Genomic DNA, 144,179 nt, shown 5'->3' with positions numbered 1-144,179 from the left:
CAGGTGCACAAGGTCCTTGAGCAACGCAACGGCCCTCCACATGCTCCCTTCGCCAAACGGTTTAGCACTCGGCTGGGTGGTGGTAGGGGATGTGTGTATCAACGGCACACACGTACCCTCGCCTTTGAACACCTACAGAACCTACATTCTTGAGAATGGGCGTCCTAGTGTTCTGTATCCCTGCATCAACAAAATTGAAATCAAAGACAAACTCAGCCACCCTCGCCAGTTCCAGAATCCGTCAGTCTCAGAAAAGCAGCTGTCCTTGCCAAGTTACAAAACGCAACTCATGGGGGAGTCCATCTTCTGCCACATAAAGGATGATGACAAGACAGCACCTTCTATGGAGGATCTTGCCTTCCTGAGGATTATGGAGACGGAACTGAAACAGGGTGATGATAACAGCTGGCAGGCTCCACTCCCCTTCCGCATCCCACGCCAGCATCTGCCAAACAACCGCGAGCAGGCAAGAACCCGTCTCGCTACAGTCACTAAGTTACTCAGGAAACGTCCTGAGAGGAAGGAGCATTTCACTGAGTTCATGGGCAAGCTCTTTGAGAATGGACATGCTGAAGTGGCACCACCCTTGCCACCAGATGAGGAGTGCTGGTATCTACCATTCTTTGGGGTATATCACCCTCAGAAGCCTGGACAGGTGAGGGTGGTATTCGACTCCAGCGCGCAACACCAAGGGGTATCCCTCAATGATGTCCTCCTCACGGGTCCAAACATGAACAACAGTTTGCTCGGAGTACTGCTGCGGTTTAGGAGGGAGCCAGTGGCAGTGACGACTGACATCCAGCAGATGTTCCATTGCTTTGTCATACGTGAGAACCATCGGAACTTTCTGCGCTTTCTCTGGCATCGCAATAATGACCTAGATGACGATGTCATTGAGTACAGGATGCGCGTACATGTCTTTGGAAATAGCCCATCGCCATCCGTGGCCATGTACGGGCTCTGAAAAGCTGCTGCAGAGGGAGAGAGGGAGTACGGCATGGAGGCGAGGCTGTTTGTTGAGAGGAATTTCTATGTCGACAATGGTCTTCTGTCTGTCCCTTCAGAAGAGGAACCCATCACTCTTCTTCACAACATTCAAGACATGCTAGCCCTCTCCAACCTCCGGCTTCACAAGATCTTGTTGAACAGGGTGGCTGTGATGAGAGCCTTCCCTCCTGAAGATCTGGCTAAGGGGATGAAAGATCTGGATCTCAGTACAGACCCCCCTCCCATGCAGAGAAGTTTAGGGGTGAGCTGGGACATTTCAGAAGACGTATTCACGTTCCAGGTCGCCGATGCAGAGAAGCCTTACACAAGATGTGGGGTCCTGTCAACTGTAAACAGTCTGTTTGACCCGCTAGGTTTTGCTGCCCCGTAAGTATTCAAGGAAGGTCCATACTGAGGGAGCTTACCACAGAGTCATGCGACTGGGATGCCCCTCTCCCTGAGGAAAAGTACAGAGAATGGAAGCTGTGGAGGGACCCTCTGAAGGAGCTTGAACAGCTCAAGATCCCGCGCCAATACACCTCCATCTCTCTCCGCCAAGCATGCAGTAAGGAGCTGTGCGTGTTTTGCGATGCTTCCACCACTGCTATAGCTGCTGTCGCCTACGTGAGGACAACAGATGTAAGCAGCGACGTGGAGGTTGGCTTCGTATTTGGCAAGGCAAAGCTTGCTCCACGTCCAGAAACAACAGTTCCAAGGCTCGAGCTGTGTGCTGCGGTCCTGGCTGTAGAAATTGCAGACGCGATTGTGGATGAGATGGACACCATCTTCGACGCTGTGACATTCTACTCAGACAGCAAGGTGGTCCTAGGCTACATTCACAATGAATCAAGATGATTCTACGTCTACGTGGGCAACAGGGTGCAGCGCATTAGGAGGTCAACAAGCCCTAAGCAATGGAAGTACGTGCCCTCCAGCCAAAACCCTGCCGACCATGGCTCTCGATCAGTCCTAGCAGGCAGCCTGACTAACACCACATGGCTGTGTGGACCACCATTTCTGTTGATGTCATCTGAAGTCGAACCTGCACCTAGTTCCTTTGACTTGGTTGACCCTACCTCTGACCCTGACGTTCGCCCACAGATCACTTGTCATCTCAACAGGGTTACCGCTGATAAACTTGACCCTATATGTTTTGAGAGGTTCTCCAGCTGGCGGTCACTCAATCGAGCAGTTGCTAGGCTCATTCATGTTGCCCACTCCTTCACACAGGGGAGCAACTGCAAGGGTTGGCACATCCATGAAGGGCCCTGTCCCACAGAAGACTTGGAGGAAGCAAGAAACATCATAATACGGGCTGTCCAACAAGATGCCTTCGTGGAGACGTTGGAATGCATCCGGGGAGGAATAGCCATTCCTAAACAAAGCCCACTCCTTAGCCTGTGTCCTTACCTTGACAGTGCTGGCATTCTCAGGATTGGAGGACGCCTGTCCAAGGCAAACCTGGATGGAAAAGAAGTTAGTCCTATAATCTTACCTGGGCAGAGCCACGTCACAACCTTGCTCATCCGGCATTTTCATGAGCAGGTCCAGCACCAAGGACGGCACCTCACTGAGGGTGCTGTGAGAGCGGCAGGCCTGTGGATTATCGGTGGGAAACGGCGCATCAGCAGCATCCTTCATCATTGCGTCACATGCAGAAGATTACGCAGGAAGATGGAGACTCAAAAGATGGCTGACTTACCTGTGGACCGCCTCAGCGCAGATCCTCCCTTCTCATTTGTGGGTGTGGATGTCTTCGGACTATGGATGGTCACGGCACGGCGGACCACAGGAGGACTGACTAGCAGCAAAAGATGGGCTGTGCTTTTTACATGTATGAGCACTAGGGCCACACATATAGAAGTACTGGAGTCAATGGACTCTTCAAGCTTCATCAACGCTCTACGATGGTTCTTCTCAGTCAGGGGGCCAGTGAAACAAATTAGAAGCGATTGTGGCACCAACTTCGTCGGGGCCTGTGAGGAGTTGCAGATGGACTCTGTGACCAGTGACAAGGAGGTGCAAGGATATCTCAGTGCCAATGGGTGTAAGTGGATCTTTAACCCACCACACTCTTCGCACATGGGGGGCAGTTGGGAGCGGCTAATTGGACTGGCCAGGCGTATCCTGGACTCGATGCTGTTGAAGGTCAGCCCAGCAAAGCTCACACAATGAGGTCCTGACAACATTCATGGCAGAGGTCTCAGCTATCCTGAACGCCCGTCCACTGGTTCCTGTGTCCACAGACCCCGACTCCCCATTCATCCTGACACCAGCGACACTTCTCACCCAGAAGGTCAGTGCTCTTCCTCCTCCCAAGGGTGAATTTAACGAGAAGGACCTCTACGGGAAGCAGTGGAAGCAGGTCCAAAGCCTCGCCAACACCTTTTGGCATCGCTGGAGGACTGAATACCTCCCCACTCTGCAAAGACGCAGGAAGTGGGAAAAGGAGAAATGCAATCTGAAAGAAGGTGATGTCATCCTCCTTAAAAACGACCAGTTGCAGAGAAACGACTGGCCCATGGGCGTCATCGTTAAGACCTTCCCCAGTACAGAGGGGAGGGTAAGGAAGGTGGAGATCAAGACTGCAAGGGATGGGTCAAGTAAGACCTATCTGCGACCTGTCTCAGAGGTCATCCTACTCCTCTCCCCAGAGACTGATTAGGGTTTATAGTTTCTTAACTCCCCTTGTCAAAGGTGGCATCTTTTTAGATACCAGGCGGGGAGTGTTCTGGACCGAGTTCATTTCATAAGTAATTAGTGTGTTATTTCCTCCTCCTACCACTAGGTGGTGTCTTTGTTTTTGGGGTTGGGCTTGACATTTGGGCAGTCATATTGAAATTCATGGTAGTCATGTAAAAGTGGGTTCTTCGGGCCTGGGAAATTTCAGATTCTGACATGAAGCCATTATAATGTCATGTAATTCATAATGACTGAAAATTCACTAATAAAAAGGCAAGGGCTCCCCTTTGAAGAACTTTGAATTACAGTTTTGTTTTGCTGTGAATCCCAGTGTTGGCCCATGGGGGATGCCTCCAAGCTTTATCTGAAGATCTCCAGATGACTTAGGAATTTCTCAACTGAGAAGGAAAACACAGTCTTTTGTCTGCAGTTCCAAACTCAGGTTTTTGAGACAGCATTAATGTATTTATTTAATTAAGGCGAATTGAGGCCACGGTGCTACATGGGGCAAAAGCGAGCTATTACCAGTACAAGATGCGGATCAAGATTGGCTCAAACAGTTACCTCTCAGAATAGCATCAGACAGAATAACCAATTTGGGGATAGTAATTACCAAGAAGTATAAAGATCTTTATAAGGCCAATTTCCCTGCCCTGTTGGATAAGCTAGCAAACAATATACAATTTTGGAAAACACTCCCCATTTCTCTATTGGGCAGAGTGAACGCTATCAAAATAATTTTCTTCTCTCAGCTACTTTATCTTTTTCAAAACCTGCCTATATATCTTGCCAAATCTTTTTTTCAGTAAATTGGACTCAGTTGTTCTCCCTTTTGTATGGCATTGCAAGTCTCATAGAATAAAGAAGAATCATCTTTGCAAACATAGAACTAATGGGGGTTGGTACTGCCTAATTTTATTTTATATTACTGGGCCACTGGGTTACGCTCAATGGTACACTGGCTAGATGACAATCCTTCACCCTATGATAAGCTAGAAATGGTACAGGAGGACTGTCTACCCTATTCTATTAAAGCAGTTATACTGTCACCCATCCCAGTCAATAAAACTTGCTTTAAACATAACCCTGTAATTTATGCTTTAATTAGGATATGGAAACAACTAAAGACTCATTTCAAGCTCAAGGCAGTATCATTTCTGCTGCCCATAATGGCAAACCCTTCTTTCACTCCCTCAGCTCTGGATGGAGTCTTTACCATCTGGACACGATTAGGGATCGGTGTCGTGGCTTACCTTTACATAGAAGGGACTTTGCGTCTTTCCAGCAACTCCAAGAAAGATATAATTTGCAGAGAAATCAGCTTTTTCGATAGGTTAGGGACTATGTTAGAACACACCTTTCTAATTTTGAGAAGGCAAACCCAGACAGGATAGAGAATTCATTTAATCTGTTCCCTAACCCACGTTACATAATCTCGCAACTATATGAAACACTACAAATCATGTGTCTTCCAAAGATGGACAAGATAAAGAAGGAATGGGAAAGAGAGTTAGGAGCCCCGATACCTCCCAGTGTGTGGGAGGAGAGTTTAGAGCACATACATGAATGTTCTATAAATGAGCGACACTGTTTAATTCAATTCAAAATACTGCACAGACTACATTATTCCAAAATGAAGCTACACAAAATATTCCCTGAAGTCTCTCCTCTATGTGAGAAATGCAAGTCCATGGAGGCTACCCTATTACATAGATTTGCTCTCTGCCCCAAACTTCAAAACTATTGGCATGAAATATTAGATTTTTTTTTCCACAGATTTTGGGGATTCAACTAGACCCAGATCTTATTTTAATAATTCTGGGAACTTCTGAGGGGCTAAGGAAGCTAAATGTTGCAGAACAGCATCTCCTGGCTTATGGCCTTATAACAGCAAAAAATTGATCCTACCAAACTGGAAAAAGAAAGAGGTGCCCGCCTTCAAACAATGGTTGACTGAGTTGACAAACACCTTACTTCTGGAGAGAATTAGATTTATTATGAAGGTCAAATTGAAGGACTTTGATAAAATCTGGCAGCCACTGGTTTCTCATCTTTAAGCTCAAACTCGTAGCTTAAAGCAGATAACCCGTAAGTTGGAGAGGAAATGGCGTCTCACTAATTTAGAAGATCTTCACTTAGCCTGGAAAAAGAGTCTGTTGCTCTATAAAAAAGCCCTCCGTAAAGCTAGGACATCTTTCTACTCATCACTAATTGAAGAAAATAAGAACAACCCCAGGTTTCTTTTCAGCACTGTAGCCAGGCTGACAAAGAGTCAGAGCTCTATTGAGCTGAGTATTCCATTATCTTTAACTAGTAATGAGTTCATGACTTTCTTTGCTAACAAAATTTTAACTATTAGAGAAAAAATTACTCATAACCATCCCAAAGACGTATCGTTATCTTTGGCTGCTTTCAGTGATGCCGGTATTTGGTTAGACTCTTTCTCTCCAATTGTTCTGTCTGAGTTATTTTCATTAGTTACTTCATCCAAACCATCAACATGTTTATTAGACCCCATTCCTACCAGGCTGCTCAAGGAAGCCCTACCATTATTTAATGCTTCGATCTTAAATATGATCAATCTATCTTTGTTAGTTGGCTATGTACCACAGGCTTTTAAGGTGGCAGTAATTAAACCATTACTTAAAAAGCCATCACTTGACCCAGCTATCTTAGCTAATTATAGGCCAATCTCCAACCTTCCTTTTCTCTCAAAAATTCTTGAAAGGGTAGTTGTAAAACAGCTAACTGATCATCTGCAGAGGAATGGTCTATTTGAAGAGTTTCAGTCAGGTTTTAGAATTCATCATAGTACAGAAACAGCATTAGTGAAGGTTACAAATGATCTTCTTATGGCCTCGGACAGTGGACTCATCTCTGTGCTTGTTCTGTTAGACCTCAGTGCTGCTTTTGATACTGTTGACCATAAAATTTTATTACAGAGATTAGAGCATGCCATAGGTATTAAAGGCACTGCGCTGCGGTGGTTTGAATCATATTTGTCTAATAGATTACAATTTGTTCATGTAAATGGGGAATCTTCTTCACAGACTAAAGTTAATTATGGAGTTCCACAAGGTTCTGTGCTAGGACCAATTTTATTCACTTTATATATGCTTCCCTTAGGCAGTATTATTAGACGGTATTGCTTAAATTTTCATTGTTACGCAGATGATACCCAGCTTTATCTATCCATGAAGCCAGAGGACACACACCAATTAGCTAAACTGCAGGATTGTCTTACAGACATAAAGACATGGATGACCTCTAATTTCCTGCTTTTAAACTCAGATAAAACTGAAGTTATTGTTCTTGGCCCCACAAATCTTAGAAACATGGTGTCTAACCAGATCCTTACTCTGGATGGCATTACCCTGACCTCTAGTAATACTGTGAGAAATCTTGGAGTCATTTTTGATCAGGATATGTCATTCAAAGCACATATTAAACAAATATGTAGGACTGCTTTTTTGCATTTACGCAATATCTCTAAAATCAGAAAGGTCTTGTCTCGGAGTGATGCTGAAAAACTAATTCATGCATTTATTTCCTCTAGGCTGGACTATTGTAATTCATTATTATCAGGTTGTCCTAAAAGTTCCCTAAAAAGCCTTCAGTTAATTCAAAATGCTGCAGCTAGAGTGCTGACGGGGACTAGAAGGAGAGAGCATATCTCACCCATATTGGCCTCTCTTCATTGGCTTCCTGTTAATTCTAGAATAGAATTTAAAATTCTTCTTCTTACTTATAAGGTTTTGAATAATCAGGTCCCATCTTATCTTAGGGACCTCGTAGTACCATATCACCCCAATAGAGCGCTTCGCTCTCAGACTGCAGGCTTACTTGTAGTTCCTAGGGTTTGTAAGAGTAGAATGGGAGGCAGAGCCTTCAGCTTTCAGGCTCCTCTCCTGTGGAACCAGCTCCCAATTCAGATCAGGGAGACAGACACCCTCTCTACTTTTAAGATTAGGCTTAAAACTTTCCTTTTTGCTAAAGCTTATAGTTAGGGCTGGATCAGGTGACCCTGAACCATCCCTTAGTTATGCTGCTATAGACGTAGACTGCTGGGGGGTTCCCATGATGCACTGTTTCTTTCTCTTTTTGCTCTGTATGCACCACTCTGCATTTAATCATTAGTGATCGATCTCTGCTCCCCTCCACAGCATGTCTTTTTCCTGGTTCTCTCCCTCAGCCCCAACCAGTCCCAGCAGAAGACTGCCCCTCCCTGAGCCTGGTTCTGCTGGAGGTTTCTTCCTGTTAAAAGGGAGTTTTTCCTTCCCACTGTAGCCAAGTGCTTGCTCACAGGGGGTCGTTTTGACCGTTGGGGTTTTACATCATTATTGTATGGCCTTGCCTTACAATATAAAGCGCCTTGGGGCAACTGTTTGTTGTGATTTGGCGCTATATAAAAAAAAAATTGATTGATTGATTGATTGAGGGGGAGAAAGATTGAACTGAATGCACACCTTGGGGGGGGGGGGGGGGTTGTTGGGAGGGTATCTTTTTATTTTTTATTTTATTTGTATTTATTCATTTATTTTCTCCCTTCTGCCCTTTTTGTTTTGTCGACCTTGTTGACGCAGGTTTCTGTTATTAGTTATTTTTGTCAGTGATTACAGTTGAGCTCAAAAGTTTACATACCCTGGCAAAATGTTTGTTTTTTTTTTTGGCCATTTTTCAGAGAATATGAATGATAACACAAACACTTTTTTTTTCACTCATGGTTAGTGGTTGGGTGAAGCCATTTATTGTCAAACAACCGTGTTTCCTCTTTTTAAATCAAAATGACAAGAGAACTACCCAAATGAACCTGATCAAAAGTTTACATACCCCTCTTCTTAATACTGTGTATTGCCCCTTAAGCATCAACGACAGCTTGGAGTGTTATGTGGTAGTTGTGGACGAGGCTCTCTGATGGTAAAGCTGCCAATGAATATGTTTCGGACTTTATTTACATCAATTACAAAGACATACAAACAATATGGCACTCTATGGTAAATCTACATGGAGTAGACAGTTCTCAAAAACTGAGTGACTGTGTAAGACGGAGAAGAGTGAGGAAAGCCACCAAGACACCCAGACAACCCACGAGAAGTTATGGGCTTATGTGGCTGTGATGGAAGAAATTGTGCACAGTGCAAGCTTTGCATTTTGTATCGCTACTCTTAGCTTCATAGTGGAGTAGAGCAGAGAAGGATTTTCTTTCACCAAAACAGATCAAATCCAGGCTTACATCTCAGATGTACCTTCTGGCAATTTGTAGCTAAACTTTCAGGTCTTCTTTTAAATAAAATCCTCTATACCACTTCATCATGAAGATGGATAACTGGTGAGACAAAATGGCACTCAACTGCACACCATGAGCATCTTGGGGATTCAAGATGTTGCCCAAGGGCCCTTTGTGAGTTTGTGTCCTGAAGGGTATTTAAACCAAGTAGGGTGGGATCACAAGCCCACCGCTTTAACCACCCGATGATCACCTCCATCTCCAAGTAACACACAACTGAGTGCGAACAATTTTGTTTAGGCCTCTCCACCTCCATCAAGCAGTGCTGTTCAATGTGGGGCCCATGTGTCATATTTGGTCCACACTACCTTTGATTTGGCCTGCCAAGACAATTGACAAATTCTCTGAAAATTAATAAATTACTATTCAGCAAGATTTAAAATGTTGATTTTCGATAAATTACACTATAATGCATTTATTTGTATATATTCATGCAACATTTTTCAGATGAAATGGAGAATCTGCAGTTCCTACATGAACACATGGACAAAGGGAACAATACTGTTTGGAAACCAAGATAAAAACATGTTAACAGTGCATACAGAAAGTATCCACAGTGCTTCACTTTTTACACATTTTTTTAAGTTACAGCTTTATTCCAACAATGGATGAAATTCATTTTTTCCCTCAAAATTCTACACATTCTGTCCACAAATTCTGCCTTTCCAAATTATGTCCAATCAACTGAATTTACCCCAGCTGGACTTCAATTAAGCTGTAGAAACATCTCAAGGATGATCAGTGGAAACAGGATGCACCTGAGCTCAATTCCAAGCTTCATGGCAAAAGCTGTGAATACTTATATACGTGTGATTTCTTATATTTTGCATTTGCAATGAATTTGCAAAAATCTAAAAACAAAACCAAAAAAAAGAATTTTGAGGGAAATCTTATAATCTTAAATGTTCTTATATTTTTTTATTTGTAATGAATTTGCAAAAATAATAATTAAAAAAAAAACAAAACAAAACAAAAAAACCCTTTTTTCATGTTTTCATTATGGGGTGTTGTGAGTAGAATTTTAAGGGGAAAAAATAATTTACTCCATTTTGGAATAAGGCTGTAACATAAAATGTGGAAAAAGTGAAGCCCTGTAAAAACATTCCAGATCTACTATAGTAACCATAATTACAACAGCACAACTAATTATTTTAACAGCTCCACGCACTCCACTGAACAGTTTGTTTGGGTTATACTGAGGCCACAGTAACACAGCGAATCTCTCTATTCTCAGCTTGAAGCAATTAAACAGCTTCCATGATTGCACCCATAAAACACCCCGCTTCTTTTATCAGGTTCTGTTTTGGTTGATATTAAGTGAAGCCATTATGCTCGAACATCGTGTCAAATTACTATATTTGAGTTGATGGTGTGAGTACATTCTGACAAAATGACCACAGCTGAATAAATCCTGTGAATGAATTCATAAAGAGTTTAATTATATCAGAGTGGGATCCTCGTGCTCTCCACTGCTATCAGTCTATCTTTTAATTATCCAGTGCTCCTGTCAGGAAAGCAGAGTGCCGCTGTGGTCTGGTCCCCTTTCTCTTGCTTGTGTTGAGGAACTGTCTTCACCTCTCTCTTTTCCTACACCATCACTCGCTTGCATAAGACACTGAGGTTTGCAGTGTGACGTTTTAGGAAACTTTGAAATTTATTTTTATCACAATGAGAATGAATGGGTGAGAAGTACCAAAAGGAAACATGAAAAATGTCCAGTGCATCTTTGAAATGCAGCTCATAGGCATGTGAATCTGTTAGGATCAGACGTTGAAGGAAAGCCTTATGAAACGTGTCACTGCACTGTGAATTACTTGCAGTGGCTTTGTATTTACTTTGACCTCAGAGCTGAGGTTAATAATAATAATAATAATTATTATTATTACTATTACTATTTTCATTGTTGGACACTGCTTGTAACTTTGTAAAGACTCATCCTGGGTTTCTATCTTTTCAAACAGAGGGTTGCAAGGTGTTATTAGAGCCATAATTTGATAAAAGACAACAACAAAAAAGATAGGAGACGTCTACTTAATTGGAAAATCTTGATGTCTGCAATAAAACCATGATTGACAATGAAAATGTACTTTGTACATAATTTGTTTTATGCCCTTGAAAATGTGTCAATAAAATAGTAATAAATTGATTGCTTTTTATTTATTTACTCTTACTCACGTACTGTTACCCTGATGCACATTGGCTGATTTTCCCATAAAGCTTTCACCTGGTGGCTTTTGATACAGCTGAGTCACCAAAAAGTCTGTGGTGTGTGGTGGATTTGATGGGACGACCACTTAATTCAGTCATGTGACTTTGACACGTCTCCGCATCAAACAACTCCAGAGGATTGAACATCCATTATTAGAAGATACTCAGTAATATTTTGTATGCACTGATGGACTGGACAAATGAAAAACTTAATTGCAAAACAGGATCTCAAAAAAGAACCAAAATGTGGCAGGTGACCACTAAGTACAGCTTTAATGCTGGACAAATGTGTTTCAAATATGTTTATTGGGAAACCAGTCACACAACAGAGAAATTAACACTCGATAGTTATGTTTCTTATTTTTACAGAAAGCAAGAAAAAGTACAGTTAAGATAAGAGATAAGATAACACTTTATTGATCTCACAGTGAAATTCACATGCTACGTCAGCTCTTAAAAACACACACAAGATGGGTGCGAGTAGAGGAAAATGTGCATCAAACAGTGTGTGCAAAGATAAGCAACAATAACAATACTTACAATACAATGTTTCTGTGTAGGCTCTCAGTTGTCCAGGTGGTTTCCATAGTAGAGAAGTTTGAATCTTCTCTCATGTAGAGACTTCTCTACAAGAGTCAAGACAGAAGTCAGACTACCAGAGCAAGAATTTTAGCTGAGGAAGCTTCTGTGATTTGAAGCGAAACGTCCTCACGTCAAGCAACCCAGTCCAGTCGAAGATTCAAGCTTCTCTACTTACAATACAACAAAATAACAATACAATAAAATAAGAAAATAAGGAACAAATAGAATATATATATATATATATATATATATATATATATATATATATATATATATATATATATATATATATATATATATATATATATATATATATATATATATATACACACACACACACACACTCATATACATATACATATATATACGTACATATATAAGTACATATGCATATACAACCCCTGGCAAAAATTATGGAATCACCGGCCTCGGAGGATGTTCATTCAGTTGTTTAATTTTGTAGGAAAAAAGCAGATCACAGACATGACACAAAACTAAAGTCATTTCAAATGGCAACTTTCTGGCTTTAAGAAACACTATAAGAAATCAGGAAAAAAAAACTGTGTCAGTCAGTAACAGTTACTTTTTTAGACCAGGCAGAGGGAAAAAAATATGGAATCACTCAATTCTGAGGAAAAAATTATGGAATCATGAAAAACAAAAGAACGCTCCAACACTTCACTAGTATTTTGTTGCACCACCTCTGGTTTTATAACAGCTTGCAGTCTCTGAGGCATGGACGTAATGAGTGACAAACAGTACTCTTCATCAATCTGGCTCCAACTTTCTCTGATTGCTTTTGCCAGATCAGCTTTGCAGGTTGGAGCCTTGTCATGGACCACTTTCTTCAACTTCCACCAAAGATTTTCAATTGGATTAAGATCCAGACTATTTGAAGGCCATGACATTGACCCTATGTGTCTTCTTGCAAGGAATGTTTTCACAGTTTTTGCTCTATGGTAAGATGCATTATCATCTTGAAAAATGATTTCATCATCCCCAAACATCCTTTCAATTGATGGGATAAGAAAAGTGTCAAAATATCAACATAAACTTGTGCATTTATTGATGATGTAATGACAGCCATCTCTCCAGTGTCTTTACCTGACATTCAGCCCCATATCATCAATGACTGGAAATTTACATGTTCTCTTCAGGCAGTCATCTTTATAAATCTCACTGGAACGGCACCAAACAAAAGTTCCAGCATCATCACCTTACCCAATGCAGATTCGAGATTCATCACTGAATATGACTTTCATCCAGTCATCCACAGTCCACGATTGCTTTTCCTTAGCCCATTGTAACCTTGTTTTTTTCTGTTTAGGTGTTAATGATGGCTTTCGTTTAGCTTTTCTGTATGTAAATCCCATTTCCTTTAGGCGGTTTCTTACAGTTCGGTCACAGACACTGACTCCAGTTTCCTCCCATTCGTTCCTCATTTGTTTTGTTGTGCATTTTCAATTTTTGAGACATATTGCTTTAAGTTTTCTGTCTTGACGCTTTGATGTCTTCCTTGGTCTACCAGTATATTTGCCTTTAACAGCCTTCCCATGTTGTTTGTATTTGGTCCAGAGTTTAGACACAGCTGACTGTGAACAGCCAACATCTTTTGCAACATTGCGTGATAATTTACCCTCTTTTAAGAGTTTGATAATCCTCTCCTTTGTTTCAATTGACATCTCTCGTGTTGATGCCATGATTCATGTCAGTCCACTTGGTGCAGCAGCTCTCCAAGGTATGATCACTCCTTTTTAGATGCAGACTAACGAGCAGATCTGATTTGATGCAGGTGTTAGTTTTGGGGATGAAAATTTACAGGGTGATTCCATAATTTATTCCTCAGAATTGAGTGAGTCCATATTTTCTTCCCTCTGCTTGGTCTAAAAAACTAACCGTTACTGACTGCCACAATTTTTTTTTTCTTGATTTCTTATAGTGTTTCTTAAAGCCAGAAAGTTGCCATTTGAAATGACTTTAGTTTTGTGTCATGTCTGTGATCTGCTTTTTTTCTACAAAATTAAACAACTGAATGAACATCCTCCGAGGCCGGTGATTCCATAATTATTGCCAGGGGTTGTATAAACATAATTGAAAAAAAACAGGAGCATCTTAGTGGAATTTAGATGTGATAAGGTGACATTAGTCCTGGAATTTGTAAAAGAGTTGTTATTGCACATGATTTCTGGACATATTAATATTGCATGTGATTTGTGGACATATTATTGCATGTGGTTATTTCCAGTGTTGCCACAGTTACTTTGAAAAAGTAATCCAATTACTGATTACTGATTACTCCTTGAAAAAGATTACTCAATTGTAAAAGTAACTAAGTTAGATTACTAGTTACTTTTTTAGTTACTTTCCCCAGCTGCCGACAACAACCCACGTCAACATGACAATGATACCTGTTTTGCCAAAACTCACTTTATAGTCACCCTTTCTTGACTTCAATGAAAATAAATACTTGTTTTATAAAAAGTAAAATAAAGACCTCTTTCTTGACCTCATATTTAACTGTTGACAGCACTGTAACAGTAAAACTTGCAATTTCAAACCTACATTGTTTATAAATGTAACTATTAAATTCTAACATTTTTCTAACATTTAAATTCTCTCTAAACATTTTACTTGTCGAAATTATTATTATTTTAAGCAATATTAGTAGTTTTCAAAACTGGACCTTTAATCTAGGGCTGTTGTGGGGGGGGGGGAAGCACATCCTTGCCCCACGCCCCCATCCCATCTGGATTCGCCCCTGCTTTGGCGTTTGAGCACAAAGAATGGATAACATTTATTTATGCAGAAAACAGGACCAGATTTACAGGTAAGAAAGTTTTATTGCGTTTTCACATCATGTGGTCCTCAGAAAGAGAGTTTAGGTGCATTTGAGTGGAAAATAGTGTTAGTTGTTGACGCGTCGCCGAGGATCAGCTGTTTTTAACGAGACGATACAGAGCAGCTCAGCTCAGAATTCTAAATAAAGGAGGAAAAAAGTATAAAAATGTCTTCGTAAAGCTCAGTGCAGGTGTGCTGATCACCGCCCTTTAAGAGGTGAGGACGAGTCGAGCAGCTGCAAAAAACCGCGGATGAAAAGCTCACAGCTCGCTTAAAGTGGGACGTTCAGTTGAACCCCGACCTCCTGCCCACGGACCAAGTTTAATGCTGCTATCGACCCACAATGAAAAATAATAGTAACGCACAGTGACTTGGAGAAGTAACTTTAATCTGATTACTGACTTGGAAAGATTAACGCGTTAGATTACTCGTTACTAAAAGAAGTGGTCAGATTAGAGTAACGCGTTACTAAGTAACGCGTTACCGGCATCACTGGTTATTTCACAGTGTTATTGTACAGTCTGACAGCAGCAGGGAGGAACGACCTGCAGTATCGTTCCTTCTTGCACTGAGGGTGCCTCAGTCTGTCACTGAAGGAGCCGCACAGCTCCACTACAGTCCGGTGCAGAGGGTGAGAGGAGTTGTCCATGATGGATTTGAACTTGGCTAACACACTCCTCTCAGCCACCTCCTCCAGAGAGTCCAGAGGACAGCCCACGATAGAGCTGGACTTCCTGACCAGCTTGTTCAGTCTCTTTCTCTCCCGCTCAGTGCTGCCCAGGGCCCAACAGATGACAGCATAGAGGAGATCAGAAGCTACAACAGAGTCATAGAAGGATTTAAGCAGAGGCCTGCTCACTCCAAAGGATCTCAGTCTCCAAAGGCGGTGGAGGTGACTCTGGCCTTTCTTGTACAGGGCGTCGGTGTTGTGAGTCCAGTCCAGTTTGTTGTTGAGGTGAAGACCCAGGTATTTGAAACTGTCCACAGTCTCTATGTCCTCCCCCTGGATGTTCACCGGTGGGTGAGGTGGTGGTTTCCTCCTAAAGTCGATCACCATCTCCTTCGTCTTACTGGTGTTGAGACACAAGTGGTTGCGCTCACACCAGTCCACAGTCTGTGATGACTGACCGGTACTCCAGCTTGTTCCCCTCAGACACACGACCTACAATGGTGCAGTCATCAGAGAACTCCTGGAGATGGCAGATGTCCATGTTGTAGGTGAAGTCCGAGGTGTAAAGGGTGAAGAGGAAAGGTGAGAAGATGTGCCCTGGGGTGCCCGGGTGCTACACCTTACCACCTCAGACTAATAGCCGCACAGCCACACATACTGCAGGCGGTCAGTGAGATAGTCGATTGTTAAGGCGGCGAGATGTCCATCCACACCTGCGCCCTCCAGCTTCCCCCGCAGCAGCGCCAGTCCGATGGTGTTGAAAGCGCTGGAGAAATCAAAGAACATGACTCTCACAGCGCTCCCGCCGGTCTCCAGGTGGGTGAGCACTCGCTGCAGCAGATGTTGCTCACCACGGTGCGGGGATGAGACAGGATGATCCGCTCCATGGTCTTCATGAAGTGGGAGGTCAGGGAAACTGGTCTGTAGTGGGCTGGTTCCTTGGTGTGTGGTGTTTTGGGAACAGGGAACACAGGAGGTCTTCCACAGGGTAGGGACCACCCCCAGGCTGAGGCTGTTGTGAAGATGTGGCTGAGGACCTCACAGAGCTCATCTGCACAGGTCCTCAGCAGTCTCGGGGAGATCCCATCATGTCCTGCTGTTTTCCTCTGCTTCAGCCGCAGGAGCTGGCTTCTCACCTCAGACAGAGTTACAGTGAGGGGGGAGGGAGGGGGAGCTGAGGTGGTCTGGTGCTGGATACAGTCCGGGGAGAGGAGGGGCAAAGTCTGGGGTGCAGTGGAGGTGACCATGGGGAAGAAGGTGGGGAGTCAGGGGGACTGCAGGGCTGGCTGCTGGAGACTTGTGGAGAGCTGGGAGCAGACAGGGGGGCTGGTGTGGTGGAGCCAAAACGGTTAAAGTAACTCTTTGCTCCTCTGCAAACCGAGAAACTCCATCTGCAGTCCTGCTGACACCCTGCCCAAATCCGGAGGCGGTCTTGAGGCCTCTCCACACATCCCTGATGTTGTTCTGGGCCAGTTGCTCCTCCATGTTCCTTCCATACTCCTTCTTGGATGTCCAAATCTTCCACTGGAGTTCTTGTTGGATTCTACGCTGCTCCTCTCTGTCTCCCGAGTTGAAAGCCCTCTTCTTCTCGTTCATCAGGACCTTCAGCTCTGGGGTCACCCAGGAGTGGTTGTTGGGAAAGCACCGTACCCTCCGGGTGGGCACAGTGCTCTCCACACAGAAGTTCATGTAGTCAGTGACACACTGGGTCAGGCCGTTGATGTCTTCACCATAAGAGTTTTGAAACATGCTCCAGTCTGTGGTTCTGAAACAGTCCCTCAGCTTCTCAGTAGCCTCTTCAGTCCAGAGTTTCACTTACCTTTTCTGCACTGGCTCTTATCTCACCCTGGGTGTGTATTGGGGGAGCAGATAGACGAGTTTGTGATCCGAGCGTCTGAGCGGAGGGAGGGGGGTGGAGGTGTAGGCGTCCTCCACATTAGCATAAAAAGGTCCAGTATTCTATTGTCCCTGGTTTTACACCAAGTGACGTACTGGGTGAATGTGGGGAGGGTGGCGGAGAGGGAGGCGTGGTTAATGTTCCCTGTGGTGAGGAGGAGCGCGCGGGGGTGTTGTGTCTGCAGTCTTGTCAATGTGCTGTGGATCCGCTCACAGGCAGTGGTGGCATCTGCAGAGGGAGGAATATATGCGCAGAGCACAATCACACTTCCAAACTCCCGTGGGAGATAGTACGGCCTCATGCTCACCGTGAGTAGCTCCACGTCTGAGGAGCAGATCTGATCCTTCATGTGAACATGAGCTGCGTTGCACCTTCTCTCGCTCACATAAATGGCGAGCCCCCCCTCCTCTTTTCTTCTCACTCTCCACCAACACCCTGTCCGCGCGGATAAGTGTGAAGCCGTTAGTCCTTCTCCGCTTCGTCCGGCCACCCCTGCAACCTCTCCATCTCCTCCGTATGTCTGCAGGTATGTCCAGGTGCTCAGCATAGTGGGGACCCGGCCCACTGTACATAGAGTCTCTTAGTCCAAGCAGCTGATCCCGGCTGTAAGCAATGGGACGCCCAGAGTTGGGAACAAAAGCATTTCCCCGCGCCGCCTCAAAAATTGCCGAAAGAAGCAGAAAACTAATCACAAGAGTTACAAAAGTGGATTTACCGTGTGCATACTTGCACAGGACACCACCCACTGCAAATATAAACAATAAAGCACTATTAAGAAGTATTAAAAATAGCAAAAGTAGGAAAAGAGTGGGCACAGCTGAAGTAACAGGCAGCTGCATCAACAGCACCATCTTGATTGTGGGATGCAGGGTGAGCTGTTAACAGCAATAATAAAACATTTATGCCAGGGGAGTGAACTGTCCAAAAAATGCCCTCGGTCCCCAGAGGATTAAACATCACTGAGGTGACCAGGCAGCTCCGAGATACCAAGAGTATAAGGACCTGCGTAAGTCCATCATGAGAAGCACAGCACATGATGCCTTCCAAAACACATGTTTTGAAACAATACTTCAAGTAAGCCATTGGTAATTTGTAGTGAATCAAAAAGATCTGGGACCATCCCCCGCAACACATTCTATCACTTCTTGAATTCTGGTTTTACTTTCCCTTGCTGTTATAGGTATAATATTTTTGCTTGTATTCTAATGGCTTATATTACACGCAGACTCGGAAACAATGTTTGAAGCATGGGGGTTTCAAAGGTTTCATATGGCTTTGAAACAGTGCTTCAAGTTAGCCATCAGCAAATTGCAGTAGCACAGAAATGTTTTGTCTGTTCTTTAACTCCAGTTTTACTTGCCCATTCATGCCCATGCCCATTCATGCCATTGCCCATGCCTATAGTTCATCTAGAATTCTCTCAGTTTCCAAGCATCATGTTTCTTACCACAGTTGCTAGCTTCACTCCCTGAGTTCGCTAACACCAACATGAGGTGTTGGACAGACATGTCTGTTGAATATTACATAGTTGCTTTTGGGATTGGTCTGGCACATCGAAGGTCACCATGAACTACTTAGGTTACCCTCCATATGCAGTTGTTTTACAGTAATCTGGTGAGTTACAAGATTATAGCATTCATTGTTTTGGAGTTACTGTATTGTCAACATAAGTTAACAGTCATGGACTCACTCACTCGCTCACTCACTCACTCACTCATCTACATTTTTGTTGACCAAGAATCCTCTTCCCTTGTCCCCTCCTTTTGCGTATTCCACTTGTTTGAAGTTTTTTTGGTGATTGGCATACAACAAATTGGTCCATTACTGCCAAAAGCTGGTCTGGAATGTGTATCAGATTGTCTGGTTTTGACAACATTAAAAAAAAAAAACACCTCATATCCTCTTGAACTAATTAGTGTACTGAAATAGGATTTGATATCATACATACAAGGTCTGTCCAAAAAGTATTGTACCTTTTTATTTTTTTCAAAAACTATATGGTTTTGAATCATGTGTGATTACATCAGCCAAGCTTGAACCTTCGTGCGCATGCGTGAGTTTTTCCACGCCTGTCGGTTGCGTCATTCGCCTGTGGGCTGGCTTTGAGTGAGCACTGGTCCACCCCTCCCGTCGGATTTCTTTTGTCTGAGAACTTGCAGAGAGACTGCCGCTTTGCTCCATGAAATTTTTTTCAGAAACTGTTAGAGACAGGCAGTTGGAAACCATTCGATAGATTCAGTTGGATGTCGGTGAAAATTCTGTCGGTGTCACGCGGATTATGGACTGTTAAAACCCTTTTAAAGACGGCCCACAGCGGCGGAGGGCGCGCGGCGCATCGAGCGGCCATTTGGCAGGCTGGATCGACCAGATCATTTCTAAACTGAACGCTGTGTTGATTCGGGACATCATGTGACTACCACAGAAATGCCAACAGAGCTGGACATAGCACTTTTGTGGCACATTCCACTGTTACAGGAGATTTTGTAATGAAAGATGTGCGGAGGATTTCATGCGTCGGCACGGAGCCGCTCAGGACGTGCAGCAAAAAAAAAAACACCTCCGTGTTGGAAACCATTCAGAAGATTCAGATGGCTTTCGATGGCTTTCAGTCGAGTGAGTATCTGAGAAATTGTGTAACAGCTGGACATGCCCCAACATGTCCTGTGAGACTTCCAAGATGGAGGTGTTTTTTTGCTGTGCGTCCTGAGCTGCTAGTGGTCCAGGCGGCGAGCTGTCCATCCACACCTGCGCCCTCCAGCTTCCCCCGCAGCACCGCCAGTCCAATGGTGTTGAAAGCGCTGGAGAAATCAAAGAAAATGACTCTCACAGCGTTCCCGCCGGTCTCCAGGTGGGTGAGCACTCGCTGCAGCAGGTAGATGACAGCGTCATCTACCCTGATGTTGGGCCTGTAGTCGAACTGCAGTGGGTCCAGGATGTTGCTCACCACGGTGCGGGGATGAGACAGGATGATCCGCTCCATGGTCTTCATGAGGTGGGAGGTCAGGGCAACTGGTCTGTAGTGGGCTGGTTCCTTGGCGTGCGGTGTTTTGGGAACAGGGAACACAGGAGGTCTTCCACAGAGTAGGGACCACCCCCAGGCTGAGGCTGTTGTTGAAGATGTGGCTGAGGACCTCACAGAGCTCATCTGCACAGGTCCTCAGCAGTCTTGGGGAGATCCCATCATGTCCTGCTGCTTTCCTCTGCTTCAGCCGCAGGAGCTGGCTTCTCACCTCAGACGGAGTTACAGTGATGGGGGAGGGAGGGGGGAGCTGAGGTGGTCTGGTTCTGGATACAGTCCGGGGAGAGTAGGGGCAAAGTCTGGGGTGCAGTGGAGGTGACCATGTGGAAGAAGGTGGGGGATCAGGGGGACTGGAGGGCTGGCTGCTGGAGACTTGTGGAGAGCTGGGAGCAGACAGGGGGGCTGGTGTGGAGGAGCCAAAACGGTTAAAGTAACTGTTTAGCTCCTCTGCAAACCAAAAATCTCCATCTGCAGTCCTGCTGACACCCTGCCCAAATCCGGAGGCGGTCTTGAGGCCTCTCCACACATCCCTGATGTTGTTCTGGGCCAGCTGCTCCTCCATGTTCCTTCCATACTCCATCTTGGATGCCCGAATCTTCCACTGGAGTTCTTGTTGGACTCTACGCTGCTCCTCTCTGTCTCCCGAGTTGAAAGCCCTCTTCTTCTGGTTCATCAGGACCTTCAGCTCAGGGGTCACCCAGGGGTGGTTGTTGGGAAAGCACCGTACCCTCCGGGTGGGCACAGTGCTCTCCACACAGAAGTTCATGTAGTCAGTGACAAACTGGGTCAGGCTGTTGATGTCTTCACCATAAGAGTTTTGAAACATGCTCCAGTCTGTGGTTCTGAAACAGTCCCTCAGCTTCTCAGTAGCCTCTTCAGTCCAGAGTTTCACGTACCTTTTCTGCACTGGCTCTCATCTCACCCTGGGTGTGGAGGAGCAGATAGACAAGTTTGTGATCCGAGCGTCCAAGCGAAGGGAGGGGGGTGGAGGTGTAAGCATCCTCCACATTAGCATAAAAAGGTCCAGTATTCTATTGTCCCTGGTTTTATACCAAGTGACGTACTGGGTGAACATGGGGAGGGTGGCGGAGAGGGAGGCGTGGTTAATGTCCCCTGTGGTGCGCGGGGGTGTTGTGTCTGCAGTCTTGTCAATGTGCTGTGGATCCGCTCACAGGCAGCGGTGGCATCTGCAGAGGGAGGAATATATGCGCAGAGCACAATCACACTTCCAAACTCCCGTGGGAGATAGTACGGCCTCACCGCGAGTAGCTCCATATCTGAGGAGCAGATCTGATCCTTCACATGAACATGAGCTGCGCTGCACCTTCTCTCACTCACATAAATGGCGAGCCCCCCCTCCTCTTTTCTTCCCACTCTCCGCCAACGCCCTGTCCGCGCGGATAAGTGTGAAGCCGCTAGGTAGAATATAAGTCCTTCTCCGCTTCGTCCGGCCACCCCTGCAACCTCTCCATCTCTTCCGTATGTCTGCAGGTATGTCCAGCTCGGTGCGCCGCGCGCCCTCCGCCACTGTGGGCCATCTTTAAAAAGGTTTTAACAGTCCATAATCCGCGTGACACCGACAGAATCTTCACCGATATCCAACTGAATCTATCGAATGGTTTCCAACTGCCTGTCTCTAACAGTTTCTGAAAAAAATTTCATGGAGCAAAGAGGCAGTCTCTCAGCAAGTTCTCAGACAAAAGAAATCTGACGGGAGGGGTGGACCAGTGCTCACTCAAAGCCTGCCCACAGGCGAATGACGCAACTGACAGGCGTGGAAAAACACACGCATGCGCACGAAGGTTCAAGCTTGGCTGATGTAATCACACGTGATTCAAATCCATGTAGTTTTTGAAAAAAATAAAAAGGTACGATACTTTTTGGACAGCCCTCGTATCCTGATTTCTTTTGTCAAATGCCTAGAAGATTAAAGTGTGCTTTTATCTTTCGGAGGTAACTGAACAAAGGGGACTCTTGTCAAGGGCTTCATAATGAGGCATTTGATATATCGTTCTAGTGATTTGCTTTTTCCTTTGTCTCTGATTTTTTGCTACCTTTGTATGATTTTTGAATTTTAGTCTCCCCAAGTAACCATTTATTTGACAAAAACTCATTCCAGTGGCATCCAAGGATCCTTTGAAGAAACCTAATATAAAGATTTCCAGTTGTCAACTTAGTCTGTTAGTTAGGGTAGTATCTCACTGGACTGCAAATGTTACAGAGCAGTTGGAGACACAACTTTGCAACCCAACAAACAAATTAGCAGCAATTTTGCAGTTGGCATCTCAGTGAACTGGGAATTAGTTAGCACGTCACCCCAATGTTGACTGAATGTTGCATGGACTGGCAGCAAAAATAGGGCAAAAAATATCATGAGTAGTCCATATACATGTCACGAGAGTACCTCATTGCATTTGAGCAGCACTCACGTGGCCTTTGCAGGTGCAAGGATCTCACTGATTTTGTCGTGGAGAATTTTAGGACAAAGTTCCTACTCACCAGACATGAGTCTAACTATTTTCGCTGCTCAAATCATAAAATCCTTTACTTAAAAGTGTCCACAAAAGTCAGAGACAACAAAGTCCCAAAGCAACGGTTTTTATTTTTTGGCATCAATAAGAAAGCAAATTCAACTGACGTCAGATACAGCAAGGACAGCTTCGGGCTTCCAGTGACTGACAATGAATTTATATACACTTCAAGGGTCAGTGACTCCTCCCAAATGGGCTGACCTTTCTACACTTAGCACTTCTTACGTTGTACACCAATAAAAACAGTTATTAATGACAGCATTATACAAATGGAAATTAGTTAAATTCTTGGAACTCCCCCACACAGTGGGTTCATTCTCAGTCAGGAGGTGGTGTTAAAAAACACTTTGTCATGGAAAATCACCAGGTTAGTCAGTTCATCTCCGGGTCAACAGGCCCTGAGCCATGAAAATTTACTCCTCTGGTATATCCCACATTTTTAATCCAATATTCATTTTCTTCACAAACTAAGTGTTTCAATCAAATTATACCTTTGACTCCAAACATACATTTTGCAAAAAACATATTTTCTCTTAAACATCTGTTCATGTCATCAGAAATGCACAACAAACCCCCTTTTCTGGCATTTCATATAAGAGCTTCATTAACACATCTTTCTTAAAAAAAAAAAAAAAATTACACTACAATTAGCATGTGAATGCCATGCAGCACTCTTGCAAATGTCAAGTGCCACTTGCATGGCTGAAATGATGACGGGTTTGTGAACAAAGTGCTCAGGATAGCTGTGGGATGCTAATATACTGCTATAATGTTATTATTACGTGAAAAGAGGCTGTGGAAATACCCCAGACTGTAGCCACGGAAGGCCGAGTGGCGTGAATCTCACAGCGGCGTGAATCTCACTCTATTGTAGACAAAGGCACAAACCAGAAATGACACAAAGCAATAAGGAAAAGCCACAAACTGTACAACTTTGTCATAAAAAGCTGTAAAAAGCCACAAAAACCGATGGTAGACGAAGCCACAAACCGGAAATGGCACAAAAAAACTCTGTTCATTGGGGAAAAAGCCACAAACCAGACAACATTGTTGTAAAAAGTCATAAAAAGCCACAAACCGATGGTAGATGAAGCCACAAACCGGACAGCACTGTCGTAAAAAGCCACAAACCGATAGTAGGTTCTGCAACAATTATTCATCTTTTTATTCTCCAGAATTAAATTTATAAACAAGGACACTAACAAATGCTTGAACAATTTAGTAAGGAAAAGTTATTCTTGTGAGTATAGGAAGCTGCAAAGAACACAGTGTGTTTGTTTTCCTGCAAGAGAGCTGCTATGTGTTTGTGTGCAAAAATTGTGGATTGTCACCCTGATGTCAATCTATGAATGTGTGCTGACAGTCTTCTTGTTCTTCAGGTTTGAAAAAAATTGTGCAGTCTGACCCAGTGGTTTTAGACATGATGTCACAGTCACACAGTTTCTGTCACTTGCCAAAAACAGCAACAGCCAATTTCTGACATATGAAATGGGGACAGGGAATCACATTTCACAGTGGAATCATGCAGAATACTTGGTGCACGTGTGCGGTTAGAAATGATATCTCTGACGTCTGGTCTAAGTACATACTGTAGAAGTGGCGCTGTATGTCAGCCACAGTGTAATTATACCACTCTGATGACTCAAAGTAGTTGCATTGGCACTTTGTTACTTTGTGAGCCCGACAAAACTGGATGGCTGCCATTCTCAGTAATTCACACACACAATGACAAACACATTTCTATTCCAGCAGACACATTCTTCAATGTGGTCTCAACTTCTGCTCACACTTTCACACGGTATGAATGACAACAAATGGAACTCAGTGCTGTCACTTATTTTCATTGCTAGACTAAATGCAGCTGTATGTATGAACAGCTCACATAGGCAGCATGCAGAGCTGTCAACAAAAACTATATCCTTGACTTTTGTATTTGACGAAATTTAATAAGAGAAAAATACAACTCTTAAGACTAAAAATGTTATTTATTGAAGAAAAATTGTAATGTGTACTGCAACTAAACTTGCAAAGTTTTGAAGTGTTGCTGCCTTATTGTATACAAAAATGTGACTAAAATACACATTTTTCTTCAGTGTAGTTTGCACTCTTGAACTGTTCCACACATACTGTTGTGAAAGTGTAGTGACACGGACCCACAACAGGGGGCGTAAATGAACGGACAATGAAAGAGTCAAATATGAACACTTTACTGTTGTGAAAAGCACAACCAAACACAGCAGATTACAGAATGTGTACAATAACCAATTAACAAGGGTGACGTGTGGGCAGGCTCGAGGATAGAGGACGTCTGTCCTGAGAAGAACCGGAACCACACGATTTCCTCCGCCACCGAACCTGGAGAATACTGGAGCCGCCAAATCCCGAACACCCCAGGTGGCCACCGTCTCCGTGTGTCGGATCCGGTACTGCTGGCGAGGAGCAGAGACAATCAGATGTGGATGTGTGAACACCCATTACAAACAATGGTGGAAATTCCACCTCCACCTCTCATACAGAAAAGCTGGCACGTGCAGTAGTATGTGTACTTATCAAAAGTTTGGAGTGAAGATGTCAGTCCAAACCCAGCCTCCAGCTGCAAGCACTCACAAAACCGACTGCAAAAATATCACAAGCAAACACTGTCTGTGGTAGACAAAAATAATGGCTGAGAACAAAGTACCTCCTAAGGTAGACGATATCTCGGCAACGAGGTGGAGATGACGTCCGGTCTTTATGGCATGGGATGATGAAGTGTAGATGGGTGACAGCTGTCAAGAGATAATGAGTGACAGCTGTCACCCCCGGCTGTGTCCGTGGCAGCAGCGCCCTCTCGTGCCTGAAGCCCGCACTTCAGGCAGGGCGCCCTCTGGTGGTGGGCCAGCAGTACCTCCTCTTCTGGTGGCCCACACAACACATACTATAATTCTGTCATATTCAAAGCATTTTGAAACAGAAGAATGAGTTGTTTTATAAAATCACCCCTGTTTTGAAATGATGAAATAACCCAAAATAACCAATGGGTTCAGAATGTGAGTTATTTTATTAAATTTTTTTTTATTTTTTTAAAAGCTGAAATCACTAAAGGCTCTGTCCTTCACTGTGTGCAAAACCGTGTGTATTGTGAAGGTCATAGCCAACATCCAGTGTCGAGTGTCCATGTCCCCTGAAACTCTGAAATTCTATCATCAAACTGATGGTTGATACCTTAAATATGCAGCGGATAAAATAAGAATTGAACATGTCACCATTTTTCTCAATAAATACATAAAATGCAAAGGTATAAAGGTGCTACTGACATGAAATTTTCGCCAGATATCAGTAACAATCCAAGTAATCTGACGAACAAAGAAATCAAACTGTAGATGTCCATAAATTATGTGTAATAAAATGGAATGACACAGAGAAAAAAGTAAGAACACCTGAAGAAAGGGAGGTGCAAAAAGATATGCAAAGCCAAGACATCATCTGATATCTATCAGTAATTACAAAGCAATCCTGTCCCTTGTCAGTGCAAATAATTTTTGTTTGATAAATCACCGCTGCTTGAGTGTTGTCGTAGATACATGATGTGAAACTTCAAAGCTCTGTCCATCTAAGAGGCTGTAAAAATGTCATGAAAACACAAGGCTATGTCTGTATGGGCCCAAAGGTTATCACTATTACCAACATGCATAAAATAAGCAATGTTCAAGCAACTCTTAATAATCTTGAGTTCAAGGTTTCCCGGGGCTCTCCCAAGTAATTTAGAACATGATCTTGCCATACCTCTGGAGAGTGTGTGGAGGAGCAAGGGGGAGGTCCATCCTCCAGAAGGGGGAGGCTTTAGAATTTCACTAATGTCTAAAACAACTGGGCACTGTGATGTTAGATGAAAGGTATATTCCATTAAAGGGATCCTATCATCTGGGCTAATCAATCCACTCAATAGTTTTGCATAACACAATGGACCATTCATTTATTCATTACATTTTTATGCCAGTATATTTCACTTAAGTGTCACTGGAGGCTGGAGCCTATCCCAGCAGTCAAGGTTTTTTTTTTTTTTTTTTTTTTATATAGCGCCAAATCACAACAAACAGTTGCCCCAAGGCGCTTTATATTGTAAGGCAAGGCCATACAATAATTATGAAAAACCCCAACGGTCAAAACGACCCCCTGTGAGCAAGCACTTGGCAACAGTGGGAAGGAAAAACTCCCTCTTAACAGGAAGAAACCTCCAGCAGAACCAGGCTCAGGGAGGGGCAGTCTTCTGCTGAGACTGGTTGGGGCTGAGGGAAAGAACCAGGAAAAAGACATGCTGTGGAGGGGGGCAGAGATCGATCACTAATGATTAAATGCGGAGTGATGCATACAGAGCAAAAAGAGAAAGAAACAGTGCATCATGGGAACCCCCCCACAGTCTACGTCTAAAGCAGCATAACCAAGGGATAGTCCAGGGTCACCCGATCCAGCCCTAACTATAAGCCTTAGCGAAAAGGAAAGTTTTAAGCCTAATCTTAAAAGTAGAGAGGGTATCTGTCTCCCTGATCTGAATTGGGAGCTGGTTCCACAGGAGAGGAGCCTGAAAGCTGAAGGCTCTGCCTCCCATTCTACTCTTACAAACCCTAGGAACTACAAGTAAGCCTGCAGTCTGAGAGCGAAGCGCTCTATTGGGGTGATATGGTACTACGAGGTCCCTAAGATAAGATGGGACCTGATTATTCAAAACCTTATAAGTAAGAAGAAGAATTTTAAATTCTATTCTAGAATTAACAGGAAGCCAATGAAGAGAGGCCAACACGGGTGAGATATGCTCTCTCCTGCTAGTCCCCGTCAGTACTCTAGCTGCAGCATTTTGAATTAACTGAAGGCTTTTTAGGGAACTTTTAGGACAACCTGATAATAAAGAATTACAATAGTCCAGCCTAGAGGAAATAAATGCATGAATTAGTTTTTCAGCATCACTCTGAGACAAGACCTTTCTGATTTTAGAGATATTGCGTAAATGCAAAAAGGCAGTCCTACATATTTGTTTAATATGCGCTTTGAATGACATATCCTGATCAAAAATGACTCCAAGATTTCTCACAGTATTACTAGAGGTCAGGGAAATGCCATCCAGAGTAAAGATCTGGTTAGACACCATGCTTCTAAGATTTGTGGGGCCAAGTACAATAACTTCAGTTTTATCTGAGTTTAAAAGCAGGAAATTAGAGGTCATCCATGTCCTTTATGTCTGTAAGACAATCCTGCAGTTTAGCTAATTGGTGTGTGTCCTCTGGCTTCATGGATAGATAAAGCTGGGTATCATCTGCGTAACAATGAAAATTTAAGCAATACCGTCTAATAATACTGCCTAAGGGAAGCATGTATAAAGTGAATAAAATTGGTCCTAGCACAGAACCTTGTGGAACTCCATAATTAACTTTAGTCTGTGAAGAAGATTCCCCATTTACATGAACAAACTGTAATCTATTAGACAAATATGATTCAAACCACCGCAGCGCAGTGCCTTTAATACCTATGACATGCTCTAATCTCTGTAATAAAATTTTATGGTCAACAGTATCAAAAGCAGCACTGAGGTCCAACAGAACAAGCACAGAGATAAGTCCACTGTCCGAAGCCATAAGAAGATCATTTGTAACCTTCACTAATGCTGTTTCTGTACTATGATGAATTCTAAAACCTGACTGAACCTCTTCAAATAGACCATTCCTCTGCAGGTGATCAGTTAGCTGTTTTACAACTACCCTCTCAAGAATCTTTGAGAGAAAAGGAAGGTTGGAGATTGGCCTATAATTAGCTAAAATAGCTGGGTCAAGTGATGGCTTTTTAAGTAATGGTTTAATTACTGCCACCTTAAAAGCCTGTGGTACATAGCCAACTAACAAAGATAAGTTGATCATATTTAAGATTGAAGCATTAAATAATGGTAGGACTTCCTTAAGCAGCCTGGCAGGAATGGGGGCTAATAAACATGTTGATGGTTTGGATGAAGTAACTAATGAAAATAACTCAGACAGAACAATCGGAGAGAAAGAGTCTAACCAAATACCGGCATCACTGAAAGCAGCCAAAGATAACGATACATCTTTGGGATGGTTATGAGTAATTTTTTCTCTAATAGTCAAAATTTTGTTAGCAAAGAAAGTCATGAAGTCATTACTAGTTAAAGTTAATGGAATACTCAGCTCAATAGAGCTCTGACTCTTTGTCAGCCTGGCTACAGTGCTGAAAAGAAACCTGAGGTTGTTCTTATTTTCTTCAATTAGTGATGAGTAGAAAGATGTCCTAGCTTTACGGAGGGCTTTTTTATAGAGCAACAAACTCTTTTTCCAGGCTAAGTGAAGATCTTCTAAATTAGTGAGACGCCATTTCCTCTCCAACTTACGGGTTATCTGCTTTAAGCTACGAGTTTGTGAGTTATACCACGGAGTCAGACACTTCTGATTTAAAGCTCTCTTTTTCAGAGGAGCTACAGCATCCAAAGTTGTCTTCAATGAGGATGTAAAACTATTGACGAGATACTCTAACTCTCTTACAGAGTTTAGGTAGCTACTCTGCTCTGTGTTGGTATATGACAATAGAGAACATAAAGAAGGAATCATATCCTTAAACCTAGTTACAGCGCTTTCTGAAAGACTTCTAGTGTAATGAAACTTATTCCCCACTGCAGGGTAGTCCATCAGGGTAAATGTAAATGTTATTAAAAAATGATCAGACAGAAGGGAGTTTTCAGGGAATACTGTTAAGTCTTCTATTTCCATACCATAAGTCAAAACAAGATCTAAGATATGATTAAAGTGGTGGGTGGACTCATTTACTTTTTGAGCAAAGCCAATAGAGTCTAATAATAGATTAAATGCAGTGTTGAGGCTGTCATTCTCAGCATCTGTGTGGATGTTAAAATCGCCCACTATAAGTATCTTATCTGAGCTAAGCACTAAGTCAGACAGAAGGTCTGAAAATTCACAGAGAAACTCACAGTAACGACCAGGTGGACGATAGATAATAACAAATAAAACTGGTTTTTGGGACTTCCAATTTGGATGGAAAAGACTAAGAGACAAGCTTTCAAATGAATTAAAGCTCTGTCTAGGTTTTTGATTAATTAATAAGCTGGAATGGAAGATTGCTGATAATCCTCCGCCCCGGCCCGTACTACGAGCATTCTGACAGTTAGTGTGACTCGGGGGTGTTGACTCATTTAAACTAACATATTCATCCTGCTGTAACCAGGTTTCTGTTAGGCAGAATAAATCAATACGTTGATCAATTATTATATCATTTACCAACAGGGACTTAGAAGAGAGAGACCTAATGTTTAATAGACCACATTTAACTGTTTTAGTCTGTGGTGCAGTTGAAGGTGCTATATTATTTTTTCTTTTTGAATTTTTTTGCTTAAATAGATTTTTGCTGGTTATTGGTGGTCTGGAAGCAGGCACCGTCTCTACGGGGATGGGGTAATGAGGGGATGGCAGGGGGAGAGAAGCTGCAGAAAGGTGTATAAGACCACAGCTCTGCCTCCTGGTCCCAACGCTAGACAGTCACAGTTTGGAGGATCCAAGAAAATTGGCCAGATTTCTAGAAATGAGAGCTGCTCCATCTAAAGTGGGATGGATGCCGTCTCTCCTAACAAGACCAGGTTTTCCCCAGAAGCTTTGCCAATTATCAATGAAGCCCACCTCATTTTTTGGACACCACTCAGACAGCCAGCAATTCAAGGAGAACATGCGGCTAAACATGTCACTCCCGGTCTGATTGGGGAGGGGCCCAGAGAAAACAACAGAGTCCGACATTGTTTTTGCAAAGTTACACACCGATTTAATGTTAATCTTAGTGACCTCCGATTGGCGTAACCAAGTGTCATTACTGCCGACGTGAATTACAATCTTACCAAATTTACGCTTAGCCTTAGCCAGCAATTTCAAATTTCCTTCAATGTCGCCTGCTCTGGCCCCCGGAAGACAATTGACAATGGTTGCTGGTGTCGCTAACTTCACATTTCTCAAAACAGAGTCGCCAATAACCAGAGTTTGATCCTCGGCGAGTGTGTCGTCGAGTGGGGAAAAACGGTTAGAGATGTGCACGGGTTGACGGTGTACACGGGGCTTCTGTTTAGGGCTACGCTTCCTCCTCACAGTCACCCAGTCGGCCTGCTTTCCCGACTGCACGGGATCCGCCAGGGGGGAACTAACGGTGGCTAAGATACCTTGGTCCGCACCGACTACAGGGGCCTGGTTAGCTGTAGAATTTTCCACGGTGCGGAGCCGAGTCTCCAATTCGCCCAGCCTGGCCTCCAAAGCTACGAATAAGCTGCATTTATTACAAGTACCGTTACTGCTAAAGGAGGCCGAGGAACAACTAAACATTTCACAACCAGAGCAGAAAAGTGCGGGAGAGACAGGAGAAGCCGCCATGCTAAATCGGCTAAAAGCTAGTAGCTACGCAACCTAGTGGATTCCTAAAAACACGCAAAGTGAATAATGTGTAAATAATTAAGAGGTGATTCAGCAGAAGGAGTGCTTTAGTTAAGGCACCAGACAGGCCATGAAGCAGCACAAGTAACGCACGGCAACAGCGAACGCACGACAACGGTGCAAAAATAAAATAAAAATCCACTAGACAGGCTGTGGAGCAGCACAGGTAACGCACGACAACAGTGGTAGAAAATAAAATAAAAATCCACTAGACAGGCTGCGGAGCAGCACAGGTAACGCACGACAACGGTGGTAAAAAAAAAAAAAATAATAAAAATAAAATAAAAATCCACTAGACAGGCCGTGGAACAGCACAGGTAACGCACGACAACGGCGGCAAAAAATAAAATAAAAATCCACTAGACAGGCTGCGGAGCAGCACAGGCAACGCACGACAACGGCGGCAAAAAACAAAATAAAAATCCACTAGACAGGCTGCGGAGCAGCACAGGCAACGCACGACAACGGCGGCAAAAAAAAAATAAAAATCCACTAGACAGGCTGCGGAGCAGCACAGGCAACGCACGACAACGGCGGCAAAAAACAAAATAAAAATCCACTAGACAGGCTGCGGAGCAGCACAGGCAACGCACGACAACGGTGGCAAAAAACAAAATAAAAATCCACTAGACAGGCTGCGGAGCAGCACAGGTAACGCACGACAACGGTGGTAAAAAATAAAATAAAAATCCACTAGACAGGCTGTGGAGCAGCACAGGTAACGCACGACAACAGTGGTAAAAAATAAAATAAAAATTCACTAGACAGGCTGCGGAGCAGCACAGGTAACGCACGACAACGGTGGTAAAAAAAATAAAAATAAAATAAAAATCCACTAGAAAGGCCGTGGAACAGCACAGGTAACGCACGACAACAGTGGTAAAAAATAAAATAAAAATCCACTAGACAGGCTGTGGAGCAGCACAGGTAACGCACGACAACAGTGGTAAAAAATAAAATAAAAATCCACTAGACAGGCTGTGGAGCAGCACAGGTAACACACGACAACAGTGGTAAAAAATAAAATAAAAATCCACTAGACAGGCTGTGGAGCAGCACAGGTAACGCACGACAACAGTGGTAAAAAATAAAATAAAAATCCACTAGACAGGCTGTGGAGCAGCACAGGTAACACACGACAACAGTGGTAAAAAATAAAATAAAAATCCACTAGACAGGCTGTGGAGCAGCACAGGTAACGCACGACAACAGTGGTAAAAAATAAAATAAAAATCCACTAGACAGGCTGTGGAGCAGCACAGGTAACACACGACAACAGTGGTAAAAAATAAAATAAAAATCCACTGGACAGGCTGTGGAGCAGCACAGGTAACACACGACAACGGTGCTAAAATAAAATAAAAATCCACTGGACAGGCTGTGGAGCAGCACAGGTAACACACGACAACAGTGCTAAAATAAAATAAAAATCCACTAGGCAGGCTGTGGAGCAGCACAGATAACGCACGACAACAGTGCTAAAAAATAAAATAAAAATCCACTGGACAGGCTGTGGAGCAGCACAGGTAACACACGACAACAGTGCTAAAATAAAATAAAAATCCACTAGGCAGGCTGTGGAGCAGCACAGATAACGCACGACAACAGTGCTAAAAAATAAAATAAAAATCCACTGAACAGGCTGTGGAGCAGCACAGGTAACACACGACAACAGTGCTAAAAAATAAAATAAAAATCCACTGGACAGGCTGTGGAGCAGCACAGGTAACGCACGACAACAGTGCTAAAAAATAAAATAAAAATCCACAGAACAGGCTGTGGAGCAGCACAGGTAACGCATGACAACAGTGCTAAAAAATAAAATAAAAATCCACTGGGCAGGCTGTGGAGCAGCACAGGTAACACACGACAACAGTGCTAAAAAATAAAATAAAAATCCACAGAACAGGCTGTGGAGCAGCACAGGTAACGCATGACAACAGTGCTAAAAAATAAAATAAAAATCCACAGAACAGGCTGTGGAGCAGCACAGGTAACACACGACAACAGTGCTAAAAAATAAAATAAAAATCCACAGAACAGGCTGTGGAGCAGCACAGGTAACGCATGACAACAGTGCTAAAAAATAAAATAAAAATCCACAGAACAGGCTGTGGAGCAGCACAGGTAACGCACGACAACAGTGCTAAAATAAAATAAAAATCCACTAGGCAGGCTGTGGAGCAGCACAGGTAACACACGACAACAGTGCTAAAATAAAATAAAAATCCACAGAACAGGCTGTGGAGCAGCACAGGTAACGCATGACAACAGTGCTAAAAAATAAAATAAAAATCCACAGAACAGGCTGTGGAGCAGCACAGGTAACGCACGACAACAGTGCTAAAATAAAATAAAAATCCACTAGGCAGGCTGTGGAGCAGCACAGGTAACACACGACAACAGTGCTAAAATAAAATAAAAATCCACAGAACAGGCTGTGGAGCAGCACAGGTAACGCATGACAACAGTGCTAAAAAATAAAATAAAAATCCACTAGGCAGGCTGTGGAGCAGCACAGGTAACACACGACAACAGTGCTAAAATAAAATAAAAATCCACTGGACAGGCTGTGGAGCAGCACAGGTAACGCATGACAACAGTGCTAAAAAATAAAATAAAAATCCACAGAACAGGCTGTGGAGCAGCACAGGTAACGCACGACAACAGTGCTAAAATAAAATAAAAATCCACTAGGCAGGCTGTGGAGCAGCACAGGTAACACACGACAACAGTGCTAAAATAAAATAAAAATCCACAGAACAGGCTGTGGAGCAGCACAGGTAACGCATGACAACAGTGCTAAAAAATAAAATAAAAATCCACAGAACAGGCTGTGGAGCAGCACAGGTAACGCACGACAACAGTGCTAAAATAAAATAAAAATCCACTAGGCAGGCTGTGGAGCAGCACAGGTAACACACGACAACAGTGCTAAAATAAAATAAAAATCCACTGGACAGGCTGTGGAGCAGCACGACAACAGTGCTAAAAAATAAAATAAAAATCCACTGGACAGGCTGTGGAGCAGCACGACAACAGTGCTAAAATAAAATAAAAATCCACTAGGCAGGCTGTGGAGCAGCACGACAACAGTGCTAAAAAATAAAATAAAAATAAAAACGAAAGCGTTAGCAAGCTAGTTAGCTTGCCAACGCTGATGAAAGTTAGCTGATAAAAGTGCTCCGTCGCGATGTTTCGACCGTTAGAGGTCTTCTTTAGGCGTTGGAGCACGGTGAAAAAGTAAAAAAAAAAAAAAAAAAAAAAGTAAAAAGTAAAAAAGTCTTGAAAAAGACTGTTAATTCAAAGAACTCAAACAGCTCAGTTCAAACAGCTAACAGATACAGCAGAACACCGCTGTGCTCCGGAACAGGAAGTCACAGGAAGTCAGGAATCATGCCAGTGCATCCCCATGGATGATAGAAACTCACTAGGTTGAGAGAGAAGATACACACCGCAAAGGATGTCAATCTATTGCAGGGCCAAGCACAGACAAACACATTCATACTCTCAGCTACAGTCAATTTAGAATCACCAGTTCACCTAACCCTCAAAGTGATGTCTTCATAAGTGGGAGGAAGCTGGAGCACCTAGAAGGAATCCACACAAACATGGGAAAAACATGGAACTCCCCACAGAAAGGATCAGGCAGAAAGCGATTCCAGGACCTTCTTGCTATAAGACAACAGCGATAATCATTTTTGCTATGTACAATGAGCCATCTAGTCCATAATATACTGCATATCTTTTTCAGCAATCTAATCAGTAAGGCCCCGTATGACCTTTTAAATGTCATAGTTCACTGCTCCCTGCGTGTTCACACAGTAATTAATCTGCAAGTACTACAGGCTGTGCCTGCATTCGTATTTGGAAACACACAGGTAAGATGCGACTACAGTGGCCCTGAAGTGCAAAACACAACAGCAAATGGCACAACGCAACAGCAACATTAACCAAAACGGAAAAGGTAGGTACCTTTGGGCAACACAAATCGTCGCTAATTGGACAGTGGTCCGTCCTGTCCTGTGAACTGGACGTCCGTATACTCAGGCGCCAGATGAACAGAAACAAACAAACATGCCGCGATGTATTGCCAAAACTGTGGCAAAGAGTTCAAAGAAAAACCAAACTTCTGCAGTGATTGTGGGAAAAGGCTAAAAGAAGACGGTGACGACACTCACGAGTGACCTTCAAGTTTAAGAGCATGTACGTTTTCACTAGCGGTGCTCATATTTTGAAAAAATATAAAGCTTCCGGTTCACAAGACAGGAAGGACCACCGTCCAATCAGCGACGATTCGTGTCGCACGAAGGTACCTACCTTTTCCATTTTGGTTAATGTTGTTGTAATTTCTCTTTTGCTGTTGTGCTGTGCAATTTGCTGTTGTGTTTTTTTATTTTCTGTTGTGCTGTGTGATTTGCTGTTGTGTGTTTTTGATTTACTGCTGTGCTGTGTGATTTGCTGTTGTGTTTTTTGATTTGCTATTGTGCTGTGTGATTTGCTGTTGTGTTTTTTGATTTACTGCTGTGCTGTGTGATTTGCTGTTGTGCTGTGTGATTTACTGTTCTGGTTTTTGATTTGCTGTTGTGCTGTGTGATTTGCTGTTGTGTTTTTTGATTTGCTGTTGTGCTGTGTGATTTGCTGTTGTGTTTTTTGATTTGCTGTTGTGCTGTGTGATTTGCTGTTCTGTTTTTTGATTTGCTGTTGTGCTGTGTGATTTGCTGTTGCGTTTTTTGATTTGCTGTTGTGCTGTGTGATTTGCTGTTGTGTTTTTTTGATTTGCTATTGTGCTGTGTGATTTGCTGTTGTGTTTTTTTGATTTGCTATTGTGCTGTGTGATTTGCTGTTGTGTTTTTTTTTATTTGCTGTTGTGCTGTGTGATTTGCTGTTGTGTTTTTTTGATTTGCTGTTGTGCTGTGTGATTTGCTGTTGTGTTTTTTTAATTTGCTGTTGTTCTGTGCGATTTGCTGTTGTGTTTTTTTGATTTGCTGTTGTGCTGTGTGATTTGCTGTTGTGTTTTTTTAATTTGCTGTTGTGCTGTGCGATTTGCTGTTGTGTTTTGCACTTCAGGGCCATCGTATTACTGATGCACATTTAACTTTGTGTCTTTTTCTCCGGTCCATTCCCATCTGTCCTCCTCAAAATGGGGTCAGTTGTATCAAATAAATATTTTAGCAAAGACATCTGCACATTTTAGTTGATGGATGTGGAGGAAATTAAATTGAGTACAAGTTGGGGGGTGGCAGCAACACACAGCCCAGTTTTTCTGAAAAAATTCACACATAGTACAAAATAATGCTGTTCTTGATACACACACGCTGTTTTCACAGTACACCACCAAGTTTGTGATTTTCATGTGTTGTTGCTGTCACTCGCTATTTCAGGTTTTATTAACTGCATTTTTCATCTAGTGTACGACCAAGGACGTTGCTTTTTTGCACGCATTGGCTTGCACACATACTGTACAAGTTCAAGCTTTAATTCTTGAATATATGATCACTGCAAGTCATTCATTATCTCTGCTTCTTTCAAATTATGTTTTTGTTTAATGATGTTGCCTCACAGCAAGAAGGTCATCATAGGATCACTTCCCACCTGGGCCGATCTGTGGGGAGTTTGCGTGTTCTCCCTGTGTTTGCATCTCGGGGAGTTCCAGCTTCCTCCCACATCCAGAGACATGCAGATTCGGTGAACTGCAAACTTTAAAAATTAACCATAGTTGTGTGTGCAGGTGTGAATGTGTTTGTTTATATGTGGCCCTGCGAAAGATTGGCATCCTGTCCAGGGTGAACCCTGCCTCTCATCATATGACTGTTGGGATAAGCTCCACCCCCCCCCCCCATGACACTTAATTGGAGTAAGCAGGGTATCAACAATGAATGAATGAAATGTATTGTGTTTGTAAAATGCTCTTTCTTAAAATAATGAAAACTTGATAAATATCAAAATTTGTCTTCTTACGGCTGCTCCTGTTAGGGGTCACCACAGCAGATTATCCATCTGCATCTCACCCTGTCCTCTGTATCTTCCTCTGTCACACCAACCACCTGCATGTCCGCCATCAGCACATCCTTAAACCTCTTCTTTGGCCTCCCTCTTCTCCTCCTGCCTGGTGGCTCCATCCTCTGCATCCCTCTCCCTATATACCCTGGGTTCCTCCTCTGTACATGTCCAAACCATCTCAGTCTTGCCTCTCTGACTTCTTCTTCTTCTGAAACCTTCTACCTGTGCTGTCCCTCTATATGCTCATTCTTAATTCAGTCTGTCCTCGTCACTCCTAAAAAAATTCAGAACATGTTCAACTCCGCCACCTTCAGCTCTGCCTCCTGTCTCTTTGTTAGCACCATTGCCTCTCAGTCAGACAACATAGCTGGTCTCACTACCATCTTGTAAACCTTCCCTTTAACTCTTGCAGATTCCCTTCTGTCACAAATCACTCCAATCATTTTCTCCACACACTCAATCCTGTCTGCCACAGCCTACATTATTTTGGATAGTTGACCAAAATATTTAAACTCTTCCACCTTCACTCTCCCTCATTCACACACACATCTCGCACCGGCTGAGTTTCATTCCCCTTCTTTGCAGAGCATATCTTCACCTTTTTCATTCTCCTGCCAACCTGCTCTATACAGTCATGAAAGATCATAACATCATCTTCAAACATCATAGTCCATGGAAACACGTATCTGATCTTATCCATTAATATGTAGAAGTAAAAATAAATAAGGGCAATGTGTGATCATGAATCAACTTTAAAATATGTAATCAGTGGCAGCGCCAAGGGGGGGCTTGGGGGGGCGTAAGCCCCCTCATTAATGAGCCAAGCCCTCCCTCAGCCCCCCCCCCCCCCCCAATAATGTGAATAGCGACTGACATATTTGTGGATCTCAACTGCAGTTTTGCGCTGAGAATGTCTCAATATTGCGTAACTGAGCAAAGTGATGAATGTGTGTGTTCGGTGATCCACCAATGCTGCATCACCCTTCACAAACAGAATTTTCAGTTTTGCAAATAAACATTTATTCGTAAAAACACACACACAAGTTACAAATCAGAAATTTGTGTTTGTGGATCACAACGCACGTGTAGAAATCAAAGGACATTTGTAAATCACCCTCATTTGCAAGTATTAATGAGACAAATTTAACTCCCTACTCCAAAAATTTAGGTTTCCTAAATATTTATTACGGCCACTCTTAAAACTTCACTTATCTTTATAATTTTGTTACTGGTAGATTTTAGAATTGATTTAGATGAGATATCTAAATATATATTTTCACAGGAATATATCACAATTATCTGGGAACTACTTTTTGTGCAGGAATTCATCAAGCACGTCGGCCGCAGCTGCGCACTAACACAGAATATACAGAAGCTGTATATCGTTGTTCGGCAATCATTCTAAGTGATGTGTGTGTGTGCATTGATACCACATTTTAGAAGAGCATGGGTGACTAAAACATATACCTTGGTATTTATTAAGCAATTTACTATATATTGTTCATTTCAACGGCATTTTGTGAAGCCCCTCCATCTTTTACCCCAGCCCCTTCAAACAAAAATTTCTTGGCGCCGCCACTGCATGTAATTTATTGTTGGTAGTCTTTCACAATGTTAAAAAATATTCTCTAAAGACATTTGACTAATTAAAGGTTTTTACACTTTGTTACCGAGGGATTACTCACAAATGATTTGTATTGTCATCTACCAGGCAGTATGCCTACACAGAAATCATTCTGAATGCTTACTTTTTAAATTGAAAAATGTTTTTGGTGATGTGATAATTGATATAATTGATAATTGTCTTTAAAAAAGGTCAAGAAAATTAACATTTAATTTTTGTTGAACTTTCAAGCTTAAATGTTTTCAATTTTATTTATCTGTTCATCTGCTGAAGGGAGGGGGGGTGAACAAACACTGCATTAAAAAAAAAATCAACATTCTATAATGTACACGCTATAAATAAATAACTGCAAAAGTGAGACAAGGACACATGCATGCAGCAAAGGTCTCCCAGAACAGGAAATACATATGGAAACCTAAGATATCACCCTACAGTATTCTTTAACCTGTTTTTACCACAAACAAAAACAGAAAAAATATGAAATAATGCACATGTGTAACACAATATTTCATCATTTAATAATTGCATTCACACACATGCAGAGAGTGAGTGAGTTATATCCTGTGGCAGCTTGGCAGCATGTGAATGTTCAATATTATACCTCATTATTACTTTTATTTATTAATTAATCTGCCAAATGTCTGTTTCTTATCACTGTGAGGAAGCCATCTGTTATTTGAAGAGACAGCACTGAATGAACATGAGGGAATGTTCAGCACAATAGAACATAACACAATCATATCACATGGTTTTATAGACATAAGTTATTACTGCATAAAACAAAGAATAGCTATCTTTTCCCATTAAAAATGGGCAAAACACAACACAATCTTATCTCCACAGACAGCATGTAAAACTATATTTTCTCCAGTGGTTTTGAGGTTTTCAATTTTAAAATTCAATTATTTCAATTATAATTATGGTTAGGGTGGGGGAAAGAGTAAGATTAGGTTATGGTTAAGGTTAGGGTCGGGGTAGGAGTAGGGTTAGTAATAGTGAGTTAAAAAAAAACCCTGTCACAAAAATTTGACTCATTTCGGCACAGGAGCACAAAAAACAACAACAACAAAAACGTAAGACTGGGCTGCATATAGACAGACAAACACACTCACAACTGTATTCACAAATACGTTTCCATTTCACCTATCATGCATGACTTTAGATGTGGGAGGAGCACCCAGAGGGAACCCAGGCAAACACGGAGGAGAACATGCAAATTCCACACGGAAAGGCCACAGGTGGGAATCGAACCCATGACCTTCTCGCTGTGATGCAACAGTACTAACCACTAAGACCCCATGTGCCACAATTAACTTCACACACACACACACACACACACACACACACACACACACACACACACACACACACACACACACACACACACACACACACACACATCTTCAACCGCTTAGTCCAACTAAGGGACACGGGGGGCTGGAGCTAATCCCAGCAGTCATAGGGCATGAGGCGGGGTACACCCAGGACAGGACGCCAGTCTGTCGCAGGGCCACATACAATGGGGTAAAAAAGTATTTAGTCAGCTTCTGATTGTGCAAGTTCTCCAACTTAGAAAGATGAGAGGGGTCTGTAATTTTCAACATAGGTACACTTCAACTATGAGAGACAAAATGAGAAAAAAATATCCAGGAAATCACATTGTAGGATTTCTAAAGAATTTATTTGTAAATTATGGTGGAAAATAAGTATTTGGTCAATAACAAAAGTTCAACTCAGTACTTTTTAACATAATCTTTGTTGGCAATGACAGAGCTCAGACATTTCCTGTAAGTCTTCACCAGGATTGCACACATTGTAGCTGGTATTTTGGCCCATTCCTCCATGCAGATCTCCTCTAGAGCAGTGATGTTTTGGGGCTGTCGCTGGGCAACACGGACTTTCAACTCCCTCAACAAATTTTCTATGGGGTTGAGGTCTGGAGACTGGCTTGGCCACTCCAGGACCTTGAAATGCTTTTTACGGAGCCACTCCTTCGTTGCCTGAGTGGTGTGTTTGGGATCACTGTCATGCTGGATGACCCAGCCACGTTGCATCTTCAATGCTCTCACTGATGTTAGGAGGTTTTGGCTTAAAATCTCATGATACATAGCCGCGTTCATTTTTCACTTAACACATCCTGTCCCCTTTGCAGAAAAACAGCCCCAAAGCATGATGTTTCCACCACCATGCTTCACAGTAGATTGTGATCTTGGAATGCAACTCAGCAATCTTCTTCCTCCAAACACGACAAGTTGAGTTTTTAACAAAATGTTCTATTTTGGTTTCATCAGACCACATTATATTCTCCCAATCCTCTTCTGGATTATCCATATGCTCTCTGGCAAATGTCAGACGGGCCTGGACATGTACTGGCTTAAGCAGGGAGACATGCCTGGCACTGCAGGATTTGAGTCCCTCTCTGCATAATGTGTAGCCTTTGTTACTTTGGTCCCAGCTCTCTGCAGGTCATTCATCAGGTCCCTCCGTGTAGTTCTGGGATTTTTGTTCACCGTTCTCATGATCATTTTGACCCCACAGGATGACATCTTGTGTGGAGCCCCAGATCGAGGGAGATTATCAATGGTCTTGTATGTCTTCCATTTTCTTACAATTGCTCCCACAGTTGATTTATTCACACCAACCTGCTTGGCTATTGTAGATTCACTCTTCCCACCCTGGTGCACATCTACAATTTTCTTCCTGGTGTCCTTCAACAGCTCTTTGGTCTTGGCCATGGTTGAGTTTGGAGTCTCACTGTTTGAGGCTGTGGATAGGTGTTTTATACAGATAACAAGTTCAAACAGGTGCCATTAACACAGGTAACAGGTGGAGGACTGAAGAGCTTCTTAAAGAAGAAGTTACAGGTCTGTGAGAGCCAGAAATCTCTTTAAAAATCCTACAATGTGATTTCCTGGATTTTTTTCTCATTTTGTCTCTCATAGTTGAAGTGTACCTATGATGAAAACTACAGACCTCTCTCATCTTTCTAAGTAGGAGAACTTGCACAATCAGGAGCTGACTAAATACTTTTTTACCCCACTGTATAGACCCACACACACACCTAAGGACAATTTAAAGTTTCCAGTCCACCTAACCTGCATGTCTTTGGATGTAAGAGTAAGCCGGAGCACCTGGAGAGAACCCAAGCAAACACCGGGAGAACATGCAAACTCCACATAGAAAGGCCACAGGTGGTTATCGAACCCATGACCTTCTCGCTGTCACTAAGTCACTGTGCTGCCACAGTTAACTTCAATGCAAAGGAAATTCCAGAACTTTTGTTCTCTTTCTGAAGAAAAACACATCGACCAGCAAAGGCTGAATAAACATCATTTTCACACAGATTTATTAAATTCTGGAGACCCTTCTGCTATACCTGGGAAGACATTTCAAAATATTGTGGCACCAAATAACCTCAAATGATATGAGAAAATGCAGGTCGCAGCCATTCTGTACATGGACTTTATTGTGGTTTCTTAGAGAGCGCCGTAAAACACACTTTTATTGGTGTAAGGGGATATTGACCCTGAAAATTCTGAGCTCAGTCGGTCATATTAAAAAAGCCACAGTCTCCCGTGATGTCATCTATATTTCATATTTCATATTTTTTTTCATGTCTTCATATTTCATGAGGTGATTCTGGATGAAGCAGTCGTTCCTTTGTTAAAGAGTGAAAGATCACCAGCACTATGTAAATGAATATTATAACTTGTGCGTTAAAAATTTAACAGTGGGTGAAGAGTGTCACTATGATATAAATCCACATTAAAAACTGCAAATATGTGGAGAGTTTAGCTCTGAAACTCAAAATGCTTGATAGCTGCAGAACAGTTTAATGCCTGCAGATAAAATGTGCAGCTGTCGTATCTAATTCTAATCAAAACAATAAAGAATCCAAATGTCATCTTCCTGTTTGGTTTCTGTGGGTGGTCTCCCATTGCTGATTTTTAGCCCCACTTTCTGTCTTGATTCCAAGATTTAAGAAATCTGGCCAGAATTTTAAAAATAGTAGGCCAAATTCATACTAGTTGCTATGTTATATCTACATACCGGGGTGGCTGGTCACTAGAGGGCGCTAGGGTGCCGCCCGCCTCAATCTGTAATGGCAATCTGTGGCCCCGACTGACGTCCAGATTCCAAATACAAGGTAATCAGGTCCAATTGTCCACAGCAGCAGTCTTTGTTTGTGTCATGTAGTTATGATCAGATCACTGCTGACTACATGTTACACTGAATGTTGCACCATGTGCTTACAGTGTGCGTATGCGCTAATGTCTTTGTAACAATACATTATGAAGCTAAAATGTATCTGTTAACAACTGAAAACATGTTCTTATGAAGTATGTGGCACCGCTTTCATGGCATTATAGACACATATTATTTTTCCAGAGGAGATTAAAAGAGGTCAGTGAACGCTGAGTTTGAACTACACACACACTGGCACACTGTGCACCGCTCTGACTGTGCCAGGTCATCGCTGCAATACGGGCTTGTGGGAAGGCTGCCACACTACTTTCGTGGTTTTCCGGATGTAAACAAGAAGACATCCAACAGGGCGCAAAGCCACATGCATGCATCAGTGAGAGGGTAAGTAATCATGATTTAGTTGAAATTTTTGCCATTTGTGTGACTTAAAACATTGTCAAATTAATACATCAGCAAGTCATGTGTTGTTTTGCGGTTCAGTTTTTTGATTCTAGAAACAGCCTTTTTGAATGTAGGACCTATTTCTAGTTGACTAGATTGGTGTAATTTGCAGATATACGCGGTGGAAGAATGTACAATCCGGTTTGCGGCGATTTGTTTTCATGTGTAGGATGAGCAATAATGGAACATAAAAATGAGGTACAGTAAAATTAAATTTCGCTTCTTCATGAGTGCTGAAATTATTCATTTTGTGCCTCAGAAAATATTTTCTGGACTTGTTCTTTGCTATATTTGATATGCTTATAGATTTTTACACCGAAATACACTTTTTGTTGTGGGACTACTTTAGGTGTAGTGATTGCTTCTTGGAGATGAGGCCAGAGCGTGGATGCGTGCAGAATATTAAAAATCTTAATAGTGGTTCGGCCCAACTGGGAGAGACTACTGCCTGAGCAGTGGCAAGTGCTCGAGGATGACACACTGGCCACTGTGCTCACTTCACAAATAACATACTGTAATCTGCATTGTATTTTAATTTCTTAAATTGTAGTTTGGCATCATCAAAATAACTGAGCTGCTCAATTCATAACCAAGTGCACCTGTACAAATCTCTGCAGTGCTTTTGCCAGAACAATGAGCTGTGTGCCTCAGTAAGGTACCGTGTTGTGTCTGATGGTGCCAAGCCGCCATGCATCCAGTCGAGCTGCCGTGCTTCCAGCTGGCCTGCCACGCTTCCCACTGAGGCACTGTGTGTCCCGCTGAGCTGCTGTGCATACCACTAAGCCATGCTAATATCCTCCGCTCCCCCGGCACAAAGTTAGTGCTCCACTGCACACAATCATTGTGGTCATTGAAATCTCTCTGCCCCAAAATAGATAACAACCTACATTATATTTGACTTTCAGCCTGTAATTTTAACTTGGCATCAAAGTGGCTGCAAATCCATATTCAAACAGAAACAATTTAATTCAAGATGCAGTCCCAAACAAAAAAAACAAAGCAGTCTGTAAAATTAAAGTAAAAGATGCATATCACCCCATCTGCACAGATTACAATCTGGTTATTGCCTTTTGTGGATCATGTTGGGTGACAGCGTCACAAATTATATGAACATTTTCCAAATGGCCATGATTACCATAGATTAATTTGCTATAGCATTTTGCTATTGGGTAGCCAATTTTTTTAAAACAGCTATGGTAACCATGTCATGATTCAGAGGGGCAGAGCACAGCAGGAGGTAGGATGCACAATGCAGGCTCACAAATAGGTGATGGGATAAGAAGACATTCTAGATAATTCAGGCAGAAGATTTGGTATACAAAATGGCAGTCAGCGTAGCAGAGGTACAGGCAGGTGTTCAGCAAAGGCGTCATCAAAAAAAAACAACAAAAAAAAACAGGCGTGGTTCAGGAGAACAGCAAACAGTAATATAAGGGCAGAGACAAAAAGCGAGGTCCAGAGAAACAAGCAAGGTCGAGCACGGCGAGGCAACAAATATGACAAGAGAGCTGGGACGGAGACAACAACATCAACAAACTAGCACTGAAGACAAAACTCACAGGGCTTAAATACACAGCGGTTAATTAGGACGTGATGTGAAGCAGGTGTGGTGAGCAGGCAGGAGGAGGGCGTCAACAAACGAAGATGAGAGACAACTGGTGATGCACAAGAGAGTGCAGTGATAAAAGACCATGACAGTGATACAAATGAAACAGAGTCTAAATACATGAGAACAAAGATGAGGAGGAACAGACAAGAGAGTACAGTGACAGCAGGGACATGACCAAAACCCATAAACTAACAACTAACACTACTAAAATATCCAGACAAAGAAGAACAAAAAACCAAAGGTTGAATGGAATATCAACATGGAAATAATCATACTAGAAAACAAATGGAAAAGACTGAAAAGAAAGCAACAAGAAGATCAAAGGCTGAAACTAGAACGGAACTGATATATGCAAAAATATAAAACACAAATAATACAACCCAAACTACAGTGGTAAACATGGCAAATAAAACCTGTGACTTAAGCAATCATGAAAAAAAAAAATCAAAGACAGGGGATCAAAGAATGAATGAAATAAGAATGGCACTCAACACATGGCTACAGTAATGAACAGAAACTATAACCTGTGACAAAAGAAAAAAAAAATAGATGATCAAAAACCAGACAAAATGGAATCAATGAAGAAAGACAGACAGAAAATCATAATCCTGACCCGAGCAGGGGCAAATCCTGACAAACCAATCAGCTGCCAGAAATCAGTAATGGGAGATCTGCTTAAGCGTGCAACATGCTTTTCATTGGTTTCATGTTGTGGAGGAAGATCAGAAAGAAGTTTCTGCTCAGAAAACAGTACATCCCGATTATTACATGTTGTTCATACTCATCTATTTTCACCTACTTTTGTACAAGAGCACCTGTGGCCTGACCCCAGTTAAAGGCCCCATCACACATAGTGTGAAGTTTGGATGAAGTGCACACTTAGTGCACATGACGCAGGAATCGTGTACAAACCATGTAATCTCATCCCTGCCTCCAATGACTCGTACACCTGTTGCTACAACTGTTTGCCCACACAGACGCCTGAAAGACAGCGTGTGTGCTGTGCAAACCCATCGCACTGTCTCACGGCAGGTGCCGGCCAAATTCCAGGTGACACGCACGAAAATCTAACACCACTAAAATGACACTTAGAAAATGTGTGGCCTGTTGCACCCTTGGCATAATAACAGACTGCAGGCAATCATTTTCATACTCAGAGAAGTCCCACGTGAGTGTGGCTTTGGTGTGTGCATTGAGATGACAGGAGGTGTGTCCTCCCACTGAAGCAGCTGTGGAAATCTGTGGATTTGGACATTCCAGCTGGACACCACGTACTGTGTTTGGACGGACATGGACAAACAAGGGCGCAGGTTTGGTCTCAGCTTTGGTAGGGACAATACCACCACCACCCCCTAACCCACTCATACCATTAGACGCACAAGTACAGCATAATACATAACATATGACGACATAATGCTGAATAATTTAACACTTTATTTACATTATTAAGTGTGTAGGCAAACAAACAAATAGCTTAAATAACAAAATTGCACCCAAAATCATGAATCTATTCTATAGGCCTACACCTGAGAGAACAAGACAACAAAAAATACTTGTGGAGCTAACAAAAAAAAAAGGTTTTTGCATCCAAGATGTATAATCTGTTCTCTTCATCAAGAATGCAGTTGTAAGTATCTGGCAACCTAATTTGCCAAAAAAAGGGCTTTCCAATGATATATGGTGTATTACGTAAACGTAAGCCTGTGATGTCATAACGCAGAGGAAAAACACGGAAGTTTCACACTAGTGCGCCGCTGATTCTCATTACCGTAAGTTCTCATGTAAGCCCTCACTCTGAAAAATTTCAACACTGACAGCAAGCCAAGAACCCGTGCTTTCCAACAGTATGCTATATGTTGCATATATTACGGTAAAGTGCGTTCGGTGACTTTTGAAACGAGGGAAAAGTATGATAAACAGCGCAAAGTGACAGAAAAGTACAGAGACAGCAAACATAAATGTAGTAATTTTTGAGGAAAAGGCAGGGTGTTAGTGTCATTTGTGAAGGTGTGTTTGTGTGGGTGCACAGCATTGTTCGCAAGCCCCCCTACCCTTCTTGTTTTTCTGCGCCGGAGCCACCCATCTTCTGCGCTCCGGGACCTCCCACTTTACAAATTAAGCACTGCCTGCCACCACGAGATGCGCTTTGTTTACGTCCATGTGAAAAGAACGTGAGCCAATGAAATTGCAACATGGGTAACCCTGTCACTCTGGCATGTCGAAAACACAAAACGTGACGACTAAAATTATAGTATCGAGTTCGCAAAAAAATAGTGAATGATTTTGTTATATAAAAAATGCTAAATATTGGTAGGGACTATTTTGCCATCCCAAAATATTGGTTGTGACTTGTCCCTATGGTCCATATGCAAACCTACGCCCCTGTGGACAAACAACTGCCACTGTGATGCGTGTGTGTTTGTGTGTGTCAAGTGGACATAAATAAAAAACATATATCACTGTGGCGATGTGCTGCAGCGAGTGAGCACGCACATGGACAGGCTGCTCCCAGGTTGAAACGGACTATCAGAACACGCAGCAGGTGATCTCACTGTCGTGTCACCCACGTGAGCTCTGTTGCACATGACGCAGTGTCCTGCGGCGGGTCATCCACAAGACACGCGTGCGCAGCTGGTTGGAGACTTGCCAGCAGATGTGGACATGAATGAGACAAGCGAACTGCTTCTCATTCATGTCATTTCATGACTGTATGTCTGTGACAGCCCAGTCTCACATTTTTTTATTTGTCCTCCCTTCACAAAATGATTCAAATTTTTGTGACAGGGTTTTTTTTTTAACTCACTATTACTATCCCTACTCCTACCCCCAACGCTAACCTTAACCCTAACCTAACCCTACTCCTTCCCCCCATCCTAACCATAACCACCCGACCCCCCTGCTTCACTTTTAATTTCGTGCAACCATCATGGAATGAAAGAGAATGAATTTGTGCTGCTGTGACGAAAATGAGGTGCTTTTCGTCACAATATCACAAACCAATAGATTAATGTATATTTCATGCTCCTGAATCACGACATGCCGTGAGACTGGGTTGGTCTGTGTCCATGGGTCATTTATAGAGAAACAGACGGATCATATTTGTATTGCTCGCTTGATAAATGTGGTGTTTTTATATGGTGTGTGATTTTATTTATTTTTTTTGTAATACTTCTATGTCCTTCCTGATATGAGGCAGATTCCCACAGCTTTCAAAGAACAGCTCCGTAGCTCAGTGGTAAAGTAATCACAGCTTTTGGATGGCGTGGGTTCACATCTAGTGGGTTGTATTTTTTATTTTATTTTTTCCACATAAGCGGTGTGATGTGGTCCCATAAGTACTGGCTGTTTTTTTTTTCGACATAAGCGGCGTGATGTGGTTCCACACGTACCAGCTGGTTTTCTTAAGCGGTGCCATGTGCTGCACCTGGCACTGTTCCTGCTCGAAAGACCCGGCGAGCGCACGAACGTTCGCACTGGGTTCGTGTATGCCTGCCCGTCGACGCAATGTTTTGTGGTGCACTAATTTCGAACTGTTTGACGTTGTTTCGCAGTAATTGATCAGACAGCCACCAAACTTCGCACTGTGTGTGAAGGGATCCTAAGTCTCACTAGTCACAGTTTGTGGATCATGATTTAATCTGACGTTCCCAATTTTTAAAACATTTTTAAATCTTTCCAGATTGCTTACTATGTTGGCACAATCACTCAGTTCCCCTTACTCTGTGTTCTGTGCACATTATTATTATTATTATTATTATTATTATTATTGTTGTTGTTTGTTGTGTGTTGGGGGGTGTGGCTGGATGTTTTGGTGTTCTTTTCTTTTCTTTGCTCTTCAGGTGGCATGGAAACTGATTTGTCTGTGGAGAAGGTGCTGGCTGAAGAGTTCTCACCCTCATCAACATCATGTGTAGCACCTGTGACTGGTGCTCACATGCAACCTTAAAGACTTTCAGCTGAAGCAGATAATTGGATGGCGTTCTGCATTTAAGGCATGTGTGATTCAAGCAGAACTGCCGGGAACTCGACCTTGTGATGTTCGTTTGTGAGACGCTGAGGACCGCGCCTGGATTTGACACATCGAGCCCGTGAAGCAGGGAAGGGTGAGGACACATGCTGTCAGCACACATCAAAGGTGATTAAGTGTTTGATTAATTGTTGATAGTAACTTGGTGTTTTGTTACACAGTATACTTGAATTGTGATGAGAATTGTGCAGCTTGCTTCTCACTGCTGTGGCGTGCGGATAAGTGATCCTCCACCTGTTGTGAGAAGCTGCTTATTTGCATAAAGTTAAAAAAGATACAGACCTGAATGTGTTGCTGATAGCGTGTGTCTTTTGAAGGATATTGTTGTAACTGCTGACTTACCTCACCTCTTCTTTGCTTCACAGAGAGTCAGTTTGTCGTGTCCACCTGGGGGGGTGTTTGGCGGTGGTAGTGGGTCCAGGAGCGCCGGGCTTTGATCCTTGCGGGCGCTGGAGAGAGTGCCAACAGTCACTCCACCAGAAGGATGCTATTTTTGTTGTTACACTTTTTATGCACAGCGGGTGAAATAAATATATTGTTTTTGGAACTGCTTTTCTGGTTATTTGTAGCGCTGGGTTCCGTCTGACGCAGGTCCGCTCCTCAACCCGCGTCGACACATAACAGTAGTTCCCAGCCATTCCATAATGGACCCAGTGGCAGAGGCGGTTCCTTTTGCCGAAAAAGTTCAAGAACACTTGGAGAAAATATGGGAGCAATTACAGCATCTCGCAAACCAAATTAAACAAACAGACGCCCGTGTTACGGAGCTTGCAGTGCAAGCCGTTCCGCTTCCTGCTGCTCCAGCTGCGGTATCATCGATACTAGTGCAGATAACTCCGTCACCCAGAGATTCGGCGTGTGAACCGTTTGTTTGTCATCCGGAATCTTGTGTGGTGATGCAATGTTCTCTGGTTTCTGCTCAGTCAGGTTGGAGCGCCGCAGCTTTACGAGGAATGTTTGTAGATGGGTTAAATGAGTCATTAAAAGACGAGCCGGTAGTCCGTGACGAGCCAAACGATTTAGATGAGCTAATATCGTTGGTGATTCGTCTAGATGATTGGATGAAGGAGCGTAGACGCGAGAGAGGGCGGCCTTCAGAGCGGGTTTTTTCGTCTCGGGGTTTTCCCCGACACAGATCTGGGCCGCCTCTTCTTCGCCCCACTGAGGCTCCTCCAACGGGACCTCTGGCTCCTCCTGTTGACGAGCCCATGCAGCTCGGACGAGCAGAGATTACTGTATTGCCCCGACATATATGTGTCAAGAAAAATAATGGTGACGTACCTCCAGGTGTTCTGGGACAGGCAAAATCACACACACACACAAAAAAAAAAATTTAGCACGGGTAAATGTTTTGTTTTCTTTAAATAGGGGTTATAATTGTCTGGTGAAGTGACTGTTAGGCGGTTAGAAGTCCGCCTGGGCTCACGTCATTGTTGTTTTTTATGTGTTTTTAGGTATTTTCTGTTTGGGTTGTTGGGTCGTTTTATTTTGTTGTTTTTTATTTCCCTACATCCCTAACCCCAACCTCACTTGCCCCAAGACCGTTTGTCTTGTGGGTTGTGGGGTGGTGCAGGTTGGTCATGCTGAGCGTTCTCAGAAGACCTCTGCACCTGGGGGGGGGGGTGTTAGGGGCGTTTTTCTTGGTTTGGTTAGGGCCCGGTTCCACTCCAGCCTCGGTGAGCCTTTGTACCGTTCGTCATTGGTGTTGCCGGGGTGTGGTGCAGCGGAGACATACCTCAGTCGGAGGGGTGGGCCGATCTGTTGCCGTTCGCCATTTTGGTAGTTCCACCCCTCCCGAGAGGCTGGGGTATGGTCGAGTTGGGGCACCGGACGTATTTCCGGTTCTCCGCTGCGCCTTGGGGTTGGGGCTGGGTTAGTTTTTCCTGTTCCCTTCCCCGGCTTACTGTTTTGAGCCGTTCGCCAAAATGGAGCCGCTGAGGGGCTCAGGGAGGGACCTGGGGTCTTTCGGGGTGCCGGGGAGGGTAACAGGGTTTACGGTCGTTTTATATCCCCCCGGGGTTGTTTTTGTAGTCCTCCGGGGGTTGAGTTTTGATTTTGTTCTGTTTCCTTCCGGGTTCCACCTCCAGGGTTGATGGGACGGTCCTCTGGGGGGGAATTGGCTTGGGGCCAACTAGCCAAGTGTGGCCGGGTCTGGGGTTCCGGGGTTGTGGGGAGGGTACCTCCTGGGGTTGATGGTACGGTCCCCTGGGGGGCGCCGTTGTGCTCCATGTACACCTGGGGACCTTTGTGGGATTATGGTTCTGGCTGTTCCTCCTGGAACTGGCGATGAAGGCCTTCTGGGGGGGGTTAGGCTCTGCAGGTCATTCTGGGGGGGTTGTTTGTTATTTTTCTTTTATGCATTTATGTTTGTATTGTATTTGTGGGGCTGTGTTGGGTTTTGGCGTTTGGGAGTTTTTCTTTTCTTCCCGGGGTTTGATGGGACGGTCCCCTGGGGAGGTTTTGGGTGGGTTTTATGTTTTTTTTTTCTGTGTGTTGGATTGTACTGGGGAATGTTTTGGGGCTTTTGTTGATTCCAGCCGGCCTTCCAGCTGCGGTGCCTGTCCTGCTGTCTGTGGTGGACCTTGGGAGCGTGGTGCTGTCTGCTTCCTGACGTGGACCCCGGAGGGAGGTGCTGTTCTCGGGCCTGGTCTGTTCGGTCGCCGGGAGGCTTCCCGTTGATGGGGGAGTACTGTTGTGTGTTCGGGGGTGTGGCTGGATGTTTTGGTGTTCTTTTCTTTTCTTTGCTCTTCAGGTGGCATGGAAACTGATTTGTCTGTGGAGAAGGTGCTGGCTGAAGAGTCCTCACCCTCATCAACATCATGTGTAGCACCTGTGACTGGTGCTCACATGCAACCTTAAAGACTTTCAGCTGAAGCAGATAATTGGATGGCGTTCTGCATTTAAGGCATGTGTGATTCAAGCAGAACTGCCGGGAACTCGACCTTGTGATGTTCGTTTGTGAGACGCTGAGGACCGCGCCTGGGTTTGACACATCGAGCCCGTGAAGCAGGGAAGGGTGAGGACACATGCTGTCAGCACACATCAAAGGTGATTAAGTGTTTGACTAATTGTTGATAGTAACTTGGTGTTTTGTTACACAGTATACTTGAATTGTGATGAGAATTGTGCAGCTTGCTTCTCACTGCTGTGGCGTGCGGATAAGTGATCCTCCACCTGTTGTGAGAAGCTGCTTATTTGCATAAAGTTAAAAAGATACAGACCTGAATGTGTTGCTGATAGCGTGTGTCTTTTGAAAGATATTGTTGTAACTGCTGACTTACCTCACCTCGTCTTTGCTTCACAGAGAGTCAGTTTGTCATGTCCACCTGGGGGGTGTTTGGCGGTGGTAGTGGGTCCAGGAGCGCCGGGCTTTGATCCTTGCGGGCGCTGGAGAGCGTGCCAACAGTCACTCCACCAGAAGGACGCTATTTTTGTTGTTACACTTTTTATGCACAGCGGGTGAAATAAATATATTGTTTTTGGAACCGCTTTTCTGGTTATTTGTAGCGCTGGGTTCCATCTGACGCAGGTCCACTCCTCAACCCGCGTCGACACATAACAGTTGTTGTTGTTATTGTCATTCCATGCTCAGTTTCGGTACAACTTACAGGTTTCTCCTTCCAATGTATGATCAGCACAGTGGTAAAGTTTCTGCTCTGTGTTTGCTCAGCTGCCGTTAGAGATTAATCCCAGGTTTCTCTTCCACTGATCTTTACTTGTCAGCAGAGAGAGCACCCATTTGATCTCTCTGCTGAGGTGTCTTGTTAGTTTTGCACTCCCCATTATGTCAGTCTGTTTTTGTATTATTCACTGCTTGTGGTTTAGTGATTGAGAACTGCCTCCTCCAGACAGATTTACCACACAGTAACATACCATTTGCATTTTTTAATCTTTGATGTGAATGAAGTCCATCATTTTCAGTGACTTAGAAATGTGCTTGCATTCATCCCCTGACTTGTCTGAAGAAAACTGGCTATAAAAGTGTTTTGTTATACTAAAGGGTGCAGCTACTTATGCAACCCATCATTTTGTCTTTTATATTTTTATTTAGTTTATGTCACGTTGTAGAGATTAGGTTTCACTGTGAATTTAAAGGGCATCATTTTAGAATGCTTTATATGTTGTAGAGAAGGCTGATTTTTTTAAATAATAATAATAATATAGCCTTTATTGTCATTGCGCATATTTCATACATACAATGACATTTATCCTCTGCATTAAACCCATCCTAATTACTAATTAGACACAATCCAACCACCAGAAGCAGTGGGCAGCCAGAATCCGGCACCCGGGGACCAACTCCAGATGAAGAGACGCTGCCTCGGTCAGGGGCAGAAAAAGGAGCAGACCTAAATATGCAGTTTTTGGTGAATTTGATGAAATTACAAAATTAAGGCATGTTCAAGGGTTTGCATCTTGTTTCTTGATACTGTGTGTGATTTTATTTCTGCAAGCATAAAAGCTACAGTCACACTCAGACTTTTCGCCTTTCTTAGATGGAACTTATACAGGGAGGGTTTTTTTCATTTGTTTTTTCTTGTTGTTAGTTGTTGCAATATTTTCATCACATTTTGTTAAAATGTGTGAATTAGATCTTGAATAATCCTGTTAACAAACCAGGTGACAAAGTATAAACACACATAATGAGATTGTTCTCAAACGTACCATAAATTTTTATTCCCTCATTTTTAAAGCTTGATGGGAAAATCATACTAGAATTTCACGAATGTTTGTTTGTCTGTTTGTTCCCCAACTCCTCCCAGATCTTTGGCTTGATCTCCACCAAGCTTGATATGTGGATGAGTGTTGACCCCAGAATTGCCCTTAAATTGTTTGTGTGGGGAAAGGTCAAGGACACTGATGTCTAAGGTCAAAGTTTAATTTTTTGCTCTGCTGTCAACCAAGCATGGCACACATATGTAAGTAGATTCTGGATTTTCTCAGGCAAATTAAATTTCCCAAAGACCAGTCATTGGGGTCAAGGTCACTGGAGTCAAAAAGCAAAATTTAAGTTTTTTATTCGAATTTGCACCAAACTTGGCATTCAAGAAATGCTCTGCCAGCATCAGGTTGATGTCAATCATTTGGGTGAAAGGCAAAGTCATTGGGGTGTGTATAATAAAAATGTTATTGTGCTGTTTTGCACCTGTCTTAAAGTAACCCTGAGAATGTATTTGTTATTTAATTTTGTTTTAGCACTCTGGGGTCAGTCTGAACTGGGAGCGAAGAGCTGGATGTACTTGTTATTATTACACTGATAGCACGACTTTGTTTTTTGTAGCCACTAACGACTGGGAGTGAAGCATGCTGGGATCATTCTGAACTGGGAGTGAAGAACTGCTTTTATTATATCTTTGAAATAACTTTCAGATGCCTGTTGATTAAAGAAATTATGTGCACCAGGGAGGTTGAGTTGGCCACTCACCCTCCCTTCGCGGACACACTAGAAAAAAGGGAGTAGAACCATGCTTCAACAGAGTCTGCTGCGGGTTAACGTACGAACGCCCAGCCGGTTGACAGGCGCACTCTGCTGAAGGTGTTGGCTCTCCACCTTAAAGGCGTCACAGTAAGAGAAAAATGCGCTGCAACCACTTGTGTTTGATGTAACTGCTTTTGTGGGGAATAAATATATGCCTTTTTATTCTAGCAAAATGCAGTCTGTGTGATCATTTCTGTGTGCCGATCTGACCGAACCTTGTGTTTCAGAACAGGGTGAAATGTCAGATTTCAATTGCTATTCCTGCCTTCATTTACGCAGGTACTATTAACTAGTTATTTGAAAATAAAGCTGTTTGGGTGAATCGAAAAATGTGCAAAATTTGAAACAAACTTGAATCACCGGGTTTAGAAAATAAATGGAGGTTTGTCGGTTTTGTTGACAGATTTCTGAATAAGCGATAGTATGAGAAATAATGGGACTGATTGACTTTGAGCTGAACCTGTGAAATACACTCAGTTGGGAAAAGGCAGGATAATATGAACTTGAATAACTTACAGAATTCTCATAAGATCATGATGATTTTTATGTAGGCTGTCGCTGAAGTAAAGTTCTGCACCAAATTAAAGGAATTGTGTGAAACAGGAGAGAAGGAGACAACTGTATGTCACATAGGGCAAAAATTGGATTGTGATGAGAATTAAGAATCTATGGCCCAGTACTTGAGTACTGCTGTGTGCCACATTTCAAGGACATAGACTCACTGGCCACTTTATTACAGGCACCTTGCTAGTACCGGGTTTATCCCCTTTTGTCTTCAGAACTGCCTTAATTCTTCATGGCATAGATTCAGTGAGGTGTTGAAAACAGTCCTTGGAGACATTGGTCCATATTGACATGATAGCATCATACAGTCATGCCTTTCAACCAGTCTGCCCATTCTCCTCTGACTTCTGACATTAACAAGGCATTTTTGTCCACACAGCTACTACTCATGAAAATTCCAGTAGATCAGCAGTTTCTGAAATATTCAGGCCAGCCCATCTTGCACCAACCACCATGGAATGTTCAAAGTCACTTAAATGTCCTTTCTTCCCCATTCTGATACTTGTTTAGAACTTCAGTAAAGCCCTGGTCACACCGAATAATAAAGCCGCCCTGGTCACACCGAATAATAAAGCCTTGAATAATGAGCCATGTATGGATTTGTCAAAAATTTCAGTGATTATTTGAATAATAGGCCACATATATGATGTTCTTCTGAAGGAATTGCAGAAAATAGATGTTGTAAAAGCCTACAAGGGCTTTCTCAGAGTGGGACCTGCTCTGTTGCAGGCAGCCTGTCCTGTCCTCATAGCCGCCAGGTACTTAGATAATGGGCTTCTAACAGCCTCGTATTCATCACTAACATGCCTCTAACATCCTCATTTGTCCTCATAGTACCTCGTACACAATTCACCCCATGCTACTTTTGCTAAATTTTGAACTTCACAAAATTAGCACTACGCTCACTCAGAGATCAATCAATCAATCAATCAAGTTTATTTCTAGAGCCCTTTACAACACTCAAAGTGACCAAAGTGCTTTACAACAAAATTTAAAAACAAAACATGGTAAAAACAAATATCCAGCAGTAAAACCATTACAAAAACAATTAAATAAAATATGCATAAAAACATTTAATAACATAAAATAAAGCGCCATCATGCTACTGAGTGTTAAAAGCCAGCCTGAACAAATACGTCTTGAGCCTGAACTTAAAAGCTCCAAGTCAGAGATGATTCTCATTTCAGGGGGCAATTTATTCCAAAGTTGGGCCCAGCAACAGAGAAGGCCCGATCACCCCATCGTTTAGACCTGGACCTGGGCACCTCCAGTAAAAGCTGATTTACAGACCTCAAAGACCTGTTTGAGACACGAGGATGCAAACGCTCAGTCAAATAAGGAGGGGCCAGGCCATTAAGGGCTTTAAGGACAAACATCAAAATTTTAAAATCAACCCTAAAAGAGACTGGAAGCCAGTGCAAATTAAAAAGAACTGGGGTGATGTGCTGACGTCTTGATATGATATAGATCAGCCTCATTAGCTGAATAATCTGCCTCTAAGAGCCACTATTCTCCCACATTTCTTGAATAACTTGACTCGCACAAAAAATTCATGCTACGTGGCTCATTATTGATTGTTCATTATTCGGTCTGACCAGGGCATAAGTCGTCTTCACCTCATCCAGATGCCTAAATATACTGAGTTGCTGCCTTGTGATTGGCTGATTAGCTATTTGTGTTAACAAGCAATTGAACAGGTGTACCTAATAAAATGGCTGGGAAGTGTACATCAAATAGGTGTTTACAAAATCCATTTAAGATTTGAATAACATGGCAATGAAAACAAGAGCAATCGGAGATTTCTGATGTCCGCTAATCTGGATCACTTCCAAAAATTCAGTGGAGGCTTCCATGCCCTAATATCGATCTGTGGTGAAAATTTAGTCAAAATCCATGCAGTAGTTTTGACGTAATCCTGCTAACAGGCAGACAAATAAATAAATGGAGATGATTTTATTATGTCCTTGGCAGGCGTAATTACATATGTCTTAATTAGCACTAAAGTAAAGATGTTTCCTATAATGAGCTGTTTCATGAATCTGTGAGACTGCGTTGCACACACACGCTTGTGCGCGCACACACACACATACATGGGGGTGTCTTATGAAACTGTCCTGTGGGCCAGATGTGGCCCCCGGGCCGCTACTTTAATTTGAGCTCACGTAGCAGACAGTGCCTCAGTTAGACTTGGCTACAACACTGCTGCTCTCATGAACCCACTGGCTGCTAATTATTTCTCACCGATCATGTGTCAAGCTGAGCCGCCTCATTTGGATGTTGCATCCCAGAAGGAAGTTTGAAGAAGAATGAGAGCAAATGGCATCCTTCCTTGTCAGCAGATCCCCCCCCCCCCCCACTTTGTTAACTATGGAGATGGTACAAAAATGTACATTCATAGAAAATCTCCATTAATCTGCCACGCTGCTCATTAAATTTTTACAGACTTCATGCCATCTGAGCCACTTCGTGTTCCTGCTGTGAAATAACGTGGTGGGAAACAGCACCTCTGATGAGCATCCTTATAGAATTAGGCTTGTGTGTCAGTTTTTTTCCTACGCTGTCAGCGATTTCACTTGAGTGGAGGTATGGCAGAGGAGACGAGGAGAAAAATTCTTTCGGCCTATTCCAGCCTCGTAATGGGGCTGTCGGTTTCCCTGCAGTTGTGCTGCGTTCGTGAGCGCTTATTTGCAGACCGCAGCTGTTTGTCACAGATATGATTTCACAGAACGACACGTGTACATCAGAGATTTTAATCTCTACTTGCACAGTGGCGTTCCAAAAAAAAAAAAAAAAAAATCCCTGCTTTGTTCAGCTTCACCCGTCTAAGATGATACAAAAAGTGACACAGGGTGTTAGGGGGTGGGGGTGAGGAAGGGAGTGGGGGGGTAGTATGAAAGCTTGCTAGGAAAACTATCTGAGCTCTGTTTCTGTGGAGATGCTTTCAAAGCATCACAGCCCGCTCTGTTGTTGAAAAGACTGAATTCTGACACAAGCAAAGGCCATACATTTCAGCAGCGATGTGCGTCCGACCAAAGAGGAAAATCTGTACAGATGGAGTTTCATGCAGTTCCTCCCTGCCTCTGATTTCTAATGCTTGGGTCACCAGATAAGATTTTTAACTTCAAATGCAACATCAGTGCTCATCCTATCAGAGCAGAGCCAGAGGAGGAGTCTCTCTGACTTAGGAGATCTTTCTGTACGGCGAACCGGCCTGCTGGCGAGACGGCGGTAATATGACATGGAGAATAACCTCACGCACATACGTGAGATGTATATGCAAACATTAAATTCAAATTTATTTCAGATATTTTATCGAAGACAATCATCGAGAGAAATAGGTTAGACTTTTCTCCAAACTGTTTCTGATTCTCCTTCAACCTAGTCTAAGTGTTTCATAATGAATATCCGGAGCAGTGTCTGTCTGGAAAGCTGCTAATGGAATATTTATAGAATATATCTGGGAATACTTGTGGGAAACTCCAGTTTAACAAGCGCCTTTGTTCTGCCGAGGCACAATTTCTGCTTTCCAAAGTATATCTCTCTTTCCATCACAATTTGTGTGTCCTGACTCTCCATTATCCTTCTGTTTTTGTCTCTCATTACATATCAACTTTCTCCATGTTTTCCTACCTTTTTTATACTAATGCGCTACAATCTAAACTGTCACCTCCAGCAGACCTCATTTATCTTGCAGGCTGTTTTGTGTTGGTAGATGCATCATGAGATGATATGCATTGCACTTGCTATGGGTGCAAGCTGTTCTTCATGATGTTCTCATATCACTCTGCTTGCTGTGTGATCACTGGAAAGATCTGCAAACTGGAATGCTGAAGGCTCATTTATGCTCCAGAGTATGTTTCAAATAGTGTAACTGTCCGTGCCCAGCAAACATCCAGATGTCCTGAAGCTGGCATTGCCAATATGAAAAATATCCACAAGATGGAAGTATAGACTGTCTTTAAAGTTTCTGACAATATCAAACATGGCAAGAGTTCAAGATATCGTAAAATGTCTCAACTGCAAGAGACAAAAGCATAGGTAGGTGTGTAGAGGGAGGTAGTCTGTAAGCCTACTAAAGTGATTATACAGTATAGTATATAGTTTGACCAATGAGATAGTACCAAGTTCTCACCTCATAAATAAATACAGTGAGGAAAATAAGTATTTGAACATCCTGCGATTTTGCAAATTCTCCCACTTAGAAATCATGGAGGGGTCTGAAATTTTCATCTTAGGTGCATGTCCACTGTGAGAGAGAATCTAAAAAAAAAAAAAAAAAAATCCGGAAATCACAATGCATGATTTTTTTAAATAATTTATTTGTATGTTACTGCTGCAAATAAGTATTTGAACACCTGTGAAAATCAATGTTAATATTTGGTAGAGTAGCCTTTGTTTGCAATTACAGAGGTCAAACATTTCCTGTAGTTTCTCACCAGGTTTTTACACACTGCAGCAGGGATTTTGGTCCATTCCACCACACAGATCTTCTCCAAATTTTTCAGTTTTGGGGTTTCAGCTCCCTCCAAAGATACATGACCCCAACCATCCTCCCTTCAATACGGTGCAGTCGTCCTGTCTCCTTTGTAGAAGAGCACCCCCAGAGTATGATGTTTCCACCCCCATGCTTCACGGTTGGGAGGGTTTTCTTGGGGTTGTTCTCATCCTCTAAACATGGTAAGTGGAGTTGATTCCAAAAAGCTCTATTTTGGTCTCATCTGACCACATGACCTTCTCCCATGCCTCCTCTGGATCATCCAGATGGTCACTGGTGAACTTCAAATGGTCCTGGACATGTGCTGGCTTGAGCAGGGGGACCTTGCTTCCCTGCAGGATTTTAAACCATGACAGCATCATGTGTTACTAATGTAATCTTTGTGACTGTGGTCCCAGCTCTCTTCAGGTCATTGACCAGGTCCTCCTGTGTAGTTCTGAGCTTTCTCAGAATCATCCTTACCCCACAATATTGAAGGGAGGATGGATGGGGTCATGTATTGCGAGATTTTGGCAAACAACCTCCTTCCCTCAGTAAGAGCATTGAAGATGGGTCATGGCTGGGTCTTCCAGCATGACAATGATGCCAAACACACAGCCAGGGCAAGTAAGGAGGGGCTCCGTAAGAAGCATTTCAAGGGCCTGGAGTGGCCTGGCCAGTCTCCAGACCTGAACTCAATAGAATATCTTTGGAGGGAGCTGAAACTCCAAACCTGAAAGATCTAGAGAAGATCTGTATGGAGGAGTTTACCAAAATCCTTGCTGCATTGTGTGCAAACCTGGTGAAAAACTACAGGAAGCGTTTGACCTCTGTAATTGCACCGCGATTGCTCTCACTGCCTCCGATGTGCTTACTGTGTCTGCGGGCTCAGTAAACGCCGCAGCAGGCCACTCCCCCCCCGCTGTGTGGACCTGCGCCAAATGTGGCAACAGGTCCAGAGACTGCGCTTGCTGCTCTGATGCGGAGGCAGCCCGCAGGAGAGAAAAGTGAGAAAAATGTTAATGCCTGTTTGAGAAAAGTGTGTAGTAAAGGGTTTTACATGAAGCAGGATTACACGAAGTAGGATTTGCACAAATGCCAGACCAAATCAAGCACCGGTGGAAGACGTGCGTCGCTGTTTAGATGGGGATATTCCAAATGATACCAGTGACCATGTATACAGGAGTAACTCTGTCTACTTAAGCATGTAAATGGGTTATTCCTAATGATTCAGAAACCGGAATATTGACCTTAACCCGAATATTAACGGCATGTAAATGTAGTCTTTGATTTTCACAGGTGTTCAAATATTATTTGCGGCAGTAACATACAAATAAATTACTAAAAAAATCATACATTGTGATTTCCAAATTTTTGTTTTAGATTATGTTTCTCACAGTGGACATGCACCTAAGATGAAAATTTCAGACCCGTCCATGATTTCTAAGTGGGAGAATTTGCAAAACCGCAGGGTGTCCAAATACTTATTTTCCTCACTGTATTTATTTATGAGGTGAGAACTTGGTACTATCTCATTGGTCAAACTAAGGCCATAGTAACACTGCATTGGATGTGGTGTGCATGTGATCATGTGTGTGGTAAGAAAGTCATGGGAATTGGCAGGGAAATAGCAAGGTTGCTTTTACCATGTCCCTGCTGCATTCAAGAGAATTTTTTGTAAATACAGTGCAGTCTTCATGGTGTTTGTTTGAGTGTGATAGGGGTGTTTCATCACATGTGTATGTAACTCTTATGCTCAGAGATGTGTGGAGTCTGCATTAGAACATTCGAACACCATAACTTGCATGTGGAAATGGATTATCATATTGGATGGGACTGGGACTGGGAAACTGTCCTCATTTCAATGACTGATCTGGCATCAGTGCAGTCACTGATTGACTAGTGTAATTTGATTTGCTGGCACGCTGGTCTTGGTTGTCATTTCAGGCCATCTCACACTGTGCACACTGGAAGATATATGGTGGCTGAGTGGCAGAGTTTCTGTCACTACATGCAGGGGTGCCACCAGGGATTTTGGGCCAGATGAAAAGAAAACTTACCCCCCCCCCCCCCATATTATTTTGTCAGTATTATAATTGTATTAGGGTCCTCTCTGGGCCCCTGTCAATCATGTGTCCCTAGAATCCTTCTCCTTATTCTCCCCTTTTCTGCACCCTGACTACACATTCTGTCAGTTAAGTGTTTTGTTTTGTTTGGCCTAAGCAGCTGTCACCCCACTAGTGCAGCAGATAACTGAAACAATCCTTCACTTGGTGATACAAACATCAGATTTGGCATGAATGTTCTTCACAAATCAGTGTTTGAGAAAAAAAGCTGGCCACTTGAAAATCCAATAAGTGTTGTGAAAGTGTAGGTACACGGACCCACAACAGGGGGCGTAATGAACGGACAATGGAGAAAGGTGAATAACAAGTTTTACTGTTGTGAAACGAGCACAACGAATACAACAATTAACAATTTGGGGTCGAATCCACTGGTGTCGTGTGGGCAGGCTCGAAGGTAGGAGACGTCCGTCTCAGTCGAACCGGAACCACCCAGATCTCCTCTGCCACCGAACCCTGGAAATACTGGAACCGCCAAGTCCCGAATTCCCAGGTGGCCACTGCCTCCGCTCGTCGGATCCGGTACTGCTGGCGGGAGAGAGCAACAACACACAGGTGTGGATGCGACAGCACCCAGTAACGGAGAGGGGAAGAGCCGCCTCCACCTCTTGTCAATATATAGCAGGAAGGTGAGTACTTATCCAAGCAATTTAGCTATCAGTAGTCAGCAGTCCTGAAAAGGTTTAACAAGTTTTAGCTGGTTATTCAGTATATGAATGCAGAGAACGTTACCTCAGTCTTAAGGCGATATCTCGGCACTGAGGTGGAGACGCCGTCCTGATGATATACCCCCGGGCTGAGTGGAGTCAGCTGTGTCCAGTAATGGGTGACAGCTGTCACCCTGACTGCTCTCGTACGGCGGCGGCGCCCTCTGGTGCCTGGAGCCCGCACTCCAGGCAGGGCGCCCTCTGGTGGTGGTGGGCCAGCAGTACCTCCTCTTCAGCGGCCCACACAACAATAAGGCGGCCAGGTAGGTAGGGGTCAATGAAGAATTACACAGGGGTCAAAATTTAAAAATTCTCCATTCATATTGAAAGCTATACCACATTATCTGTCTGATCACAAAGATTCTGAAAAGGTATAGTTTGGACTATCTATGACTGAATGTTATGGAGTTATGGGGTAAAAACACTAAGAATGGTGACAAAGGTCAATTTCAGTTTGTACAGCAATCAAAAGTTATTTTCAATTTTGGTAAAAAGTCGTGCAAATTATTGGTTGAACTAATAGATCAATAAATTGAATAGTTTTGACTGCATGCTTCGTTTGCAAAGTAAATGTCAAACATTGTCGACGTACATTGGATTCTATGGCATGTGACGTGTAATTCTTCTTGATCCCTACCTTGCTGCCATATTGGATTTTCAGCAGGCCAGCACTTTTTTCTCAAACACTGATTTATGAAGAGCATTCATGCCAAATCTGATGCTTGTATCACCAAGTGAACAATTTGGTCCAAAAGTCATACTTATCTGCTCCAATACACTGAGTCTGATCTGTTTGAGGTTGCTTCCTATAACCAAAAAAAAAAAAAAAAAAAATACGTGTGGAAATTTTTCCTTACTGTTGTTTTCCAACATGTTTGTTCATGGGCTGGGTATGGAGTAAACCTTGCTTGTGCATGCCAGCTAGGGCCAACTTGTGTTGTGATTTGGTCCTGTTTAAATAAACTAAATTGAATGCTCCTAAATTATTCACCTCAGGAGAAGAGCCACAGCACCACTCATGGTTATGGCATTATAGCACATGCTGCAGAGGGTCATTGCTGGAAACCGCAAATGAGATGACAAAATAAAGATTAAATGTGCACTGGAGTATGTATTTCTTATGCACACTGGTCCAGCAGAATGCTGACAAGACTTAGGTTTTTTCTCACATGAGCTGTAATCAGCAATGCCGCCCTGACATTTATTAAATGGTGGCTCAGCATGTATGTGATGTACACATCCCAGAATGCATCACTGTTCATGAAGTAAAATGTTCCTACATAAGCACACTTCTGCTTGAAATACTGTAGTCAGATGTGGTTTCAAATCCTCTCCTGATTTCATGTGAAATGCTGCAAGAAATTAGGTCTTCATTTGTTAACATGCAACAGTGGTGCGAGTAGCCATCAGGACCCTGCAATTAGCAACAAGGCTTCACAAGTAACTTGACAGTTCTGTCTGTTTTTAATTTATTTTATGGTCATTTTACATAGCCCAGAAAAGGAGGTTTAATGATCCTCGCCTGTATCTGTCAGAACTCAAAATTTCAGAGCCCCATTAAGCCTGTGCATGCTCTTATTTAAATAAAAGCATCATTACTGAAGATACTGGTTACAGTGGGCCTGAGCTTACAAGCAGCACAAGTGTCATCGCTATTTTATAAACAACTGATGCAACAGACACGTTAAGTAGCAATTCTAATCCAATTACATTTGTTCTGCAAATGTGATTGGCTAATCATGTGAGATTTCAGACCATAAAATAGCGAGTAGATGGTGGCAAAATATTCGACCGTTTCACATTTGCTGTATAACTTCGCGCCCTGACCGCATTGCTGTGCAGATGCCAATAATGACGCTGTCAGCTGAGAGCGAGAGAAACTGGCGGAGCAACGACAATGCCAAAATGCGTGGATTTAAGATACCATACGAAAGTATTGATGTGGATTCTGGTACGGAATTACTCAGTGTAGTTGACGAGATGGAGAACTCTGTGGATCTGCTCACAGAATTTCCAGTTTGGCATGAAGACGCTGTTGCTACATTAAGCTTCGCCAACTGAATTACTTCCAGAAAAATAAACCATGCAAACAATGGAATAACGCTGTTGTGGCTGATGATTTATGGACATTAACGCTGGATTACGGTTGCAAATATCCATTTTAAAACTCCTTTTTATTGGCTCTGCTAATGCGTCACCGGCAAAGCTCAATTTGCGACCGTAAATTCCAGCATTAACGTAAGCAAATCATCAGACACAACAGGATTATTCCTTAAGTATACGTCTGCTCATCTATGTGCTCATGGGTGCATTGATCTTAATTAAAGTCAGGTGAAGTCAGGCGGAGTGCTGGAGCATTGCTGTTGGGAGCCAGCAGAGGGCGATTGAACCACAGACCAACGAAAACCGGGCCAAAAGTCAAGTGCAGAATTTTTTTGCTATTTAAATGTCACAGTATTCATATATGTTTTACACAGGCAGGTAAACAGTCATAGCTGTAACATCATGAGAAGCTGCGCGGTGCCCTGCCCCATGGTGAATCAAAGGGGATACACGGTCGGGCAGGCGTGAATGATCCCGCTGCACACACACAAGCATGCACAAAACCATCGCACACAATGTGAACAGCTGGAGCATGTGGGACCACATCGTGCAGCCGCTGTGGAGAAAAAATAAAATAAAAACCAGCTGGAACTAGAGTGTCTTGATTGAGAGAGTGGTGTCAAACCAGAACATGGTGCCATTTTGGGTCTAACTGTGCTGTACTACTGAATGGACCTTTTATGTTTTCAACATTTTTTTAAAACCATTTAACCACATACAGCAACACATCCAGGTACAGGTGCTATCAAAATAAATATGAAAATAGTTAAGCAATCAAATTTACATAACTTTACAATTTATGATTATTTATTTAATTAATTTAATGCCTGATTTATGCAGCTGCATCTCTGTAACTCCGTGTCATGTAATGATGTGCGTGACTGTTTTAAAGTTCTCTGTCTCTGGATTATGCGTTATTCTGGATTAATTTGACCCTCAACAAGTTTTTCTTTCTACAATCATCACCTCCAAATCTAAGGTAAGCTGTACATTTTCTTCTTTTACTGACTTCGTGCTGTAAATGTGATGCAGACTTTTCTGTAGTGGTGGGCACAGATAACCAAAAAATTAACTTTGATAACAGATAATTAGATAACTGAAAAGTTATCTTCGATAACAACAAAATGATAAACCACCCAAAAATGTATCAGAAGTTACAGATAACCGATAAATTCCAGTATTGTCTCTGGTATAATTGCAACTACTAACAAGCTGTTTTAACCCCGCAATTGCTTTTGGAAGCATCAAAAGCGACAACAGACCCAAACAATGAGTCAGCACTTTTGTCTTTCTGCATCCTACCCCCTGCTGGAAGCTCCAGTTTACCACATGGCTTCCAGCACAGACACCACTGAGAGAAGCCAGAAAGCTCAACTCTACCCAATCACCGCGCTGCCATCAGGTCGAGGTCTTGGAAAATAAAGCCCTGCTGACTTATGGTTTGGTGTATAAATAAAATGAATACTGATAGAATAACTCCATTAATGTCAATTCTGTCATTTGTGCAAAGTTAAGATATAACATATATCTTTTAATGTTGAATAATGCACTAATTCTGAAGTTTTGTAACAAACACAGACAGATGGCATTCTGGGTAAAATGTGCCTCTGCTACACTGATTGGTTGATTAATTCTATGTAAACCAACACGTTAATGTGAGTTGTGCCTTGTGTTGGTGTTTACAGATAAATGTGCTTTTGAAAATATGCCACTTTTATTTGTAAAAACAAAACAAAACTGCCATTTAAAAAAAACAACAAACAAAGCCAAGTAGTAATTAGATAACCGTCTGATATAACCGGTGTCAAATAGAACACTGCCAACTACTGGTGCCAGTGCGAGTTTTGGCCCTTTTCAGCTGATTTTTCATTCGTGTGAGAATTTTTTAGATCGCACCGAGTTTCAGGTTAATCGCGTGTCCTGCATCATTTAGTATACATAGAGTAACGAGCGGCGTTTAACATCTCACGACGACCACCTCCTGATCGCCGATCATATGGTCAGATGAAAATCACCACCGCAGAGTTGTCTTGTAATGTTTTTTTTTTTCAACTTTGATGTCTCCCATTGAGAGTTTTTGTAAATTAAGTTTGAAAAAAAGCATCTGTTTACATTTTGCTTCTGGAAACACGAGTCCGACGTGTGGTTTTTGAACGTACAATGTGTGTGAGAACATAAATCGGGCGCTCTGAACTTTTACACCGTACGGTTCTGTGGTACAGTGTCTGCCCCTCTTGAGTCTGAGCACTGCCATGAACACTACTGGCCAGTAGATGGCAGTAGAGACCTTGAAAACCTGCCAAAACAAAATTCCAGATAATCTGTGTTGCTACTTGCTATGTTTAAGATGCGTGGAATTTAATAAAAGCAAACAAATTGAGTACGAATTACCATACGTATGTCGTACTGTATTCATACGGCGGTTGGAATGCAGTACGACTGCAACTCGACTGCCGTTCAAATGTTTTCTAACACAAGTGCAACACAAATGGAGAATGGATGTGCTCTGGCCACACGAATATGCCGACTGCTGTAGAAATGCTGTACGAGGCGCTCGAGTGTAGCTCAAATTTGCACAACTGTCGTTTGAATCATCATTCGTAAGGCATTCGGGCTCATTCGTGCGTTAGTGTGACGGGGTATAAAAGAAGAAACCTGTTGGTATGCATTGACTTAGGCAAAGATGGAAGAATTCATATTTTAATTAGTCTGCCTTATGTTGTCACACAGTCTGTTTTTCAGCAAGAGAGCTCACCAAGTTATTAACAGATTTCAATTAAATTCTGTGGAAATATGGCCTTTTGGTTATGGGAAAAAAGATTTGATTTTGACTTACACAGTGCACTTTTAGAACGTTCCAACACAAGCTGTCAAAACTGGTTATATATTTTGTTATGACTCAACAATGTGACACTCTGTTCAGCCAATGTAACATTCTGGAACATTTTTAGAATGCAATCTTCCACTGTTATCACATTCAACTACAGTGCACCTGTTAATGACCCAACACTGCAAGAAATAATGCAAGAGTTGTGCTCAACTCAGGGATAATGATATTACCACAGTCACCTGCCTCACATGGTCTATAGCTGGGTGAATGTTTGACCAGTGGCTGTTGATCTTAACCTGCCTCCACCCTTGTGGTGACTAAAGCTCAAACTTATTATTTACCATGGAACAAGGTATCTGAATTTACATGATTCTTGATAATTACTCCCGAAAAGGAATGAATTCCTTTGCAAGGAACATATAAGTTCAGACAGGGTTACCTCACAGTGCTGTACATGCAGGGGTGGAATAGCCATTGAGTGTTGGCTGATCAATAAATGGTAACTCTCCCGGCCCGTGAGATTTTTTTTTCGTAGCATACTTCTGCCATTATGTACATTTCTCAGCCAATCAGAAAGTCAGAATTCATTAATGCTTAAAGAGGTGGAGTGTGCATAACTCTACGTGTGATGATAGACACCTGAACACGCCTCTCTATGAAGTCCGAACCACCTAACCACCTAAATTTAATTACCATGTGGTTAAAATAAATCCCAAAAACACAGTGACAGAGTGAGCACTGACTCACCAGTTGTTGTCCAATTTACTGGGACTCGACTCTTCACCTCTTGGTTGTCTTTTGATCCACTGGTCATTGTGATAACTGGATTCAGTGGCTAGCTGCAACATTTCTGTCTCTGCATTTTTGACAGTCACTTGTTGAGCTTTTGTTTCATTTCATTGTTTAGGTTTTGTTAATTTTGCCAAAGCAAATTGTCACCCTACTGAGTCTGGTCTGCGTAAGGTTTCTTCCTATAAACAAAAAAAAAAACGGAGTAAGTTTTTCCTAAAGGCCCGGTCACACGGCACTTAACGAAGGGCATCAAAGCCAAAACGAAACAAGAAATCTGGACTTCGTTGCCTTTTGTTGGCATTGTTTAACCTTCACGCAGCTTCGTTCCTGCAGCTGGCACTTCATCAGGATTTTTAAACTGTTGAAAAATTTGAATGAATGCCACTGAAACCTCAATATGTCCGTATTTTGTTTTGCTGTTTAGTTTGAGTTTGTTCGACCAGCTGAATGTTTTCCAGACAATTCACTGTGGGTAACGAACAAACTTGCTCTGACGCCATTCTCCCTCCTTCTGTTGTTTTGGGACACCTCACTTGGGACATTGATAATCATATCAAGGAGGCACAGAAGACTTGTCGTGATCTGGGTGGGGGTCTGCCAGGCCAGTTATTTGTTCACCTGTCTGTTGTTTCCTCATTTCTTAAGTTCTCTCACACCTCAAAATTTTCTTGTCACCTAGGTATTCATCAGCCAATTGCTAAAGGCCAGAAGCATGTCTGGTGGCTTCATTGGCTGCAGATTGCAGGCCATATGATCTTGCCTGCTTTATTTGTGCCAGGATCAAAGACTCGCATCAGCATTCCAGAGGCTTCCCCCATCCTCTCCCCATGCCTCATCATCCGTGGTCTGATATTTATATAGACTTTGTGACTGCACTCCCTGTGTCTAATGGCCACAACACTAACGGTGGCTAACCATTTTTCTAAGGGAGCACACTTTGTCCCCCTCAAGAAACTGCCAATGGCACTGGATACCAAAAACCTCATGTTCCACCATGTTTTCCATTTGCATGGTGTGCCATTGCACATAGTGTCTGACCAGGGAGCTCAATTTACATCCCATATTTGGAAGGCCTTTTGTAACGCCCTGGGGCCATGGTCAGCTAATTGCCTGGTTTAATGGACAGGCAGAATGGCACAACCAAGAGCTGCAGTTCACTCTGCGGTGTGTCATGGCCAATTATCCGGTCTTGTGGAGTAACCATCTTTCCTGGGTAGAATATGCTCACAATTCCCAGGTGAGTGCAGCAACCGGCGTCACTCCCTTTGAGTATTTACAAGGCTACCAGCCACTGCTGTTCCCAGCCCAGGAGGAGGAGTTGGGCGTCCCTTGTTCCAGGTGCATTTTTGTCAATACCCATTCTGCTTTGCTGACTTCCAGGGGCTGCGCACGACACCATGCAGACTGACATCACACCCCGGCCATTGAATATCATCCCGGGCAGGGGGTCTGGCTGTCGTCAAAGAATATTCCACTGAAGGAGAAAGCACACAAACTAGCTCCCTGGTTTTTGGCCCCATTTGTGGTGGATCTGATTGTGAACCCTGTTGATGTGAAGTTTCATCTGGCTGGGGCACTATGCATCCACCCTGATTTCCATGTGTCTTGTTTATGTCTTGTCTTGTCTAGCTCTTTGTGCCCTCCAGCTGATCCCCCACCCACCGCCCGGTTAGTAGATGGCCATCCAGCCTTCACTGTGTGGTGCCTCCTTGATGTCTGTCAATGGGGTCGGGGCTACAGGATCTGATAGACTGGGAGGGTTATGAGCCTGAGGAGCACACCTGGGTCTTCCAGTCCCTCATTTTGGACCCTGCTCTTGTCTGGGACTTCCACTGGGCTCACCCGGAGAAGCCTGGTGGGTCTCCTGGGGGCTCTCCTTGAGAGGGGAGCACTGTTGTGGTCTGGGCGGCAGTCTGGTCTGTTGTGTTCCTTTCCAGCTTTTCCCTATTTCCTGTCTGGAATGCCTGATGTCACTCAGCTGCTGAAGCAACACACCTAGGGCTCATTTGCTAGGTTTGCACTTAAGACAGAGTTGGACAGACCTTTGCCACCAGAATCTTCCATCACTTCAAGTGGTAATGTTTTGGTCTTCTTAGGCTCAATGTATTCTTGAGAAACTTTGATCTCCTTATATCATTTTGAACTTTTTGTGTTTTCTGTTTAAAGACTATATTTCCTGGTTTAGCCATTGTCTTGGAATTGCAGATAATAAGCACACCTTTTGTTTGTTCCTCTAAAACCCATGTTGTATTTAATGGATGTTTTTACAGACTGAATTTTTCATCTCCTCTGGATGCTACCTGCAGAGGATTATCATGAATGCTCCTTTGTGGATTTTTGTGTCTCCACCATTTCTCTGTCTAATTTTGGTCATCTGGTTTCTTCCAGGCTGCAGCTGGCTGTACTCCACCCCCTCATGTCCTAGTCCTCCAGTGCTTTGGTTCCTCACCGCCTCCTTCTGGCTGTCATCCTTCACTCACATTTATCTGTTCCCTTGTACGTTCATCTTTTTCTTGTCAATTCCTGCTTAACCCATCATTGCTTTCTGCATTTTGGGTCCAATCAGTCAGTTCCTTGGTCAACCATAACAAGGTCCCATGTTTGCTTCCGACCTGGTCTTTTCTGTGTGGAGTTTACATGTTCTCCCCATGTGCGGGTTCCCTCTGGGTGCTCCTGTTTCCTCCCACTTCCAAAGACATGCAGGTTAGGTTAAATGTACTGGAAACATTAAATTGACCGTAGGTGTGAGTGTGAATGTGTTGATATGTGTTGACCCTGCTATAGATTGGGTGTACCCCACCTCACGCCCAATGAATGCTGGGCGAGGCTCCAGCACACACCCCCGCCCCTTAACTGGAATAAACAAGTTTAAAATATGAATGAATGAATCACTTGTGGTTGAATCCGGTACACATGGAAAGTATGCAGAGTAGGTGATGTCCAGGAGCACGACTGGTGACTTCTGGTGTACTCCTTACCCACCCATGAGCAAGCATACTGGCAACAGTGATTACAGGATGCAACCTCAAGCAGGCCAGACTCAGTTGGGGGACTATTCTTAAGACAAATCAAAAAACACAAGATTGACAGAAACATTGCAGCTAAACAACCATGTTTGAATGATGACAAAGAGCAGGTCACACAGTGTGACGTGCATTCGTGAGACTGCTGTAACCGCACAACGATCTGGCAGCGCTGCTCAGTGAATTCAATTAATAAATTGTTCAATTAGAGAAAAAAATGGAAAAGAGAGCTGGTGCAGAGCCAAAGAAAGGCAAAAATAGAGGCAAAGTGTGTGGTAGAGGGGTGACGCAGCATCAGAAAAAGAAAGCTTGAGGCAAAAAAAGGAGGTGCAGAAAAGACATGTCCCAGAGGCAGAGCTAGTAAATGAGTCATCGGAGTGGATCTGCTATCAAGTCTATTCTAACAGTGAACGGGTGCCTTAAAGGTTAGGAATAAAATGATTTCTCATTTTCCCCCGATATCCCCCCAGGTAGACATTAATGCTTTAGTTATGGACTTGACTGTAAAAGCTTCTGGGGTAATGTGCTGCTTCTCTGCCATGAATAACTCTGAATATGTATATGCAGATTGTGATTTCAGCACAGCTTCTTTCAAAGGGAGGATTGTATTTTTGGTGCAAATAGTCAGTAAACTTGATGTGATGGTATGTGTCATTTCTATAGCCAGGTAGTCACTCTGTCTGCAGTGCCAACTCCCAAGGTACCGCTGATCACAGCTGAGCCCCTGTTCAACTCATGCCGACCCAGTTCAGTGCACAGAGACACCACATACATACGTCATGACTGACACAAACTCACACAGCTGCACACACATATTTGAAACACTCATACAGTGGTGTGTATTAATATTTTTCACATAAATTGAAAAAAATGTCTCCATATAAAATTTCTAAAATTATACCTTTGAAACTCAGAATGAAAATTAATTTCATTTACATGATGCAACTTAAATGAAAATATCAAAGCCAAATAATGAAATGCTTATGTATGAGCAGTCTTTAAAATAACAGAAGTGCTTTCATGACCAGTTTTTGCCAGACAAGCCAAAGAATGAATACAAGAACATTTCCAAGTCGCTGAGTGCTCCTAAAGTCCAACAGGGCAGTACTAGTGTCACTGTTAATTTGCATTTCACCTGTCACACTCATCATTTTTATGCCCACCACCCATGCCTTCGAAATCACAAGAACACTAGGGTGACTGTGAGTGTGTTGGCTTAAAAACAAGGTAGGTTGAGAGATGCTGCTGCATTCATATCATCCTTCACAAGACAACCAGCAACCTGGTCTAAAGTCCACTGTTGTTTATTTATTTAAATGATGCCACATTCAGACGCACCTTACATGAGCAGGTTCACAATGCATGTGCACCCTGCCAGTCTACACATATGGTTACCAGTTGCTTAGAAAAATGTTTAAGTAATAAGGTGCATTATGACAACCATATGAGGAAAAAAATGGAGCAGGAGAAGCAAGAGAAACAGATTTCATGAGTCTCTCTCTCTCTCTCTCTCTCTCTCTCTCTCTCTCTCTCTCTCTCTCTCTCTCTCTCTCTCTCTCTCTCTCTCTCTCTCTTCCTTCTCTCTCTCTGACACCCTGAACCCAGGGACCACCTTGGACAGGCCACCAGTTTCTCCCAGGACACTGATCTATAGACAAACAAACCTCAACCACATGCTCACCCATGGCCAATTTCAGATTCATCTAACGTATATGTCTTTGGAAACAGGAGGAATTACTCAGAGGGAATCCATGCAAACACCCCACAGAAAGGACCAGGTCAGATTTGAATCTGAGACCCTCTTACTGCGAGATATCAGTGCTAACCACTAATCCATCATGCCGCCATAAATAACACGTTATGACAACTTTAAAATGGAGCCATAGCCAAAGATGTTGCACATTTTAAAATCTAGGCTCAAATGCTCCATGCGCCTTTAAAAAAAAAAAAAAAAAACTAAAAATTTCACTTCCTTTTTAAAGAAAGTCTTTCTCTGTTCTCTTCTCTCTTCTTTGTTTGCTTCTCTTCTCTGTAATTCACCACCATGGATGCCTATAATTCCTTCAGAGTGCATGCTTGGTGTCTTCCCTCACTAGTGTCCTAAACAGATTTAACACATAGCATCATACTGTCTTGTGTGTTTTGTAGAGCTGGAGGCTGAGTGAATAAGGAGCTGGCCTGGGTTTGAACCCCTCAGATGCTAGATGTCTGTGTCCTTGAACAAGACTGGGTTGTCATAGAGGCTTATCTGCTTCATGCTATGGAATCTGGAGATAAGCACCAGCACCAAAGGACCTTTCGGGCCTATATAGGACTTACTTTATTACTTCTTACTGTTTGCATTTCTTATTGATGTAAGTGGAGTCCATGGCATATTCAGTGTTTTGTAAATGTTCATGCATCCATCTGCTGACTTGTCTAAAGAAAATTGGCTGCAAAAATGCAGATTTAGGTGTCTTATATTAACCTGTGCCCATACATATGCACTCCATATTCATATTTAAGTTATATCACATTGTAGAGATTTGTTTCATGGCAGAATTTTTGAACTTCAATAGAATACAACAGAATAGAGCATGTTTTTTAAATTACTTATCATAAACAAATCAAAGCCCATGGGTTCCCAAACTTTTGCATTCCACTGTATGTACAACGCTTCTGTTTCTGCTCGGTTTTGTTTGTTCATGTCACATTTTTGCAGATGTTCCCACCACAGAGACATGAGTGCTAAATTTGAACTAATTCCGTCCCTAGGTCCTTAGTTGGAACACTGGGTTTTGAAATGTTAATGAATCTGTGGGCCAAAATCTCTCCCACATGGCACACGTCTAGCACTGGAAAAAAAAAAAAATAAAACAAGTGTCAGCCTTAGAAAGTGTCTGGTTTTCAACTTTGCATAATGTCTGTCAAAATTATATTGTGGGTTCCTAACAAGCAGTAAATTGTAAAATCAGAAGGTTAATCATATGAGTGGTAATTTCTTCCAAGTACAAATACATTCAGATTCCACAGAATTGACCTAAAGGTACCACATTTGCTACAATACAAGATGTCTTTTTTTTCTCGTGGCAGTACAGCTGAAAAATATGGGGTTACCATATTGCAGAAGAGCCTTTTACATGTCACATACAAACACAATAGTAGGACAGAAGATTTGGCCATGAAAGGAGTTGCAGCGAAATTCATGCCAATGGCTTGGGTACGAAGCTGATGGCGGAACAAAAGCGCCTTCGTGTTGAAGCTTCACAGGACATGTTGTGACATGCTCACCTCTTCCACCATTCGGAAGATTCAGACAGCTTTCGGTGGCTTTTCAGTCGTGTGACTATCCGAGAAATTGTGGACGAGGTGGGCATGTCACAAAATGTCCTGTGAGGCTTCAACACGAAGGCGCTTTTGCTCCGCCATCAGCTTCATGCCGATGAATTTCGCTGCAATTCTTTTCATGGCCAAATCTTCTGTCACAGTGGAATGTGCCGAAAAAGTGCTGATGTCCACCTCTTCCGCAATTTCTCGGATAGTCACATGACGGTCCCACATCACCACAGCGTTCACTTTGGGAATGATCTGGTCATTTCAGCATATTGATGGCCGACCGGAGCGTGGCTCACTCTCCACCGTTGTGCAGTCGTCTTTAAACCAGTTGTACCGCTCCTTAAGCCCCGGTCACAACCCACCGTGCGTTTTTTTCACCGTACATTTTCTGCGGATGCCACGGCCACTACGTTTTTGTGAAAATGCATGGAGGCAATAGCAAGAGGAGGGAGGGAGTATGTTCAATGCATGTCTCTAGGAGTGTAATGATAAAGAGAGTTGACAATAAAGCAGTGTGTGTGTGGGGTTGCTTTTCTTTTTTATGAGCTGGACCGGAGCAGCAGGTGTTTTTCGCCATCGGCGATGCATGAGCATGTCCAACCTGCAGCGGTCAGTTGTACGAGTGTTTACTTGCCTCGAAAAGTTACAGCTAGTTAACAGACTGAAGCTGTGGAGTGTCTGTGTTGCTGATGTTTGGAAATAAAGTCGAAGTTCAAGTGAGAAGCTGCGTTGTGCATGCAAGTCTGATCGGCCTCTATAGTATGTGGTGAGTGCCGTAATCCGTACTGCCTACGTACGGATTTGGTTAATTCAATAGTAACTGAATGAAAATGTGCTACTTTGAATCCGTACTGAGGCCCAGCTCTCCACAATTTCTCTTATAACTCACTTGACTGGTAAGCATTGAAAGCCGAGATAGGATGTCGCAACTTGTCCTCTAACACACCGAAACGGAGGCGTTCTTTGTCTCGTTCGAACAGCGAATCGGTCGTGACGCACAAAGCCTCCTCGCGGCTTTCCACGACAAAATCTCTTGTTAAAAGTGAAATCTGCCGGAAAATCGTTGATGTCCAGCTCTTGTGATAACCAGAGAAAGTGCACACGACGGTCCCAGCTCCACAGAGCCATCCGTTTAGAAATAATCCGGTGGTTCGTGCCTGTCGTCATGGCTCGGAGCGCGGCACGCCGAGCGCCATTGTGGGCCATCCTTAAAGCTGTAGTAATAGTCCTTATTCTCTGTGAAGCCCGTAAAATTTTCACCGAAAGCCAGATACATTTTTTGAATGGTTTCCAGGTGCCAGTCTCTAACAGCTTCTGAAAAAATTCTGATGGAAAAAACCCCCAAATCATTCCGCCATTTCCAGACAATGAAAATCCGACGACGGGGCGGGACCACTCCTTCCACAAGGCGTACTCACAGGTGAATGACATCACCGACAGGCGTGGAAAAACTCACGCATGCACACGAGGGTTCAAGCTTGTCTGACGTGAAAACGCATGAATCAAATCCATATAGTTTAAAAAAAAATAAAAAGGTATGATACTTTATGGACAGACCTTGTATGTTGCCCTGCATCCTGTCAAGGGTGTATCCAACCTCTCTGTCTATGACTACCGGGATAGGCTCTACCTCCCCTGTGGTCCTTAATTGGAATAACCTGGTATAGAAAATGAATAAAAATGTTGTGAATCACTTTTCTGTACAACTTCAACTAAATCAATACAAGAACCATCAGAAAACAATAAATCAATCAAATAAATTTATTTATCATTACTCACAGTTCTTTCAAATCTGTTCCTGTGTCAGAGTGAACTCCTCCCTGACTGCCGAAGCAGCTCCTATCAATCCACCCCCACCAGAGTTTTAATTCAACAATGGATGCACCTCTTCTTACATTTGTTGCTCAAACTGCAAGAGATTTTAAAGAGAGCAACAGATTCCCACCACATCATGCGCTGTTTTTTTTTTTATCTCTCTCAATGTGCTTTTATTAGCATTATTTTCAAACAAAAGCATTATCTTTTTCAAAAACACCATTTGGCCTTGAGAAAGTATTTTTCAAAAACGTGTCTTAAAGTACACTGAAAAAAGTGAAACACAGTGCACTTCATTCAAAGTACTTATTTACATTGGTCTAATGGAAAATTGTGGTTTCCAGTTTAAATCTGCTGGAATCACTTTCCAAAATCCTAAATATACATTGTGAGAAACTAAAAAAAATAGCTGGAACATATTACATCAATTTTTTTAAGTTGACCCAAAGTAGCATTTTTTTTCAGTGTAGGGAGTTGTCTTAAACTCAGGACTGTCTTATTTTCAGACCAGTACTGTCTTTCAGGCTGGGACAACTAACCCAGCATCTTTCATAAAATAGTGCAGTAGTTTTTAAATATAACATTAACAAGCTGACAAATACAAATGAGTTGAAGGACCATCAAAAACAAAATGTATACACCTCATTTCATGGAAATAGTTTTTTGTAACAGAAACAATAGCTTTTTTCTATGTGTACAGAAGCATACATGCATAATCACACATCATGTTCTTATGTTAGTAAAATTACAAAATATAAGATGGATATGAAAATGTATTGCATTGCTATAACATTTCAAATGCAAGCAAAAACTTACAAGATTCATAGCTGAGTACAAACAGAGCTTGTCGGGTGTGTGTGTGTGTGTGTGTGTGTGTGTGTGTGTGTGTGTGTGTGTGTGTGTGTGTGTGTGTGTGTGTGTGTGTGTGTGTGTGTGCTTGCATTCAGTTAACATCTGTGTCATGTCCCCTGTTTGTCATTATGGTTTGTCTTAATCAAGGCATCCATGTGTGTCCCCCTTGTGCCTCGTCCTTGGTCCATGTCATTCTGTCTTTGTCATCTTTGTCCCTGTCACCCATCCTCTGTCTCTGGTTCTTCATCTTGCTTCTCTGTCTCTGTTATCTGTGTGTCTTATAGGTGTTAGTTTGATCTGTTCGTTCCCCAGTCCTCCATATCCTTGTGTTCCTGTGTGTGTTGCCGTATTGTTTATGGATTATTTTGTCCTCCGGTTCGCACTGTATTTACCTCTGAGTTCCACGTCACCCTGCTGTTCCTGATTTAGTTATCGGTTATTGCTTAGCTCTGGTTATGTTTAGTGTTTGTCTTCATATTTTGTTTGTTCTTTTCATGTTTGTCTTTACACTGTGTTCACCTCTGAGTTCCACATTAGTTGTTGCTTTATGCATTTTCTGGACATGGATTTTGGTTTTGTGATTTCTTTTCTTTTGTTGGTTATGTTTTGTTATTGTTTCATGCTAAGTTTTCGGTCACCTTGTGTTCATTTTATTATCATGCACATTTGTTTTTCCAGCTCCCATGTTGTTGCACCTGTCGTTCATTAGTTCATTTAGTATTTAAGCACTCCTTGCTGTCTACATAGTGTCGGTTCATTTCATCTGTTTGCTTCTTTCATTCCATGAGTATATTGTTGGACATTGCTATTGCCTGTTGTCTTCAAGCTCTGTTGTCTTGGAGTTAGTTTTTTGTCCTGCAGATTCTCTGTGTTTTGCGACCTCTGCATTTTGGATTTACGTTTTATGCTCTACATCTCTTCCTGTGTGTGTGTGTGTGTGTGTGTATATATATATATATATATATATAGAATCTCAAAGTGCTTTACAGTAATGCTTTACAGTTACTCATTCACTCATTCATTCAGAGTGCTGCTATGCAAAGTGCTCAGTACATACCCAGTACACACCAACTTAAGGATTAAGGACCTTGCCTAAGGGTCCTTAGTGATTTCCTGGCCAGGCAAGATCCTCTGCTGTCAAGCCCATTGCTTGACCACTAGACCACCACCTCCCCCACAGCAAAGAGGTTGTGCAATCACTTCCCATCTAGTTATTTCTGTATGGAGTTTGCATATTCTTCCTCTGAATACTCTGTCTGTCTCTCTCTCCCGCTTCCAAAGACATGTGGGTTAAGTAAAATGGTGACTCTAAATTGACCATAGGTGTAGGTGTAGGTGCAAGTGGGACTGTGTTCATCTGTTTATATGTACACTGGCGTCATGTCCAGGGTGTAACCTGCTCTATGACTGTTGGAACAGACTCCAGCACCCCCCCCCCCCCCCCCACACACACACACACACACACCGCCATGACCCTTGATCGGAGTAAGGAGGTATAGAAAATGAATAACTATTACCAATAATCCTCATGTTTAAGCCATAGTAACTGGTACAGTGTTGTCAGGTGAAATCAATATTCTGGGATCCTGTTATCTGCACTAATCAGTCCAGTCAATAGTTGTGTGTAGCACAAGCCACCATCTAGTTAAGAATATGAGTTCCATGATATATCTGTAGAGCAGAGATTTTGACATAAATGACTTAATTACTGTTTCCTTCCCCTTCTATATCAATCATTTTCTGGAAAGCAAGAGAAATGAGTTTGGCTGAAGTGATGACTTGGTCAGAAACAAAGAAGCATGTGACATAAGGCACGTGCACACACACACACACACACACCACATCTGTAGGTCAAAACTCACACATTCCTGTGCACGCACCAGAAGGCAATCAAGGGGTCAGACTCCACGGCTATATAACCCCACAGCAGCCGGCACTGGCAGCCTAAACTCACTGTCGGATCATGAGAGTCAAGACTGACATGTTAGATGAGGTGAGGCCAGAGAACATGACACTGCATCCTCTGGGCAAGGCGGTCTCCCCGGATCAGGAGGTGCTCTGTATCTTTGGGACAGGTGACCTGGGGCGTTCTCTGGGCCAGCGTCTGCTCCAGAGTGGCTACAGGGTGGTGTATGGGAGCCGCAGGCCTCACAGCTGTGGCCCCCTGCCTGATGGAGCTCAGGTATGACTTCTTTGTGCAAAATCTACACATGCGTTGGTGCGTAGTGTAAAGACATTCATGCTCTGATCTGTGTGTGTGTGTGTGTGTGTAGGTGATGACCCATGCAGCAGCAGCCCACGCAGCCTGTCTGATCTTTGTGTGTGTGCACAGAGATCATTATGACTTTTTGGAGACACTTGCACCTCAGCTTAAGGGGAAGGTGAATTGAGTTTTGATGTTAGCATCGGTCGCACTTTTCAACAGGGAAAAGAAAATAGAATGATAAAATCTGGAGTAACATCTGATTGATTTAACAAATAAAAAGGTTTATGTGTTTGTTTCTGCCAAATAACAACAGCAACAACAATAATAAATCAAATGTACTTTTCACTGGAGTGTTTAGACATTTCATAATGAAAAAAACAAAGCACATTTTTACTAAAATTCCATGGTGCATAAAACATTGGTAAAGCACTGTATTTTGATCGGGAAAAAAAGACCAAAAAACAAAAAACTTTAGAATGTACAGTATCGGCGTACAGTTCCAGTTCCATGAGTGAATGCCAACAAGTGTGTTTCTCTTCAGGTCCATACAGACATCCACAGTATGGTTTGTGCATTAATAGTGAGAAGGTGACTGTAAAAAGGATTGTCGAGTCCATGTAACTCAGTTGTCATCCTCTTTCATTATGAGTTACATTATGTAATTGTCAAGGTTTGTGCTCATTCCATCATGTCGTTGGAATAAGCACATTCTAACGACATGATGTAATTAATAGGTGCATTATTGCTTTGTACCGCAAACATTGCCACATGCTAATTGGCTAATTAATCTTATTGGATGTGGCAGTAAGAAACAGATTAAACTGCTTCTTGTTGTCACTTCTACTTTCGTCTTCTCCTGTTTGGGTCTCTAAGGCAGATCATTCATCTCTGACCTCCTCTTTGACCTCCCTCTTCTCCTCCTGCCTGATGGCTCCATCCTCAGCAACCTTCTCCCTACATACCTTGGGTCTCTCCTCTGCACATGTCCAAACCTTCTACTACTCTTTCCCATAACGTCATGCCGTGGCTGATCAGCTTTATGTCTCTGTAGTTACTGTAGCTCTGTACATCACCCTTGTTTTTAAGAATAGGAACCTGCACACTTAGGTAACACTTCATATTAACTGCACGCTATAAAGCATTAGTAAAGCATTTATAAAGTGTAAGTAAATGCTTAAATAACTACTTGTAAAACATTTACAAAGCATTCTTTTTTATTAGCTACTCATTGGTAAGAACATAAATAGATGGCTTAATAATTATTAATAACCATTCAAGAAAAGTTGATCACTAATAGTTCATCATTTACAAATGTAAACTCAGACACTATTCATTAGTGATAAAAAAAATCCTTTACAAATCATATTTTTATTGTCTTTACGTTTTTTCCTCACAAATTATTAAGCATTCTTTTTATTAGCTACTCATTCGTAAGAACTTAAATAGATGGCTTAATAATTATTAATAACAAAATATGTAATGTTTTTAATAAAGCATTTATAAATGATTTTTTAATCCTCTATAAACCATTTAAGAATCCCACAATAACAACTTCTCTCTGCACCATTAAATGGTTCATCACATTCCTCTTCTGTTCTTTTAGCTGCTATCTGCTAATTCTTTCCTCTTTTCCTTTTTAGCTCTCTCAAATACTCTCTCCTCATATTGAGCGTTTCCCCAGTGGCATCTTTTTTATTTTATTATTAATATTGTTTTATTTTTATTTATTTATAATAATAATAACAATAACAATAACAATAACAATAATAATAATAATAATAATAATTATTATTATTATTATTATTATTATTATTATTAGTAGTAGTAGTAGTAGTAGTAGTAGTATTTATTAGTCCTTATTTGTATTTTATTTTATTCAATTTCTTAATTTAATTTTTAGCTCCCAATCAGTTATTTATTTTATGTTTTATTAATTACATTTCTTATTTTCAAACCAAATAAGATGTGATTTTATTTCCTTGCTGACAAATGGCTGCAACACTATACTATACTATATTATACTATACTGTATCGCCGACAGATGGCAGCAGCTCACACAATTGTTCAACAAATTAAAATAGTGAGGAAGATGTCCTACAACACTTCATGTTTCTGTTCTCATTGACGACAAACATCCAAGGAGAAAGATTAAAATGAAAAATTGGTCTTAACCATTTTTTGGACCGTATGGACCAATGTACAGTGAGGAAAATAAGTATTTGAACACCCTGCCATTTTGCAAGTTCTCCCTGTACCTAGCTTAATCACTGGCATTCTCACGCACACTTCCAGTGGACACTTCACCGAAAATGATGGTTAATCGGCTATGCGCGTAAGTGTTAGCGAAAGCTAGGCTAAAGCTGCATTGGCTAACCATTGTCTTACTAAATCTAACTGTTTAATGTATAAGTGAAGTGCGCAATGCAACTGCGCATGCGTGGGTCAAGCAGGGTCAAAATTCCAGCTACCAAACACACACCGCTACTATTGAATTTCATATACGGTAGCGTTAGTGGACTGTGAAAGTTCAGGCTTGTTTCAAAGGCTTTAAGCCTTAAGCAACACATACAATAATGACAGGTGCACATTGTGCGGTTTTCAAATGCTCAAACGGAATTTCTGGGCTTGAATGGTGGCTGAAAACACATGATTGCAAAGCTCCACCGACTCCACCCAAAGACGTAAAGAAGAAATGTGTTTGTAAACCTCCGTTCATTCTATGCAATTTCTCCACAGAAAAGAAAGGTCCAAAGGACTCAAATTGTAAGTTTCTTGCACACATTTATTTTGTCAATATCCTGAAACCGTGCCGAATTATAATGTGGTTGATAGCGCCATTTTTGGGCATCAGCTTATGACTGTAATGTTGCACCATGAATGACATGGCGCGTAATATTGTAATATTGACATGTTCTATAAACAAACTGCATGCATGCACACATCATTGTATGTCTGTCAACTTATCAAAACAAACGTGACATCAAAGAGATTATATGTGAGACCCACCTTCATTGTAGTCATTGCGAAGCCAGTAGAGTAGCGATTTCTCATCCTTGCACAGCAAATATTCTTCAAAATCCACAGTTTGAGTCTCTGGACTTCATCTAACCATCCGTCAGTTGTCTTCAAGGGGGTCGGAAATTTGTTTGTCTCCAACTATCAACAAGGACTGGTTGTCATTTTCGACAGCAGCTCTCTTTCCCTCCTTTGTCAGGACCAACGGTAGTTTCTGTAACCAATGCAGCACACGCAAGGGCAGCCAGCTCTTCTTTCTGTTTCTCTCTACTGCCGTTCACAGTCCTGGTTGTAACAGACAATCTACAGAGCTTACAAAAACGCTTTAAATTGTCAACTTTCCAAGTGGTCCAAATCATAGCACTCCTCGCTGCTGTAGTTAACTTGTAATGATACAGTAAAAAAAAAAATACTAGGTTAAAGACTATGGTGAATAATGTCCAACTTCTCCTTTAAAGCTAAGGCCTTTCAAATTTCACAAAACTGAGAAAATTTAGTTTCTACAGAAATTCAAGCATTATATTGTATGTCAGTTTATTTTTGAAACATGTTGTAAAATTACAGCTCATTTCAGTGAAGAGGACATATGTATCTGGGGGGAAATTCCATAGTGAATATTGTCTTTTCCTTAATCATTGTCATGTAGTCTAACTACAGGAGGAAGCGTGTGTTTGCATGTGTGAGGTCTTAAGATTACCTGTGACCCATCTCATGTTAACATCCATAAAAGTTCGTGTAAATTCCTTCTAAATCTACCAAATGTTGGTCATAGCATCTGATTCCTTAAATTTCTCACCATCAGGGGTTGAAATTCTAAATTGTTTCCATAAAGCATGAATTTTGATCATATTGGCAATATGATATTATGAATCTCTTATGTAAATGCTAGGGAATAAAATTACAGTGGTGCCAAATTAAATTATTTTCATGACTTCGATCTTAAAAACCCAGTGGCAGTATACCTTTTACACTCCATGTATCAAAACATTTATCTACAATGCAAGCAGTGACTCACAGCTGTAAAATAGATATTGCATTATTCAGGACTGTGTGCACCTTAGTGTGGCATATTACTCTACAATATTGCCATAACCAGTGTTTTTGCTGTTAAGAAGAAAGTAATTTCACATCTTTATTTAGTTTTTATGAGAACTGCTTTTCTTATATTTTAGAATTTACATTGTTTATCCTTAACATCTTGAAATTGTGATGCTCTGTTCACATCTAATCTGACAGAATTTGAAGAAAAGATGAGATTCAAATAAAGCTAAGTGCCAAGTTATCTGTTTGGACAGAAATTAACTGTAACGTCTCAAATTTATGGAAGCTCTCCTGCAGCAGAAAAGAAAACTGACAATTTGGGATTGATGTGGGGTAAAATTGCACATAAACCCAACACACTGAATGCAAATTTTGAACAAAATCAAAAGTTCAACTTTTTAAAATAATAATTAGAAAATTAAAAACCAAAATTTTACTTTAGTATGTCTTATGATGAAGTGCGGACAAAAAAAGCTTCCATACCTTCACATCATTAAAGCTTAAATTTACTCTGTTACTCAAAAATGTAGTATTATTACTGTATAATGTTACACTGTCACATTACATCTGGAAAGTATTCACAATGGTTCACGTTTTTTCCACATTTTATGTGAGACTTGAATCCAATTGAACATCTCTGGAGAGATCTGAAAATGGTTGTGCATTGACACTCCCCATCCAACCTGATGGAGCCTGAGAGGTGCTGCAAAGAGAAATGGGCAAAGCTTCCCAAAGATAGGTGCACCAAGCTTGTGGCATCATATTCAAGAAGTATTGAGCAAAGGGTGTGAATACTTACGTACATGTAATTTTTTTTTTTTTTTTTCTTCTAATACAGACTGTCCCAAAAAAGGGCCACAAATATAAAGCCATAGAAGATCTACACTTTTGGATACTGATGTCTGTCATATGTCATCTTGAAGCATATCTCAGGGAATTTTTATCTCTGGTGGGCATTTCTAATTTCACCTCAGTTTGTAAGAGTTTTGGCATTCACAGGATAGGCTCAATATGTGCACCACTCCTCTGGTTCGGCCAGATCTCCCTTTGTTAACATTGTGAACAGTTCAATCAGTTTGAAACTTCTTTTTTTCCCCGTGTCTGCATATATAGTAATGGTAAATGCCACACTGGCAGAAGCATTTCTGAACATTAATACACATATATGCAATTTATTCTTGCAGGACAGAAGGTATGTAGTGCATGAGTGAATGTGGTGTTCATGTGTGACCCCCATCCGCCCTTCCCGATCACCCTACAACATGTAAATTAGCAAAAATGGAAAAACAAAACAAAACAAAAAAAACAAAAACAAAAAAAAAAAACTTTAGTTCATGTTGTTATGTTGTGAGAAGAATTTTGAGGGCAAAAATGAATGTGGAAAAAGTGAAGCGTTGTGAATACTTTCCAGATGCAATGTACATACCTAACATAATTTTTATGGTTTTAAAGTTGAATAATTTCAAAATAAATATAATTTATGAAAAAATTTCTGTTTTGTTTCTTTTTCATTGTCTGTGTTGATGGACTTAAAACAAGGTATTGTTGGACCTCAGTAATAACCCAAAGAAAGGCATGTACCCAGAAGCCAACGCTGTCTATCTGCAGAGGTAAAGTATTCAAAATGTCTTAAGCACCCTACTACTTCTCTGTAAATGTAATTTTATTTTTTGTTAATATGAAAGTTAAAAACAAAGTAAAATACTTATTTAAATGTAGCACAAAGCTCAAATGTCATTGCTAGTTTCCATATGAGACTGTTGCCATTTTCATGTCCTGCACCCATGTCCTCTAAATAATAAAACCATCTGTGCTCACGTAAGGGGTGGTCAGACACAGAGCTGACACATTATTTTCTGTCACTAGAAAGTGTTGGCACCTAACACCTACGCAGTCTAGTGCCATATAAAGAGCGCAACAGTCAGATGTAGCTATTAAAAGAGGGCATGCAATGCACAGCCACATGCAGTTTGCTTCCTTGCACATATTACCACAAGTTACTTACAACAGGGTAATGTGCATATAATGGTTTTCCAGCGACACGCAACATTATATGTGCAAAATCCTTAGGTCTCCTTCACATGTAGTACAAATTTGGTCAACTTGCACATAAAGTGGCATGAAGCAGGAATCGTGTGCAAAACATGTACAATCGCAGCTGCCTCGTACACCTGTTGCTATAACTATTTGCACACACCTGCGGCTGAAAGACAGAGTGTGCAGTGTGCGAGCCCATCGAACCCTGTTGCAGCAGGTGTTGGCCAAATTCCAGGTGATATGCAGGAACATCTGACACCGCTCGCATGGCACTTAGAAAATGTTTGGCCATTCACACTATTAACAAGACAACAGTCAGCAGACAATTACTGTCGTGCTGGCAGTGAAATTTGTCTAAGTGCCCCACAAGTGTGGCTTGGGTGCATGCATTGAACTGACAGGAGGTGTGGCCACCAACAGAAGTGACTGTGGAGATCTGTCGCTCTGGACATCCCAGCTGGACAACACGTACTGTGTTTGGACGGACATGGACTAACGCCTGCCCAGTGTGATGTGCGTGTGTCTGCTTGCTGTCATCACATGGACATAAATAAAAACATATATTGCTGAGGTGACGGGCTGCAGCGAGCGCACACTGCACACCATTGACAGGCTGGACATGCGCCAGCAGATGTGGACATGTTGAGAGCGAACTACATCTCATTCATGTCATTTCATGACTGTACGTCTGTGACCATGGGTCATCTACAGAGGAACAGACGGATCATATTTATATTGCCCACTTGATAAGAGGGATTCAATATAATGCGATTATTTTAAAACCCCAATTCCAATGAAGTTGGGACATGGTGTAAAATGTAAATAAAAACAGAATTGCAAATCCTATTCAACTTATATTCAATTGAATACACCACAAAGACAAGATATTTAATGTTCAAACTGTAAAAGTTTATTGTTTTTGTGTAAATATTTGCTAATTTTGAAATGGATGCCTGCAACACATTTCAAAAAAGCTGGGACAGGGGTATGTTTACCACTGTCACATCACCTTTCCTTCTAACAACACTCAGTAAGCATTTGGGAACTGAGGACATTAATTGTTGAAGCTTTGTAGGTGGAATTCTTCCCATTATTGTTTGATGTACAACTTCAGTTGTTCAACAGTCCGAGGTCTCCGTTGTTGTATTTTGAACTTCATTATGTGCCACACATTTTCAGTGAGTGACAGGTCTGGACTGCAGGCAGGCCAGTCTAGTACCCACACTCTTTTATGATGAAGCCACACTGTTGTAACATGTGCAGAATGTGGCTTGGCATTGTCTTGCTGAAATAAGCAGGAACGTCCCTTAAAAAGACGTTGTTTGGATGGCAGCATGTGGTGCTCCAAAATCTGGATGTACCTTTCAGCATTGATGCTGCCATCACAGATGTGTAAGTTGCCCTTGCCATGGGTACCAACACACCCCCATACCATCACAGATGCTGGCTTTTGAACTTTGCGCTGGTAACAATCTGGATTGTCATTTTCCTCTTTTGTCCGGAGGACACAATGCCCATTATTTCCAAAATCAATTTGAAACTTGGAGTCAACAGACCACAGCATATTTTTCCACTTTGTGTCTGTCCATTTCAAATGAGCTCAGGCCCAGAGAAGGCGGCGGTGTTTCTGGATGTTGTTGATGTATGGCTTTCTCTTTGCATGGTAGAGTTTTAACTTGCACTTGTAGATGTAGTGATGAACTGTGTCAACTGACAATGGTTTTCTGAAGTTGTTCCTGAGCCCACGCGGTAAGATCCTTTACACAATGATGTTGGTTTTTAATGCAGTGCTGCATGAGGGATCAAAGGTCACGGGCATTCATTGTTGGTTTTCAGCCTTGCCGCCTATGTGTAGAAAGTTCTCCAGATTCTCTGTATCAGGGACATCGGACAGAAATGGCTGGACACAAGTGCAGGACTCGACACAGTAGCTCTGGGTTAGAAAGGCATTTACTGAATTACTCAGTGGGGTCCGGTACACAGTAAGGCAGTCCAAAATGAGCAAACAAGGGACTGGTGTGGACAAGCTTCACCTGGCTGACATGGAAGGTGGGGTGAATCCTCAATGACCTGGGCAACCGAAGGCAGACAGAAACCGGATTTATGACTTTCATGATGTGGAACAGTCCAACAAACCTGGGAGCGAGCTTCCTTGGCTGGCCGCGGATGTAGAGAGCCAGACCCATTGTCCAGGGAATAATCAGGTGCTTGAGACCTCTTCCTGTCCGCTGCAACCTTGTAAGCAGCTGATGCACGCAGTAAAGCCTGACGGGCCCGCTCCCAGGTCCATCGACAGTGGAGGATGAGGGACAAGGCCGAAGGCACACGGGAGGTTAAGGCTGCAGAAGAAAACAGAGGAGGTTGAAAACCATGGGACACGTGGAACAGGGAGTAGCCAGTGGATGCAGAGGGTAAACAGTTGTGAGCTAGCTCAATCCAAACTAGCTGGGAGGACCAGGAGGCTGGGTGCTGAGAGGCAAGGACACACAGACCATTTTCCAACTCTTGATTGATTCTCTCTGATTGTCCGTTCGCCTGTGGATGGTAACCGGAAGTGAGGCTGGAGGAGACCCCCCAGCAGATGACAAAACTCCCTCCAAAATTGAGAAACAAATTGCGGCCCTTGGTCAGAAACTATGTCCTGTGGAAACCTGTGCCATCTAAAAATGTGGGTTAATAATACTTCAGCAGTTTCTTTGGCAGACGGTAACTTAGGAAGCAGCACAAAATAAGCCATCTTGGAAAGTCGATCAACTACAGTTACCATGGGAAGGCGGCAAGCCTGTTACGAAATCTACGTGTCAGGATGGATAATGGGTGGAGTTTACTGGAAGGTGGTCGGGTGGAAGATTTATACATGGCACACGTCTGACATGCCCTGATGTATTCCTTCACGTCGTAGAGCAGCCGAGACCACCAGAACCTCTCCTGGATGATATGCGCAGAATTCTTAATGCAAGCAGCGATGGCAAGCGAAGCAACTTTCATGCCCCCAACGAATGACCGCCCCCTGTATTGAGGTCGTCACGAACAATTTCCCCTGTGGACAGTCGGGAGGAATGGGAACGTTAAGTGCTGCAGATCGTACCCTAGTCTCAATGTCCCAGGTGATCGCTGAGATGAAGCAAGATGCGGGCAAGATAGTACTGGGTACAGACGGTTCCTCCGATGGGTCTTCATGCCGAGACAGAGCATCAGGTTTGCCATTTTTGGAACCAGGCCGGTATGATAGGATGAAGTTGAAGCGACTAAAAAAGATTGACCACCTGGCTTGGCAGGAATTGAGCCGTTTGGCCGACCATATGTACTCAAGATTTTTATGATTGGTCCTCACTAAGAATGGTACTTGTGCCCCTTCTAGCCAATGGCGCCACTCCTCCAAGGTCAATTTTACCACCAACAGTTCCCGGTCGCTGATGTTGTAATTATATTCAGCTGGAGACAATTTCTTAGAGAAATAAGCATAAGGATGTAACTTCCCATCAGCAGGATCAATTTCAGACAGAATGGCTCCAACACCTACGTCAGAGGCGTCCACCTTGACCATGAACTGTCGGGCGGGGTCAGGGAGGAGTAGAACTGGGGCCGCAGTGAAGCGCTTCTTTTGGACCCAAAATGCCTCATCACACTCCAGTGACCAGTGAAAGGTCTGGAGGGATGAGATGATTCTATGCAGTGGAGCAGCAATAGAGCTGAAATTTTGAATTAATTTACGGTAAAAATTTGCAAAGCCTTGGAATCTTTGGACCTCCTTATGGTTCTTCGGGATTATCCAATCACAAACTGCAGCTATTTTTCCGGGATCCATTTGGATCTTACCTGGTGTAATTACGAACCCCAAAAATGAGACTGAGGATTTATGAATTTCACATTTTTCTGCTTTTACAAACAATTGGTTTCTCAACAGCGTCTTGAGAACTAAGCGCACCTCCTGTGTGTGTGTTTCTTCATCGGCAGAGTGAGAATAGAAAATATCTAGATTTACGTAAGGTTTGTGGAAAGTAAGATGTTTAACTGCCCATATATATATATATATATACAAGACTGAAGATATATACAAGACTGGGTAGGATTACTTTAAAAGAATACATGTGGATTACATGTATGTATGTATGTACATACATTTGGATTACTTGTAATCTGATTACTTTTGGAATACATTTCAAAGTAATCCTATATATATACAGTGGTGGGCACAGATAACCAAAAAATTAACTCGATAACAGATAATCAGATAATTGAAAAGTTATCTTTGATAAAGATAAACTGATAAACCACCCAAAAATGTATTGGACGTTACAGATAATCGATAACCAATAAATTCCAGTATTGTTTCTGGTACATTTGCAATTACTAAGAAGCTGAAATTGACTTTTAACACGATCGCTTTTGAAAGCATCAAAAGCAACAAAAGACCCAAAGAATGAGACAGTATTTCCATGTTTGACCATGCTGGCCCCTTTAGAAAGCTGCACAGAAGACTCCTGAGAGCACCCACAAAATCAGCTCTCTACTAATTACAATGCTCCGGTCAGGCGGAGGTCTTGAAAAATAAAGTCATACTAACTTATGGTTTTGTGAAAATACTGATAGAATAACTCCATTAATGCCAATTATGTCATTTGTACAAAGTTAAAATATAACATATATCTTTTAATGTTGAATAATGCACTAATTCTTAGGTTTTGTAACAAACACAGACTGCAAAGCATTCTGGGTAAAAGTGCCTCTGCTAAACACTGATTGGTTCAGTCATTCATTATGTAAACCAACATGTTAATGTGACGTGTGTCGTGTGTTGGTTTAAAGATAAATGTGCTTTTGTAAAATATTCCATTTTTATTTGTAAAAACAGGCATTTTTACAGAGCCCTGGAAGTGTCATCGCAAAATGTTTTGCATGTGGAGAGAATGTTTGATGATGTGCGCACGTTTTATGATGTTGTAAAACATGCACTCAATATTAGTAAGTAAGTAAGTAAATTTATTTATATACTGCCTTTCACAGACATAAGTCACAAAGCACTTCACAGGTTCAAATTCAATAATAAATAATAAAAACATAGATAAAACAAAGGACAAGGTTAACAATTGGTCAGTTCTGAAAAGCCTTATCTTGACACATAAATGTTGGCTTTACACTGTGCGTGTTTTGGCCATTTTTCAGATGATTTTTCATTCATGCGAGAATTTTTTGGACCGAGTTTAAGGTTAATCGCACGTCCTGCATTGTGTAGTGGAGTAACAAGCTTTCACATCTCACGACCACCTCCTGCTGCTGAAGACCTCTGTGATGGGGTGCTTGCAGCACCGCATCCCTCTCTGCCTTGCGTGCCATTATCATTATATTTTTGAGCAGTTTGAGCAGAACCCCATGACATATGGTGTCAGAAGTGGGATGGCGAGTCGAAGAAAACGTCGGTCCCAGCAGCATAAAATGGAGGAAGAGGAGGAGCTGGTAAATCATGGAGAAGCTGAGTCAATAGGTGAGCTCCTGGACCTAATGAAAACCTTTATGATGAGCCAGCAGACACGAGAGGAGGGTTTCCTGAATGAGTTTAAAGAACTCCGGGTGTGTTTGGCAGTAGCACAGCACGACCAGCAAGCACCCATGGCTGAGCAGAGAGCAGCAATGTCTGTCCCCTTACCTGAGGGGGCTCAGTCACCAACTGAGGAGTCTAGTCTAAGCCCACGGCTGACTCTGCCAACACCTGCTCCTCGGCGACATCAAAGTTCCTCTATAGATCTACCCAGTGTTCATGTGAGTGGTGAAGAGGAACGCCCCAGACCTGAGGTTCGACCCTATGGTGACCCTAAAATCCCTTAGTATGTAGCGGGAGAGGACATTGAAAACTATCTCCTTCGCTTTGAGCGTATTGCTAAGACATGGGGGTGGCCGCAGGATGAGTGGGCCTGCCGTCTGGTGCCGTTACTTAGTGGTAAGGCACTGGAGGCCTATACAGCAATGGATGAGGAGAGGGCCCACCTGTATCCTGACCTGAGGGCGGCGCTCCTGGCCAAGTTTGACATCTCGCCGGAGACGTATCGTCAGCAGTTCCGGGCCAGCCTGGTTCCACCTGGGGAAAATCCAATGGAGACATACAATCACCTGAAGGGACTCTATCGTCGATGGATCCGTCCTGAGCAGCACTCCAAGGAGCAGATCGGGGAACAGGTCATCCTGGAGCAGCTTCTGCGGGTCTTTCCAGCTGACATCCATACCTGGATGAAGGAGCATGAGCCTGTGGATGGACTAGCTGTGGCCAAGCTAGCACTGCAGTATCTTAATGCACGGAGGGGAGGCCCACCTGTACATCCTGGTGGACTTGGCTGTCAATCCATGACGAGCATTCCGGACTAGCTACCAGCCACCAGTGGATCTGGGCCCAGCTCCCGGTCAACAAGGTGGCGGGAAGGAGTTTGTCTGTTACTACTGTCAACAGCTGGGGCACAAAGCATCCTTATGTCCACTCAGAAAAGCAAAGTTGACTGGTGCCTGTTATACTCCCAGGACGGAGGTGGAAAAGGCTGTAAAAAGAAGGCAGCGGTTTAAAGACATTACCATTAATAGCCAGCCTGTGACTGCTCTTGTGGATTCTGGTAGCTTCCTGACCCTAGTGCAGAGAGACATTGTATCGACAGAGATTGTGGACTTTAGCAGGCAGGAGGATGTTTTATGTGTGCATGGGGACAGACATTCCTATCCAACAGCAGACCTGACGGTGGTGGTGGATGAACAGCCCTATTTGCTGACACTGGGGGTAGTGGACAAGCTACCTGTTGCGGCCATTTTGGGGTGGGACTTACCAGTGCTGCTGGATGTACTATTGGATGAAAAGGATAGTGACAGTGGGAACAGCTTATCAGGTCCTGCGATCACCCGGGCCCAGGCTAGGGCTGGAGTGATGTCCATACTGGAGACGGTTCAGGAAACATGTGTAGACCCCTTTTCGATGTTGGATAGTAGTCTGTTTGACGGAGGGGTCAAGGGGCCACGGACGTCTCGCCACCAGCGGCATTTTGAGAAGGGGCTGAAATCCAGGGAGCCCGACTGTGAGAAAGGGCTTACAAGAGACTTGTGGGAAGTGCCAGGAGACATTGGGGCCTTGCAAAAGGGGAATGGGTCTCTCCTGCTGCTGTTTGACAAGGTGGTTGTGGGTCAGAATTTGGCACAAGGGGACAAAGAGTGTTTTATTCTTGATAATGGCATCCTTTATGCAGTGACTGATGGTATCAAGTGCCTTGTGGTTCCGGTGGCCTGTCGACAGATGATTCTGCACTTGGCACACACCTTGCCCTGGGCTGGTCATTTGGGTCATAATTAAACCTTTTTGCACATAGCCTCCCGATTCTATTGGCCCTCCATGTACTGTGATGTGCAAATGTACTGTAAGATGTGTCCTATCTGCCAGAAAACTTCCCACATACGCCAATCCGATCGAGCCTACCTCCGACCGATGCCAGTGATTTCCACACCATTTCAACGTATACCTATGGACATTGTCGGCCCGTTAGTGAAGAGCAGCCGGGACCATCAATACATCTTAGTGGTCTCAGACTATGCCACACGTTTCCCCGAGGCATTTCCACTGCACACCGTCACTGTCCCTGCTGTGCTGCATGTCTTGTGCAATTGTTTTCCAGGGTCGGTATTCCAGAGGAGATTGTGACAGATTAGGGGACCAACTTTACTTCACGTCTTCTGCACCTCTTCCATCGCCAGCTGGGAATCTCGCCGATCAAGACCACTCCATATCACCCACAGACAGATGGTTTGGTCGAGCGGTTCAACCAAACCCTCAAGAAGATGCTGCAGAAGTTTGTGGCGGACACTGGGTGGGACTGGGATCGATGGTTGCCCTTCCTGCTGTTTGCCTATTGTGAGGTCCCTCAGGCATCCACGGGTTTTTCCCCGTTCGAGTTGTTGTATGGCTGGGATGTTCAAGGGCCACTGGACCTGCTGCGGAAGGGTTGGGAGGCTCCTTCATCTGCAGCTAGTGAACGGAGTGTGGTCCAGTTTGTGCTTGAGATGTGGGAAAGGTTGGCCCAGTATCGGGAGGAAGCGGAGAGCAACCTACGGGGGGCCCAGCAGTCCCAGAAGTTGTGGTATGACCGCCAAGCCAGACACCGAGAATTTAAGGCCGGTCAGAAGATTTTGCTCCTGCTGCTGTCCTCCACCAGCAAGTTACTTGCCAAGTGGCAGGGCCCCTACACTGTGCTCTGGAAGATGGGCCCCATGACGTATGAAATCTACCATCCTGAGAAGAGAAAGGCGAAGCAGACACACCATGTTAACTTGTTGAAGGAGTGGAAGGAAGCGCCTGCCTTGGTTCCAGTGGCCTCTCTGTTGGTGATGGAGGTGGATAGTGATGAGGAGGAGGAGTCATCACCTGTGGTCAGTTCCATCCAGTCTGCCGAGCCTGTGCTCTACCACCTCTCCACTACTCAGGCCAGTCAACTCGGCGAGGTGCTCCAGCGGGTGTCAAAGCTGTTTGCGGTCAGCCCAGGGAAGACCGACCTGATCGAGCATGCCATGCATCTGAAAGAGAGGGGTCCAATCCACCAGCAGTCCTACTGGGTGCCACAACACCTGTTGGGGAAGCTTCTGAAGGAAGTAGAGGAAATGCAGTGTCTAGGTGTGATTGAACCCTCACGGTCCGAGTGGTGCAGTACAGTGGTCATCGTGGTAAAGAAGGATGGCTCGCTGTGCATTTGCATTGACTTCCAGAAGCTCAACACAGTGTCAGAGTTTGATGCCTATCCAATGCCTCACATTGACGACTTGCTGGAGAAGATTGGACGGGCCCCGTTCATTAGAACGTTGGACCTTTGCAAGGGCTATTGGCAGGTGCCGTTGGAAGTGTCCTGTCGCCCTTACACTGCTTTTTGGACACCCGCAGGCCTCTCCCAGTTTACTGTGATGCCCTTCGGGCTGCACGGAGCATCTGCCACCTTCCAGAGGCTAATGGACTGTGTCTTGCATGGGTGTGAGGACTGCTGCGCTGCTTACTTGGATGATGTTGTCATCTTCAGTGCCACCTGGGAGGAGCACATGCGGCACCTGGAACGGGTCCTGAGCCAGATTCAAGAGGCGGGCCTGACGCTGAATCCATCCAAGTGTGAGTGGGCCAAGGAGGAAGTTAAATACCTCGGCTATCGGCTGGGGCATGGTGAAGTCCGTCCACAGCTGGACAAGGTGGAGGCGATCCGCAGTTGTCCACAGCCCCGCACGAAGAAGGAGGTGAGGTCCTTTCTGGGACTGGCCGGCTGGTACAGGAGGTTTGTCCCGCAGTTTGCTTCCATTGCCTCTCCCCTGACCACCCTATATATATATATATATATATATATATAGACGGTAAGAGCTCCCGGAAGCGTCCCGGAAGAGTTTTTGGCCGTCTTAAGGATCACATGCCGTTGTTAACGCCGGCACTAGGGGGCGTGGCTTAGTTCCGGCTTTACCGGGAATCGTCGAAAAAATTATTCAACATGTCGAATAATTCCGGGAGCGCTCCCGGAGAATTCGCGTGACGATGGAGACAACGCGAACAATGGCGTTTGATACTTTTTAATCACCGTTTCATCCTGCCCATTCCTGTAGTGCCGCAGTTTACACCGCTGTAATTGGCGGCCGGCATTGTATCCTTAATCAACGGCGTGTAAAACGGCAATAGAGCCCACATCGGCGTCCTCAAGGGCGTTTTAACCGGCGACAGCGGCAGACAAAACGGCGGCGCTAGCAGACAGTATGCCATTCTAAACGCCACCTCCCAGTTATGAACGGCGTTCCAAATGGCCGATAGGCGGCGGTCAGTATAAAAGCGCTAGCGCGCTGCATGCAGGCCTCTCACTCGTGGCTAGCTCCAGATATTTTTGCAGAGAAGCTCCAGTATGTCTCCTAAAAGAAAATTGGCAGTGGCAAGGACTTACCAAGGGGTCTGGTTCAGAAGCAGAGGGGAGGTGGAGACGGAACAACACGTTGAGGAGGTGGAAAAGGAAAAGAAAAGCCTGTGCTAACTCGCCAGACATAAGCCCAGGATGAAGGTATACTATACTCAACAAAAATATAAACGCAACACTTTTGGTTTTGCTCCCATTTTGTATGAGATGAACTCAAATATCTAAAACTTTTTCCACATACACAATATCACCATTTCCCTCAAATATTGTTCACAAACCAGTCTAAATCTGTGATAGTGAGCACTTCTCCTTTGCTGAGATAATCAATCAATCAATCAATCAATCAATTTTTTTATATAGCGCCAAATCACAACAAACAGTTGCCCCAAGGCGCTTTATATTGTAAGGCAAGGCCATACAATAATTATGTAAAACCCCAACGGTCAAAACGACCCCCTGTGAGCAAGCACTTGGCTACAGTGGGAAGGAAAAACTCCCTTTTAACAGGAAGAAACCTCCAGCAGAACCAGGCTCAGGGAGGGGCAGTCTTCTGCTGGGACTGGTTGGGGCTGAGGGAGAGAACCAGGAAAAAGACATGCTGTGGAGGGGAGCAGAGATCGATCACTAATGATTAAATGCAGAGTGGTGCATACAGAGCAAAAAGAGAAAGAAACAGTGCATCATGGGAACCCCCCAGCAGTCTACGTCTATAGCAGCATAACTAAGGGATGGTTCAGGGTCACCTGATCCAGCCCTAACTATAAGCTTTAGCAAAAAGGAAAGTTTTAAGCCTAATCTTAAAAGTAGAGAGGGTGTCTGTCTCCCTGATCTGAATTGGGAGCTGGTTCCACAGGAGAGGAGCCTGAAAGCTGAAGGCTCTGCCTCCCATTCTACTCTTACAAACCCTAGGAACTACAAGTAAGCCTGCAGTCTGAGAGCGAAGCGCTCTATTGGGGTGATATGGTACTACGAGGTCCCTAAGATAAGATGGGACCTGATTATTCAAAACCTTATAAGTAAGAAGAAGAATTTTAAATTCTATTCTAGAATTAACAGGAAGCCAATGAAGAGAGGCCAATATGGGTGAGATATGCTCTCTCCTTCTAGTCCCCGTCTGTACTCTAGCTGCAGCATTTTGAATTAACTGAAGGCTTTTTAGGGAACTTTTAGGACAACCTGATAATAATGAATTACAATAGTCCAGCCTAGAGGAAATAAATGCATGAATTAGTTTTTCAGCATCACTCTGAGACAAGACCTTTCTGATTTTAGAGATATTGCGTAAATGCAAAAAGCAGTCCTACATATTTGTTTAATATGCGCTTTGAATGACATATCCTGATCAAAAATGACTCCAAGATTTCTCACAGTATTACTAGAGGTCAGGGTAATGCCATCCAGAGTAAGGATCTGGTTAGACACCATGTTTCTAAGATTTGTGGGGCCAAGTACAATAACTTCAGTTTTATCTGAGTTTAAAAGCAGGAAATTAGAGGTCATCCATGTCTTTATGTCTGTAAGACAATCCTGCAGTTTAGCTAATTGGTGTGTGTCCTCTGGCTTCATGGATAGATAAAGCTGGGTATCATCTGCGTAACAATGAAAATTTAAGCAATACCGTCTAATAATACTGCCTAAGGGAAGCATGTATAAAGTGAATAAAATTGGTCCTAGCACAGAACCTTGTGGAACTCCATAATTAACTTTAGTCTGTGAAGAAGATTCCCCATTTACATGAACAAATTGTAATCTATTAGACAAATATGATTCAAACCACCGCAGCGCAGTGCCTTTAATACCTATGGCATGCTCTAATCTCTGTAATAAAATTTTATGGTCAACAGTATCAAAAGCAGCACTGAGGTCCAACAGAACAAGCACAGAGTCGAGTCCACTGTCCGAGGCCATAAGAAGATCATTTGTAACCTTCACTAATGCTGTTTCTGTACTATGATGAATTCTAAAACCTGACTGAAACTCTTCAAATAGACCATTCCTCTGCAGATGATCAGTTAGCTGTTTTACAACTACCCTTTCAAGAATTTTTGAGAGATAAGGAAGGTTGGAGATTGGCCTATAATTAGCTAAGATCGCTGGGTCAAGTGATGGCTTTTTAAGTAATGGTTTAATTACTGCCACCTTAAAAGCCTGTGGTACATAGCCAACTAACAAAGATAGATTGATCATACACTCAACAAAAATATAAACGCAACACTTTTGGTTTTGCTCCCATTTTGTATGAGATGAACTCAAAGATCTAAAACTTTTTCCACATACACAATATCACCATTTCCCTCAAATATTGTTCACAAACGAGTCTAAATCTGTGATAGTGAGCACTTCTCCTTTGCTGAGATAATCCATCCCACCTCACAGGTGTGCCATATCAAGATGCTGATTAGACACCATGATTAGTGCACAGGTGTGCCTTAGACTGCCCACAATAAAAGGCCACTCTGAAAGGTGCAGTTTTGTTTCATGGGGGGGGATACCAGTCAGTATCTGGTGTGACCACCATTTGCCTCATGCAGTGCAACACATCTCCTTTGCATCATCCGTGAAGAGAACACTTCTCCAACGTGCCAAACACCAGCAAATGTGAGCATTTGCCCACTCAAGCCGGTTACGACGACGAACTGGAGTCAGGTCGAGACCCCGATGAGGACGACGAGCATGCAGATGAGCTTCCCTGAGATGGTTTCTGACAGTTTGTGCAGAAATTCTTTGGTTATGCAAACCGATTGTTTCAGCAGCTGTCCGAGTGGCTGGTCTCAGACGATCTTGGAGGTGAACATGCTGGATGTGGAGGTCCTGGGCTGGTGTGGTTACACGTGGTCTGCGGTTTTGAGGCTGGTTGGATGTACTGCCAAATTCTCTGTAATGCCTTTGGAGACGGCTTATGGTAGAGACATGAACATTCAATACACGAGCAACAGCTCTGGTTGACATTCCTGCTGTCAGCATGTCAATTGCACGCTCCCTCAAATCTTGCAACATCTGTGGCATTGTGCTGTGTAATAAAACTGCACCTTTCAGAGTGGCCTTTTATTGTGGGCAGTCTAAGGCACACCTGTGCACTAATCATGGTGTCTAATCAGCATCTTGATATGGCACACCTGTGAGGTGGGATATTATTTTCATTAGTTACTTCATCCAAACCATCAACATGTTTACTAGACCCCATTCCTACCAGGCTGCTCAAGGAAGCCCTACCATTATTTAATGCTTCGATCTTAAATATACTCAACAAAAATATAAACGCAACACTTTTGGTTTTGCTCCCATTTTGTATGAGATGAACTCAAAGATCTAAAACTTTTTCCACATACACAATATCACCATTTCCCTCAAATATTGTTCACAAACCAGTCTAAATCTGTGATAGTGAGCACTTCTCCTTTACTGAGATAATCCATCCCACCTCACAGGTGTGCCATATCAAGATGCTGATGAGACACCATGATTAGTGCACAGGTGTGCCTTAGACTGCCCACAATAAAAGGCCACTCTGAAAGGTGCAGTTTTATTACACAGCACAATGCCACAGATGTCGCAAGATTTGAGGGAGCGTGCAATTGGCATGCTGACAGCAGGAATGTCAACCAGAGCTGTTGCTCGTGTATTGAATGTTCATTTCTCTACCATAAGCCGTCTCCAAAGGCGTTTCAGAGAATTTGGCAGTACATCCAACCAGCCTCACAACTGCAGACCACATGTAACCACACCAGCCCAGGACCTCCACATCCAGCATGTTCACCTCCAAGATCGTCTGAGACCAGCCACTCGGACAGCTGCTGAAACAATCGGTTTGCATAACCAAAGAATTTCTGCACAAACTGTCAGAAACCGTCTCAGGGAAGCTCATCTGCATGCTCATCGTCCTCATCGGGGTCTCGACCTGACTCCAGTTCGTCGTCGTAACCGACTTGAGTGGGCAAATGCTCACATTTGCTGGCGTTTGGCACGTTGGAGAGGTGTTCTCTTCACGGATGAATCCCGGTTCACACTGTACAGGGCAGATGGCAGACAGTGTGTGTGGCGTCATATGGGTGAGCGGTTTTCTGTTGTGGATCGAGTGGCCCATGGTGGCGGTGGGGTTATGGTATGTGCAGGCATCTGTTATGGACGAAGAACACAGGTGCATTTTATTGATGGCATTTTGAATGCACAGAGATACCGTGACGAAATCCTGAGGCCCATTGTTGTGCCATACATCCAAGAACATCACCTCATGTTGCAGCAGGATAATGCACGGCCCCATGTTGCAAGGATCTGTACACAATTCTTGGAAGCTGAAAATGTCCCAGTTCTTGCATGGCCGGCATACTCACCGGACATGTCACCCATTGAGCATGTTTGGGATGCTCTGGACCGGCGTATATGACAGTGTGTACCAGTTCCTGCCAATATCCAGAAACTCCGCACAGCCATTGAAAAGGAGTGGACCAACATTCCACAGGCCACAATTGACAACCTGATCAACTCTATGCGAAGGAGATGCGTTGCACTGCATGAGGCAAATGGTGGTCACACCAGATACTGACTGGTATCCCCCCCCAATAAAACAAAACTTCACCTTTCAGAGTGGCCTTTTATTGTGGGCAGTCTAAGGCACACCTGTGCACTAATCATGGTGTCTAATCAGCATCTTGATATGGCACACCTGTGAGGTGGGATGGATTATCTCAGTAAAGGAGAAGTGCTCACTATCACAGATTTAGACTGGTTTGTGAACAATATTTGAGGGAAATGGTGATATTGTGTATGTGGAAAAAGTTTTAGATCTTTGAGTTCATCTCATACAAAATGGGAGCAAAACCAACTAAAGAAAAGTGTGTTGGTTTATGGAACAGTGTTGACCATGAAATAAAAATTTCTAAGTCAATACATGTGTTTAAAAAGAACTTGAAATTGTCTGTGTTGAAAAAAATATGAAATTTCAGAGTAGTGCTTTTTAAACTGCTCTGTGTTATGCGTTATGAGTATTGTGTCTTAAAAAAGCCATATGGCTGTTAAAGTTTGATGGAACTGTTATATTTTCTTGTGTATGATGGGGGCAGATGTTATAAGTTATTACTTCTTTCTGCCCCTTTTCATTCATGGTAACTTGGTAGTTGTATTTACTCTTGTGTTTTTGTTTTATTTTATGAATGAAATAAATAAAGAGAATGAAAAAATAAAGAGAATAAGCATACATTACTGGCTACAAAGCAGACCTATTACTCTGATTTGATCAACAAAAACAAGCATAACTCAAAGTTCTTGTTTGACACTGTGGCAACACTTTTCATGGACAACCACCTGTTCACTCTCCTTTCACAGCACAAGATTTCCTGGATTACTTTGAGAAGAAAATAGAAGGCATTAGGTTAAACATATACCAGCATGCCTCAAGCCAGCCACTACACCCTGCTATTGAGGTGGGTGCCATTACTGAGGTATTATCTAGATTTACAGAATTTGAGAGTATCTCTCTAGGCATGCTGATGAAACTCCTAACATCAACAAAAAGCACAACATGTTTATTTGATCCTATACCAACAAAACTGTTTAAGGACCTGTGGCCCACTCTTGGGCCAACTGTGCTGGAAATTATTAATCTTTCTTTAACTTCTAGAGCTGTTTGTAAATGTTTCAAATTTGCAGTGATTAAACCATTAGGGCTCTATAATTGGTTCAAAATACTGCAGCCAGACTTTTGACACAAAGCAGAAAGTTCGACCACACCCATTTTGGCATCCCTTCACTGGCTTCCTGTCCCAGTGAGATCAGATTTTAAGGTTCTGCTACTAGTCTGTAAAATTGTTCATGGACTGGCACCTCCCTACCTAGCTGACCGAATTAAACCTTAAGTACTGGCCCAGGCTTTGCGTTCTTAGGGTGCAGGACTACTTTGTGTCCCTAGGGTGAATAAGAAGTCTGCAGGTCATAGAGCTTTCTCTTATCGTGCCCCTGCTCTGTGGAATGATCTCCCTGTATCAATAAAACAGTCAGATTCTGTGGAGACTTTGAAGTCCAGACTTAAGACGCACTTATTTTCCTTTTCGTATGGCTTGCATACTGGCATTTTATAGTTCTGCGCTTTTTATTCTTTTAATTCATTTTATTAGGAAACGGAGCATACCACGGCCTCAACTTTACCTAAATTGTGGGTCTTTTAGTGAAGCTTAGGGCTAGTGGCCGTTAATCACCTTAGTGTTTCTTCTGTTTTTCTTGTTGTTTAATGCTGACAAATTATACTGTATTTCTTGTCTTTCTGATGCCTGATTCTGTTTTTTTCTCTCTGTTTAAGGTGCAGCTCCATCCAGAGATGGGTGTGGTAATTGTGCTGGAGACTCTCCTGTCCTGTGCACCAACATCTTTTCCTGTATATTCGTTTTGTGAATTGTTCTGTAATTTATGTCTGTTACATGGCCCAAGCAGAGGGTCACCACTTTGAGTCTGGTCTGCTTGAGGTTTCTTCCTCAGAGGGAGTTTTTCCTTACCACTGCTGCTCTAGGGGTTAGTAAGGCTAGACCTTACTTGTGTGAAGCGCCATGAGGCAACTCTGTTGTGATTTGGCACTATATAAATGAAAATAAAGTGAAATTGAAATTGGCACCCGTAAAATACGTATACTACTTGATGAACATTTTTTTCCTTAATATTATCAAGTTCAAGAGTAATTTTCTTGCTAAAATTCTGTCAGACCTTCCAGATTTGCCTTAGTATATCTGAAGTAGACATAAATATTATTCAGAATTATTTTTAAATTAATACTTTTAAGATACTTGTATTTCCCCCTTTGCATCTGGTGGATACCGCTCTAAAATGCTCATAAATCATAAAATATGTTTTCTTGTAATTTTTTAAAGAATCTTCTGTATAGATATTTTACATAAGATAGGTTTTATAAGAAGACAATCTGACAGGCAACCCAATAATTAATTTGCTTGATGTGGATACTTGACAGAGTCCGAGCTGACTGCATTTGGGAGCATTGTGTGAATTTGCAGCAGACACATTATCAAATTAATTTGTTACATATATTGTAGGTTACATTAGTGTTCTCTGTGTCTGGAAGTGCTTTTCAATTTGCAAGATGTTGTCTGATTGCATTCATCTGTTGTCGCATTGATCCTGATATTTTCTTTTTGTATTTGAAATTTTTTTTTTTTTTTTTTTTTGTATTTGTTCGTGTTATTTTAATTTGAAAGTGTTGTGTTCCCTATTGGCCACAGTGTAACAGTCTTGAAAAAAAGGCTTTTATTTTTTGTTCCTTAAACAGAAAGCTTTTTGTGCTTCTGCATGTCACTTAGAGCTCATTAATAGCTGCTGGCTTATTTCATTTCTTTTATATATAGGCTTACAACACAAACTCCTCACTGAAAGCAAAAGAACATGCAGTTCCCCCGGCAACATGGCCTGCTGTGAATCTGCTGAAGTGCAAACTCTGTTCCTCACATTTTTAGACCCTCTTGTCTATGTTGGACAGAAACTATAACGGCAATATTAATAATATATTTTTTTAAATGCTTACTGTGTGTTCGGCAGACTGGTCCCCGGAGCAGCTGTGGTGAAAGGCTTAAACACACTGTCTGCCTGGGCGCTGCAGAACGGAGTTCTGGCAGGAAAACAGGTGAGGGAGCAAAGAAAGTTAACAAACATACTTCTTACAATTAGTGTGTGTGTTTGTTCCACTACTCCTCCAAGATGTTTGAACCAGTTTCAACCAAAACTGTTGTGTGCATGTAGGTTGAGGCCAGAATTTGTGTTTGCTTGGAAAAGGTCAAGGCATTTGTTTGAGCAAAGGTTAGTCAATGGGCATAAAAGTCAAAATTTTGGTTTATCTGTGTGTTTGTACTCTTCCCACGTCCTTTGGTCACGATTAATCAAAATGGATATGTGGATGACAGTCCAGCATAGAATTGGCTGTAAAGGGCTTGTTTTCATAAAGATCAAGGCCTTTAGGGTCAAAGGTCAAAATGGAAATGTCGCACTCCAATTTGCACCAAACGTGGGACACATATTTAAGTGTTTTTTACCAGAGGCCATCAAATATGGCCATCGGGTATTGTGAAGGCTTTGCATCCATCCGTCTGTCTGTGCACAGCATAAATGCAGTCCTGTTACTGCCTGAGTTTTCAAATTCACAGGGAACTTTCTTGGGACATAGACCTTGGATGTATTCAAAACTGGCTAACCTTGACATATTTTAAGAGGTTAAAAAGTCACATACTGTTTCAATTTGATCGGTTTGTTTTTGAGTGGTGGGGATGACATCCAATCAGAGTAGAGCTGCACCGTGATGTCAGTGGCTGGTCTCTCCAAAACCGCTTTGTTTTATGTGTTTATATACATGTTTTTCATATATTATGTATAGCTAGCAATAATTGAACACTTCTAAAACAGAAAACAGTGTTTTTGTAGCCTAATAACACCTCTGAACGTATTATTTCGCGGACTTTACCATGGTGACATCACAGGTTGGTAGCTAGCTGCAAAATTCTGCTTTGTTTGTGTGTAAATATATCCTCTTTGTCATATATAATGTAAAAGCTAGTAAGAAATAAATAGTTCTAAAATGTTTTTGTAGCCTAATAACACCTCTGAACGTATTATTTCGCGGACTTTAGCATGGTGACATCACAGTAGGGTTGCCAACCGTCCCTTGAAAAACGGAATCATCCCTTATTTGGAAATAAAAGTGTGCGTTCCGTATTGACCTGAAACGGGACGCAGTTTGTCCCGTACTTCTGTGAGAATCAAAAAGTCTGTAAAATGTCAATGGAAATGACTGGCGCTTTACATGGAAACTGACAGACACGAGTTGACAATACAGAATCACTCTTATCTCATTGGTCGAGGGACATCTGCTCGCAAAAAGATACCGACGTCATGAGCCGATGACGGTCGCTGGACGACAATAACAAAGTAGCATGGCTGATATCGATGCAGACACCGACACTGGCACTGCAGATATGCCTACGGACAGCAATGTCTGTAACGTCGTTACTGCTCCTCCTAAAAAACAAACAAACAAAAAACAATGCAAAAATACAGGGGAGAATGAGAAAAGGAAAATGGCTGGGTGGAAAAGGTGCGCGACAACAGCTAAGTATTGTAAGTATTGTTTACTTTTCAGACTTTATTTTTTGCACTTTTTATTACACTAAATGTGTAAATGTGCACTGTTACATTGTTTTGCACTGTTACATTGTTTTGGATGATGCAAATTTTCAATTGTTTTTTTGTTAATTTATACAATTTTAAGTTAAGCAATAGCACTACAGAGAAAGATTTATTTTTAAAGAATTTTTTATTTTATTTTATGCTTTGAAGCAGGACAGAATGCTCATATTGAAATTGTGAGTGAAAATTTATTTTGCACTAAAAATAAATTGCTAAATAATTATTTGTTTTCCACGTGTTCATATCAGAACAAATGCATGTATGCATCTACTTAAATTCAGGGTCAAGTCAACAGTCAAATGGTTAAAAATCGTTTCACACAGACGCTGGGAAGGGTGAAGGCAATGGTTGGTTGGTCCTGGCGGCGAGGTGTCCCTTATTTATTTTTCAGAGAGTTGGCAACCCTACACAGGCTGGTAACTAGCTGCAAAATTCTGCTTTGTTTGTGTGTAAATATATCGTCTTTGTCATATATTATGTAAAGGCTAGTGAGAAATGAACACACTGTTTTTGTAAATTGATAACACCTTTGGACTCATTAATGGACATTAGCGTGCAGGCTAACTTCCACTAACTTCCTATGGAGTTAAATTTGTCTCATTAATACCTGCAAATGCACAGAGTGTGATCTACAAATTCCTAGATTTGCACAACTTCCGCTCTTGTCAAAAGCTCATGTACACACACACACACACACACACACACACACACACACACACACACACACACACACACACACACACACACACACACACACACACACACACACACACGCAAGGCCTCCTACAGATGCCATTAAAATGTAAATATTGTTTTTGATTGATTGATAGAGGGGCTTTATTGAACAAGTACAAATTGTACATAAGACAATAGGATCTTAATAATTAATTAAACAACTGCAAATTATAAAGAACACATTCCTCATATGGCCGGGGGTATTTTAGCATTGTGTTATATTTTGGAATTGCTGTGGTGAAGTGTGAAGTAAAATTTGCCAAATGTTCAGTCTTTGGGGTCAAAGCATTTTTCACTCCAGTTTGCATCAATCTTGGAACACATATCGGGTGGGTTGTGGAGTTGTCTAGCACATCATTTTTGCCACAGGTCAACCACTGGGAGTCAAGGTCATGTCTGTTTGTTGGCCTACTCCTCCCAGGACTTTTTACTGCCATGTCAACAAAAGCTGGCCCCGAAATTGCTGTTAAAAAGTTCATTTTTACAAAGGTGAAGATCAACAAATTTTCTACTTGATTTGGTCCAAATGTGGTCCACAAGGTCATCCAGAGTTCAATAATTTGGATGAAGATCAAGGTCACTGGCATCAAGTCTCAGATTTCAACAGCTGCTTCACTCTTCACGCTCAAGGGCACAATCCTAGTATGTTTACAAAAATAAGAAAAGGGCAGGGAATCTTTCGTCGACTGAAGCTACAGAGGGTGCGACAGCAATCCATCTTTTTATGATTCAACAAGTTTGATTGGAGTTCTTTCATCACATCCTTGTCATAAGTGGCTCTCAAACACTTTGCCGCATGCTGTGTCAAACTTACAAAGGAAAGCCATTTCGTTTGTGTTTGTGCAGATTATTGATGCTGCAGCCTTTCCGTGGTGTAAATGAGGACAGCGCTTGTATAAACACACAAACAAACAATTCACGCTTTATGATATTGCAAAGTTGAAAGAGCACTGTTTTGTGGTGCCTTCCATTTCTCAGCTACAAAGAGAAACACAAACATCCTGGAACCTCTGGAGACCAAACCTGAATCTGCCGTGAATCCTCTTCAACAAAAACACTGCCCCCCGCCTCCCACCGATCCACCACCCCCACCTCCATCCACACACACAGACACACAAATAGCACAGCGGTGCTCTATTTTCTTTGAAAACAGGTAGCTGAGAGAGAACGGGAGCACTGTGGTTGAGTTTGGATGTGTAGGTACAGTACAACACATCTGGAAAGTATTCACAATGCATCACTTTTCCCACATTTTGTTATGTTACAGTCTTAATCCAAAATGGAGTAAATTAATTTTTCCCACAACGTTCTACTCACAACACCCTATAATGACATGAAAAAAAAAACATTTTTTTTGGAAATTCTTGCAAATGAATTTAAAATAAAAAACTAAGAAATCATATGTATTCACATCCTTTGCTCAATACTTTGTTGATACACCTTTGGCAGCAATTACAGCCTCGTGTCTTCTTGAATATGATGCCACAATCATGGTGCACCTATCTTTGGGCAGTTTTGCCCATTTCTCTTTGTAGCAACTGTCAAGCTCCATCAGGTTGGATGGGGAGCGTCGATGCACAGCCATTTTAAGATCTCTTTAGAAATGTTCAATCAGATTCAGGTCTGGGCTCTGGCTGGGCCACTCAAGGAGATTCACAGAGTTGTCCTGAAGCCACTTCTTTAATATCTTGGTTGTGTGCTAAGGGTCATTGTCCTGCTGACAGATGAAGCGTCACCCCAGTCTGAGGTCAAGAGCGCTCTGGAGCAGGTTTTCATCCAGGATGTCTCTGTACATTACTGCATTCATTTTTCCCTCAATCCTGACTAGTCTCCCAGTTCCTGCCACTGAAAAACATCCACACAGCATAATGCTTCAATGTAGGGATGGAGTCCAATTTCCTCCAAACATGATGTGTGGCATTCACGCCAAAGAGCTCAATCTTTGTCTCATCAGACTGAATTTTGCTTCTCATGGTCTGAGAGTCCTTCAGGTGCCTTTTCACAAACTCCAGGTGGGCTGCCATGTGCCTTTTACTAAGGCGTGGCTTCCATCTGTCCACTCTACCATACAGGCCTGATTGGTGGATTGCTGCAAGGATCGTTGTCCTTCTGGAAGGTTCTCCTCTTTCCACAGAGGAATACTGCAGCTCTCATAGAGTGACCATCGGGTTCTTGGTCACCTCTCTGACTAAGGCACTTCTCCCTGATCACTCAGTTTAGACGGGCGGCCAGCTCGAGAAAGAGTCCTGGTGGATCCAAACTTCTCCCATTTAGGGATGATGGAGGCCACTCTGGTCACTGGGATTTCCAAAGCAGCAAAAATGTTTCTGTACCCTTCCCCAGATTTGTGTACCCTTCCTTTGACTTTATGCTTGGTTTGTGCTCTGACATGCACTATCAACTGCTGGACCTTATTGTAGACAGGTATGTGCCTTTCCAAATCATGTCCAGTCAACTGAATTTACCTCAGGTGGACTCCAATTAAGCTGTAGAAACATCTCAAGGATGATCAGTGGAAACATGATGCACCTGAGCTCAATTTTGAGCTTCATGACAAAGGCTGTGAATACTAATGTATATGTGATTTCTTAGTTTTGAATTTTTAATAAATTTGCAAAAATCTCAAAAAATCATTCTTCATTGTCATTATGGGAAAAAATCAATTTCATCCATTTTAGAGTAAAGCTGTAACATTAAAGAATGTAGAAATAGTGCAGCACTGTGAAAACCTTTCGGATGCACCCGACATTTTCACTAACACACACACACACACACACACACACACACACACACACACACACACACACACACACACACACACACACACACACACACACACACACACGCTTCAAAGTATGTCCTATTCCCCAGCCAGCAATTTGATTAGATCCTCCGCGGGCCTGTGTCTCTGTCACATTTACATTCAGATGGAGATTTAGTCTGTCGGCCGTCCCCTGCTGTTACTGGTGCAGTAATGTAGAGAGACATGGCTGGCTGCCCGGTCCACTTATACACACACCTGGGGGAAAACGCTCCGTCTCACCAACTCCACTCTCTGTCTGTCAAAGCACTCTCTCTCTATTTCCTTCTCTCTCTCCCTTTATAGAATTCTATTTTTCCCCATGCAAACAACTTAATCGTCTTATCGCAAAGCCGTGAATGTGGTAATATGCACCGGGAACACTGAGATCTGGAAATGGAATTACATCTATGCCTATTCATATGCTTCCAGGGGCTTTGTGGTTAAATTCAAACAGCACCCAGAAAAGCAACAAAACTGGTTAATTATTCTGTAATCACACACTGTAGATTCATCATGTTTAATTCTGTTTTATTTATTATTGTTGTTATTATTAACAGCATTTCTCAAAATGCTTTCAGTCTCAAGCTTATGAAAAAAGGAAGAATGTATGGTAACTGGAATGCATTTACGTAGTGCTTTTATGGTCAAAGTTCTTTACAGTGATCCCTCACATTCACACACACACACACACACACACACACACACACACACACACACACACACACACACACACACACACACACACACACACACACACACACACACACAAAGCATTCACTAAAGACCAGGAGCAATTTGGGGATTAAAGACCTTGCCCAAAGGCTCTGAGTGATTTGATGGTCAAACAGGGATTTGAACCAAAAAGCCTCTTGTCACAAACCCCCCACTTGAATCCCTTGAACTTCACCTCCGATAAAATTTTGGTCTGGAGCAGGATCTGATTAGTGCACTTGTGCCCAAATTAGAAGGTTTCTGGTTCAAGACCACCTGTGTCCATTCTCCATTTAATGTGGAGTTGAGTCAGGCAGGGTATCCAGTGTAAAACCTCTGCCAAATCAACTTGCAGATCCATATTTTATCTGCTGTGGGGACCCCATAAGGAAGAAGCTGAAAGATCTTATGTCCTACACTGTTTTATATATATATACTAAATATCATCAGCGACACTCACTTGCAGGATTTTAGCGACACTTTTTCCCTTTCAGCGGACAGAATCTCTGTTCAGCTTCTCCTCAGCTGCACGCTGAGCTGGTGCTTTACAGCCTCGGGACAGTGAAGCGGCTAACTTTTTAGCACACATTTTCAGCAACAATTCAGTTAATTTTTCAGAAAAAACGTGCTCGACAAACAGACAATTTGAACCCAAGAGCCAGGCAGAAATTTGCCGCTAACCGCAGCTAGAACACTGTGGAAGAGAGCTCTCTCAAACAGCTCAGCGTCAGAAAACCTCCCCTCTATCCTCCTCCTGCTAGGCAGTAAACAAGCAGAGAGCAAACAACAGCAATTGAGAGGATTCACAGTGGCTCTTCTCCGCCATCGGAAAATGTCGCGGGTTGGATCGGTATTTTCGGAAACGTGAATTATGTCGGTATCGGGTTCAGATACCAATCCAGGAACGGATCAGACCAATCCCTGGTAGAAACACTTGATTTGACAAGACGGAAGAGGTGATTTCACTCCATAATAGTGTATTTTACTCTAGACTGGGACCAAATGTTATCCTGGCAGAGAATATTTTACTCATCAAAATTTACTGTATAAATTTCTATATAATTATTGTCAAAATTTCTTAGATACGAGAGGTGTTTGAAAAATTTTGAGCCCTACCACGAACAAACCACAACTGCGTTAATGTAATGCTTTATTTCTCAACATAATCCCCCTGTAACACACTGTTTCCAGCATTGCTGCAGTGCCTTAATAGCATTCTCACAAAAGGTCTTATCCTGGAGCTCAAGGAAATCATCCATTGAAGACATGACATCATTATCAGTTTTATAATAAGTTCCAGCAAGATGCCTTTTCATTTTTGGAAACAGATGGAAGTCTGAAGGAACCAAATCAGGGGAATAAGGTGGGTGTGGATCAAGTTCAAAGCCACATTCATGAATGGCAGCCATTACAATGACCATTGTCCTGGTGAAACAGAATGTTCCACACCACTCCTGTTTGATTTTCTCCCGCAGTTGCTCATGGGAAGTGTAACAGGCCCCATTGTTGGTCTGTCCCTTCTGGAGATAGTCCATCATGATGATGGTCTCAGCATCCCAGAAGACAGAGGCCATGACCTTTTCGACATTTCAACAGATGAGATGGCTTTGGCTTTCTTCTGAGGAGGACAACCCACATGTTTCTATTGATTTGACTGTTGTTTGGACTCTGATTTGAAGTGATGGACCCAGGTCTCATTCATGGTCACAAATCATCACATGAAGTTATCCAGATCTGCCTTAAAAAAAGGCGAAGATTCTCCCTGGACTACTGAAACCTCATGCATTTCTGATCACCTTTGAGAAGTTCATGCTGAAAGTTTTGTCATTCCCAGTTCTTTCGTCAAAACCAAATGAACTCTCTCCTGGGAAATGTCTACAGCACTGGCTATGTGGCACTGACTTACTCTTCTGTCAGCAATGACCAGGGGTGGACGAAGTACTCAATTTCAGTACTTAAGAGAAAGTACAGATACTACTGGTCAAATGTTACTCTGATACAAGTGAAAGTTGTATGTTTAAATTTATACTTGAGTGAAAGTACTGAAGTACTTGCTTTCAAAAATACTTAAGTATTAAAGTACAATTTCAATTTGCATTTCTTATACTATTTCTAAGAACAAAAATACCTCTGGCTTGTAAAGGCTGTAGAATAAGGACATGTTACAGAATGAAGCAATCCAACTTAAGGAAAATATTTTTTTTTCCCCATCAATACTGAAATCAATCATTATACAGAAAAACTCTTGCCCCCCCCCCCCCCCCCCCCGTTCCTCCTTAGTCTGAAAAGTCTGACTTATGCGATATCACACTGAATTACTACAATTAGCAAACACATATGAATTCATTAACTGCAATAAGCCTAGTCATCCTGGTAGTCGAACCTAAAGGACTGGCGAAATGACTGCCCGCCAAATAGGACCTAGCCTACACCACAGCAACACCCAACATGCTAGCAAAATCTTAACACCTGTAACTGATGTTACGTTGGAATGGAAACATTTGGCATGATTCGATTAAGACATGTTGAAATAGAAATACTTCAGTTACCCAATTCATGTCGCTGAAATTTTAGGTTTGTCTGCCGGCATAACCATTTAAAGATAGTAGTGCCCAGACATAACAAGTAGCTAATTTCACTAGCCATATGCTAATCTCTTGACCACCAGCCTACATTGCAAACTTTCACTTATACATATTAACCAAAACGAGTACGATGGGTTACATACCTGAATATGCTTCCGCAGTTTGGACAGCGAATTTTTGTACGCAGTTATGAAAGTTTCTTTAGGTAGACAAAGTACGCATTTAAAATGAAATGAATCATTAACATGTTGGGAAAACTGAAACATTTGTTCGAGGTATGGCTATGGGTGCAACGAGTGCTCGACATGGGATCCTGATGTTGCTCCTTCCTCTCTGTCTTCGTCCATCTTTGCTGTCTATTTCAAAAAAGAACAAATTATGTTAGTTCACTTGGTTTTCAGCCTCCAGCGTACAAATGTGATGCAACCCTGAATCTCATTAAGCTGCACCTGCAAACCACAGTAACATCACGGGGGGACAGACTTTCAATATTGGCATCGGATATTGAAAGTAACGAGTAACGAGCGCCTTAACAGAAATGTAGTAAAGTGAAAAGTATGATACTTGCCATTCAGATGTAGTGAAGTGAAAGTCATAAGTATCCTTGAAAAAAATCAACTCAAGTGAAGTACAAATGCACCAGAATTGTACTTAAGTACACTACTCAAGTAAATGTACTTCGTTACTGTCCACCCCTGGCAATGACTACGGTGCATATGGAAAGTATTCACAGCGCTTCACTGTTTCCACATTTTATTGTGTTAGCCTTATTCCAAAATGGAGTAGATTCATTTTTTCCCCTCTCACTTCTACTCACAGCACCCCATAATGACAACATGATTTTTTTTTTTTTGGTAAATTTATTAAAAATAACAAAAACTAAGAAGACACATGCATATAAGTATTCACACCCTTTGCTGAATACTTTGTTGATACAACTTTGGCAGCAATTACAGCCTCAAGTCTTTTTGAATATGATGCCATAAGCTTGGTGCACCTATCTTTGAGCAGTTTTGGGCAGCACCACTCAAGCAACATCAGGTTGGATGGGGCGCATTGGTGCATGACCATTTAGGACAGGATAGATAGTACTTCAGAGATTAGAGCATGCCATAGGTATTAAAGGCACTGCGCTGCGGTGGTTTGAATCATATTTGTCTAATAGATTACAATTTGTTCATGTAAATGGGGAATCTTCTTCACAGACTAAAGTTAATTATGGAGTTCCACAAGGTTCTGTGCTAGGACCAATTTTATTCACTTTATACATGCTTCCCTTAGGCAGTATTCATTGATTGATTGATATGCTCTCTCCTTCTAGTCCCCGTCAGTACTCTAGCTGCAGCATTTTGAATTAACTGAAGGCTTTTTAGGGAACTTTTAGGACAACCTGATAATAATGAATTACAATAGTCCAGCCTAGAGGAAATAAATGCATGAATTAGTTTTTCAGCATCACTCTGAGACAAGACCTTTCTGATTTTAGAGATATTGCATAAATGCAAAAAAGCAGTCCTACATATTTGTTTAATATGCGCTTTGAATGACATATCCTGATCAAAAATGACTCCAAGATTTCTCACAGTATTACTAGAGGTCAGGGTAATGCCATCCAGAGTAAGGATCTGGTTAGACACCATGTTTCTAAGATTTGTGGGGCCAAGTACAATAACTTCAGTTTTATCTGAGTTTAAAAGCAGGAAATTAGAGGTCATCCATGTCTTTATGTCTGTAAGACAATCCTGCAGTTTAGCTAATTGGTGTGTGTCCTCTGGCTTCATGGATAGATAAAGCTGGGTATCATCTGCATAACAATGAAAATGTAAGCAATACCGTCTAATAATACTGCCTAAGGGAAGCATGTATAAAGTGAATAAAATTGGTCCTAGCACAGAACCTTGTGGAACTCCATAATTAACTTTAGTCTGTGAAGAAGATTCCCCATTTACATGAACAAATTGTAATCTATTAGACAAATATGATTCAAACCACCGCAGCGCAGTGCCTTTAATACCTATGGCATGCTCTAATCTCTGTAATAAAATTTTATGGTCAACAGTATCAAAAGCAGCACTGAGGTCTAACAGAACAAGCACAGAGATGAGTCCACTGTCCGAGGCCATAAGAAGATCATTTGTAACCTTCACTAATGCTGTTTCTGTACTATGATGAAGTCTAAAACCTGACTGAAACTCTTCAAATAGACCATTCCTCTGCAGATGATCAGTTAGCTGTTTTACAACTACCCTTTCAAGAATTTTTGAGAGAAAAGGAAGGTTGGAGATTGGCCTATAATTAGCTAAGATAGCTGGGTCAAGTGATGGCTTTTTAAGTAATGGTTTAATTACTGCCACCTTAAAAGCCTGTGGTACATAGCCAACTAACAAAGATAGATTGATCATATTTAAGATCGAAGCATTAAATAATGGTAGGGCTTCCTTGAGCAGCCTGGTAGGAATGGGGTCTAATAAACATGTTGATGGTTTGGATGAAGTAACTAATGAAAATAACTCAGACAGAACAATCTGAGAGAAAGAGTCTAACCAAATACCGGCATCACTGAAAGCAGCCAAAGATAACGATACGTCTTTGGGATGGTTATGAGTAATTTTTTCTCTAATAGTTAAAATTTTGTTAGCAAAGAAAGTCATGAAGTCATTACTAGTTAAAGTTAATGGAATACTCAGCTCAATAGAGCTCTGACTCTTTGTCAGCCTGGCTACAGTGCTGAAAAGAAACCTGGGGTTGTTCTTATTTTCTTCAATTAGTGATGAGTAGAAAGATGTCCTAGCTTTATGGAGGGCTTTTTTATAGAGCAACAGACTCTTTTTCCAGGCTAAGTGAAGATCTTCTAAATTAGTGAGACGCCATTTCCTCTCCAACTTACGGGTTATCTGCTTTAAGCTACGAGTTTGTGAGTTATACCACGGAGTCAGACACTTCTGATTTAAAGCTCTCTTTTTCAGAGGAGCTACAGCATCCAAAGTTGTCTTCAATGAGGATGTAAAACTATTGACGAGATACTCTATCTCCCTTACAGAGTTTAGGTAGCTACTCTGCACTGTGTTGGTATATGGCATTAGAGAACATAAAGAAGGAATCATATCCTTAAACCTAGTTACAGCACTTTCTGAAAGACTTCTAGTGTAATGAAACTTATTCCCCACTGCTGGGTAGTCCATCAGAGTAAATGTAAATGTTATTAAGAAATGATCAAACAGAAGGGAGTTTTCAGGGAATACTGTTAAGTCTTCTATTTCCATACCATAAGTCAGAACAAGATCTAAGATATGATTAAAGTGGTGGGTGGCTCATTTACTTTTTGAGCAAAGCCAATAGAGTCTAATAATAGATTAAATGCAGTGTTGAGGCTGTCATTCTCAGCATCTGTGTGGATGTTAAAATCGCCCACTATAATTATCTTATCTGAGCTAAGCACTAAGTCAGACAAAAGGTCTGAAAATTCACAGAGAAACTCACAGTAACGACGATAGATAATAACAAATAAAACTGTTTTTTGGGACTTCCAATTTGGATGGACAAGACTAAGAGACAAGCTTTCAAATGAATTAAAGCTCTGTCTGGGTTTTTGATTAATTAATAAGCTGGAATGGAAGATTGCTGCTAATCCTCCGCCTCGGCCCGTGCTACGAGCATTCTGACAGTTAGTGTGACTCGGGGGTGTTGACTCATTTAAACTAACATATTCATCCTGCTGTAACCAGGTTTCTGTTAGGCAGAATAAATCAATATGTTGATCAATTATTATATCATTTACCAACAGGGACTTAGAAGAGAGAGACCTAATGTTTAATAGACCACATTTAACTGTTTTAGTCTGTGGTGCAGTTGAAGGTGCTATATTATTTTTTCTTTTTGAATTTTTATGCTTAAATAGATTTTTGCTGGTTATTGGTGGTCTGGGAGCAGGCACCGTCTCTACGGGGATGGGGTAATGAGGGGATGGCAGGGGGAGAGAAGCTGCAGAGAGGTGTGTAAGACTACAACTCTGCTTCCTGGTCCCAACCCTGGATAGTCACGGTTTGGAGGATTTAAGAAAATTGGCCAGATTTCTAGAAATGAGAGCTGCTCCATCCAAAGTGGGATGGATGCCGTCTCTCCTAACAAGACCAGGTTTTCCCCAGAAGCTTTGCCAATTATCTATGAAGCCCACCTCATTTTTTGGACCCATATTGGCCTCCCTTCATTGGCTTCCTGTTAATTCTAGAATAGAATTTAAAATTCTTCTTCTTACTTATAAGGTTTTGAATAATCAGGTCCCATCTTATCTTAGGGACCTCGTAGTACCATATCACCCCAATAGAGCGCTTCGCTCTCAGACTGCAGGCTTACTTGTAGTTCCTAGGGTTTGTAAGAGTAGAATGGGAGGCAGAGCCTTCAGCTTTCAGGCTCCTCTCCTGTGGAACCAGCTCCCAATTCAGATCAGGGAGACAGACACCCTCTCTACTTTTAAGATTAGGCTTAAAACTTTCCTTTTTGCTAAAGCTTATAGTTAGGGCTGGATCAGGTGACCCTGAACCATCCCTTAGTTATGCTGCTATAGACGTAGACTGCTGGGGGGTTCCCATAATGCACTGTTTCTTTCTCTTTTTGCTCTGTATGCACCACTCTGCATTTAATCATTAGTGATCGATCTCTGCTCCCCTCCACAGCATGTCTTTTTCCTGGTTCTCTCCCTCAGCCCCAACCAGTCCCAGCAGAAGACTGCCCCTCCCTGAGCCTGGTTCTGCTGGAGGTTTCTTCCTGTTAAAAGGGAGTTTTTCCTTCCCACTGTAGCCAAGTGCTTGCTCACAGGGGGTCGTTTTGACCGTTGGGGTTTTACATAATTATTGTATGGCCTTGCCTTACAATATAAAGCGCCTTGGGGCAACTGTTTGTTGTGATTTGGCGCTATATAAAAAAAATTGATTGATTGATTGACTTCCCGTAGGAAAGTCAAGTATCCCGTAGCATCCATAAAAATACAAATACACGTGATCTAAAAGATCTGAATACACAGACAATATAAAAATAAGAACAACTGTAATCCAAGAAAAAGATAAAAAGGCACAATGCTTGATGTCTCAGTTGAGTGGGGAGGAGGCAAGTAAAGCCAATAGGAGAGTCCAATCTAAAACTTGGGTGTATATATGTATGGGGAGGATACCAATAAGAGGCATAGGTCAGTGTGCAGTACATAATCAAGAATACAGGTCAGTCTCCTTCTTGTATTTCTGTGTGGTGTTGTACAGTTGTGTAGTCTGTGGTACACAAGACTTCTTTAGCCTGTCAATGGAGTATGACAGAAACAGGAGTTTGTTACTGAACATAATCCTCTGCTTGTGGAATGTGGTGTGCAAGGGGTGATGGTCATTGTCCATAACAGACAGCATTCTGCTCAGGGTCCTCTTCTCTGCTTCTGAGGACATTGTCTGAAGCTCCATGCTAACAACAGAGCCAGCTTTCCTTACTAGTCTGTCTAGGCGCCCTGTATCCCTCTTTGTTGTGTTACCTACTCTACCACTCTGGCCATGACAGAATGGTAGAAGGTTCCTTTGACTTCATGCTTGGTTTGTGCTCTGACATACACTGTCAATTGTGGGACCTGAGCTCAATTTTGAGCTTCATGATAAAGACTGTGAATGCTTATGTAGATGAGATTACTCAGTTTTTTTTAATAATTTCATAAAAAATGGCAGCACGATGGCCTAGTGGTTTACACTATTGCCTCACAGCAAGAAGGTCATGGGTTCAATTCCCACCAGTGGCCTTTCTGTGTGGAGTTTGCGTGTTCTCCCCATGTTCGTGTGGGTTCTCTCCGGGTGCTCCAGCTTCCTCCCACACCAAAGGCCATGCAGGTTAGGTGGTTTGGAAACTTTAAATTGTCCGTAGCTATGAGTGTGACTGTGTTTGTTTGTCTATATGTGGCCGTGCGGCAGACTGGCGTCCTATACAGGGTGTTCCCTGCCTCACACTCTATGACTGCTGGGATAGGCTCCAGCCCCCGTGACCCTAAATTGGAGTAAGCGGTTGAAGATAAGTGAGTGATTTATAAAAAATCTAAAAAAAAAAAAAAAAAAAAAAAAAAAAAAAATACTTTTTTCACATCATCATTATGGGGTATTGTGAGGAGAATTTTGAGGGAAAAAAATAATTTCATTCATTTTGGAATCAGGCTGTAACTTAAACAAATGTGGAAGCACGGTGAAGCACGGGAAGCACTTAAAAGAAGCACGGTGGATGCTTTCCGGATACAGTGTATGTCATGGATAATATCAGTTGAGATGGAACTCAACTCAACTTACTGATCTTCCTCTGTCAATTTGGCTGATCCGTGTTTAACTGCAGCATAAGAAGAGGCATCCTTCCCTAATGTCATGACCACGTCCTCATGAATCTCCTTTGGAGACATTCACTTTTTTGTGAGATACTGAATCACAGCACACCCACCAGCTTTGTCCATTTTGCCAATCTGACACACCCCTACTTAGGAGAAAAAAATATTGTGTCTGCAACATTGCACCCAGTAAGTCAGATTTTCACACATTCTCAAGAGAAATGTTGGTTTTTCAGAATGCAAAAGATGGCGAACCATACCATGTTTTTACTAGGTCAGGCTGAAAACTTTTCAATCAATATATAATGTTTTCAATTGTAGTCACTTTCAGATCATTGTTTGTAATATTCATTGTACAGTTTGTAATTATAAAAAGCAGTCAAGATGTAATAATACAACCCTCATTATAGTTACAGTACCCACGGATGAAACAAAGAACACTGATGTGATTCGTTGTAGTATTCTACAACCTCAACTGTATTATAATATTATAATATTTATTTATTAATTTACATTTTTTTGTGATAAATTCTTTCATAACAATCACAATTCTGATACCCCTCATTTTCAGCTTCATGAAAATGTCCTTGTATTGTGTGACAAAATACTGTGACACCCCCCTGAAATCAAAAGTACTTTTCTGTGCAAACATTCATTCTGTCGATTTTTTTTTTTTTTTTTTTTTTACCACTTATATGGTTCTGGGTTGTGGTGACAGGCAACCCAGACCTGTACAAACATCTCTTATCTTTGCGGTAATGCCAACAAAAATAAATCAATGTGATGAGGAGTAATTATGGTGACAACATTAGTTATGATGATAACAACAATAATGATAATGGTGATGATTATGACAACTACACAGATAATGTTGCTGCTACTAGTACTAATATTAATAATAAATGGACTGCATTTATATAGTCCATAATAATAATAATAATAATAATAATAATCATGATGATGATTATGATAAGAAGAACTAAACCAAAACAGATGATGATGATAAGAAACTGCATTAAAATTAATTTGTAATTGTACATAATGTGGTATATTTGAGATATTATGACTTGAGAAATTAATTGAAATATTGAAAAAAGTACATTTTATATATATATATATATATATATATATATATATATATATATACACTCAACAAAAATATAAACGCAACACTTTTGGTTTTGCTCCCATTTTGTATGAGATGAACTCAAAGATCTAAAACTTTTTCCACAAACACAATATCACCATTTCCCTCAAATATTGTTCACAAACCAGTCTAAATCTGTGATAGTGAGCACTTCTCCTTTGCTGAGATAATCCATCCCACCTCACAGGTGTGCCATACCAAGATGCTGATTAGACACCATGATTAGTGCACAGGTGTGCCTTAGACTGCCCACAATAAAAGGCCACTCTGAAAGGTGCAGTTTTATCACACAGCACAATGCCACAGATGTCGCAAGATTTGAGGGAGCGTGCAGTTGGCATGCTGACAGCAGGAATGTCAACCAGAGCTGTTGGTCGTGTATTGAATGTTCATTTCTCTACCATAAGCCATCTCCAAAGGCGTTTCAGAGAATTTGGCAGTACATCCAACCAGCCTCACAACCGCAGACCACGTGTAACCACACCAGCCCAGGACCTCCACATCCAGCATGTTCACCTCCAAGATCGTCTGAGACCAGCCACTAGGACAGCTGCTGAAACAATCGGTTTGCATAACCAAAGAATGTCTGCACAAACTGTCAGAAACCGTCTCAGGGAAGCTCATCTGCATGCTCGTCGTCCTCATCGGGGTCTCGACCTGACTCCAGTTCGTCGTCGTAACTGACTTGAGTGGGCAAATGCTCACATTCGCTGGTGTTTGGCACGTTGGAGAGGTGTTCTCTTCACGGATGAATCCCGGTTCACACTGTTCAGGGCAGATGGCAGACAGCGTGTGTGGCGTCGCGTGGGTGAGCGGTTTTCTGATGTCAATGTTGTGGATCGAGTGGCCCATGGTGGCAGTGGGGTTATGGTATGGGCAGGCATCTGTTATGGACGAAGAACACAGGTGCATTTTATTGATGGCATTTTGAATGCACAGAGATACCGTGACGAGATCCTGAGGCACACCTGTACACTAATCATGGTGTCTAATCAGCATCTTGATATGGCACACCTGTGAGGTGGGATGGATTATCTCAGCAAAGGAGAAGTGCTCACTATCACAGATTTAGACTGGTTTGTGAACAATATTTGAGGGAAATGGTGATATTGTGTATGACATACACAATATCATCTTATGTTGAACAGAACAATGACATCTCTTACAGAATCATGATTTCTCTGGCCAACAAGGTGAAGAGTTGACTCTCTCTTGCTTCATGTTACACAGATTAATATTTTTGTTTTTCACCTCCAAGCTGTTATGAATGGCAAGGGTGGATCAGTGGTTTTGGATAATGGACTCCTCTGTGATGAGTGAGACGCTGATAAGAGACTGAACGCTGGCCTTTATCATCTCTTGAATTAAACCAGACAGCACAACAATCATTCAGAGACAAAAATAAAAAAAACTAAAACACTGTAACTAAGGAAGGGGATGAGAAGCACATGTGGACAACTCAAACTTAAATTTCTCGCTCATGAATTCAGGATAAATGATAAGATAATGTAACAAAAGTGAATCTGCTTATCCTCACTCAGATGCAGCAATTCGGTGATTCAGAACAGAACGCATCAGCTTTAAACAGAACACCATCGACAACATCAATAAATCAAGAGATCAGTATGAAGTCATGGGTAAGGTGAAGGTGATGAACACAGTTTTGTAACATAGCAGTCAGAACAGTCAAGGTAACAGTGTAAAACTGTGGCCTATATTAAGATCAGAGGATGAGCAAAGGTTAAACAGTTTTGGAAAATAAACTTCGAGAATCAGATGAGAATGCTGACAGTAAAACATTGATTAAACACAGGAGTAAACTCGGTAAAAACTGCCCTGAGGGGTGCAAACACACATGCAAATATGCAATGCTGGGGCAGAGAATGCTGGTAACTCATAAGAAGAAAACAGAAGAAGAAGTATCATGCAACTCAGTGAGAACCAGCTGCTGCCAGTCACAGCTGGATACGCGCACGTAGCAGCTAGGAAAAGGGGGCACACGGTTCCATTACAACAAAAAGCAAAACTCCAAAGTATGCTGGCGAGCATGTGCCAAAAGTAGAGAGAGGAAGTCCAGAAATGTGCGTGGAGGAGGCAGATGGAACAAAAGAAAAACCTGTGTGCATCAGGACCAGCAAAGAGAAACCACCACAATGATCTACAGAGAAAAAAGTCCACAACTACGAAAGTGCAGTGCAGTGAAATCAAAGGGGTGAGAAGACATCACGAGGAACCCAATAAGTTAAGCGAAACCCAGCGCACAGCAGCACGTGTGCGCCCGTGAAACTGTGAGCTTGAGGGGGACGAGGGAACCATGAATGTGAGGGGACGACCCAGTGCCTTGAACAACGCAAACGGGAAAATAGGTGAACCAGGAGGGACACATATCACCCTGAGAATGTAGCCGGGAGATGTGAGGTTAAAAAATGAAGTACAACGAGAAAAAGTAAACCCAAAAGTGAGTCACATTAAGTGCACGTGCAGTTGAGTGGGCTTGTGACACAAATACCTGTGTGTATTATTTCAACGTAGCACAACTCCAGAAAACCTCTCTGTTTATAATGGAGGTGATGGCCTAGTAGTTAAGCGTTAGGCTTGAGACCAGAGGATCCTGGGTTCAAATCCCAGCCTGACTGGAAAATCACTAAGTGCACTTGGGCAAAGTACTTAATCCCCAAGTTACTCCCGGTGTGTAGTGAGTACCTTGCATGGCAGCAGCATGACATCGGTGTGTGTGTGTGAATGGGTGAATGTGAGGCATAATTGTACAGTACTTTGAGCATCTCATGCAGATGGAAAAGCGCTATTTAAATGCGGTCCATTTATTGTTTGTCTTTCAGGTGTGTCCCATTGTTTCTCTGATCATGTTGTCTCTGTGCTACCTGCCCGGTGTTATCGCTGCCTTCCTTGAGCTCTACAGAGGAACCAAATACAGGCAGACTTCAACGCTCGAAAAACAAGATCAAAAAGAAGCTGCAGGGTTTCACCTTTGCTGATCACATCCACGTTTTTTCTTAGATGCTTGTGTGTAACCTTTTTTGTATCCCGCCAATTATCAAAGGCAGGAAGAAAGCGGACACTTCTGCATTTTCAGTCAGTAAAGCAGCTGGCATAACTAAAACAGTCGCTGTAATTCACTTCAGCTGTTAACATGCACTACGTAGTGTCACTGGGAGCCAACCCGCATCTGCCAAATCCCAGACTGCATGCCAATATCTATCAGTAGGCATGAGATGATCCAAATCAAATGATTTATGTGTCTCTGGCAAGTAGAAATGCAAATGTAGATGAATATATGAATTGAATTGTGGTGTTTCAAAATAGAAGATGCATCTGTCTGAAGAAAAGGACAACTGAGCTGCAGCAAATTTCTGATTGCTCTTGTAATGTAATCTTATCTCTATTGCACAGAGATAAGGAATCATCCACAGAAAATTCAACAGAGGGCTTCCATTTTTTTTCTCTTCTATTTGGGGTTGTTGCCCCACTCATGGACCTGCATGGCCCAGACCTGTGGGCACTCTGTGTTGGTATATGAATGGGTGGTTGCATTGAGACACCCTCAGATGGTGTGTGTCACCGGTCCAGATGCTGACTTGTGTTGCATACATTATGGAAGTCTAAAACAAGTCATTTTAAGCATGAACGTTTCTTGAAACAGAAGATTTTATGTATGTACAGACAAAGAATTGTGAAGATGTAAGTTCTTTATAAGCTCTGGGGCCCATTGGTACTAGTACTTATCCACATATTTTGGAACAGGAAGTATTTGATAGTCTATGACTCCCTGTGGAAACGACACAAGTCCAACACAAGTTACTTTCCCAGCCAAGGATGGACTCCATTTACAGCTGGGTGGACTGGGCCAATGCAGATGTCCTGCCAAAGTTGCCAAAGGAGACACACAGGTAGCATGACCGGTGTCGCAGACCAAATGGTCCCCCTAAAAATTGGTCCTCCCTGATGACGCGGTTCATGGATTAACACCTCGTTTCTGCTTCAACTTGCACACCAGTCATCATCTATCTCAGCGACAGATATCTTAAGCGTTAGTGCAACAATCTTTTTCACATAAATTCAGCATTATTTCATCACAAAAGGCAGCAGAAGCGATCAGAGCGCCGCGGCTAAATGAGCTGCTAGCTGATACATTCACTGCGTGTTGGACATTAAAAAAGTGTCACAGAATTTTGCCTGTAGTCTTTAGAATGATTTAAGAGGTTTTACCTTTATCATATTATGACTAATAATCCCATTAATCCATTTGATTGCTTTGGGTGAAGAGACTCAGTCTCAGACGTGCTGCTGTGGTCCAAAATGACTCGTGCACAGATGCAAAAGGCGGACTGATTTTTAGGGGAGGACTGTTCAGTCTACAACATTGGGAATCAAACCCTGGTCTACATGTTGGGTAGCCCAACTCCTTATCCCACTGTTCTACCTGCTCCCTCATTGAACTGTGAGACATATGAAATGTTTAACATGGAATCCCAAACATATTTAATGATAAAAGGTTGATTGTTTTTTTATTATTATTATTTTTTTTTTTAATGTGTAATGACCCCTTTAAAAATGTTAGACACGTGCAATTAAGTGAAATGCTGAATGTTTCAGGCGCTTCCCTGATTGGCTGGACCGCTGGATGCTGTGCAGGAAGCAGCTGGGTCTGGTTGCACTAGGCTTTGCCTTTCTTCATGCCATCTACACTTTCGTCATTCCTATTCGCTATGCTGTCAGACACAAACTCATCTCGAAGGTTGTGGAAGAGGTACAGAAATGTCTAAATACTAACACATATTGCTGGGCAGGTGACTGGCTTTACAGCATATGTGTGTGTACCCGACTGTCTGTCTCAGATACAGATCAAGAATAAAACCCCACCATTTTACTTCGATAAGACTGAGGCGTGAGGCACAGACTTATTCCATGTGCTGGGAATCCTGGGCTTCTTCCTTTATGTGCTCCTGGCAATAACATATCTGCCCTCTGTGGGAGGTTCGCTCAGCTGGAGAGAATTCAACTTTGTTCAGGTCAGAGCTCAGTTATGATTGCTTTGTGTGCACGAGTGTTTGTGTTCATCTTTACACTCCCGTGGTCATTATCAGTCATGTGCTCGCGATCAGTGGAATCTCATCATGAGACTTTGAGATTGAAAGTTATCATCAGAGTTTAGAAACTTTTGTAAAAGCAGTAAGTATATTGCTGGCACTCAGATCTCCGGAGCCTAATTAAGTAACTCTAAAACACACAGAGGGAAGCCCCGCATGGCTTCATCTCAGGATTTTAAATGTTAACTTATTCATTATATTGAATTATGATACCTGGTACAATCCACAGAGAGATGATTGTTAATACGGGTCAGTCCTCAAACAGGGTGGAGAGTGAGATATGGAAGTCAAAGTCGAAATAAACCTCATGATCTCATGAGAAACGTTATGATAAGTGTCAACATTATATTACATAAACTACATTAACACTTCTATTGTGATCACAGTTGTCAACAGGGGAGCGATCGGTTCATTCATGCCCGTCCCAGAAGGCATCACTTTTTTAAATGGGTTAAATTCCAATGCTGGTGATCATAATTATTATTATAATGGTTCAGTTCATTACTGCAGCCACTTTAACATAAACACACATAAATTGCATTGCATGTTCTTACTGCAAGTGGCACTGGATGAGACGACCATCCCAGTGCTAAAAATGTAAATGAAAGCACATTATGCAACTAATTAACTATAATGAAGCCTTAAAAGCCGCTGCTGCTTCAAAACTAATTATTCTGGAATTACTGGGAAAAACGGTTTTACTTTTATTTTATTGTAACATTTGAGGATTCCACAAGAATAAAATGGCAAAAGCAAAAAGTCACAATAAAGTCAACTTTAGTGTATGACATGTTTACAACATAGCTATAGGTAAGGGGGTGGCTTTCAGGATTCATACATTGACCCATGAATACACAAATATTCCACACATAGTGTTGACAGAAATGCTTGCACGGACTGGGTGTTGGGTAGGGTTGTGGAACCCAGTGACCTGGGTACTTTTATTGTAGAGGAAAGAATTACTGACTTCGACTTCGCAGACAATGCTGTGATCTTTGCAGAGTCAGTGGATGCTCTGATTGCAGCACTTGAGAAGCTGAATGAGGAGTGTCTGGGTTTGAGACTGTCCAAGATCAAGACTAAGATGAAAGCTTTTTAAGATTAAGGAGCAGACTTTAATGCAGATGTTTGTGAAGGGAACAGAGGTGATGAGAAAGTAATGGGCAGATATGATATGAAGGACAGGAATGTAGAAGGACAGATGGTTGTTGATTTTGCATAAAGGATGGAAATGCCTGTGGTGAATACCAATTTTATGAAAAGGGGGAGCACAGGGTGACATATAAGAGTGGAGGAAGGTGCACACAGGTGGACTACATACTTTGTAGGAGATGCAAGCTAAATGAAATTGCAGACTGTAAGGTGGTGGCAGGAGAGAGTGTAGCTAGACAGCATTGGATGATGGTTTGGAGGATGATTTTAGATGTGAAGAAGAGAAAGAGAGTCAGAGGTGAAGGAGGAAGACTGTAAGCACGTGAGACAGGCAGTGGATGAAGGGGAAGAAATTTTGGACAACTGGAAAAGTACTGAAGGTGTGGTGAGGGAGATAGGTAGGAAGGGTCTAGGTGTGACATCTGGACATTGGAAAGAAGACAAAGAAACTTGGTGGTGGAGTGAAGATGTTCAGGAAAGTATAAGGAGAAATAAGCTGTCGATAAAGAATTGGGATAGTTTGAGAGATGAAGAAAGTAGACAGTGGAACCAGGAGATGCGGTGTAAGGCAAAAAGAGAAGTGGCAAAGCTAAGGACAAGGCATATAGTGAGTTGTACAAGAAGTTGAACAGTAAGGAAGGAGAAAAGGACTTGTATCGGTTAAGCCCCGTTTACACATAGACGGTAAGAGCTCCCGGAAGCGTCCCGGAAGAGTTTTTGGCCGTCTTAAGGATCACACGCCGTTGTTAACGCCAGCACTAGGGGGCGTGGCTTAGTTCTGGCTTTACCGGGAAACGTCGAAAAAATTATTCAACATGTCGAATAATTCCGGGAGCGCTCCCGGAGAATTTGCGTGATGACGGAGACAACGCGAACAACGGCGTTTGATACTTTTTAATCGCCGTTTCATCCTGCCCCTTCCTGTAGTGCCGCAGTTTACACCGCCGTAATTGGCGGCCGGCGTTGTATCCCTAACCAACGGTGATAGAGCCCACATCGGCGTCCTCAAAGGCGTTTTAACCGGCGACAGAGGCAGACAAAACGGCGGCGCTAGCGGACAGTACGCCGTTCTAAACGCCACCTCCTGGTTAATGGTGTTCCAAACGGCCGATAGGCGGCAGTCAGTATAAAAACGCTAGACCGCTGCATGCAGGCCTCTCACTCACGGCCAGCTCCAGATATTTTTGCAGAGAAGCTCCAATATGCCTACTAAAAGAAAATTGGCAGCGGCAAGGACTTCCCAAGAGGTCTGGTTCAGAAGCAGAGGAGAGGCCTGTGGTGGAGACGAGCAACACTTTGAGGAGGGGAAAAGGAAAGGAGAAGAAAAGGCTGAGGATGAGCTCCCTCCCCCTGCAGTGACAGCTGCTTCAGCCTATTATACTCTGGGGGCGGTGCCTATATGCAAAGGTTCCTGGAGTAACGCAGGATTTGCCTGGATAAATCCAGCGGTACACAGGGCATTATCGGCGGCAGCATAACACCACCATTCTCACGCGCGTCTTAACCTGCGATTGTAAAGGATAGAACTGAGTATTAACCCCCGTTGCCTGACGTGTGCCGGATGCTACAGCGTCAAAACGCCGCTTTATTCGGCGGATTTAGTGGCATTTTATCTGCGTATTTGCGGCTAGTACGGCGCTCAAAACGCCGGTGAAATGCTCTGCCCCTTTCCACCGCAAAAACAGCCGGAACTACCGCGAACTTCGGTCTACGTACTACCCGCCGACAAAACCGTCTATGTGTAACCTGGGCTTTAGCTAGACAAAGGGTTCAAGGTGAAAAGAATGTGCAGCTGTCAGGAATCATGAACATGTGGCACAGAAGGTGGAGGACACAAATGCAGACCCACGGGCAGAGTTATAAGGGAGAGAATAATCAAAAAACTTTATCTGGAGGGAAAGCAGTGGTTCGGTACACAAGTTGGCAGGTAGCAAAAGTGGAGGTACAAGCATGTGTAAGACGAAAGGTGTGGTAAAAAAAACGAGCAGGGTTCAGTAACATGGAGAGACTAAGTACTTGGGCTGAGGCAAAAGCAGATCCAAAAGACAAAGCAGGGACAGGACACGACAAGGCAAAAACAGGACTAGACAGCAAGGCTGGCACGTGGATACAAATGATTGCAACAAACTGGCGAAGTGGTGCTGAACTCAAAAGAATTAATTAAGGCAGGTGTTAAATTTGACAATGAGACACAGGTGTGCAGAAGGTGCTGGAAGGGGGCGTGACTGGGGAAGACAAAAGCAAGTGCAAGAGAGTGGAGTAAGACAAAAGCAAAGTGAACTGGGGCAAGATACTTAAGTGTCAGAAAACCCAATGGTGCAAAACGTGACATGCTTGACAAACCACAATAAATGTGAACAAAACAAAGGGGCAAAACTAAGAACTAAGGTGGCAAGTCAAAGAGTGGAAAACCAGAAAACTAATGATAATAACTAAAACTAGAAAGGACCTGATACAGGAAAGTGAATACAATAAACGTGACAAAACAAACTATTGACTGAATAGGAAATAAATGATGAACAAAAACAAAATCAGAGACTACAGAATACAGGTAATGCAATGAATGACTAAACCACAAATAAATGAATATCAGAGAACTAAATCGGTAACAAAGCATTACACCACGGAAAGAAACAAACAGAACCAAACCAAGACTTAAATGACAACGTATAATGATATGGAAAATAAAACCGTAAAATCCTCAGCGGAAGCCTAGACCGAAATAAGGGGAAAACCCAGACATGAACCCCGGGCCGGGACAGTTCCTGACAGCAGCAGGTTAGGGTGGTAAATGATGAAAATGGCAATGTGCTGACAAGTCAGGACGGTGGAGGAAATATTTTGAGGAGCTGATGAATGAAGAAAATGAGAGAGAGAGAAGGCTGGATGATGTGGAAAGAGTAAATCAGGAAGTATAAGAGATTAGTAAGGATGAAGTGAGGGCAGCTATGAAGAGGTTAAAGAGTGGAAAAGCAGTTGGTCAGATGACACTCCAGTTGAGCCATGGAAATCCTTAGGGGTGATGGCAGTGGAGTTTCTAACCAGATTGTTTACTAAAATGTTTGAAAGTGAGAGGATGCATGATGAGTGGAGACAAAGTGTGCTGGTTCCTATTTTTAAGAAAGAGGAATATGCAAAGCTACAGCAACTACAGAAGCATTAAGGTGATCAGCCACAGCATGAAGTTATGGGAGTAGAATAGTAGAAGCTAGGCTTAGAAAACAGGTGAAGATATGTGAGCAGCAATATGGCTTAATGCCGACAAAGAGCACAACAGATGCAATGTTTGCTCTGAGAGTGGTGATGGAGAAGTATAGAGAAGGCCAGAAGGAGTTACATTGTCTGTTTGTGGATTCAGAGAAAGCTTATGTCAGGGTTCCAAGAGAAGAGTTATGGTATTGTATGAGGAAGTCCAGAGGAGCAGAGAAATATGTGCGGAAAGAGCAGGACACGTACAAGGATAGTGTGACAGTGGTAAGATGTGTAATAATAATGACAGATTCATTCAAGATGGAAGTGGAATTAAGGATAAGCTCTGAGTCCTTTCTTGTTTGCAGTGGTGATGGACAGGTTGAGGGATGAGATCGGACAGGAGTCCCCATGGACTATGATGTTTGCAAATGATATTGTGACCTGTTGTGAGAGTAGAGAGCAGGTTGAGTCTAGCCTGGAAAGGTGGAGATATGCTCTGGAGAGGAGGGGAATGAAAATCCGTAGGAGCAAGAGTGAGTACATGTGTGTGAATGAGAGGGAGCCCAGTGGAATAGTGCAGTTACAAAGAGAAGAAGTGGTGAAAGTAGATGACTTTAAATACTTGGGGTCAATTGGCCAACATAATGGAGAGTGTGGTAGAGAGGTGAAGAAGAGCATGCAGGCAGGGTGGAGTGGGTGGAGAAAGGTGGCAGGAGTGATTTGTGACAGAAGAATATCAGCAAGAGTGATGGGAAACGTCTGCAAGACAGTAGTGAGACCAGCTATGTTGTTTGGCTTAGAGACGATGGCACTAACAAAAAACAGGATGCAGAGCTGGAGGTGGCAGAGCTGAAGATGTTGCAATTCTCTTTGGGAGTGATGAGAATGGACAGGATTTAACATATCAGAGGGACAGCTCAGGTGGGACAGTTTGGAGACAAATTCAGGGAGGTGAGATTGAGATGGTTTGGACATTTGCAGAGAAGAGACCCAGGGTGTATAGGGAGAAGGATTCTGAAGATGGAGCCACCAGACAGGAGGAGAAAGAGGCCAAAGAGGAGGTTTATGGATGTGCTGAGAGAGGACATGCAGGTGGTTGGTGTGACAGAGGAAGCTACAGAGGACAGGATGAGATGGAAACGATTGATCTGCTGTGGCGACCCCTAACGGGAACAGCCGAAACAAGATGAAGAAGAGGGCAGCTGTAGGAACTGATGTCAAAATTAGGCCTTATGAAACCTTTAATGTTTTGTGGAGCCCATTACATGGTGGTGTGTTTTACAAAGGGTTCAAAACAAACTCAAGTGCAATGTGCTTCTTTTTTTAACAAGCTGTAGGGGATTCTGTTTCCAATGATGTCTGAGAGAATACTGTGGAATAGGTGGTTTAGATTTACAACTGTAAATGACAGCGGTTATCTCATTCTATATTAACACTTCTTTATGTTTAAAATGTTGTGTTCAATCTCAGTCTAAACTGGGGCACCTGACCCTGGTCATCTGCACAGCACATGGATATATACAAGGTCTATGAGAAAAGTATCCGACCTTTTTATTGTTTTCAAAAACTATATGGATTTGAATCATGTGCGCTTGCATCAGACAAGCTTGAACCTTCGTGCGCATGCATGAGTTTTTTCACGCCTGTCGGTTGCGTCATTCGCCTGTGGGCAGGCTTTGAGTGAGCACTGGTCCACCCCCCTCGTCAGATGTTTATTGTCAGGGAAATGGCTGAGAGGCTGCCGCTTTGCTCCATGAAATTTTTTCAGAAACTGTTAGAGACAGCCAGTTGGAAACCATTCGAAAGATTCAGATGGATTTCAGTGAAGATTCTATTGGTATCACACGGATTAAGGACCATTAAAATTGGATTAAAAACGGCCCATGGCGGCAGGGCGCACCGCGCCCCGAGCGGCCATCGACAGGCTGGAACGAGCAGATCACTTCCAAATTTAAGGCTCTGTTGATGCAGGACTTTGTGTGACTAGCAGAGAAGTTTCAGAAGAGGTCGGGATCAGCACTTTATCGGCACATTCCACTGTTAAAGGAGATTTTGTAAAGAAGGACGTGTGGATGGATTCGCGCGTCGAGACGCAGCCACTCATGGCGCGGGACAAACAACACCTCCGTGTTGGAAGTCTCACAGGACAAGTTGGAACATGCCCAGCTGTTACACAATTTCTCGGATACTCACTCGACTGAAAAGCAACTGAAAGCCGTCTGAATCTTACGAATGGTTTCCAACACGGAGGTGTTTTTTGTCCCGCGCCATGAGCGGCTGTGTCGCGACGCGCAAATCCGTCCACACATCTTTCATTACAAAATCTCCTTTAACAGTGGAATGTGCTGATAAAGTGCTGATCCTGACCTCTTCTGAAACTTCTCTGCTAGTCACACGACGTCCTGCATCAACAGAGCCTTAAATTTGGAAGTGATCTGCTCGTTCCAGCCTGTCGATGGCCGCTCGGGGCGCGGTGCGCCTTCCGCCACCGTGGGCCGTTTTTATTCCAGTTTTAATGGTCCTTAATCCATGTGATACCGATAGAATCTTCACTGAAATCCATCTGAATCTTTCGAATGGTTTCCAACTGGCTGTCTCTAACAGTTTCTGAAAAAAATTTCATGGAGCAAAGTGGCAGCCTCTCAGCCATTTCCCTGACAATAAAAATCCGACGAGGGGGGTGGACCAGTGCTCACTCAAAGCCTGCCCACAGGCGAATGACGCAACTGACAGGCGTGAAAAAACTCACGCATGCGCACGAAGGTTCAAGCTTGTCTGATGCAAGCGCACTTGATTAAAATCCATATAGTTTTTGAAAAAAATAAAAAGGTCGGATAGTTTTCTCACAGACCTCATATACGGCTGGAACAAATTTCTGAAGCACTCTACCTACAAATGGTTCACACCTCTGGGCTACATGCTGTGTTTGGTGGTGCCTTCTGTGGTGCTGGTGCTAAAAGCAATTCTTCTCCTGCCCTGTGTTGACCGCAGCCTCACCAGGATTCGACAAGGCTGGGAGAGGACTCAACCCAAGGAGGAGAGAAGCAACCCCAAGGTCACCAATCTGTGAAATATTATATATATCATTTTTTATAGCAGGTTGGGAGTAAACCATCCAGCCTGACATAAAATATGAGTTTTGTATGGTGGCCAGGAGAGGCATGCATTGTGTGACTTTGCAACAGATGTTATCAAATTAAATTGCTTGGTGTGCTGTAGTTTATCTTTGTGTTATTTGTGTTTGAAAGATATTTTTGGATCCTACTACACTCAAAAAAACTGATGCATTGGATGAACTCAATTCAGTTATGTGCAGGATTTCCATCTAATACATATATGTAACCCCAACTCAATTAAAGCACATCCATGCAAGAAAGTTCTATTTAATTGAGTTGGGACTAGAAATAATTATTATATGGAAATTCTGTCCATAATTGAATTGAGTTCATCCAATGAGTCATTTGTTTGTGTGATACACTCAAAAAACTGACTCAGTGGATTGGATTCCATCTAATAAATATATGTAGTCCCAACTAAATTAAATTAAATGATCTTGCATGGATGTGTTTTATTTGAGTTGGGGCTACATATATTTATTAGATGGAAATCCGGCACATAAGTGAACTGAGTTCATCCAAAGAGCCATTTTTGAATGTACCTGTTGTTGAATAGGTGCAGGTGTACAACCCAAATTCCAATGAAGTTGGGACTTTGTGTAAAATGTAAATAAAAACAGAATACAATGATTTGCAAATCTTCAACCTATATTCAATTGAATACACCACAACAACAAGATATTTAATGTTGAAACTGGAAAAACTTCATTGTTTTTGTACAAATATTTGCTAATTTTTAAATAGATGCCTGCAACATGTTTCAAAAAAGCTGGGACAGTGGTATGTTTACCACTGTGTTACATCACCTTTCCTTCTAACAACACTCAATAAGCGTTTGGGAACTGAGGACACTAATCGTTGAAGGTTTGTAGGTGGAATTCTTTCAAATTGGACTCATCTCTGTGCTTGTTCTGTTAGACCTCAGTGCTGCTTTTGATACTGTTGACCATAAAATTTTATTACAGAGATTAGAGCATGCCATAGGTATTAAAGGCACTGCGCTGCAGTGGTTGAATCATATTTGTCTAATAGATTACAATTTGTTCATGTAAATGGGGAATCTTCTTCACAGACTAAAGTTAATTATGGAGTTCCACAAGGTTCTGTGCTAGGACCAATTTTATTCACTTTATACATGCTTCCCTTAGGCAGTATTATTAGACGGTATTGCTTAAATTTTCATTGTTACGCAGATGATACCCAGCTTTATCTATCCATGAAGCCAGAGGACACACACCAATTAGCTAAACTGCAGGATTGTCTTACAGACATAAAGACATGGATGACCTCTAATTTCTTGCTTTTAAACTCAGATAAAAGTGAAGTTATTGTACTTGGCCCCACAAATCTTAGAAACATGGTGTCTAACCAGATCCTTACTCTGGATGGCATTACCCTGACCTCTAGTAATACGGTGAGAAATCTTGGAGTCATTTTTGATCAGGATATGTCATTCAAAGCGCATATTAAACAAATATGTAGGACTGCTTTTTTGCATTTACGCAATATCTCTAAAATCAAAAAGGTCTTGTCTCAGAGTGATGCTGAAAAATTAATTCATGCATTTATTTCCTCTAGGCTGGACTATTGTAATTCATTATTATCAGGTTGTCCTAAAAGTTCCCTAAAAAGCCTTCAGTTCATTCAAAATGCTGCAGCTAGAGTACTGACGGGGACTAGAAGGAGAGAGCATATCTCACCCATATTGGCCTCTCTTCATTGGCTTCCTGTTAATTCTAGAATAGAATTTAAAATTCTTCTTCTTACTTATAAGGTTTTGAATAATCAGGTCCCATCTTATCTTAGGGACCTCGTAGTACCATATCACCCCAATAGAGCGCTTCGCTCTCAGACTGCAGGCTTACTTGTAGTTCCTAGGGTTTGTAAGAGTAGAATGGGAGGCAGAGCCTTCAGCTTTCAGGCTCCTCTCCTGTGGAACCAGCTCTCAATTCAGATCAGGGAGACAGACCCCTCTCTACTTTAAGATTAGGCTTAAAACTTCCTTTTTGCTAAAGCTTATAGTTAGGGCTGGATCAGGTGACCCTGAACCATCCCTTAGTTATGCTGCTATAGACGTAGACTGCTGGGGGGTTCCCATGATGCACTGTTTCTTTCTCTTTTTGCTCTGTATGCACCACTCTGCATTTAATCATTAGTGATCGATCTCTGCTCCCCTCCACAGCATGTCTTTTTCCTTGTTCTCTCCCTCAGCCCCAACCAGTCCCAGCAGAAGACTGCCCCTCCCTGATCCTGGTTCTGCTGGAGGTTTCTTCCTGTTAAAAGGGAGTTTTTCCTTCCCACTGTAGCCAAGTGCTTGCTCACAGGGGGTCGTTTTGACCGTTGGGGTTTTACATAATTATTGTATGGCCTTGCCTTACAATATAAAGCGCCGTGGGGCAACTGTTTGTTGTGATTTGGTGCTATATAAAAATTGATTGATTGATTGATTGAAATTCTTGCATGATGTACAACTTTAGTTGTTCAACAGTCCGGGGTCTCCGTTGTCGTATTTTGCGCTTCATAATGCGCCACACATTTTCAGTGTATGACAGGTCTGGACTGCAGGCAGACCAGTCTAGTACCTGCACTCTTTTACTACAAAGCCACGCTGTTGTAACACGTGCAGAATGTGGGGACATCCCTGAAAAAGACGCTGCTTGGATGGCAGCATGTGTTGCTCCAAAATCTGGATGTACCTTTCAGCAGTGATGGTGCCATCACAGATGTGTAAGTTGTCCATGCCATGGACACTAACACACCCCCATACCATCACAGATGCTGGCTTTTGAACTTAGCGCTGGTAGCAATCCGGATGGCCTTTTTTCTCTTTTGTCTGGAGGACACAATGTCCATGATTTCACACGTTTCCACTTTGTGTCTGTCCATTTCAGATGAGCTCAGGCCCAGAGAAGGTGGCAGTTTCTGGATGTTGTTGATGTTTGGCTTTCACTTTGCATGGTAGAGTTTTAACTTACACTTGTAGATGTAGCGATGAACTGTGTTAACTGACAATGATTTTCTCAAGTGTTCCTGAGCCCAGTAAGATCCTTTACACCAGGGGTGGCCAAGTTCGGTCCTCGGGAGCCACATTCCTGACACTCTTAGTTGTCTCCCTGCTCCAACACACCTGAATCCAATGAAAGGCTCATTAAAAGTCTGCTAACGAGTCTTTCATTGGATTCAGGTGTGTTGGAGCAGGGAGACAACTAAGAGTGTCAGGAATGTGGCTCTCGAGGACCGAACTTGGCCACCCCTGCTTTACACAATGATGTTGGTTTTTAATCAAGCACCACCTGAGGGATAGAAGGTCACGGGCATTCAGTGTTGGTTTTCGGCCTTGCCGCTTACTTGTAGAAAGTTCTCCAGATTCTCTGAATTTTCTGATTATGGACTGTAGATGATGGAATCCCTAAATTCCTTGCAATTGAACATTGAGAAACATTGTTCTTAAACTGCTGCACTATTTTTTTTTCATGCATTTGTTCACAAAGTGGTGATCCTCACCCCATCTTTGCTTGTGAACGGCTGAGACTTTTGGAGATGCTCCTTTTATACCCAGTCATGAGTGTCTTTGGTTCCAAAACACTTATTGGGTGTTGTTAGAAGGAAAGGTGATGTAACACAGTGGTAAACATACCACTGTCCCAGCTTTTTTGAAATGTGTTGCAGGCATCTATTTAAAAATGAGCAAATATTTGTACAAAAACAATAAAGTTTTTCAGTTTGAACATTAAATATCTTGTCTTTGTGGTGTATTCAATTGAATATAGGTTAAAGAGGATTTGAAAATCATTGTATTCTGTTTTTATTTACATTTTACACAATGTCCAAACTTCATTGGAATTGGGGTTGTATTATTATTATTATTTTTTTGCACTTCTTTTGAGCATTTGCTAGTGTTGTCGAGCCACCACAGCAATGGTTAAAAACAGAATTTCCTCATGCCTTTTTAGTCTGCTTTAATTATTCTGCAGTCTACCTTTAATTGCTTAACAACCAAACAAAATAAATTTAAACAAAGAGAAAGATTTACCTGAGCTAAACAGACAGGCCTCAGCGGTTTTTAATGTTGATTTCCTTTGAGTGTTCATGTTTTTTCTACACGTTTTACACTGACCGTGAAGAAAAACAAGATTGATATCCCCGGCTGAAAACCATTGTTTTGATAAGCGCAGGTAATAGTTTCCCTTTACGTCTCTCATCTGCTTTCAAGTGCTGCTATTGTATCCTGCAGGCTACTCTCTTTGCTGGGTGGTATTGATCTCCCTGGGCTTTTTTCTCCGAACAAAAAAATGTCGCCACCCACGCCTGGGTACTTTTCAAGGACATCCACACATGCACAATCAAAGAATATGTGCAACATAAGCAAAGTGCATCAAAATGTATCCAGTCAATACACCTGTGCATGATGTAATGAGATAAACATCCATCTACAATTTGACAATGGCCGTGTAACATCTCAAATGCTGCCGACCTTGGCAGAGCATATGTGATAAAAAGGTTACTTGGGCAAAAGTAGGGTTTTTATTCTGCAACATGAAGGCAGTTAAAGAGGGCAAAAGGGATAATTTAATTTCACAAGAGGATCATAGCAAGTACATCGAAGCAGAACTTGAAAAAATAACACCAAGGAAAATTTCTTTTGCAGGGGGGCAGATTTGGCACCTGGATTACTAAAGGTTTGCACAATGTGCACAAACACTACAGCACTCATTAAAAAAAATCTCCATGCTGATTTACTAATAGTGTTCACTGAGGACTATGTGTTTCAAATATGTAAAATAGCCTTTATTGCCCATTTAGCGTGTTAGCCTTCATGAATATGCAATTTCTCATGTGTCCACCCAGTATTGTGGGAGGGAACATAGGAATAGGTGAGTTTTGCACACGCGACACAATTTATCAAGGTCAAAAGAAAACTGAGGGTGGCAGCCCACTGGACCGCCACTGCTGCGAACGGCATTTACGAGGGATATCGTGAAATTTCACATGACTCTCGTTGAATGGTGTCAACCCCTCACATGAGTCACTGGGTGTCACTTACATGTCGCTTGAATTTTGAACAGCTCAAAGTTGGCGAGGCAACAAAGCTCCTTGCCAAGTACTCACAGAGCTGTCAAGGGTGTTGGGAAGCCCTCTGATTGTCGCGTCCACCACACAGGCAGGTCTGGCCTGCCTGCAGTCCAGACCTGTCACCCATTGAAAATGTGTGGCGCATTATGAAGAGCAAAATATGACAACGGAGACCCCGGACTGTTGAACAACGTGCAAGAATGGTCCAAAAGAGGCGGCGATGACCCATGTTCATGCGTAGAACAAGGCACATACTGCAAGTGGCTGACTGAATTTCATTCTGCGCTTACGACCATTAATGCACATTAAATCTACATTTACTGTACATACTGCTGATGGTATTTACCGCCCACCATCAATCACACAATTATTTTTTATAAATCACCCACAAAACTTTCTCCACCCCAACGCACAAAAGTTTGGATTGCCTATGCAATTTAACACTTGTTATCTGAGATTTAATTAAATCAAGCACTTGATGTTTTGAGAAGCAATTTTTTTCCAAATCACATTTAAAAATTTTTTATATACATTTATTCACATAACATTTTAGCCAGTTTAATTTCTATGTGTTTCTGAATTTGATACACAGTCAGCGTCTGGGAGTGTGGCTACAGTAAAAAAAGTTCAAACTGATTGTTTTTTTTCTTACATCTTCACATGACTGACAACTAACAATACTCTGGTGTTTGTTCTAATCTTTTCCTCCTTATTGTTGTTACTGTGTGAAATGTCATCGGTATTTCACAGCAAAAATGTCTGCACATATGATGAGGTGCATTGACATTCCTGTCTCCTACAGGTCACTTTAGGTGGAACTCGGCAATTTTATAACCCGGGCTCTGTTGTTAGACATTTGGGAGTCATCTTGTTTGTCGAACCAAAACAAATTAGTACAGTATTGATTTAAAATGCAAACACAGTCACTGGCTAACTGCTAAAAGCATTTAGTGAATGGCTTGTCGGGACTGAACAGGTGAAAATGTCATTAATAGTGTTTGGGAGGCCATAGAGGATCCCTGTGGAGGTTTTACTTTAAAAAAAAAACAGATTACACAGTTAGTTTCTTACCTTAGCCTAGCTGTTCCCTCTTCCCTGGCACTGAGGCATTACAAATCGAGTGTTGATGAGGGCCAAGTCCAGCTGCTTTTCACCCAGTGCTCTGGTTTGTCCTGATTTTTCCCACCACATGAACAGTGATGTGCACTCCAACATGCCTCAAATGATTCTGTGTAGGCTCTCAGTTGTCCAGGTGCTTTCCATAGTAGAGAAGCTTGAATCTTCGACTGGACTGGGTTGCATGACGTGAGGACGTTTCGCTTCAAATTGCAGAAGCTTCCTTAGCTAAATTCTTGCTCTGGTAGTCTGACTTCTGTCTTGACTGTTGTAGAGAAGAAGTTGGCTTCTGTTTTATTCTTCTCTACAAGAGTCAAGACAGAAGTCAGACTACCAGAGCAAGAATTTAGCTAAGGAAGCTTCTGCGATTTGAAGCGAAACGTCCTCACGTCATGCAACCCAGTCCAGTCGAAGATTCAAGCTTCTCTACTATGCCTCAAATGAATTTGCAACCTCTGTTCTACTTGCTTTTGTATCCGCCCTCAAGATACAGTCTTGGGATACGTGGAACCAGGTGGACTGGCAGGCAACTCAGAGCACTGGTGATAAACACAGTACTGACACCTGGGGGGCAGGTGCAGAAAGGCAGGTCTGAAAAGCCAAAGGGGAGTCTGTTGTGCACAACATAGAGTTTAATCAGATGAAGCATCTACAAAGGCAGCAGAGGGAAAAGAGGAGGATGGAGCAGCTGTCGCCATGATAGAGAGTTTAGTGTGATGCGAATAATATGAAGAGCAATTCATGCCTAAAGCGAAACATTTAACCAGAGACATCCTGTTATCTTGCATCTAACAGCATTATCTGCATACACAATCTGCAATCCCCAACACCCTCTCATATTGTATTATTCTCCTATTACCACAGAGCTGCTGTTGATTTTAGCTTATTTCCTTGCTGTTGGCTGTGTTGGTTTGTGTGCATGGTGATGTATAAGTGAGACTGAGCATTCCAATATTACCCTAGGGAAAACATTAAGATGCAACATAACGAAAAACAGTGAAACAAGCTTGCCTACATTTTTTTTTATATCCACCTGTTAAATTTCAAAGAGTAGAAACTGCAAAACTCATAATAGGATCATGTGTATTTGAGCAAAATGCCTCGGTTTTACAAGAACAAACATAACCAGCTGAAATTTTAACTAAGGCCATAGATTATGCAACACATTTAATGAGGATTTCACACTCATCTATGACACATATATTTATCCTTTTTTAACAAGAGTAGCATTTTTGAAATCTCTTGTATGAGAGCAATATGGCATTCTAGTATACATCCCCAAATCAGAAAAAGATGGGACAATATGGGGAAAAAGTGATCTTTACATTGGTTTTGACTTCAGTTTCATTGCAAACAGTATGAACCCAAGATATTTCACATTTTATGTGGTTAGCAAAAATGAATTTGTTAATGAAGATTCACTCCAGCATTTATCGCCTATTCCAATCAATTTTGGGACCAATGCCATTTATTTGGTCTAAGTATCTTGGTGACTTCCTTTACTAGTCTCCTTCCAGCACTGGTTGGTCAATTTTTAAGAACTGCCTACTTGACACAGATTTTTCGTACAGTACCATACTGCTTATATTTCTTAATGATTGATCACAATGGAATCCAAGACATATGCATATTAAGTGACTTGGAAATGTAGTCTCATGTGTTTTATCATGTCGTCTTATTCTTTTCTTCACGAAATGAGTCACATTTTTGTGACACATTATTATTATTATTATTATTATTATTATTATTTTACTGTTTCTAACCCTACCCCTTCCCCTAACCATAACCCCCACAGCTCCCCCCCCCCCCCCATATTATTTTGGCAGTATTATAATTGTATTAGGGGCCTCTCGGGGCTCCTATCAATCATGGGCCCCTAAAATCTTGACCTTGTTCTCCACATTTAAGCACCCCTGCCACACACCCCCACGCCCCACACGTCACCATGCGTTTTGTGAGGCCGTGACGAAATTAATTCATGATACCATCACAAAAATGTGACGCATTTTGTGACAGCATCACGAACTAATAGATTAATCTCCTTTTCCTGATGCTATCACAAAATGGCATAATATTTGGTTGTGTATCTATCCTCTGACCTATCTCAAGACATTGGCTGTAAAACTGATGACTTAATCCTTATATTTACAATTAATTGCCCTTGTCCCAACTTTCTTTGGAGTGTGCTGGAGGTTTTAAAAATGGGAATTAATGTATATTAACAAATTAAATGAAGTTGACCACACAAAACATGAAAAATGCTGGGTTCATACTGTCTTATAAGAAACAGATACAAAACAAATATAAGGATTGCTGCATTTTTTAAACATGCATTGCATATTCCATATCGTCACAACTATTTTCTGATTCAAGGTTGTAATAACATATTTATATAGTAAGGGAGCAGAAATTATACTCATTTTCCTGAGGATCATAACTGAAATATAGTTTGATTCAAACTTGAATTTAAATCAAGTATAGCTTGACTGATAATGCCTTTTTAATACTGATGCCTTTTATATTAAGAATAGGAGGAAGATGAATTTATTTTATATGCATTTTATTTCAGACTTGATGACAGAGCTGAGGAAAAACTCTGAGTTATCAGGTGTCCTGTGACCGTTCTTTTCACAGTTTTATTTCTTCTTCTTCTTCTTATATTTCAAAAATTAACTGATGAAATGTATGACATATGTAATTAACATAAATCCAGACAGCGGAAGCAAATTATGCAAGAAATTCTGCAAAAAAAAAAAAAAAGTTCTGTTTCTGCAACTTTTCTCTGCTCTTTATGCACTGTATTCTTCACCTCACCAGGGTGTATGTGCACCTCTCTGTTGTTCATGGGGGAGACAAACAACAACAACAGCAACAACAAAAAACCCATCCACACTGTAACCATGTCCAGCACTTGAAATATTTACACTCCTTTGCTGAAAGCAAAATGTGCAGTAGTGTCAGAAAATCTGCCAATGGCATTTCAAATCTCTGCAGTAATTAAAGGATGCATGATAAATGTTTTATCGTTTCATGGCAGAAAGCACAATGTTTCTGTGGAACTGTGTTTTCTGACCGGTGAAGAAACAGCTGTGCCAGAACATGAGACTGTTGATTTACCATTTGATTTACACTCCTATCCTCACCTATGAACATGAACTTTGGGTAATGACTGAAAGAACAAGTTCGCAGATACAAGCAGTGGAAATTAGGTTTCTCCTTCAGGTATCTGAGCTTAGGGACAGGCTGAGAAACATGAATGTCCAGGAGGGACATGGAGGAGAGTCGCTGCTTCTTCACATCAACAGATGACAGCTGAGGTGGTTCAGGAATCTGGTAAGGATGCCCCATGGTGGTCTCTGTATGGAGGTCTTCCAGGTATGTTCAACTGTGTGGAGGCCCTGGGGAAGACCCAGGGCATGGTGGAGGGAATATATTTCCCAGCATGCCTGGGAGGATCTCACGATCCCAAAGCAAAAGTTACTGGAGGATGAGCTGCTTGGTGTGCTGTGACCTGGATATGCGGAAGACGATGAAGGAATGAATAGAATTCCACTCCCACTTGGATCATTGCTGGTCAGTTGGCTTGGTCCCAAGCTTCAGGGGATCCTTGTAGCTGCTCTCCTCTAGGCCGATCCCTGCCCCCCCCCCCTTTCTCTCTCTCTCTCTCTCTCTCTCATTTTCATTTGTTGATTTTTCAATGGAGCTTTATTGACATGGGAAACATACATTTACATTGTCAAAGCAAGTGTTACAACCCCAATTCCAATGAAGTTGGGACATTGTGTAAAATGTAAATAAAACAGAATACAATGATTTGCAAATCCTCTTCAACCTATATTCAGCTGAACACACCACAAAGACAGGATATTTAATGTTCAAACTGAGAGACTTTTTTGTTTTTATACAAATATTTGCTCATTTTGAAATGGATGCCTGCAACATGTTTCAAAAAGTTGGGACGGGACAACCAAAGACTAGGAAAGTTGATGAATGCTCAAAGAACACCTACTTGGAAACAGGTGAGTGTCATGATTGGGTATAAAAGGAGCATCCCCAAATGGCTCAGCCGTTCATAAGCAAAGATGGGGTGAGGATCACCACTTTGTGAACAACTGCATGAAAAAAATACTTCAACAGTTTAAGAACAATGTTTCTCAATGTTCAATTGCAAGGAATTTAGGGATTCCATCATCAATAGTGAATAATATAATCAGAAGATTCAGAGAATCTGGAGAACTTTCTACACATGAGCAAGAAGGCCGAAAAACAACACTGCCCGTTATCTTCGATCCCCCAGGCGGCACTGCTTTAACCCTCTGGGGTCCGAGGGCATTTTTTGGACAGTTCACCCGCCTGGCATAAATGTTTTATTATTGCTGTTAACAGCTCTCCCTGCATCCCACAGTCTTTTCTCTCTTTTTCAGGACAACCTGTGCTTTCAGACTATATATGCTATAGTGATGTTTTATAAGTGTAATGAAGGTTTACGAGGTCTGTTAGAAAAGTATCGGACCTTTTTATTTTTTCAAAAACCTGATGGATTTGAATCACGTGTGCTTGCATGAGCCAACCTTGAACCTTCGTGCGCATGCGTGATTTTTTTCACGCCTGTTGGTTGCGTCATTTGCTTGTAAGCAGCCTTTGTGTGAGGATGGGTGGAGTCTCTCATCAATTTTCTCTCAGGATATGTTGTAACATGCCCAGCTCTTGCACCATTCGGAAGATTCAGACGGCTTTCGGTGGCTTTTCAGTCGTGTGACTATCCGAGAAATTGTGGATGAGGTGGACATGCCACAACATGTCCTGTGAGACTTCAACACGGAGCTGCTTTTGCTGCGCCATCAGCTTCGTGCCGATGAATTTTGCTGCCACTCTTTTCATGGCAAAATCTTCTTTCACAGTGGAATGTGTCGAAAAAGTGCTGATGTCCACCTCTTCCGCAAATTCTCGGATAATCACACGACGGTCCCACATCACCACAGCGTTCACTTTGGAAATGATCCGGTCGTTTCAGCATGTTGATGGCCGACTGGAGCGCGGCGTGCTCTCCACCGTTGTGCGGACGTCTTTAAACCGGTTATACCGCTCCTTAATCTGTGTGATGCCCAGAGGATCGTCACAGAAAGACGTCTGAATAATCCGAATGGTTTCCACCTGGCTGTCGCCCAGTTTCTGGCAAAATTTGATGCAGTCGCGCTGCTCCAGTCATTCCGCCATTTCCTTACAAAGAAAAAATGACGAGAAACTACACCCATCCTCACACAAAGGCTGCTTACAAGCAAATGACGCAACCGACACGCATGAAAAAAAATCACGCATGCGCACGAAGGTTCAAGGTTGGCTCATGCAAGCACACGTGATTCAAATCCATCAGGTTTGTGAAAAAAATAAAAAGGTCCGATACTTTTCTAACAGACCTTGTACAATCACAAATAAGAAAGGAAAAAATAAAGGCGGAAGTACAGTGAGGAAAATAAGTATTTGAACACCCTGTGATTTTGCAAGTTCTCCCACTTAGAAATCATGGAGGGGTCTGAAATTTTCATCTTAGGTGTATGTCCACTGTGAGAGACATAATCTAAAAAAAAAAAAAAAAAAATCCGGAAATCACAATGTATTATTTTTTAATAATTTCTTTGTATGTTACTGCTGCAAATAAGTATTTCAACACCTGTGAAAATCAATGTTAATATTTGGTACAGTAGCCTATGTTTCAATTACAGAGGTCAAACGTTTCCTGTAGTTTTGCACCAGGTTTGCACACACTACAGCAGGGATTTTGGTTCACTCCTCCATACAGATCTTCTCCAAATCTTTCAGGTTTGGAGTTTCAGCTCCCTCCAAAGATTTTCTATTGAGTTCAGGTCTGGAGACTGGCCAGGCCACTCCAGGACCTTCAAATGCTTCCTACGGAGCCCCTCCTTAGTTGCCCTGGCTATGTGTTACTAATGTAATCTTTGTGACTGTGGTCCCAGCTCTCTTCAGGATCTTGCATGGAATCCCTGACCGAGGGAGATTGACAGTCATCTTGTGTTTCTTCCACTTAACATAACAGTTGTTGTCTACTACCAAACTGCTTGCCTGTTGCCCTGTAGTCCATCCCAGCCTTGTGCAGATCTACAGTTTTGTCCCTGGTGTCCTTAGACAGCTCTTTGGTCTTGGCTATGATGGACAGGTTGGCGTGTGATTGATTGAGTGTGTGAACAGGTGTTTTTTATACAGGTAACAAGTTCAAACAGGTGCAATTAATACAGGTAAAGAGTGTAGAATAAGAGGGCTTCTTAAAGAAAAATTAACAGGTCTGTGTGAGCCAGAATTCTTGCTGGTTGGTAGGTGTTCAAATACTTATTTGAAGCAGTAACATACAAATAAATTATTTTAAAAAATGTTTTGTTTTTGTTTTTTTTTAGATTATGTCTCTCACAGTGGACATGCACCTAAGATGAAAATTTCAGACCCCTCCATGATTTCCAAGTGGAAGAACTTGCAAAATCGCAGGGTGTTTAAATACTTATTTTCCTCACTGTAATTTTCACACATATTTATTCAAAACCAGGCCCGCCGATAGGGGTCTGCTGTCCCCGG

At 42.4% G+C, this 144,179-nt stretch overlaps 2 long non-coding RNA genes and 1 pseudogene across 3 annotated transcripts in view; all 3 read left to right on the top strand.

Moving 5' to 3' along the window:
• Positions 1–4,544, top strand: part of LOC117513331 — a 12,091-nt gene extending 7,547 nt beyond the window's left edge. For both annotated transcript variants that reach the window (XR_004561567.1, XR_004561568.1), the window contains one exon: positions 4,534–4,544. This is a non-coding gene — a long non-coding RNA (uncharacterized LOC117513331). The remainder of the gene's footprint in view (positions 1–4,533) is intronic.
• A 74,511-nt stretch (positions 4,545–79,055) lies between these two features.
• On the top strand, positions 79,056–129,822 carry LOC117513488 (annotated as a pseudogene).
• A 10,808-nt stretch (positions 129,823–140,630) lies between these two features.
• The window catches only part of LOC117513329, a 3,960-nt gene continuing 411 nt past the window's right edge, over positions 140,631–144,179 (top strand). The window contains exons 1-2 of the long non-coding RNA XR_004561565.1: positions 140,631–140,641; positions 143,739–143,749. This is a non-coding gene — a long non-coding RNA (uncharacterized LOC117513329). The remainder of the gene's footprint in view (positions 140,642–143,738; positions 143,750–144,179) is intronic.

Source organism: Thalassophryne amazonica, chromosome 7 (genome assembly GCF_902500255.1).
Source record: "Thalassophryne amazonica chromosome 7, fThaAma1.1, whole genome shotgun sequence".
Taxonomy (NCBI): domain Eukaryota; kingdom Metazoa; phylum Chordata; class Actinopteri; order Batrachoidiformes; family Batrachoididae; genus Thalassophryne; species Thalassophryne amazonica.
Note: the sequence above shows the minus strand (reverse complement) of the source record. Positions and strands in the feature narration are given on the sequence as shown.